Raw genomic sequence first — 121,896 nt, forward strand, 5'->3', positions numbered from 1 at the left:
GAAGGGGACAGGAGTTCATTCCACAGTGGTGGGAGTGGGGTTGGAGGTCACTCGAGAGGAGACAAGATTTCGTCTCAGAGGGTTGGGTGCGGGAATCTGTCCCTTGGATGTGGGGAGGGTTGGGGTGGAAATTTTGCTGGCTCCCCGTGCCGTTCATGCCCTTCATTGCCATGGGTGTCGGAGGCTCTGACCAATCCTTGTTCCCTTGCAGCAGGAGGACGTGACAGCGGCGATCATGGCGCACCTGTTCTACATCCGGTGCTTGCGCCAGGTGCCCAAAGCGCTGCAGGGGCTGTGCTCCGTGGGACAGCCTTGAAGGGCCCCCCCTTCCCATGCCCAGAAGCTCCCACTCCCTGCCGCAGGTAATGCTCTTTCCTGCTGGGCCTGGGGGAGAAGGGCTAGGGGGAGGGGCCATAAACCCCACAGCACTGAGAGAAACCCAGGCCGAGCACCTCGCTCTCACCACCCTGCCCCACCCTGACCCCTGCAGCTGGGGCCAGGCCACACACGGTCTCTGCCCCCATGCCCAGAGGCCAGTTTCAGAAGCATCAGGCTTTCAGGGCCATGGGACTGGCCCAGAAATGGGAGCATCGAGAGCCAGGGTTTATCCTCAGTAACCATTGCAGTCTGGGAGGGGTGGCCCAATGTGGAGCCCTCCCCTGTCGTCACTGCTCAGACCTCCCCATTGCCCATGTTACCCCGTCGCAGTGAATGTCTGACCATCCCCCACCTGGGGCCCAAGCCACACACATGGTATCTGAACCCTTCCCAGACAGGAATGAAACTCCCCCCTAACACCTTGGGGCAAGGAAGGATCCTCCCCACCTGGGAGGTGGGGACTGAGACACAGAAGAAGGGCTGCGATCCTGGTCACACACTGCTTGGGGTAGATCTGGGAACTGGAGTGGATCCCAGGCTAGTCCCTTTCCCCAAGAGGCAACTTCCCTTTCTGCCCTTTATTCTCCCCTCCAGCTGGGGGGGCGGGTCTCTGAGTGTGAAATGAACCAGGAGGGGGATGGGGTCCTGGCACAATGCTTGGGTGGGAGCTCCCCTTGGCTTGGACCCCAGGGTCAGAGACATCTTTGTCATTTTGCTCTCCTTCTTTTATTCCTAGGAAGGGAGTCCCCCGATTAGGGGTCTCTAGGGATCCAGCTGGGCAGTGCCTAGGAGAACCTGTAAGTCATCCTGGTTCCCGCCTGCATGCACCACCCTGTCCTGCCCTGCCCTCCGGTTCTTCATTGTTGACTCTGGTTTGACCCTTGGCTCCATCTCTGATTATGACTTTGGCGTGACCCTTCTTGGCTCCAGATGTTGCCTGCCCACCTTGATTCCATATCTCCGTGCCCTTCTTTAGCCCCGCTCCAGGCCCTCCACTGACCCGCTCCAGCATTGCCTTCTCCTCCTGATCTTCCCCAACCACTCGGACGTTGACTACCCGGCTTTGACCCTCGGCCTGTATCTGGACTCTGGCTTGACACTGACTTGGCTGATCTTTGCTCTCTGACTACCGGGCTATGACCTTTGGCGTGGATTTAGACTCTGGCCCTGGTTCTGCTTCTGCTTTGTCGATGGACTCTGATCTCGGTTTTGACCCTGCTGTGTCCCTAGACCTTGAATCTAGTACCACTCTTAGCCTCGGCACAATCCTGCACCTTGCTGCGACCTGTGCTCCCACCCCTGGGCATCATTTTCAGATGCAGTATGTGACATTAGGTGGTGCAACTTTTTGGAGAAAAGCAGGATCTCTGCAAGTCAGTGGCCTGTATGCAACAGGGACACACCACACCAGGTGTGAACCAGGGCCTCACTACATGAGCCTGGCCCGATGATGTCCCTGCTGGAGCTGCACAATGGAAATGACTGAAAATGTCGGGGTTCCTTGAACCAGCCTCTGCCTCTTGACCTACTCCACCTTCTTGACTCGGACACCCGGCATTCCTGATCAATACCCGGATTACATGGATACCTTTGAAAGAAATGGGGACTCGTTGCCTCTGCACCAGGACTATGACTGCCCTCTTGACCTGCAACCTTGGTTGAAAGTTGCCTTCACCAGTATTTACACATTGGTGGAACCAGAATTAGTGGCTTTCCCTGCGTACAGGCTTGAAAACCGGTCCTAAGAGTTTATGAGCAAATTAGCGTTTCCCACGGGTGCCCAGGCCCTTTTGGGAAAGAAGAAATGTGGGACTCTACTATGTCTCTCTTTAGACAATCAGCCCCTGAAAAAAAGGATCATTTGGAACCATAACCCCCTGTTGGGAATCCCACAATTGTTGTCTCGCAGGAAATCTGCAAAGTTGTTCATCAAACTTCATCTGTGAGGATTTCCAATCTAACACTCATTTGGGCAGGGGACAAATGGAAGGCAGATTTCAAAGCACACTATGGACATTTTAACTGTCAGACATGCCATTTGAGCTAACTAACGGTCCCCTGCCCTTGCAACACTTCATCAGTGATGTATTTGGGGCCATTGTGGATCTGCACAGTGTCATCTATTCAGGTGACAGACTTCTTTTTTTTGGAGAACCAAGAGCAGCATGCCCACCACACCTGAACCTGGAGAGGTTTCGGCAGCATGGTCTCAGCACAGAATTGGAAAAGCGTACCTCCGGCCAACTCTCCACAGAGTTTTTGGGGTACATCCTCTCCCAGAAAATGTTACGATTGATCCAAATAAGGTGGAAGCCTTTCATAGATGGGATGAAGTTTGAAGTCCTCAAGAAGACCAGTGCTTCCTAGACTTCACCCGCTTTACTGCTGCTTCGGCCCAGGGTTCTCAGAGCCAATAACCCCCACGAGCGCTCTCCTCCACATAATGGCCACGATTGTTTGGTCACCCAAGTTCCAAAAAGCCCACAAACAGCTCACAACTGCCTTCACTACTGCACCTATTCAGAGGCTCAGTGCTCATCCTGGAAGTAGACGCATCTACTATGACCACCAGGGCCTGCTTCATTTGCTGGTGCCAGATGTGGGCTGAAATTCAGACTTAGCTTGACTGATGTGACTTCTGCGCTTTCACCAAGGCACCACGCATCAAACTCCTTGGCATTTCAGGCCTCTGGAGACCCTGCCCTGGCCATGGGCAGCCATTGCCAGGAATTTTACCGAATCAAATGGCCACATGATGGAACTGACTCTCATAGATCACCTGACCACGATGGCGTGCTTCATCCTCTTCTGAACATGTACCGTCGATTGATAGGACAGATCAGTTCCAAATTTGCAAAGGCCAATGAAACCTTTATTTTGCTAAATGTAGATTTCCCACTGATTTCATGTCATGCTACAAATGACCTCTCCGAAATTCCCAGCTATCGACCTGGGTCAACGAATCCATCACCTGCAAGAAGAATGAAGGGAGCCCCTTCAGGACACTTGGAAGGAGTTCAGATACTGTATGGACTGCTGATGACAAGAGGGAAGCCATTTGCTGAAGGGAGGTACAAAGTCCCTGGCACTGACCAAATCCCTAAGCTCTGTCCATGGCAGCAGTTCTTGGCCCATCCCCTTTGCTGACCTTCTGATAACATCTTCCTCCCCTGGGTCTAGGGAGCAAACTCTGGGTCCCTTCCCTCACTCTGGCACAATCTGTGCCCAGAGTGTCTGAGTCCCTCACCGAAAATGGGTCTCTCCTCCCTTCTCCTCCCTCTGTGTGTGTGGGGGGGGACTTGTACCCCCATTTTATAGACAGGGAATGAAGGTGAGGAAGTGACCTCTCCAAGGTCACACCGAGCAATGTGGGGGAGAGCTGGGAACTGACTGGGCTCTACAGGAGTGCTCTCCCCACTTGAGCGGCTTCACTTTCTGCCCTTCGTCCTCTCCTTCCCTCTTGGCCCATCTTTGAAGGGGGCTCTGAAAGGGAAATGAGGAAGGGTTTCCTCCCCCCTCTGTCTTCCAGGCTCTGGGATCTGTCCATGTCGCCAACAGCAATGCAGCCTGCAGCTGGCCCGGCTGGGGGAGCCATGACCTCATCCTGTGAAATCGAGAAGTACTGGCTCTTAGGGATGCTTAGATGGAAAACCACACACCCCACTCGGAGATAGGAGCCACCCATTCCCAGGTTGTCCTGAGGAGCCACAAATCCTCCAGGAGCTGGGAAAGGGCACAGTGATCAGTTTATCAAACGGTAGGGAAGGATCGTGTAAGAAGAAGGTCTAAGAGAGAAGCAGCATGAGCTACTCTCTGTATTTGGGCATGGCAGGGATCAAGAGAAGGGACAGGGGCTGTTAGAGGGCAATGGTGAGGTACAAGGGGTGTCAGAGGTGGGGGCAAGGCCTGAAAAGTTCAGATACATGAGAACAATTGTGCCAGAGACTCACCGGTTGAGGTGACTGAAAGCTCTGAACTAGGGCTGGCCAAAATCATCCTCCTCAGATGGGAACATCCCAAAAGTCTGCAGAAGCTCAGCCTCTGAGGTGAACGTTGTGGCCCCAACCTCTCTCTGCTCTGTACCTCACAGGATTCCCACTGGCTGTTCCAATCCAGGATGAAAACTATGCCACCGAAGACTCACAGCACCTGGGCAGTGAAGGGGCCACTTAAACCCACTGTGATGCACAGAGCTTTCCCTGGCTGTCTGCACAGGGCTGAATTTCACCCATTCAGAGTGTAAGGAAATAATTGGCTGAAGGCCTTTTTCTGCTCGGATGTGGTTCTAGGGGGAAAGAACCATGGAGATTTTTAACCTGTATTGCTCCCAGGACTGGTGCTGCAGTGATGAAGAGAAGTGCTGATGCACTGGATTGTTTTGGATTCCCCCCCCTACCCCCCGCTATTAATCCACTCTCTTCCTCTCTTTTAACTGGTATTCTAAGGGCACCCCATGCTTCATGTGGGTGTTCTTGGGTGGGCAGATTGCATCAGACCTGCACCAGAATAAATACTAGTGAATGACATATGCAGACACTAAAGTTCTGCAGCCAAATTCTCAGAAACTTTCCTCTTCAATGTAGAATCAGGATTTTGTTTTTAATTTATTTTTTGAAGGTGCTAAGCAGATGCTACCCTGTAATAAGAGGAAACAGAAGCAAAAACTGAAAGAATGTTACTTAAACCAATGAACAGATGCAGAGAGTGGAAACACAGGAAAGCACATGAATGAATCCTGTGAGTAAATAACCTGGAAGCAAATGGGGGAGAAAATCTCATCCGGATAATTATGGTTCTTGGGATAAAGATCAGGTTCCTGGTGTGTAATCTGGCTGAGATCCTGCCTTTTCCCTGGATCCCAGACCTGGGCTTCACACGTCATTCTCCTTATTTTATTCTGAGGGAAAAGGATCCCCAAAGGAGGTGTGAGGATCTTCGACTCTAATGTCTGCAAGAAGCTTCAGCCACCTTCACTTGTAGAAATCACTTTCTTTTCTACAACGCCACTCGTGCCCTTTCTGCTCTCCAGGCCTGCTCCCTGCAGCAGGACAGAGACACCCCTGAACTCCCCGAGTCCTGATTTCCTGCCATTCAAGGGGCTGGGGGATTGCATTTCCCGCCTCCCCCGCCATCAGATACTCTTCCGATGGGAATCTCCCTGGAGCAGGAGAGAAATCTGTTCTTCCCTTAGAACCAGTCTGCTCAGTAAGTCAAGCCACACTGACCTCATCTTGGCTGCTTTGTTTATCCACGATTAGTGGTATCTTCGGAAATTCCTTCCCGTGCGGGGGAGTGAGGTAGAGTGGGGGATACGGGAGCTCCAGCAGATTCCCCTGAAGAACACCACCCTGTCTTTCTCTGGTCAGGGTCGGACTAGCCGTCCATTGCAGAGGTGAAGACCAGATGGGAGCTGCTGGATTGACCTTGATATGCCATGTCCTTGTGTGGATGAAGGCCCTATATCTCAGGGATGGCCAGCAGCAGATGTACCATGTGTCCAGGAATAGTCTGAACAACCTACACTGACAGGTAAGTAAAGTCATGGCCACATGCAGTGGTGAGCTGGAGCCGGTTCGCACCGGTTCGCGCGAACCGGTTGTTACATTTTGAAGCCATTTTAGAACCAGTTGTTAACCCGCTTCCCTGCAGGGGGCACTGAGGCTTTGAAGGGCTCCGGCCGGGAAGTGATGTAATTCCTCCTCCAGCCACCAGAGGCTCTGCGCTGTGGGAGCCACGTGGGCTGCCGCCTGGCCCTGGGCACAAGCCCTGGGACTGCTGCTGCTCCCCTGGCCCTGGGGCTCCCACTACTGACTGCTGGGTCCCTGGCTGCTCTGCTGGGCCTGGGCTGTGTCCTGCTGCTCTCCCCATGAGCACCCCCCACCCTGCCCGCAGCCAGGCCCTGCCTGTAGCCACCCCCTGCCACATCACCTGCCTGCCACCACCCCCTGCTGCACCCCCTGCCTGCAGACCCCCCTGCCACACCCCCTGCCCGCAGCCAGCCCCTGTCTCCAGCCACCCCCTGCTGATCCCTCCCCACATCCACTGGTGCCCTACTGTTCCCAGGGCAGTAACCCTGCACACCTGCTTCAATGAGGGGGGCAGGGAGCAGCTGGGACCCACACATGTGCACACCCTAGGGTGACCAGACAGCAAGCGTGAAAAATCAGGACATGGGGTGGGGGGTAATAGGAGCCGGGGGGTAATAGGAGCCTATATAAGAAAAAGACCCCAAAATCGGGACTGTCCCTATAAAATCAGGACATCTGGTCACCCTAGCACACCTCCAGGGACTGGCAGGAACCCGCACATGTGAAACGGAGCTCATTTCTAGTACAGGCCCATCTTTTTAAAAAAGAACTTTACGCAGGGTTAATATACATCCGTATTTTCCCAGACAGGTCAGGCTTTTTGGTTCTTAAATTGCCATCTAGGAGGAATTTTTAAATTTTCAAAATTAGTCCCAGGAAAATACAGACATTTGGTAACCCTGTTGGTACAAAAAATACATACTGGGGCACATCCCTTCATTCAGAACTTTTTATAGGGAACCGGTTGTTAAGATTTTGGCAGCTCATCACTGGCCACATGTAGACACCACAGGAATTGGGGGGGATTGAACCAGGGTCCTACAGCACAAGCTCTGCTCACTCATTGTCAACCAATCCAGCTCTACCCACTAGACCTCGCCCCCCTTCCAGAGTCACAGAATCCAGGAGCCCTAAGTCTCAGATCCATGCCTCACATCACAAGGCCAAGCCTCCTCCCATTATGGGTGCTGTAGAAGGGACCATCTGCACAGACCCCTCTACATTCCCCCCGTCAGAGACTGCAGCCACGGGTGGCCAGTGATTGAGCAGAGATCTCCCCTGTGGGAATCAGAGGGGCTGCACATTTGGGGTTTCACAGGGAAGTCGTCTGGCAGCCATTAACAGAGTGACCCTGTGAAGACACTTTCCATCTCTAACAAAGGGTTTCTGTTCCCCCAGATCTCAGCCGCTCAGCAGAATGCAGGAGAGCCGAGTGCTGATGGGCTAGAGGGGTCACAGGAGTCACCGTGCAGCAGCTGTGGTGTCTACAGTCAGCATGGGCCGAACCCTGTGCTCCAGGCTGTTTCTCTGGATTGCGAAGGGGAGTTTGGCTTGGGGAATCGGTTGCTGGTGCCTGTGTCCACAATTGGGATGTTTTTTGAGGAGGCTACTCAATGGTCCATGAAGCGCCATCCAAGCAAGTGGACAGTGGACATTACAGAGCGAGGCTGGGACCTCTGGAGAGCTGCTGCAGTCCAGCATCCACAGCCAGAAGAGAGACAATGGGAAAGGCACTGAGATGGCTGGCCACAGCAGCAGCTGCCATCTCATAAACCTCTGCTCATGCTCTACACAACAGAGGCAGCACAGTGAGAGCTTGGGTTGCAATGAGCAATACACGGTTTTTCAGTAGATTATGCTGCCCTGACAGCCTACTGCCTGTAATGTGCACATCCAGCCTCCCAGGCTGACCTCAGCAGGAGCTGCAGGGAGAGAGAGGAGGAGGAGCCTCTTATGTACCTCTCTAGCATCCCCAGGAGCCTGGACTGATTAACCCCAGCTTCTCAGGGAGCTTCCTGTTTCCTGCTGCTTCCCTGAATCCACCTGAGGAGAACAGAAAGTCAGCTAAGGTAGTAGGAGCCAGTTAGGCCCTTAAGACGCTGAAATCTTCCTTCACTCAGGCCCTGCTACCAGCCTGCTTATTTGTCCCCTTCAACTGAGTGTTGAGAGCCACTATAGCTGGCACAGAACAGCAGTCATGAGTGAAAGAAGAAAACGTCCCTCTGAGGCAGCATTCAGAAAAAGAGAAATGCTTCTTTTGCTTTCTTCATCTAAGCAGGAAGGAGCTCTCCTGAGATACGTAGACACAAATGTTCACAGTGAGCCTTCCAGCCCCAGTGAGAATGTGAGTGGTGAGGAGATGCCTGATCTTCCAGTTAGTCAGAGTGCAGGTGACCTGGCAGCTACTGCAGCATCCATATCTGCATCTCCAATGGATGTAACCATGCACGTTCCTGAAGAAAAGTGTAGATCAGAGAAGAGTGTGGTGGAGGCGCACGAAACTGCTGCTGCTGAGTTGAATTCCTTGAGTCTAGATGATCCAGGACTGTGGACCCACTTGAGCAGTAGCCTGAGGGACTTCCTTGTACTGCATGGGCCACAGCAAGTGAAAAACTTCATGTTCCCCAAAGACAATGAAAAGAGTAGTTCCCATCCAACACATTACTGGCATGAAAACCCCAATGGTGACAAAGTGGAGAGGCCACGGCTTATGTATTCAAAAATCGAGAATACTGCATTCTAATGTTCCAGCCTCTTTGGGCTCTACAGAAACAAAGGACTGGAAAAATCTGGCTAGAAATCTGGCATGCCATGAGAAGGCAGCAAATCACCAGAGAGCATTCCATAGGTGGAAAGAGCTTGAGATGAGACTAAGGTTAAAGGCCTCCATAGATGATCAGCATCAAGAGAAGATTGCATCAGAGTCTCTTTCCTGGCAAAATGTTCGGAAAAGGCTCCTTGCCATTGTGAGAATGCTTGCTACCCAAAACCTAGCACTGCGTGGCATTTCAGATCAGCTCTATGTGCCAAACAATGGAAACTTCCTTAAAATTCTGGAGCTGATGGCTGAGTTTGGTTCTGTACTCCAGGAGCTTCTGAGAAGTGTCATCACCCAAGAAATGTACACACTTGGAAAACCATTCAAAATGAGATCATTCAGTTACTGGCAACAAAAGTCAAATGGATGATTGTAGGAGATCTTAAGTCAGCAAGATATTACCCTGTTATTCTGGACTGCACACCTGACATCAGCCATACGGAACACATGCCTTTAATGGTGAGTGTTGTGTGCAGGCCACAGAATCTCACCCACCCACTCCTGCAATAAACCTCTCTCCTGCGTCTGAGCTATTGAAGTCCTCAAATCATGGTTTAAAGACTTCAAGATGCAGAGAATCCTCCAGCAAGTGACCCGTGCCCTACGCTGCAGAAGAAGGCAAAAGAACCCCAGGGCTTCTGCCAGTCTGCCCTGGGGGAAAATTCCTTCCTGACCCCAAATATGGCAATCAGCTGAACCCTGAGCATGTGGGCAAGATTCACCAGCCAGATACTCCAGAGAATTCTTTTCTGGTAACTCAGATCCCATTCCATCCAACATCCCGTCCCAGACCACTAGGCCCCATCTACCACAAAGAGTCAAAGATCAATTAATTGCCAAAATCATGTTTACCCATCATACTATCTCCTCCACAAATTTATCAAGCTTAATCTTGAAACCAGCTAGGTCTTTTGCCCCCACTGCTTCCCTTGGAAGGCTGTTCCAGAACTTCACTCCTCTGAAGGTTAGAAACCTTCATCTAATTTCAAGTCTAAGCTTCCTGTGGAAGTAACAAAAAGGGATTTAAGTGCAGCCATCTTAGTTCTGTTGAAAAGAAAGCAAAAGTCAGGCTAACTCTAATGCAAAACTTGTAAAGGCAAAACTGGTAAGCGTATAAAAATTGCAAAGCAAAGCTGGTTTTAACCTTGCCTTACAATAACAATAAAATGTAACTGTTTAACATTTTTTGCTACAAATAAAATAAACAAGTATAAACAAAACAAAGCTTTATTATTACATAAATAATAAAAAACTATAAATACTTGCTTTACATTTTTTATACTTTAAAAATTTGCGTAAGGACACTCTGTCCAAACGGACGTCTTCCTTCTTGCAATTGCCTAAAAATAAAACTGTCTCTAACTTGTTGCATCCAAACTAAAAGTAAGAACTTGTTTTCTTCCACAATTTGGTGCCGTGACTCGGATAACAATGCCCGGCTAAAACAGCAGCAACTACTACAAACCTTTCCCCTTCAAAGCCAAAGCACCAAACAAAAGGTAAAAAAAAACCTATAAAAATCGATACTGGGGTATCAAAAAAAAAAAAAATCCTAACCATGGGACTGTCTGTCCCTTTGGGCTCATGCCATGCAAACTTATTTATTATGCAACAAGGCCAAATGCAAAGTGGTGCTGAAAAACTTTTTTCCGCACCCCCAATATGAGGTTGAGGTCAAACCTAATCAAAGCTAAAAATTTTTGCTGCCTCAATAAGTGTGTATTATGTCCAAACATAAAACATTAAGGTTATAGATTTAAAAAATGCATCTAAAGATAAAAGTAAATAAAATAAAAGTAAATAATAAATGTGTAAAAAGTAAATGCCGCTATCGAGGTCTGGGACTTAAGCTAAGTTCAGGCACAACAGGGCCCTCACTCTCTAAGTAAAAAAGTTCTAAACATAAGGGAGGAGGGGTCAGCCAAACCTCATGACCCAGCAAACAGTGCAAAAAAGTAAAAGCCTTTCATACTTATAAGCTGCTACCCCGCAAACCCTTTCCCTAAAGTATTTAAAAATCTTTTTAGCTTTTAAGCAGCTAACACAGCAAACAAAATAAACTGGGGAAACTATTTTATAAGCCGCTAAGTGAACAAAATACTCCCTTGTGTAATTAAAATTTTTACATAATAATCCCTCTAAACAATTCCCACTAAAAGGTACCTTCAATTTAAATAAAATCATACACCTCAAAAAAAAAGCTACAAAAACCTCCATAAGTCTCAAGTGCAAAAGCCAAAAAACTCCCTCCCCAAATTAAAAACTCAAGTACAAAATTTAAAAACTAAATGTAATGCAACCAAATGCCTCCCTACCCAACTATATTGTTAACCCTCTCAGCTCTTTCATATCCCCAATTAGTAAAAGCTAAATGAAAAAAAAAAAAATAATAAGCGGGGGGGAGGGTTAATTTAAAAAGTCAGTTTGGCCTAAAAATAAAAAAAGCTGCCCTGCATTCAAAAATCAAAAAACAGAGACCAAGCCAAGTAGAAAAAAACTGCTTTCACACCCAGCTGGCTGTAAAAAAAATATAAACACACATAAAACAAAAAGCAAATAAGTTGCAAAACTAAAATGACATTTGCAAAGATTGGCTGCCCGGTAAAACCCAACAGTCTGCCTTTGCAACCCTAAAGCCAGAATGGTTTGAAAACGCTAAAAAGGCCACAAACAGCCGGCCTAAACTAAAATACCAAGCAAAGATCCCTAAAAGGAACGCTCCAAAAAACCCAGGGCATAAAAATCCCTCCCAAAAGGAAAAGCAAGTTAAAAAATTTTGCAGCGGACCTCTAAACAATCTATTCACAAAACAACCTACCATCCACCTCTCTCTCTCTCTATCTCTCTCTCCGACCCCCAGGGCTGGCCAGCCCGGGCAGCATGTGTACATGTATAAAAGTGGGTCAAGGTTTAAGTATTAACATTTTTTCTTCCTTTAAGTAACGTAAAAGCAGTTCGTACACTCACCACTGTGTTAGTTTATTAATAAAGATTTAAAATTCAGTCACATGGTGTGTGCTCTTCATCTCCGCCCCTGCGATCCTGTGGTCTTAGCCTAATTAACTAAGGCACAGGCAAATTGGTAACAAAAAATCTGAGACAGTTTAAGAAAAAATTGCAAAGGGAAAAAGCCCTGAACAGTGCACACCATCTATCTGTTTTATCCTTGTTATTTTACATTTGCTTTGTTTGGCACTGTAGGTATTATAGGTTTAAAATTGCATAATTAAAAATAAGTCCCACTCTCCATTATAGTATGCCTAAAAACCAAAAAAAAAAAAAAAAAAAAAAACGGTTTAGCATTCCGCTCTCCACCCCAGGCTGCAAACAAAGGGTGCAGGTGGGTCTACCCCAAGTCACAGCAAAACTAAGCAATAAAAAAAAATTAAAAAAATATGTGTACCCAACAGCTCAAAAAAATGAAGCAACTAAAAGCATAAATTACTATCCAAGCAGCAATTCAAACCTCCGCCCAAAACAAGTTGCAAGCCTTCAAACAAAACTTCCAGTCAAACAAAGTGGAACGCACACGGCTGAAGCCCTGGCTAAGCAAGTACCAGCCCTTCAGGAACATATGAAAATGTAACCATGTGTGCTCAGCATATGCCGCAATGGCCGTGTATCTGCCGTAAAAAACATGAAACAGTGACAACGCCAATTGGCCATGCATTCTGCCCAGGTGGCCAGCCTCACACGCCACCACCCGGGTAGCCCTTGGAAATAAAAATGTTTCCAAAAAAATAACCCCAAGGGGTGGGGGCTAGTTAAAAAGCCCACCCTCCTTGCTAAAGTGGTAATAAAACAAGGCTTGTACCCACAAAAAGGAACGGTTCCGCAAAAAAAGCAAAATTGGGCCCAAGCAAGCAACAAAAATTTTTTTTTAAAAGTTAAAAACTTTAAAAGCATAGCTAATTATAAGCATCAAAAATTTAAATCCCTAAAACAATTAATTAACTTAGATTTTACTATTTTAAGTGTCATTTTAAAAAATAAGTAATTTTAAAAAACTAAAGTTAACTCTATAATTGCTGAAAAAATTAAGTAGTTAAATTTTACAAAACGCTGGAAAAAAATAAGAAATTCTTCGTTTCTTTGCAGCGAGTCGGAAAAAAAAAAAGGGCCCCTTTCCAAAAAAAGATCTGCAAATAAATCCAGGCAAAAAAATGATTTCATTAAAATCATTCGGCCATAAACATTTTAGTCAAATGAGCTAAAATACATAAGGGGTTTTATTAAAACCTAGCTGCCCCAAGAAAAAAACGGGGGCTTAAAATGGGTCCAAGCAGCCGTAAAATCTGCAGAACACTGCCAGGCATTAATAAAATGTGTTAGGTCTCTGTATTCACAGGTAAGACAAGTCCTGCTCCAAGAAACCTCAACCAACCTGCCATTGGTTAAAAAACAGGTAACTGGGACTATGTACAGGTCCGTCAACACAAAACTGCTCTGGCCCCACACTAAAAAGGCCCTTAGCAAGTCCTGCTAACTACCAACACTGCTGTAAAGTGCCAAGAGCTCACTGCCTGAACCCATGCTTCTTTCTGCAAAAAAAGCCCCTCGGCCTCAAAATAACTCCACTTCAACTACTAATCAGCCGCTCCCTTCTTCTGGTATTGCTTTTCCTCCTTCTGGACAGCAAAACAAACAAACCAACAAACAAACTGAAGTGCTAGTAACCGCTCACTTGTCCAGTAATGAAATTACCACACAGCCAGCATTTGCCAAAAATACCCAGACCACTGCAGGGTAACGTGCTGGTCACTTCTCCCCTACATGGTACTAAACCACAACTGCTTCAAACAAACAAAAAAAAAACCCGCTCTCTCTGCTAGAACTGCCAACGTCCAAAAATTCCTAACCATAAAAAAACATTAAAAACTAACCCTGGTAAAAAAACAAAAAATTATACACTAGCCAAAAAAGCCTTGTAAAACCCATGCTTAACAAAGTGGTATTAATTAAATGTGGGGCTTTATTCCACAGGCTGCGCCTTGTGTTTTTAAATAAGTATCTTCAGCATGTATTGTCCTTTCTGATTGGCTGTTAAATAACAAATACCAGAAGGGCCTTGTTGCCACTGCCCCTGCCATTTTCTCCACTATACTATCCCCCCGTAACACATCCAAGTACAGACAATACCATATAGTCTAATAACACCCAATAGCCAAGGCCTTCCCACTTCAGTAATTTATTTAAATATTGTTTAAAAAATATTTTTAATGTTCAAAATATCCCATAGAAGCAAACAATTAAATAAAACAAACTGGTCAGTAAAAGTAAAGGTATATCACATGTCTACAAATAAGCCTAAAAAATTTAAAATGTAAATTAGTGTGTTTTATAATGGGGTTAATATAATGGCCATTCCAGGGGTCTGTAGTATATATATATAAAAAATGGGTCCTTACTGTTTTTGGTGACCCAATTAGTAAATAATCAAATTCATATTTAAAAAAGGGTGTATTTTGGACCCAAAAATTTACCTGTACGAAAATAGTCCCAGTAATTAATAAACTAATCTGCACCATATTGCAATATACCCCTCCTATGCTATTCATGTCAATGCTTCTTAAAGGTACATGAAAAATTTTAAACAAATGTGGTACTATATTTATTAAAAAAAAGTTTTAAAATACTAATTAACAGTAATTAATGTTACATTAAAAATTGTAAAATTTGTTTGGCCCTATCTTGTTTCAGGTCAATTTTATATATCCAAACTGCTCCAAGGGGGCTGCTGTTCTGTTGGCACAACAAAGGCCCTGGGTCTCCTCTAGAAAAAGGAAATCTGGTAAAACACCTGTAAAATGGTGCCAGGAGTGCAGCAGCAATTTAAAACATTTCAAGGCCAACAGCATAATAAAAAATTAAAACAGCTAAAAAAGGCCACTGGTCTTATTACTAAAGGACAGTTAACCCAGGTACAGGCTAAAGTTGGTAAATTACATGTTATCTCCACCCTTAGATCAAGGACCCAAAAGCGGTAAACAAAAATGGTATTAAATATCACAAAGGCAAAGAAAAAATGCAGTAAAATCTGGCATGTTCAAACATTCAAAATTTCCCAGATAACCAGCTAACGGCCATTCAAAGTGACCTTAAGCATCAGGCTTGGCCCACTGCCCTTACTAGTGCTTCCAAAGTGCCATCTGATCTGTGGCCGTAAAAACAAACTTAAACGTTTTCAGGGTAAAGTTGCAGGCACTCGCAGTGCTCCTTCCAAGCCTACGGGCTGGTTAAAGGGGTGTGGGCTCCCACATACCAAATCCTGCCAGGTCCATAAAAAAATGCAGGTAAAGTTAAATAATTCACCGTAATATTTAAAAAATTAAACCACCTGTATGCCTAGCCGATTTGTTGTCAGTGCTCCTAAAATAACACCTAATGTTTAAGTAAAAATAAAAAATTAATAAACACTTTGGCCTTTAAAGCCCCCACAGCTTCAGTGCGTACAAAAGCTAAAGCCAAAAAAAGTTGTCATTGTTTATAACAATGGTTGTTAAAAAGGTAGCAAACAGAAAACGACCCGAACAAAACACCGAATTTCCCAGTTAGTAACAGCCGTGTAAATGTTGAGGCCACCACTTTGTAAAATATACATTTTAATCTCATCACTGCTGCCAACAATTCCATTACTGGCCTGCAAATAAAGTCCTACAATTAAATCTTAGGTTTCAAATACCTTTGAATTAAACTACCTTCATACCAAACCAATTCCAAAACCTACACTCACTCCTACCAAAGGTTCAAAAAATCTCTAAATTACAAGGTCAAATTTATGTACTTCAAGTTATATTGTATATATGTACTTCATTGATGTACATATATATTTATGTACTCCAAAGTATATTGTATTATACTTCAAATTATATATTCAATTAAAAACCATGCATTCCACAGTTTATAAAGTGTCTATCATAATGTAATGTGTTATGTAACTAAGGCTATAAATCAACCCCAGCAGATTGTTACAATAAAAACAGTAATGTTTATATTGTTTTTGTGTAGTTTAAAAATATGTTGTTGTAAAAAATGTAATAACAAAAATACCTTTCATGTTCAAACAGTATGCTTTGTTGTTATATCCAGTCACAGTTGATAAGGCTAACCATTTAATCTAAAATCAAAAATACAAAATCTAATAAAAATAAAAAATTTAAAATGGTAGTTGTGCTAAAAAGTGCACAAAATGGGGGGGAGGTGTAAAAACAAAATTAAAAAACATTAAATGTCATCCTCTCGGTTGATTGAAAAACAAAGCAACCGTCAGGCTAACACAGAACCATAATAATGCAAAATTTGTAAAGGCAGACCTGGTAAAGCGTATAAAAAACTGCAAGCAAAGCTGTTTAACCTTGCCTTAAAATAAAAATAAAATGTAATTGTTAACAAAAAATTTGAAAAACAAATAAAATATCTAAAAAGTATAAACAAAGACACCATCTTATATAATCAAAGGGTATAAATACTGCTTTATATTGTTTATACTTTAAAAAACTACTAAGGCAAAGGTATTCTCCGTCCATTGTATTTCTTCCCTTGCAATTGCTTAAAAATAAACTCTTTTTGACTTGTTGCATTCAAACTAAAAAAAAATATTTTTTTTCCACAGTACGAAACCACAATTGCTCCAAAACAAACAAACAAACAAAGCCGCTCACCCTGCTAAAACCGCCAAAGTCCAAAAATTCCTAACTACAAAGAACATTAAAAACTGGCCCTGGTAAACAAGGCATAACGTTATACACTGGCAAAAAAAACCCTTGTAAAATCCATGCTGAAAAGTGTGGTATTAATTGGGTTTGGGGGTTTATTCCAAGGCTGCGCCCTGTGTGTTTCAATCAGTACCTTCAGCATGCATTGCCCTCCCTACTTCGCTTTCAAACAACAAACACCGAAGGTGCCTTGTTGCCACTGCCCCTGCCATTCCCTCCACGATACTTCTACCCCCGTAACACATCCAAATACAAATCCAAACACCTTATATTCTAATAAAACCCAATGGCCAAGGCCTTCACGTTTTAATAATGTATTTAAATATTGTTTAAAAAATTAGGTTTAAGGTTCAGAATATCCTATCTAAGAAAACAATTAAATAAAAAACAAACTAGTCCATAAAAAGAAAAGTATACAATATCACTACAAATAAGCCTCCAAAATCTAAAATTAAAATTAGTGGATTTTACAGCGGGGTTAATATAAAAGCCATCTTAGGGGTGTATAATATGTCATAAAAAAGGTCCTTATTGTTTTTGGTTGCCCAATTAGTAAATAATCAAATTCGTATTTAAAAAAGGGTGTGTTCTGCCACCAAATTTTACCTGTACTAAAATAGTCCCAGTAATTAATAACCTAATCTGTACCATATTGCAATATACCCCTTCCTATGCTATTCATGTCAATGCTTCTAAAAAGTATTTTAAACTATATAAACAACAAATGTGGTATGGTACTTTACTAAAAGAAATGTGTTAAAGTAATAGTAATTAATGCTATATTAAAAATGATAAAATTTGCTCTTCCCCTATTTAGCTTTCAGGTCACGTTTATCTATCCCAACTGCTCCAAAAAAGCTGCCATTCGGTGAGCAGAGCAAAGCGCCCGTGTCTCCTCTAAACCAATATTTGGTCAAACACCTGTCAAGTGGGGCCAATAGTGCAGCAGCAATTGAAAACATTTATAAAAGCCAACAACATAATAAAAAATCAGGGCAGCTAAAAAAGGCCACTAGTCTTATTACTAAAGCACAGTTAACCCAAGTGCAAGCTGAAATGGGTAAATTACACGTTATCTCCACCCTTAGGTTAATAACCCAAAAGCTGTTAATAGAAATGGTGTTAAATATCACTAAGGCAAAAAAAATTGCAGTAAAATCTGGCATGTTCCAAATTTCCTAAATAACCAGCTAACGGCCATTCACAGTGACCTTAAGCACCAGGCCTGGCCCACTGCCCTTACTAGTGCTTCCAAAGTGCCATCTGATCTGTGGCCGTAAAAACAAACTTAAACGTTCTCAGGGTAAAGTTGCAGGCACTCGCAGTGCTCCTTCCAAGCCTACGGGCCGGTGAAAAGGGTGGGGGCTCCCACATACCAGATCCTGCCGGTCCGTAAAAAAACCCCATATGACATGAAACAATTCACTGTAATATTAAAAAAATTAATTCCCCTGGTATGCCTAGCCAATTTATAGTCAGTGCTCCTGAAATAACACCCAGTGTTTACATAAAAATAAAAAGCCAATAAACATTTTTGGCCTTTAAAGCCCCCACAGCCTCAGTGCGTACAAAAGCTAAAGCCAAAAAAAACCTGTCACTGTTTCTAACAGCGTTTGTTAAAAAAGTAGAAAACAAAAACCAACCCAAACAAAACACCTGCTCTTCCAAGCTAGTTACAACTGTGTAAATGTTGAGGCCACCACTTTGCAAAACATACATTTTAATTTCACCATTGCTGCAAAAAATCCTTATCTAGTGGCCTGCAAATAAAATCCTATAATTAAATGTTAGGCTTCAAATACCCTTTAATTAAACCACCTTAATACCCGAACAATTCCAAAACCTACACTCACTCCTACCAAAGGTTCAAAAAATCTCTAAATTACAAGGCCAGATCTGTGTGCTTCAAAATATATATCAAATTAAAAAACATGCCTTTCATGCCATCTATAAAACATTTATCTTATGGACTAATTATAATATTTTGTGCTATGTAACTAAGGCTACAAAATAACTCCAGCATATTATTACAGTAAACACATTAATGTTTGTATTGTTTTTGTTTAATTTAAAAAAATATGTTATTGTTGTTATACAAAACAGAATAACAAAAATACTTTTCATGTTCATACTAATTATGCATTGTCGTTACATCCAACCAAAACTTATTGGGCTAATCACGATCCTTTTAATCTAATATCAAAACTACAAGGTCTAATAAAAATAAAAGTTTAAAAATGATGGTTGTGCTAAAAGCACTAAAGAGGGGAGTGTGAAAGTAAAAAAAGGCATTTAAGTGCAGCCATCTTAGTTCTGTTAAAAAAAAAAAAAAAAAGCAAAAGTCAGGCTAACTCTAACCCCTAAGAACTCAAAACTTCTAAAGTCAAAATGGTGTAAGCGTACAAAAATTGAAAAGCAAAACCCTTGCCTTAAAAGAACAATAAAATGTAATTGTAGCAAAAACATGTTAAAACAAATACAATATAAAAAATGTATAGACAAAGCAGAGCTTTATGTAATAAAAAGGTACAAATACTTGCTTTACATTGTTTATACTTTAAAAATTTGCATAAAAACAGACACTCTGTCCAAACGGCTGTCTTCCTTCTTGCAATTGCCTAAAAACAAAACTGTCTCTAACTTGTTGCATGCAAACTAAAAGTAAGAATTTTTCTTCCACAATATCCATTTGTTCTTGTGTCCACATTGGTACTGAGCTTAAAGAATTCCTCTCCCTCCATGGTATTTATCCCTCTGATGTATTTAAAGAGAGCAATCACATGTTCCCTCAGCCTTCTTTTGGTTAGGCTAAAGAAGCCAAGCTCCTTGAGTCTCCTTTCATAAGACAGGTTTTCCATTTCTCAGATCATCCTAGTAGCTCTTCTCTGTACCTGTTCCTGTATCCTTCTTAAACATGGGAGACCAGAACTGCACACAGTCTTCCAGATGAGGTCTCACCAGTGCCTTGTAGAACGGTACTAACACCTCCTTATCTCTACTGGAAATACCTCGCCTGATGCATGCCAAAACCGCATTAGATTTTTTCACGGCCATATCACATTGGTGGCCCATAGTCATCCTGCGGTCAACCAATCCTCCAAGGTCCTTCTCCTCCTCTGTTACTTCCAATTGATGCATCTCCAGCTTACAACTAAAATTCTTGTTATTAATCCCTAAATGCATGACCTTACACTTCTCACTATTAATTTTCATCCTATGACTATTACTCCAGTTTACAAGGTCATTCAGGTCTTCCTGTATGATATCCCGGTCCTTCTCTGAATTGGCAATACCTTCCAGCTTTGTGTCATTCACAAACATTATTAGTGTACACTCACTTTTTGTGCCGAGGTCAGTAATAAAAAGATTAAATAAGATTGGTCCCAAAACCGATCCCTGAGGAACTCCACTGGTAACCTCCCTCCAGCCTGACAGTTCACCTTTCAGTAGGACCCTCTGTAATAATTAGTATTCTTGAACTAATAATTCCCCATGTGGCACCGTAACAAACGCCTTACTGAAATCTAGCTAAATTAGATCCACTGTGTTTCCTTTGTCTAAAAAATCTGTTCCTGTCTCAAGGAAGGAGATCAGGTTGGTCTGGCACGATCTACCTTTTGTAAAACCATGTTGTATTTTGTCCCATTTACCATTGACCTCAATGTCCTTAACTACTTTCTCCTTCAAAATTTTTTCCATACTAAAAATGTCAAACTAACAGGCCTGTAGTTACCTGGATCCCTTTTTTTCCTTTCTTAAAAATAGGAACTATGTTAGCAATTCTCCAGTCAGGTGGTACAACCCCTGCGTTTACAAATTCATTAAAAATTCTTGCTAATGGGCTTGCAATTTCATGTGCCAATTCCTTTAATATTCTTGGATGAAGCTTATCTGGGCCCCCCATTTAGTCCCATTCAGCTGTTCAAGTTTGGCTTCTACCTCGGATATGGTAATCTCTACCTCCGTAGCCTCATTTCCATTTGTCATGCTACCATTACCCCTCAGATCCTCATTTACCTCATTAAAGACAAAGGCAAAGTATTTGTTTAGCTATTGGGCCATGCCTAGATATTCTATGATTCTCCTTAACTTCCACTCAGTCCTCAGTGTTTCACTGTCCCACTTCTTCTTTCTTTGTTTTCTTCTTATTTATATGGCTATAGAGCCTTTTACTATTTGTTTTAATTCCCTTTGCAAGGTCCAACTCTACATGGCTTTTAGCCTTTCTCACTTTATCCCAACATGTTCTAACCTCAATAAGGTAGCTTTCCTTGCTGATCCCTCCCATCTTCCACTCCCTGTATACTTTCTGCTTTGTCTTAATCACCTCTCTGAGATGCTTGCTCATCCAGCTTGGTCTACAAGTCCTGCCTATGAATTTTTTCCCCTTTCTTGGGATGCAGGCTTCTGACAGCTTCTGCAACCTTGACTTGCAGGAATCCCAGGCCTCCTCTGCCTTTAGATCCATAAGTTCTTCAGTCCAATCCACTTCCCTAACTAATGTCCTTAATTTTTTTAAAGTTAGCCCTTTTGAAATCAAAAACCCTACTCACAGATCTATTTTTTGTTATCCTTCCATTCAGGTTGAGGTGAATTAGCTCATGATCACTGAAACCAAGGGTGTCCCCTACAACCATTTCTTCTGGGAGGTTCTCACAACTTACCAAAACCAAATCTAAAATGACATCCCCAGTTGTTGGTTCAGCAACTACTTGATGAAGGACTTCATCAGCTATCGCATCTATTAAAATCTGAGCCCTATTATTATTACTAGCACTTGTCCTCCAGTCTATATCTGGGAAGTTAAAGTCTCCCATGAGCGCACAGTTCCCATGAGTATTTACTTCATTAAAAACATTAAAGAGGGCAACAATGGAAGAAAACATGAGGCTTTCATTTTGTCCCCCACCCCCAGTGGTCACCACCACTGCTGCCTCTGTGTCTGTCTTTGCCTTCTCGCCTCAGTCCTTCTCCTCCAGCAGAACTCCCCCTCAAACTCCCTGTCTCCAGCTCTGTTGGCTGGCTCCTCTGCCGCTGCAGCCACCTACACTCCTTCCGGCCAGATGAGGGATTTCAAAATGTTCTGAAGAGTGCGCAGAAATGGGTAGAGGAGCTTCACATTTTGTATATGAGGCACGGGAGAATCTCATAAGAGACCCCAAACAACAATTCAAAGCTGAATTCTTTAACCGGGTGCTAGACTGTGCGATACAATCAGTTGCAGAACGTTTCATGCAGCTCAAGGACCACAGCAGCATATTTGGGATGTTGTAGGATGTTCCCAAACTCCTCACTGTACCGGAAGAAGACCTAAACCAGCAATGCAGGGCACTAGAGACCGTGTTGACACATGACGACATGTGCAATATTGATGAAAGTGATATAGGTGATGAACTGAAAGCCCTTTTCAGATACATTCAACAGGATCAACTCCAAAGGCTGTTCTGGAATATACGTGCACAAATAAGATGACCACCATCTTTCCAAATTATTTTGTTGCTCTGTGCATACTTCTAACACTTCCTGTAACAGCTGCCAGTGGAGAACACAGCTTCTCCAAGCTGAAATAAGTAAAAACACATCTACGCTCCACAATGACCCAGGAGAGGCTAGTCGGCCTTGCAACCATCTCAATAGAGTATGAGTTGGCCCAGACTGTGGACCTTCAGGAAGCAGAAGCAGTTCAAATCTCTGCAACCAAGAAGGCACGGAAGCACCACTTTGATTATTCAAACATCAAAATGCCAGTGTTAACTTTCAAATGCCTGAACAGCAAATGTAACTTTTCTTGTCTGCATACTAAAGTGTACTGACAATTTTTGAACAAGGCATTTAAAGTTGTTAGTTCTCCTTTATTGGGGTAGGTAGCAGAGCAGTACCATGGGCGGAGTAGAACAGAAAGAAGGCAGAATTGAGACCTTTCCAAGTTTTGGCCCAAGCAAGGGGGCATGGGGGTGTCATTTGAGCTCCCCGCCTGATAGGGTGACCAGACAGCAAGTGTGAAAAATCAGGAGAGGGGGTGGGGGGTAATAGGAACCCATATAAGAAAAAGACCCAAAAGTCGGCACTGGCCCTATAAAGTTGGGACATCTGGTCACCCTAATGCCTGAGGTGCCAAAATGTTGTGGGCCGGCCCTGGCGGCAGGTGCAGTGTATTGAAAAAAACAAACACATACAAAACAGGATGTGATTGAAGAGAATTAGTCATTAAATAACTTATTTCTCTTCTGTTTATCTTGATGGAGGTATTAAATCAGGAATCACAGTCTGCGAGCCCCAAAGCTGTGGGAGAAAGGTGGCATAAATCCCGAGTTGGAATTAGACTTTCAACAAACCAGAGAGCCGGAGGAGACAGATCTTCCCCAAGACAATGTCCTCTTATCGCCCTTTGTTCTGTAGTGGCAGTGAACATGGTTAGAAGAGATTGGCACTGCCAGGTGTGAATGGGGCTTGTGAGAGTGAAGTATTTTCATTGTATTCTGCAGATAATATTGCTCAGATTCAAAAGGAGATGCCGAGTTAACTCGAGCTACACCTTATGCATTGCCCTAACTCGACTCCTGTCCACACAGAAAAACCCTTAAGATGTGCTGCTTATAACTCAAGTGAGCTGGCCCCTCGGGGCACAGGCTAAAGCCTAAGTTAGCACAACTCACCAGCTAACATGATCTTTCTGTAGTATGGATGCAAGCTAGCTGCATGAGTGCTTCTAATTCTCCAATGCCTTCCCACTCTTCCCCCTGTGTCCCAAGAAAGGACAGACAAGTTCTCCCACCATCCACTGGGAAAGAATCCATACAGTGGCTCAGCTCACTGCTGTGCAAAGAGCCTTGGGATGAGCTCCTAAAAGCCTTAGTGCCCCACCTGAGTGAGTGCAGTGCCAGTCTGGACACAGCAGGACCTTTGTTTATTCACAGTGTGGCTCTTCTCATGTGAGAGAGGCTGACTCAAGCCCAGTAATTGAGTGTAGAAAACTCAAGTTAACTCTGCAGTGAAGACAAAGCCTCAGCTCTTTCGGCTGACAGGGATCTATTCTACCACAGTGGTTCTCAACTGGGGGGTCTGTGGCCCTGTCGGGGGGGTGGGGGTGTCACAAGCAGGCTTGAGAGGATCTGCCCAAATAAACCAGAGAGCATGGCTGGCCTTAGACTCGGAGGCTTCTCTATCAAGCCTTAAAACCCACAGATTGTGTTAATCACTCTTATTGATGGACCTGGCGATTCCACAGGCTACTGCCCACTATCTCCAACTGTAACACAAACTTTAACTGTGACATCAGCAATATTAACATAAGCTTTCTAGAAATGTGAAGATACATGATCTATTCTTTTCGTGTGGGGGAAGTATGAATTCAGAGTTAAGGTTTTGTGTTGCAGTTCAAGCTAAAGGCATTTTTTCTGTGTACTGTATTTCTTTATAGTGTTGCCTCTCGGCCCAAGTGGTTAGCAGTATTCAGGGCCTCTCCAGGTTGTTTCCATTAAGAGGAGAAATTGATTATAAATGTCCCATATTTCTTGGTACAATCTTGTTTACTTAAGAAGAAGGTGCACACAGCTCTGTTTCCCTGAACACAGTAGAAATGCAAACTTGCTTGTAGCCAGTCCTGTGCCCTAACAAAGGGCTTTTTCTTGGCTTCCTCCACAGCCACATTACCAAGGCTTCTCTGGGTTTCTGCTGGCTTCCTTATTCCTTTCGATAGTTATCTGCAACATAAATCCATTCCCCAGCCCCTGCATTTTTGCAATCAGTCCTAGGGTTCTCCTCAGCCTGCTTGTCTCACCTACTACTCAGGCCTTGCCATGCTGGTCCATGCCTTGGGTGGTGGGTTCTGTTGTTTTTGCTCCCACTAAACCATGGGGTATTTAATTGCTCCCATATTTAGCCTAACTGAAAGGGTGCTTTGTCCACACCTGAACTTCAAAGGTGGCTATCAATGGACGGGATATATTTGACCTCCTCGTAGGAGGTGGAGAGAAGAAGAAACTGCAGTCGTAGGTGGGGAGGGAGAAAGAGCACAGATCCTAGCTCAGCTGCAAAGGCCTCCTTTGCCTTTCACAAAGATCATCAGTGATGGGGATCCCCAGTGATTGAACTAAGGATCTCTTGTACCATGGGCCAATCATCAGGGAGAGAACTCCTGACTAAGGATGCATGACATTAATGGCGGGGGGCGGCATTTACAGAGGTTATAGCTGCCCCCACCATTCCTTCTCTCCCATGGTCCTCCCAGATATTCCTGCTCCCCCAGTCCTTCCATAGCATAGGCCAGAAGGGCCTCTCCTTGCCCCCCAGTAACCTCCCTTTGCAGCTGCGGAGGTGTCCCATCAGCACTGGCCCCTCAAAGCAGGACATCCCTGCCCGCAAGCCGCAGGAGAAGCTCTCTGAGAAGCAGAACTGGCACCTGAGCTCTGGAAAGCACTTCAGGGACAAGTTTCCTCTCTCTCAATTTGACAAGGGGCAGGAAGAAGAGGCATAAATCCCTTGAGCTGTGTCGAGAGCTGGAGGAAAGGACTGTGTGTCCATGGCTGAAGGTGGGAGGGGAATGGATGGAGATGTGGTTCTCTGCTCTCTCACACGGAACGTGTCAGCCAGCACAGCTGAGCCATCATGGGGTTCTGTTAATCTTCTGCTGTTAGATGCCTGCCCTAAATTACTGCCTCCCATCTGAATGAAGGCAAAGCAAGAGGGGCACTGTGCCCTCACCCTTGTCTGGACTTAGGGGATGTCTTCACCACCAAGCGTGGCAATGCTTTAACGTGGCTGTGTAGTCGCAGCACCAGCGCTGGGAAAGAGCTCTCCCAGTGCTGCAAAAAAACCCACCCTGACCAGGGGAGTAGCTGCCAGTGCTGGGAGCATTTCCCCACCCTCGTCTCCCACCCAGCTACCAAGTGGCGGGAACTTTTACCAGCAGCGGAGGGTGGGGAACCCTGGTGGGCCAGCTTATATTCCATCTTAGTTCTGTGGCCTGCCGGGGATATCAGCTGGCGACTCCTCCATGGAGCCGTGAGCACGGGCATGTCCTTGGTGCACTTCACCTTTGTCCCTGAAGCCTGCTCCTTCTGTGGCGTGAGGGAGAACCTGGCACATGTGTTTTTTAAGTGCACCAGTCTGCAGCCCCTCTTCCAGCTCTTATTGAGGTTCTGGATGCACTTTTCCCCGCACTTGTTTATTTACCTCGTCAACCTCCTCCTAGCCATGACCAAGGTGTCCATTCGTAACACCAGGGAGAGGAGGTTGGCAGAGTGGGGGCCCTGCGACTATGGGGCTGTCTTTCATTCTTTTATCTGCTCACGTATCCAGGCAGAGTTCCTCTGGGCAGTGTCCTCCGGCTCTCTCGACACCTTCGAGGAGTAGTGGGTGCTGTGCGGGGTTCTCTGCTCGGTGTCCCCTTCTGGTTCCCTAGTTTTGGCCTTTTGACCCCCCCTGACATGTTCCTGTTATTGCCTTTGTTGTCCCTTGAACTTGGTTGGGTTCTGGTTCAGTAGCTGCTCCCTAGGCTGGGGGAGGAGCTTTTAACAGTGGGCAAACTAGTGCTCGGCCACATCCCAGCGCTCAAAAGGACCACTCTCCCACTGCTCCCTGGCCCTCCTGTATCACATTACCCAGTCCCAAATATTGAAGTAAAATAACCCCTCTTCTCCTACTTCAGATTCCTGCTGTTTATGCATCCCAGGATCACCTTAGCCTTTTTGACCACAGAGTGACCTGGGAGCACATGTTCAGCTGATTATCCACCAGGGTCCCAAATCTTTTTCAGAGTCACTGGTTCCCAGGATAGAGTCCCCCCCATCCTGGAAGTATGGCCTACATTCTTTGTCTCTACATGTATACATTTACATATAACCGTATTCTAACATGGGTTGTTTGTTTTCACCCCATTTCCCAAGCAATCCAGGTCACTCAGTTTCAGTGACCTGTCCTTTTCATTACTTTCTATTCCCCTGAATTTTTGTGTCATCTGCAGACTTTATTAGTGATGGTTATATGTTTTCTTACCATTCATTAATAAGAATATTAAGTAGCACAGAGCCAAAAACTGATCCTTTTTTGGGACACCACTAGAATCACATGCATTCAATGATAATTCTCCATTTACAATTACATTTGGTGACCTGTTAGCCAGCTTTTAATCCATTTAATTTGTACCATCTTAATTCTATGTATGCAGTGTTGTTGTAGCTATGTTGGTCCCAGGATAATAGAGAGATAAAGTAGTCCAATATTTATTGGTCCAATAAAAGGTATTACCTCACCCACATCATGGGATCTATTTTCCCTAAATCCGTGTTGATTGGCATTTATTACACTACCTTCCTTTTATTCATTATTAGCTGAGTCCCGTCTCACCCATTTCATTATCTTGCCCAGGATAAATGTCAGACCGAAAGTCCTATAATTACCTGGGTCATCCTGTTTTCCTTTTTAAAATATTCATGCAACATTAGCTTTCTTCCAGCTGCTGTATATATACAGATTTCCTGGGCATTGAGCCAGGGCTAATGTGGGGACATAGTCACACTTATTATCAAAGACACATATGTTTCAAACCAGAACTGGTAGTCTGTAGTTCATTTTTTGAAATTACAATTTGCAAACTGCAAAGCAGTGTTGTCTCCTAAGGGCTGTAGACTTAATACCTTGGAAAAAAATCTTTAATTCAAACTTAAGACTGTTTCCATATTGCTAACCCCAAGTATTGACAGATCATGAGTCAGACCCTGCCCCCTCCCCCCATGAGGTTGTCTAGAAAATTATGAGATTTAAACTGTTAGGCATTTTCTCTGTTAGGCATTTTACTTTCTCGTTTTGAGCTTTTAGGCATCATGTTTTTGAACTTTACTCTGAGACCACGAAGGTTAGAAATTTCCTTTTTTAAAAAAATGAAAACTGAATAACATCATTCCAAAAATTTGCAAGAGTTTGAAACACTGCTGCTTGCAGCATTGATACTAAAGGAACATAGAGGGGAAGATGGAAGACTAGTGTTGCCATGAGGCAGAGAGAAGGTTGTTTGGGTGACTTAAATTGTGGATTTCCATAATGCCAAAGATGTGGGGGTGGGTTCTGGTGCCATGGTTTCTCCTGCAGGTGGTGTTTTGTGTGTTGTGGAGTAGTTGTAGTTTGTTCAACTTTTTGTTTGTGTGTGCCATGTTAATCGTATGTTGTTCTAGTGTGCACCTTGACGTACTGTCAATCGGGGTCCCCCCACCTTATGGGGGGCATGCCAGACTAAGAGCTCTCCTGTGCCACTCAGAGCAAAGAGGGAACATTGGACATGCACAATTAGGCTACAATCAGGGCTACATATAGAGCTCAAGAAGGGAGCATTTTAATAGCACGAAATGGGCTAAATTGCACTCTTACTGAAATGAACAGTAGACAGTGCAATGGGCAGGTGTCTACAACAGAGGAATCTGGTCCAACATCTGAACACATGGAGAATGTCCAACGCCAGCACACTGATCGCCCACTTTTCAGCCGCCCAGGACCCCTCACCCTTTCCCCCTAGTCAGTAGAGCAGCGGGTATTTAATATCAAACTGAACTGGAAACTGCTGACTCGTCAGACCCCTAAGATTTTTCACCCTCTGCTTTGGGCCATGCAGACAGCGGTTTCTATGAGCCCTGCAACGTCTCACTGAGCGTTTTGTTCTGATTTATCACACGGCGCCAGCACCAGGTGGTATCGCAGCATCACCGAGGCCTGTGACTGAGGAACCTTTGGGAGATGCCGACGGAGCGACTCCACTGACAGAAGCAACCAGAGGTAACATCTCTGACAACAGGGTCTTGGGGGAAAGTGTCTCCTTAGCTGGCACCGCAGGGTCATTGCTGGGATGTTGTATCCATTGTTATATACATGTAAATGGAGGATTCACCCCAGGGGTGCTTCCTTGTGGCTGGGCATAGTGTAGCTGCTCTTTCCTCTCTACCACCCTCTGACACACTCCAAGTGCATGTTAGGCAAAGTTCACAGAGGTTTTAAATTTTCCCCAGGCCAGGAGTTCTTGATTTTCCCCAGGTAACATGTCAATTTCCCAGAGCATGCCCACTCTGACCAGAGAAATCTGGGTGCCTATGTCTCACCATTTCAGGCATTCTTCGCCATTCACTTTGTCAACTTTACCTCTAATTCTGGTACCTTCACAAATGATTTCTTGCTCTTTGTTTAAAAAGCATTGTATTTTTTCATTATTACAGATCTCTTGATTCAGTAACAGTGGCCACTGATCATAAATCCTTGAAGATTATATGCAAAGAATTCAATAAACTGTTTAAAATTATTCAAAGTGTCGCAGGGACTGTCTTTGATGAGTCACTTGCCCACTCCATCATCACAGATGAGGACTATGACAATATAAATAGAATAGTGGATACAGAGACCAAAATAAGAAAATTGTTCATTCAAATACAGAGGAAGAGGGAATTGGCCTGTCAGCAATTCCTGGAGCGTTTAGAAATCATGTTTCCAGGCACAAATCAGGATTTACAACATCCTCAATGGGGTAAGTTATTGTTTTTTGTTTTGTATTTGTTCTTGTATATTTGTCTTTCAAGGGGAAAAAGAATGTAATAGCTGCAACATTGATCAAGAACATAAAGATCACAAAATGTCACCAAAGAAGGCATTTTCCAGTGGAGAAAAAGATCTTGAGGTGGTTAACATTGGTGTATCTTCACTGACTTCTGTTGTTAGATGTTTGGCTGCACATGTTCGCTCTGTCTGCCGTCCCAGTTCTGGGCAGGTAGCTGGCAAAGCAGACCTAGAACGAACTGTCCGAAGACCACAAGATCCGTCAATGTATGGAGGCACCCGGCCAGGTTTATTGTTGATGAAGCACGGCACTAGTAGCCCTCAGATTCTACCAGACCACTAATACATGTATGCCTGTGCCCGCAAGGGCTGTGGGTAGATACCAGCGAAAGGAGGACACTCAGGCCTAAGAATAATAAACTACGCTTTATTGAAGGAAGGAGGAACTTATGCTCCAATCTGCGCGGGGAGCCCCTAGGATGGGCGGAGGGGCTGCACGGGCCTCTGGCCATTCAGGACAGCTGACCAGGCAGGACTCCACCGCAGGGGAGTCCGCTGCAGCGCTATATTGTCCGCGCTTATCTCGGGGGTTACATGTGGTCAACAGCTGGTTACATTCTTATATATATATTTATAATTTATGTTTATTACATAAACTGACTCATTTACAGGCAAAAATATGCTGAGCTATGCTACAATATCTTTTGGCAGGGTCTGTCGGACAAAGTTCATTGTAACTGCCTGCATCCTCCGCTTACATCCAGCCACATACTCAGTCCACCACTTAGCTCCTCGCCAATCTTCCGCAACCTTGCCCCTACAATGCCCATGAAAATGGACCAGCTCAGTGAACGATGGGACTTTCCGTTTCTCCCAAGGCTAAACAAACACGCTCCTTCTGAGATAAATCTCTATACCCCGAGACAAACGAGTTACGTACTTCCCGTCTGACATAGTTAATTACTGTCCCCTGATGTGGCAAGTTACCACTCATCACCTTGTACATGTTGGTTTGATCAAAACATCTCTATTCATCACACTGTCATCCTGACTTTATCTTCAGGAGGGGTCAGTGTGTTCCTGTTATCTTTGGGGAAGGTTTTTGTATCATCCTTGATATCTGGATATTCTGGTACCACTCTTCTGGAAAGTGTTTCCCTAAATACTCTGTGCTTAGTACTTAGGAACATGTGTTTCTGCAATATCAGCCCTGTTCTTGCCAGATTCTGTGAGCAGGGCCTGCCTCTTGCTCACAGCTTGGCTTTGCTTTATATCTTCAAAGATTTGACCACTACTTTAGCCCAGGCCTCAGGCAGGAGTGGCCAACTTGTGGCTCCGGAGCCCCGTGCGGCTCTTTGGAAGTTAATATGCGGCTCCTTGTCTAGGCACCGACTCCGGGGCTGGAGATACAGGCGCCAACTTTCCAATGTGCCGGGGGGTACTCACTGCTCAACCCCTGGCTCTGCCAAAGGCCCTGACCCACACTCCACCCCTTCCCACCCCTTCTCCTGAGCCTGCAGTGCCCTCACTCCTCCCCCCACCCACCCAGAGCCTCCTGCACACCACAAAACAGCTAATCAGCAGGTGTGGGGAGGGAAGTGGAGGTGCTGAATGGCGGGGCTCCTGGTGGGCAGGAGGCTCTGGGCGGGGGGGAGCTGATGCGGGTCTGCTGATGTATTACTGTGGCTCTTTGGCAATGTACATTGGTAAATTCTGGCTCCTTCTCAGGCTCAGGTTGGCCACCCAGGTCTCAGGCTCTCTTCCTACTACAATTTCAATTGACTTTGTATGAGGCCCTTTACGTATAAGGGATCTCCCTCAAATCTGTAGAATCTTTCAAAAGAGAAGAAATGTGACACCCTATATGACTCCAGGATCTGTGTATCCATCAAGTAGCATATAGGTTCAGAGAGGTCTACACCCACAGGAGGTCACCAGAGAATCCAGCATTTATGGGCATGAACTGAAGGCAATCTTCCCTTGCTTAGATCCAGTGCCCTGTGTCTGACATTTTACAGCCACAGAATTCCCCCTTTGTTACAGAATTATGATCCAGAATCTGAACTTTTTCATTTAAAAAGTGTTTCTAACTTTTGTGCTTGAGAAGATAACCTTTATATTGTTGCCGGCACAGAGTTCGGCAGGGGTTCGTTGCCCGGTGTGCGTCACCCAATAATAACAACAGGGTGGAGAAGTAGAAAAGTTTATTTGAAGCTTCAAAGGAAGGTACAGGGAGAGAAATCTCAAATCCTGCACACCAGAGCAGGTCATTACACACACTTTTATATTCCTTAATGCTACTGCACTACACATCAGCCAATCAAAACTTTGCACAAATACTCTGCCTTCCTTATATGATTACAACAATATTTATTTCCTGCAACCTCTAACAAGCATTCCTAGCAACTTAAACAACCAGCACTTCCTGTCTAGCCTTGTAGCTGTCTCTCCTGTTATCTTTAACTTGGCATCAGCAAACCTTACACTATAAGGCATTATCTGCGGCTGCAACATTGTTTTAAGAGCAAAAGAGCTTACTCAAACCAGCCAGGCCTGAGTTCTATTAAGGGGGGTTGAAAAGAAGCCCTTAGGCCTACAGCAGGGAGACTTCCTCGACCCTTATGGCCTTCCATCCCCTTGACTTAACTAGTGGCCATGCCCTGGGGCCCCAACAATATTGTGAAGTGCAAGCAGGTGTAACTGCTGCAGTGACATCTTCCTGAAACAACAGCTCTGAGAAGTGTGAACTTGCCCCTTGAATCTCATTTGGGCCCCACAGACTTCCTGATTCCACAGCCATGGAATCTGGCATTTTTCCAAGGTGCCCCAGGATTTAATATTTTTGCCATGGGGCTGGACCAGCAAAATTCCCTAAAAGTGGAAGAGAGCTAGACTTAGGCCAGAAAGTGATGCCTATTGAAGACCAATGGTCTGTCAAGCTTTGCCCAAGGTTTGTGTGGCTGGGGCACCAACAAGGCCACCATGCTCCAAAGAACCTCTTTGGATTCTAGCAAGAATATTTTGATGGTGCCAAGTCCACCATGGTAACATAACCTGGTGTAGTACAGCCAGATCTTCAAGCACCTCCGCAGTTGTCCATAGATCAAAGAACCATCTGATGGCTGGATTAATGCCTCCAGCATAACAACACCCCCCAGCTCAGCTCTGCCCATCCTCCCAGTGGAGTGTAAGATGTTGGCCACTTGAATGACTGATCTCACAGAAAAAAATAATATAGAGGAGGGATGGAAGAGGGAATGGGGATTATAGATGGGAGAATAGGGAGATGCACACAGCCCAGGGCATGGGAGGAGAATGCGGGACTCTGGTGTGAAGGGCTCATATAACTCCTGGTGGCAGGTGTGACGCTCACAAACCAGCTCAGACCAGAGCCATAGGCCCATTCACTTGTGTGTGAATATCAAAGGAGTTAAATGTATTCGTAGATATTCAGCCAATTCACTTGTGTGTTAATAGAGATCAAAGGAGATGTTAATTGTATTGTTTTAGTCTAACTATATCTTGTTGTTTACTCTTACATTACATTTACATTATGCATGCCCGGTAATTAAACAGACCTATATCAAAGTGTGTGTTAATCTAAGAGTGTATTCAGATGTTAGAACTTCATGAAACGAATGAAATGTTACTTGCATTGTTTTCATTTATCTATTCTTATTATAATGTAATGGCAGGCAGTTATATTATGTCTTAGCTTGTAATTAAATAACTCATTGAATGCAAATAAAGAGTGCTAAATTCAAAGCAATTGGCCATTGTGTGAGTAAGAACATGTCTCTGATTGTTGTGTGGAGAAGAAGCTGTAAGTACTGACTCAAAGGAAGATCCTTTATCTCTGGACTGTTTGGATTCTAACAGGGTGGAATAACTAAACGAGAAGACGGAGATCCCCAGAGCTATTCTGGGTGGCCCTGAACTAGCAAATTACTACACCTCTGTTGTCCTTTGGGATTCACAAACTTTGACACACCTGTTAATGTATTTTACCTGCTTTAACCTCTCAATAACACTCATTTCTTTTTCTCAGCTAATAAATCTATAGTTAGTTAACTATAGCATTGAATACCAGTGTTGTCCTTGGGGTAAGATCCAGAGTACTAATTGATCGGGAATAGTGACTGGTCTCTTGGGACTAGGATCAAGCTGATGTGGGGTGATTTTTGGTTTATGTGACCATTATCACTAAGTGCAGTTTGTCTGCGTGGTAAGATGGGCTGGAGAGCTTAAGGAGACTGTCTGTAACTCCATGGTAAGACTGGTCTAGTGATCCAGGAGTTTATATTTGTTATTGGTTTGGTGAAATGTAATTATAAAACACACCACCAGCTTGGCATGTCTGCTCTGTTTTCTGACAGTCTGACCTGAGACTGGCTCTTAGAGTTGTGAGCCACTCCAGAGAGCATGAAATTGGGGGACCCAGGTATGGGAAAGGGGCACATAGAACCCCTAGCATGGAAGGGAAGGTGGGAATAGGGGGCAGACAGAGCTCCTGGCCTAAGCATGAAGGGGGCCCCTGGTATAGAGGGAGAGAGTAATGGGCCACACAGAACTCTTGGTGGGGGGAGACTAGGGAACCCTGGTATGGAGGGAGTGAGGGGATATGGGGGAATAGGGGAATGGGAGCACATTCAGAGCCCCTTACATGGGGGGAAAATTGGGGACCCAGGAATTGGGAGAGTGAGGAATGGGGGACACAAAGCCACTGGTATGGGGGGAATGGGAGGCACACAATGCTGCTGGCATTGGAGGGGGAAACAGGGGGGCCCTAGGATGGGAGGAGGAGGGAGTTGGGGGGCACACAGAACCCCTGAAATTGAGGGGCATGGGATGGTGGCACACAGGAAACTTGTGGGTGGGAATGGAGGTATGTGAGGATCCTCTGGGGTGTGCAATAAGCTCACCCGACAGGAGCAACCAAGTGTGCGACCCCCCTAGAACACATACACTAAACCCAGAGCATAAAGTTAGCAACATCAGCCTTATCCACAGGCCTGAGTCGGAGTGACTTATATGGAAGAATGTACCAGGCTGCACAGGGTGACTGTTGAAAAGAATGAGAAAACTGAATGAGGTGGTAAGGACAGGCTCGTCTTTGACAGAGACAGAGCTTTCCTGGAGCCATCCAATGCAGAGGAATGAACTTCCCCAGGGTCTAAAAACCAGCAGCAACCTCATCAGCTTTTGTTTCAAGTGCAGGGTAGATTTCTGCTTTCACTAATGCAAGCACAAAGAATGGCAGACATAAAAAATTCACATTAATGTTACACTGGCTCACCCAAAATCTTGTGTTCTCAGCTTTTTCCCTAAGGTCACACTTCCACTGCTTCTCTGGCTCCTTTGCTCCTTTTTTGTGTCCTTCTGTCTGTGCTGCTCCCCGCCCACCCACAGAGTCCCACCGCTCAGTGTCCCAAGCCTTGCATGTGCTATCTCAGTCTCCAGGGAAACCCTTTGGATCACAGGGCTCAGCTTTTCCACTGTTGCTGTTGTTGTTTTACTTTTCAATTCACTGAAAATTTCAAAAAAGTTGGGTTTGGTTTGACCCAAATTGATTTAAAAAAAAATCAACATTTCCAGTGAATGGAAAAATCTGTTCTTCTTTGAATACTTGCACATGTGCATTCCACATTACATGTGCATTCTCTGTGTGCACAGTCACTGGAAATTATTTCCCATTGAGCCTGCTCTAGCACGGTCCTCTGGTACTGCATGTTCATGCACTTGTATAAGGGGCCCAGCCTGCCCCACACCCTCTCCGTTCCTTCTTACCGCCTGTGACAGTCACTAGAAAGCTTCTATTTCTTCAGCAAGGTGATTCTCAATGGTTCTCAGTTTTTCCTCCATGCCTCTTTTCTTTTTTCCAAGTGTCATTGTCTGCAGTTTATCTTTTAAGCAGCTGTGCAAATAGTTACTTGGACTCTCACATTTGTTTAGAGGGGTGTCCTCCTCTCCTGGAGCCAGCCATACCCCGGTTTCTGGGCTTCAAACCCTGTGCCTCCTGAGGCAAGCCCATGCCAGTGAGCAACCTGCACTCCAGCTGTCTGAAGTGTCCGGGGAATGCTCATGTATGAGAGCATTACAAGATTTGTCTCCAGTTCAAGCCTCGTATGAAGAAGGACAGGGAAGCTAGGTCAAGGTCCATCCTGATGGAAGCCACACTAAGACCAGCGTTGGAGACAAACCGGTCGGATTCGGCACCAAATACTTCTGCATCGGTGCGGAGTGCTTATCCCGCGTCACGGGTCTCTCAGCAATGTTCCCCTTCACCGGTCCTGAGGAAGAAGCACAAAAAGCAACAGTCTGAGAGGGAACATTCCCCAAACCCAAGGAAGGACAAGACAGGGTTGTGCAGAGGGATGCGACCTGTGCTGGCCAAGTCCTCTGCCCCTGCTACACAGGTTCCACCATTGACTCCAGCCTGCTCACAGGCACCATTGAGTCCGGTGCAGGATTGGCTGCGACCACCGTAGAGATGTTGTGATGCCAGCGGAATCATGGTGCTGTCCACCCCGGAGGCGTTTGCTGCAGCCAGGGACTTGATGGTGCTCCCAGTACTGACGGCAGCACAAGAGCTGGCACTGACGAGGATGTTGCCTTGAGCTCCTAACGGAGTTGGGTCCTCTAGCACCATCCAGAGGGAAACAGACCCTGCTGATGTCAGCTGGGACTTCCCCACTTTGGCACCATTCCCCAGACCTTCAGCACCAGCCAGTGGAATTGAGGGGTACAGCATCTCCATGGTCCCCACAGGCTGACTTATCATTGGAGTCATGCACCCAGCCAATAGGCCGGTACCAGTACATGGCCAGTCAACCCTACGTTCAGGTGGATCCTGGTGCGGAGGTTCCTCTGGGTACCTGGCCTATGCAAGCCTATGCAAGTACAATGGACTTTTTGGAAACGGTGGGATTTTCCCCTGGTGCCAGGTCCATCTTCCAATAATTCCTACTCGGTGGTGTCAAAGAGAAGGGCTCCTCTGTCACACCAACTGGCATCCACCCCAGACTCTGGTACCAAGCCTGGTACCGATGCCCAGGACCTGGGGCTGTGGGTTATGATCGGTTCATAAGGAGAAGAGGAATGCCCCCTGCTGGTGCAGGCCTCCTCCTCCCCCCATGATGAAGCAGTGTTGAGGATGAGCTGCTCAATGCCTCAGAATGACTTCAGAGGCCAGTAGAAACTATTGAAAAGGGTGCTCTCGAATCTAAGACTGGAAGTGAAGGTCCTTAAAGAATCCTCCCACAGCCTGATTAATATCTTCACTGCAGCGGCTGCATCAAAGGTGGCCCTACCCCTCCACAAAGTCATTGTGGGTCCAGTCAGAACTTTACTGCAGACTCCATCCTCTCTGCCCCTCAATTCTAAGAGGGCAAAGAAAAAGTACTTTGTCCCCACCAAAGAGTATGAGTACTTATATTCCCATCCCCCTCCTGGGTTCCTCGTGGTCTCAGTAGCCAATGAAAGAGACATACAGGAGCTACAGAGCGCTGCCCCCAAGAAGAAGGACTCAAAGAAGCTAGACCTGTTCAGTAGAAAGGTTTATTCTACTGTTGGGTTACAGCTCCGCATTTCCAGCCAGCAGGCATTGCTAGGGAAGTACGACTATAATGTCTGGGACTCCATTTAGAAATTTAAGGACTTGCTGCTCCAGGAATCCAGACAGGAATTCTCTGCTCTAGTGGAGGAAGGGATGGCTATAGCCAGGTCTTCCCTCCAAGCTGTCCTTGACACACTGGATATGGCTGCAGAACTATGCCATTGGAGGTAGTCATGCAAAGCGACTCTTGACTCCAGTCCTCAGGCCTACCACTGGAAATTCAACAGTCCCTTCAGGATCTTCTGTTTGAGGGAGCTTCCCTCTTCTTGGAATAGATGGATGCAAAGCTCCATGGCCTGAAGGATTGTAGGGCCATCCTCAAGTCCCTGGACCCCTATGCCCTGGCGCCTTTGAGAAAGTACTTCAAGTGTCAACAATCAGTCTGCTTCTTAGTTCCACTGCCATGCCAGGACCTGTTTAAGAAGCAAAGTGCAGGCAACCGCCTCCCCCACACACACACACCATCTGCTTCAGCCTCACTATTGGGCCCTCACAGATATCCAGGAGGCTCCAAGCAGAATTTTTGAAGGGGCACCCAAGGGCATTATACCAGTTCATATACCGGATTCTGCCCCCGTTTTGTTTTCCAACCGACTCTCCTTCTTCAGCTCGGCATGGTCCCTCCTCACCTCAGACCGGTGGGTGCTGAGTACAGTTACATCCTTCAGTTTATTTCCATCCCTCCCTCCCAGCCCTATCCCATCCCTCTTCAGGGACCCTTTTCATGAGCAACTTCTAGTCCAAGAGGTCCAAGCCCTCCTTTGGGTAGGGGCTGGGCCACGGAGGATGTGCCTCAGAACTTGAGAGGGAAAGGGTTTATTTCCATTATTTCCTAATCCAAAGACTAAAGGAAGTCTCTGACCCATCGTAGACCAGCATTGCTTCAACAGTTATCTCAAGAAATTGCAGTTCCCCATGGTCTTCACTATTCCCTCCCTGGACTGGTATGCTGCCCTCAACTTCAAAAATGCCTATTTCCACATCTCTACTTTCAGGGCCACAGAAGGTTCCTCAGGTTCATCTTGAACCAGACCCACTACCAGTTCACCAAGCTGTTGCCGGCACTCAGTGCCAGAGGCTAACTACAGCAGGGGTTCATTTCCTGGTGTGTGTCACCCAATAAACACAACGGGATGGAGAAGCAGAAAAGTTTATTTGGAATTCCAAAGAAAGGTACAGGGAGAAAAATCTCAAATCCTGCACACCAGAGCAGGTCATTACACACACTTTTATATTCTTTAATGCTACTACATTACTCATTAGTCCATCAAAGCTTTACACAATTACTCTGCCTTCCTTATATGGGTTACAACAATATTTATTTCCTGTAACCTCTAACAAGCATTCCTAGCAACTTAAACAACCAGCACATTCTGTCTGGCCTTGTAACTGTCTCTCCTGTTATCTCTAACTTGGCGTCAGCAAACCTTACACTATAAGGCATTATCGGCGGCTACAACATTGTTTTAAAAGCAAAAGAGCTTACTCAAACCAGCCAGGCCTGAGTTCTATTAAGGGAGGTTGAAAAGAAGCCGTTAGGCCTACAGCAGGGAGACTTCCTCGACCCTTATGGCCTTCCATCCCCTCGACTTAACTAGTGGCCATGCCCTGGGGTCTCCAACAATTCTTCCCTTCGTCCTGTCTGCAACTCCTCGGCTTTTCACAAAATGTATGGCGCTGATGGAAGCCTTCCTCAGAATGTGGGGGGTATGAGTCTACCCTTACCTCAGTGACTGGCTGATCCCAACTCCTCTTCTCTACCCCATGGCAGGAATAGCAAGTGAGGTTGTGTTACGGTTGGGTCATCAGTTGAGGTATACCTCCCTCCACATCCCCTTTGCCCCTCCCAACTGGTTGCTTGAACTTGTCGTTGCATACGAGAAACTGAGGATTTTCTGGACAAAACTCAGGATAGGCTTCTAGGGGCACAAAGCTCTAAAGATATAGAGCAGGTTGCACAGAGGAGCCAAGAGGCCAGTGAAGAAGCTTGGCAACATGTGACCTCCAGAAGAGGTAAGCGGAATGTCCGGGTTCCAGTAACACAGACACAGGTAACTAACCGCTTTCATGTTCTCTCCACAGGTACCGTTGCGGAGAGTGAACCAGATGATATGTCTGGGGCGAGAAAGCAGAAGGAGACTCTGCTGGTTGGAAGGCATGAGATGCGATGTCCTGAGGTTGGGGGTTCCATGACCACCACTCCCAAGAGGAGAAGGCGGGTGGTGGTGGTCGGGGACTCTCTCCTCCGGGGGACTGAGTCATCTATCTGCCGCCCTGACCGGGAAAACCGAGAAGTCTGCTGCTTGCCAGGGGCTAAGATTCGCAATGTGACGGAGAGACTGCCGAGACTCATCAAGCCCTCGGATCGCTACCCCTTCCTGCTTCTCCACGTGGGCACCAATGATACTGCCAAGAATGACCTTGAGCGGATCACTGCAGACTACATGGCTCTGGGAAGAAGGATAAAGGAGTTGGAGGCGCAAGTGGTGTTTTTGTCCATCCTCCCCGTGGAAGGAAAAGGCCTGGGTAGGGACCGTCGAATCGTGGAAGTCAACGAATGGCTACGCAGGTGGTGTCGGAGAGAAGGCTTTGGATTCTTTGACCATGGGATGGTGTTCCATGAAGGAGGAGTGCTGGGCAGAGACGGGCTCCATCTTACGAAGAGAGGGAAGAGCATCTTTGCCAGCAGGCTGGCTAACCTAGTGAGGAGGGCTTTAAACTAGGTTCACCGGGGGAAGGAGACCAAAGCCCTGAGGTAAGTGGGAAAGCGGGATACCAGGAGGAAGCACAGGCAGGAATGTCTGTGAGGGGAGGGCTCCTGCCTCATACTGGGAATGAGGGGCGATCAACAGGTTATCTCAAGTGTTATATACAAATGCACAAAGCCTTGGTAACAAGCAGGGAGAACTGGAGGTCCTGGTGATGTCAAAGAACTATGACATGATTGGAATAACAGAGACTTCGTGGAATAACTCACATGACTGGAGTACTGTCATGGATGGTTCTAAACTGTTCAGGAAGGACAGGCAGGGCAGAAAAGGTGGGGGAGTAGCACTGTATGTAAGGGAGCAGTATGACTGCTCAGAGCTCCGGTACGAAACTGTAGAAAAACCTGAGTGTCTCTGGATTAAGTTTAGAAGTGTGTGCAACAAGAGTGATGTAGTGGTGGGAGTCTGCTATAGACCACCGGACCAGGGGGATGAGGTAGATGAGGCTTTCTTCCGGCAGCTCACGGAAGCTACTAGATCGCATGCCCTGATTCTCATGGGTGACTTTAATTTTCCTGATATCTGCTGGGAGAGCAATACAGCGGTGCATAGACAATCCAGGAAGTTTTTGGAAAGCGTAGGGGACAATTTCCTGGCGCAAGTGCTAGAGGAGCCAACTAGGGGGGGCGCTTTTCTTGACCTGCTGCTCACAAACCGGGTAGAATTAGTGGGGGAAGCAAAAGTGGATGGGAATCTGGGAGGCAGTGACCATGAGTTGGTTGAGTTTAGGATCCTGACGCAGGGAAGAAAGGTAAGCAGCAGGATACGGACCCTGGACTTCAGGAAAGCAGACTTCGACTCCCTCAGGGAACGGATGGCCAGGATCCCCTGGGGGACTAACTTGAAGGGGAAAGGAGTCCAGGAGAGCTGGCTGTATTTCAAGGAATCCCTGTTGAGGTTACAGGGACAAACCATCCCATTGAGTAGAAAGAATAGTAAATATGGCAGGCGACCAGCTTGGCTTAATGGTGAAATCCTAGCGGATCTTAAACATAAAAAAGAAGCTTACAAGAAGTGGAAGGTTGGACATATGACCAGGGAAGAGTATAAAAATATTGCTCGGGCATGTAGGAATGATATCAGGAGGGCCAAATCGCACCTGGAGCTGCAGCTAGCAAGAGATGTCAAGAGTAACAAGAAGGGCTTCTTCAGGTATGTTGGCAACAAGAAGAAAGCCAAGGAAAGTGTGGGCCCCTTACTGAATGAGGGAGGCAACCTAGTGACAGAGGATGTGGAAAAAGCTAATGTACTCAATGCTTTTTTTGCCTCTGTTTTCACTAACAAGGTCAGCTCCCAGACTGCTGCACTGGGCATCACAAAATGGGGAAGAGATGGCCAGCCCTCTGTGGAGATAGAGGTGGCTAGGGACTATTTAGAAAAGCTGGACGTGCACAAGTCCATGGGGCCGGACGAGTTGCATCCGAGAGTGCTGAAGGAATTGGCGGCTGTGATTGCAGAGCCATTGGCCATTATCTTTGAAAACTCGTGGCGAACGGGGGAAGTCCCGGATGACTGGAAAAAGGCTAATGTAGTGCCAATCTTTAAAAAAGGGAAGAAGGAGGATCCAGGGAACTACAGGCCAGTCAGCCTCACCTCAGTCCCTGGAAAAATCATGGAGCAGGTCGTCAAAGAATCAATCCTGAAGCACTTGCATGAGAGGAAAGTGATCAGGAACAGTCAGCATGGATTCACCAAGGGAAGGTCATGCCTGACTAATCTAATTGCCTTTTATGATGAGATTACTGGTTCTGTGGATGAAGGGAAAGCAGTGGATGTATTGTTTCTTGACTTTAGCAAAGCTTTTGACACGGTCTCCCACAGTATTCTTGTCAGCAAGTTAAAGAAGTATGGGCTGGATGAATGCACTATAAGGTGGGTAGAAAGCTGGCTAGATTGTCGGGCTCAACGGGTAGTGATCAATGGCTCCATGTCTAGTTGGCAGCCGGTATCAAGTGGAGTGCCCCAAGGGTCGGTCCTGGGGCCGGTTTTGTTCAATATCTTCATAAATGATCTGGAGGATGGTGTGGATTGCACTCTCAGCAAATTTGCGGATGATACTAAACTGGGAGGAGTGGTAGATACGCTGGAGGGGAGGGATAGGATACAGAAGGACCTAGACAAATTGGAGGATTGGGCCAAAAGAAATCTGATGAGGTTCAATAAGGATAAGTGCAGGGTCCTGCACTTAGGATGGAAGAATCCAATGCACCGCTACAGACTAGGGACCGAATGGCTAGGCAGCAGTTCTGCGGAAAAGGACCTAGGGGTGACAGTGGACGAGAAGCTGGATATGAGTCAGCAGTGTGCCCTTGTTGCCAAGAAGGCCAATGGCATTTTGGGATGTATAAGTAGGGGCATTGCCAGCAGATTGAGGGACGTGATCGTTCCCCTCTATTCAACATTGGTGAGGCCTCATCTGGAGTACTGTGTCCAGTTTTGGGCCCCACACTACAAGAAGGATGTGGATAAATTGGAGAGAGTCCAGCGAAGGGCAACAAAAATGATTAGGGGTCTAGAACACATGACTTGTGAGGAGAGGCTGAGGGAGCTGGGATTGTTTAGCCTGCAGAAGAGAAGAATGAGGGGGGATTTGATAGCTGCTTTCAACTACCTGAAAGGGGGTTCCAAAGAGGATGGCTCTAGACTGTTCTCAATGGTAGCAGATGACAGAACGAGGAGTAATGGTCTCAAGTTGCAGTGGGGGAGGTTTAGATTGGATATTAGGAAAAACTTTTTCACTAAGAGGGTGGTGAAACACTGGAATGCGTTACCTAGGGAGGTGGTTGAATCTCCTTCCTTAGAGGTTTTTAAGGTCAGGCTTGACAAAGCCCTGGCTGGGATGATTTAACTGGGAATTGGTCCTGCTTCGAGCAGGGGGTTGGACTAGATGAGCTTCAGGGGTCCCTTCCAACCCTGATATTCTATGATTCTATGATTCTATGTCTTGTGAGAGGAGTTGGAGCAGAACTGTCCTTCAATTGTACATTCATATATGACACTCCCACTATGTCCAGCAACACTTTAACTCTAGATCTTATCTTTTCTCATTGTACCAAAAACTCCATCTGGCTGTGTGGAAGCAACACACTTTGAATTTTGAGGTTTTTAAAATACCATCACTTATGTCTTATATCCTTATTAACGTATGTGAACAAGGAACAAAGACAAATGGGCAAACAAAATCCAAAATTCTATCTAAGGAAAATAAACAGGCCTAAATACTATATTACGATATATCAGGGTTCCCTCCCCCCTCTGAACTCTGGGGTACAGATGTGGGGACCCGCTTGAAAGACCCCCTAAGTTTATATTCCACCTGCTTAGGTTAAAAACTTCCCCAAGGCACAAATTCCTTTCCTTGTCCTTGGATGGTATTGCTGCCACCACCAAGTGATTTAAACAAACATTCAGGGAGGGACCACTTGGAGCCCTATCCCCCCAAAAAATATCCCCCCAAGCACCTTCACCCCCTTTTCTGGGGAGGCTTGAGAATAATATACCAACCAATAGGTTAACAAAGTGATCACAGACCAAATCCCTGGTTTTTAGGACACTATAAATCAATCAGGTTCTTAAAAGAAAAATTTTATTTAAAAAAAAAAAAGTAAAAGAATCACACCTGCAAAATCAGGATAGAAGATAACTTTACAGGGTATATAAAAAGATTTAAAACACAGAGGATTTCCCTCTGACTCTGCTGACTCAGTTACAAAACAGGAATAAAATTACCTCTTAGCATAGGGAAAATTCACAAGCTAAAACAAAAGATAATCCAACACATTTCCTTGTTATTACTTACAATTTCTGTAATTTTACATGTATCATTTCAGGTTTTTTTTAATGAGATTTGTTTTCCTGTCTGGTCCCTCTCTCTGTCTGAGAGGGCACACACAAAGAAAGCACAAACAACCCCCCCCCCGCCGCCCCAGATTTGAAAGTACCTTCTTTCCCCATTGGTGCTTCTGGTCAGGTGCCAACTAGATTAATTGAACTGATTCACCCCTTACAGGTAAGTGATTCTGTACCTCTGGCCAAGAGGGATTTTCTATTACTGCACACATAAACGTGGTTACCCTTCCCTTTATATTTATGACATGCCTGCCAAAATCGCAGACAGTGCTGGACAGCCTGTTCTCCACTGGCTGTGATTTCTTCCTGGATCTCTAGGAAAAAACAGAGCTGATAAGACACATTCACCTTTAGATATACTACTGATTATATAAAAACTAACAATATTTCCCACATTTCAAGGATGATTTTAAACTGTTGATTCTGGGAAACTTTCATGGGAGAGTGCATCAGCCACTTTGTTAGAAGCCCCTGAAATGTGTTGTATTTCAAAATCAAAATCTTGGAGAGCTAAGCGCTACCAAAGAAGTTTTTTCTTATTTTCTTTGATGGTATGAAGCCATTTCAGTGCCGCATGGTCAGTTTGCAGGTGGAAACGCCGTCCCTAAACATATGGGCGTAGCTTTTCCAGAGCGCACACAATTGCGTAACATTCGTTTTCAGTGACTGACCAGTGGCTTTCCCTTTCAGGCAATTTTTTGCCGAGAAACAAGACAAGATGGAATTCTTGATCCGGTCCTTCCTGCATTAAAACTGCTCCCACACCACGCTCGGACGCATCTGTGGTTACTAGGAAAGGTTTGTCAAAGTCTGGGGCTCTTAGCACAAGGTCAGATATGAGTGTCACTTTAAGCTGGTTAAAGGCCTTCTGACACTCTTTAGTTCACTGAACTGCATTTGCCTGGGTATTTTTTTTTTTTGGTCATGTCTTTCTTTGGCTGTTTTTTTTTTTTTTTTTGGTCAGGTCTGTCAGCGAGCATTACCTGTGTCAATGGAGTGGTATGCCAGTTCAGTCCATCCTGGGGTGGCTGAGAACATCGGTTCAAAGCTAGTGCACAGCTCCTTGATCTGCTGTCGCTGCATACACTCAAGGGTCATGTAGGCGTTCACCCCTTCCACACCACCTTCACTTTTTCCTTCAAAGTAGACACCTTCAGGCTAGTGTCACATGGTTGGCCAAGTCTTCCCTCAGCTGCATGGGGATGGGATAATCATCATAGACTGCAAAAATCCACATTCCTGACCAGCCCTTGTACTGGACAGGCAACTTGGCTGTAGGCAAGTTTAAAGAGTTAGGCATGAAGGGTTGAATCATCACTTGGTCCTCTGGGTTGGCGGATAGCTGACACCTGTGCTCCAGTGTCCCTCAATGTGATAACCTTCTTCCCACCCACACTCAGGATTTCCTTTCACTCTGGGAGTATCTGGGAGGCATCTTGGTCTGGGAACCTTTGGTGTGATTCTGGTGTAATGAACTGCAATCTGTTGGGGTTCTTGGGACAGTTGGCCTTCACATGCCCCAGCTCATTACATTTAAAACATTGTCCAGCTGACTGGTCACTGGGGCAAGTTGCTGGAGACTGGTGTGGTGGGACAATTAGGTGTTTGTGGTTTTCCTTGGGATGTAGGTGGGGCCTTGGGCTGCCCCCGGTGGTAGGTTGTTGTCTCCGGTTGCCCCTTCTGGTATCCGCTCCAACTGCTACTAGCTTTTTTTTCTTTCCACCACCTCCACCCATTTGGTTCAGATCTCCCCCGCCTCGATTACAGTTTTGGGCTTCCCATCTAGGATGTACCTTTCTATTTCCTCAGGAACACCCTGTAAGAACTGCTCCATTAGCTTAGGAAAGACAGATTTTCCAGAGATTTAACACTTGCTCCTGATATCCAGGCATCCCAATTTTTTACAATGTGGTAGGCATGTCGGGAAAATGCCACATCTGGTTTCCAGCTTAGGGCTCTGAACCTCCGACTGGCATGCTTGGGTGTTAGCCCCATTCTAATTCTGTCCCTTTTTAAAAAAAGTTCATAGCTGTTCATGTGTTCCTTAGGCATTTCAGCTGCCACCTCTGCTAAGGGTCCACTGAGTTGCAGCCTTAGCTCCACCATATACTGGTCTGTAGAGACACTGTACCCAAGGCAGGCCCTTTTGAAATTTTTAAAAAAGGCCTCTGTATCATCGCCTACCTTGTAGGTGGGGAATTTTTTGGAATGGGGAGCCTGGAGAAGGACTGTTAGGGTTATCTGGTAGACCCAGTTTAGCCCTTTCCAGATTTAAGCGCTTCATTTCTAACTCCTTATCCAAGTGTTTTACCTCTGCCTCCAAGCATTTCACCTCCATTTCCGTCTCCAAGCATTTTGCCTGTTTCCTCTTCTCTGCTTCCAAATCCAAGCGTTTTAAGGCCATCTGTTTTTCATGTTCTTTCTGTCTCTTCAGCTTCCAATCTGGATAATTCTAGTTTCTTTTGGACCTCACTTTCCATCATCCTAGCCTTCCTGTGCTTAGCCTAGTCTAACCCAAGAGCTAGAAAGAAAGAAAGAAAAAAAAAACAGCTTATGAATTCCCTTGCAGTAACTTAACTACTCTGCCCTCAGGTAAAGGGGGAAAAAGGGGGAAAAAACTCCAGCTGCTCTCAGCTAAACAAAAAAAAAGAAAAAGAAAAAAATATCCTTTAAAAACAAAAACCTCCCTGATTATCAAGCAGCCAAAAGAAAAAAAAATGTGTCCTTTTAAAATTCTGAGCTCTGTGCTTCTGGTTCAAAATGATCCCAACGCGTTGCCACCATGTCAGGGTTCCCTCCCCACTCTGAACTCTGGGGTACAGATGTGGGGACCCACATGAAAGACCCCCTAAGCTTATTTCTACCAGCTTAGGTTAAAAACTTCCCCAAGGCACAAATCCTTTCCTTGTCCTTGGATGGTAAAGTGGTTTAGACAAAGATTCAAGAAAAGGACCGCTTGGAGTTCCTTTTCCCCCAAAATATCTCCCCCCCAAGCCCCTTCACCCCCTTTCCTGGGGAGGCCTGAGAATAATATCCTAACCAATAGGTTAACAAAGTGAGCACAGAACAGACCCTTGGGTTTTTAGGACACTAAAAAACAATCAGGTTCTCAAAAGAAGAACTTTATTATAAAGAAAAAAGTAAAAGAAGCACCTCTGTAAAATCAGGATGGAAGGTAGTTTTACAGGGTAATAAAAACACAGAGGATTCCCCTCTAGGCTCAATTTCAAAGCTACAAAAACTAGACTAAACCTCCCTCTTAGCATAGGGAAAATTCAGAAGCAAAAACAAAAGATAATCTAATGCATTTCCTTGCTATTATTTACAATTTCTGTAATTTTAGATGTACCATTTCAGTAGGAGCTGGGTTATCTGCTTGGTCTCTCTCTCTCTAACCAGAGGGAACAACAAAGAGAGTACAGACAAAAGCTCTCCCCCCGCAGATTTGAAAGTATCTTCTTTCCTTATTGATCCTTTTGGTCAGGTGTCAACCAAGTTATCTGAGCTTCTTAACCCCTTACAGGTAAAGGAGGAATTTTATGCTACCCTTAGGAATATCTTTATGACAATCCCGCATAAGCCACTGTGCTAGTGGCCTACACTTGGAAAGTAATTAAACCCCCAGAAGGGGATCTGAGCTGTTAAATGATCGGGCTGGAGAACTGGGGTCAGAACAGACCCAGAGAGAGTGAAACCATCGTCACCAGGGAGAAAGCCCTGGGGTGTGGCCTGATCCTAGGGCTGGGACTGGTTAAAGAAGTGCAGACACACCCAACTAGAAGGGGAGTTTGCAAGAGGTGGGTGCCATGCCATTACACTAACCCACAGAGGAGAATGCGGAGGATGCATGGGTTGCCCGAGATGCATCCCCCATGATGCAGCAGCAGGGTCTTTTCTCTTGGGGAGGTGTGGTGGTGCATGGTGCCTGCAGTGCATCAGGGGAGGTGTAGTCTAATCAGGGTGCCCAACCCATAGAGGAGAATGGAAAACGTGAGGCACAAGAACTACAATTCCCAGGAGCTGCTGAGATGGCCTTTCCACACAGATATTTTGGGGTTTTGCTGGAATCTCCAAGTCTTCTGCAGGAAAAACACCCCCATCTTTAGACCAGCTCTAACAGACTCCTCTCATTTAAATGCTGACAGGCACCTTCTGGGGGAAATCAGGATTTGGTGACATGGGTCTCATGTATTGGAGACGTGTCCGTAGACTGGGTGAACACTCCAGCACCAGTCGTCCTGTACTCTAGTCAAATTCTTCTACCCCGGAGTCCAAGAACCTGAGATTTCACCCACACCTTTTCCCAGTCACCTCCAGCAGGATGGACCCAGTTCCCAACATTGTCCCAGCCCTGGTGTGGATGGGAGAGAGGAGACACCCCACGATCAGGTCAGAGAGAGAGACTGTACCTGACAGGGACAGGAAAAGCTGGAGCGATGTTTCTTCAATTTATCAGATAAATTCTGCAAAGGAACAAAAAGAAATCATCAAAACACAGACTTTACAGGGCTTAGAAAGGCTGGGAACATGGGGAGGGCTTGGCCAGCTGTGAGATGCAGCCACCTCTGGGGCAGGGCAGCAGGGGAACAGCTGCACAGTGATGCCGTACGGACACTGGGGTCATCACTGAGTGCCAGTGGAGAGCACCCCATCCCGATCCCTGCAGCACACCTGGCCGGTCCCCACCTTTATCTTGGCAGCGAGCTCTGTCCTGGTGAGCAGCTCCCCATGCCAGTCCATCCAGATGTGTCGACCAGCCAAGCCCACCAGGGCAGTGACGTAGTCCCTAAGGCACTCCTGGAAATCCTCACCCATGTCTGCAAAGGGGAGAGAGATGGACGATGGTGGATTTAATCCCCCTTCTCTCTACCTTCCACACGCAGGCATGAGCAGCGACCCAGTCACATTGTTCTGCACATGGCAGGGGCTCAGAGCCACTGTCCTGGCTCCATTACCTCTCAGGGTTCTCTCACTCCCAATCATGATCCACTTGCCAGGGAAGGGCATCAGGTAATAGCGGGTGCTGATTCTCTTCAGCGCTTCCAGGGCGTTTGCAAGGGGACGTCACCTCCAGCATCTGCTGGAGCCAGGGGGAATCGTTATATTGATGTACAGAGCTTACAACCATGAAATGCAGCTAGCAACGATAACTGAAGAGTGGAGAAACACTCAGAGCTGAATCCTGCCAGCCGGGAAAGGCTCCATGTCCCATTCCCCCCCACCACCACCACCACCAAGTCCCACAGTCATCCGTCTGACATGTCTCAGATGCTGCTCCCCACCCTGGGCTCTGGGAACCAGGGAGCTGCTCCAATCCCGCACCAGCAGGTCAAGATGCTGCAGGGGAGACAGGAGGGGAGTGGGGGGTCACTGGGGGTGGGGTGGGGGGAGGCTGGGATGGGGAGAAGGATGGTGTCTGCTGGGGAAACCTCAACGCCTTGGGAGTGGGGCAAGGGGTGTATGGGGCAGTAGCATGCTGTGGAGTGGGAGAGGGGTGCAATGTGCTGATACATGGGGCAGGGCGGGTGATGAGGGGGGAAGCCGTCTCAACTGAATGGGATGCAGTCAGCAGGCTTCTCCCATCTCTTTGGCCAGCTGCACAAACATCTGTGGAGTGAAGACAACAGAGTGTGGGGGCCGGTGAGTCTGGGGTCTGGGAGGTGTTTACACTGGGTGAGGGGATCCTTCCTGTAAAGCAGAAAGGGGCCTGTTCAGCCCCACCCCCCATTTGACATGCTCTCTTTGCAGTGAGGCCTGCCGAGTGTGAAACGAAGGTGGAGATCGATGGAGACATTTTCCATGGGACAGAGAGAAGCAGGATGCTCCCAGCCAAGGGGATGAGGGGATGCCGTGGGGCATGGGGGTCTGGTGCTGGGTGGAGAAATGAGCACACCCCTCTTCCGTGCCCTACGCCCCACAGAGAAGCAAGTCCAGTTCCTGGACTCACCAGATCCAACCTGTGTCCCGCACAGAGAATCCCCCCGGAGCACAGTACGGGGCAGGACACTCCATATGCCGCATGTGGCAGTGACGTCACTAAGGGTGTGACTGACGAAGGCTCGATTCAGTGGGGCTGGGGCTGGGTAAGAGCCTGGAGAGAGGAGAAGAGCAGAGCAGGGGCAGAGTGACAGCCCCAGGCCCTGGCTCCAGCAGCCTTCCCACTGACAGCGGAGCTGGGCTGGAGGGGAGGGAGGGGGCCAAACTTTGCCCAGTGTCCCACGCCCGAGAGAGAGCCGTGCTGGGCCATGCTGTGACTGTGCTGAGTACAGAGGCCCAGGTGACCGAGGGAGAGTCATTTTTTCTCTCTGGGCCTCAGTTTCCCCACAGGACCCATGGGGAGGGATAATAACCCTGTGGGGCTAATGGAAAAACCTGGCCCGGCCATGTTGTGTGTCGCGCTACCCAGCCTCACCTCCAGGTATTCAAGATCCAGGTCCTTCACCTGACAGCCAATGTTAAGTATCTGCAAATAGCCAGGAGACGGACAGAGCTACAGCAACGAGCAGTGACGGCCGCCCCAGGCCACTTCCCAGCCACGTCACCCGCCCCGAGCACAGCACCCCCTAGTGCTGCACGGGGCATCGGGGGCAGCCCAGCCTGCCAGGGGAGAGCACCCCCTGCTGAGCCCCTGCCCCGCTCCCTGCAGCACAGCGCCCCCTAGTGCCTCAGTGAGACACTGGGCCCAGCCCTGACTGCCAGGGGAGAGTGCTCCCTGCTGAGTCCCTCACCCGCTTCCCGCAGCACAGCACCCCCCACTGAGCCCCCCAACCTGGTAGGAGCTGAGCAGCATGGACAAGGCGGAGGGTTTGATGCTGGTCTCCTTGTTCCTTTCAAAGTCCATGGAGCCCTCAGTCTTGACCAGCAGCACGGCCACCTGGCGGGGCCAAGAGTGAGAGCCCCAGGTCAGCTCCCGGCTTTGTCCAGCCACCCAGAGCCCCTCTGCCTCTGGAGCCTGCCTCCTGCTCCACCCACATAGCACCTGGCATCTTCTCGCCCACCCCAGTGTTAGCTGCCTCATCTCGCTCTTCTCCATTCCCCCCATTATGTCTCCCTCAGCTTCCCCGGGACCTCCTTCCCCACGTCTGTCCCCTCTTTCCCTCCCTATTTCCCCCTTTCCCTCCCTTCCCAGGCCTCTACCATGTTCCCTGATTTACCTTTCCCTTTCCCCACTCCCCCAATGCCTCTTCCCCCTTCCCTGTGACCCCCAATGCCCCCGCTTACCTTCCCAGCCTTGGTCGGGACCCAGAAGGGCTGACTCCACGCCTACACCCCCTTGGTGACTCGCTGCATGTCCCAGTGCTGCAGCCGCGCCGCCCAGCTGGAGCCAGGCCACGCCGCTGCCTCCGCGCAGCACAGAGCACCAGGTCAGGCCGGGCTCTGCAGTTGCGCTGCCCCAGGAGCTCCTAGCCCCGCCGCCCAGAGCATTCCGCCGGCGGCAGGGTGTGCTGAGGCTTTGTGGGAGGGGGGAACAGCAGGGGAGGGGCCGGAGGTAGCCTCCCGCGGCAGGAGGATCCCGCGGGCTGGATGTGCTCACGGGCCATAGTGTGCCCACCCCTGCTCTAGGCCCAATGGGTGGCAGGTGAGATCTCACTGGCAAACTCAGCCCTCGCGGGTCTTTAATATTCATCATCACGTCTGCACGGAGTGTGCAAAAAGGGTCATGGGTGAGAATTATGCTCTTAAAATGTGTTTGGCACAGCATGCATCGGCTGGGTTGCCCTGGGCCAGGGAGATGTGGTAACCTGCTTGACTGGGTCTCCAAGGGAAACTGTGGGATATTGGAAAAGTATTTACATAGAAGCTACACAAATACATCAACACGGTGATGCCCCAGCGGGAGAGAGATGCTTAGGTTGGGTTTGACTTTTCAAAGGACACATTTCAATGGTTTCCTTGGCTATAAAGCTGGGCGGGGGGAGAGGCCCGGAACCTCAAATAAATCACTGAATCAATGGCTTATCTTCAATATTCCTGTCTTGTCAAAGTGTCTCGAGTGAAGCTTTTGCTGAAAGCCAGTGACCCGCTGGCAATAAATATCACTCTGCAATGTCTGTATTCATGCTAGAGGAGAAATTTGGATACTCGCTGGTATTACGCCTTGTCATAAATATAAAGGGAAGGGTAAACCCCTTTAAAATCCCTCCTGGCCAGAGGAAAAATCCTCTCACCTGTAAAGGGTTAAGAAGCTAAAGGTGACCTCGCTGACACCTGACCAAAATGACCAATGAGGAGACAAGATACTTTCAAAAACTGGGAGGAGGGAGAGAAACAAAGGGTCTGTGTCTGTCTGTATGCTGCTTTTGCCGGCGATAGACCAAGAATGGAGTCTTAGAACTTTAGTAAGTAATCTAGCTAGGTATGTGTTAGATTATGATTTCTTTAAATGGCTGAGAAAAGAACTGTGCTGAATAAAATGACTATTCCTGTCTGTGTGTCTTTTTTGTAACTTAAGGTTTTGCCTAGAGGGATTCTCTGTGTTTTGAATCTAATTACCCTGTAAGGTATCTTCCATCCTGATTTTACAGAGGTGATTTCTTTACTTCTATTAAAAGTCTTCTTGTAAGAAAACTGAATGCTTTTTCATTGTTCTCAGATCCAAGGGTTTGGGTCTGTGGTCATCTATGCAAACTGGTGAGGATTTTTACCAAACCTTCCCCAGGAAGTGGGGTGCAAAGGTTGGGAGGATTTTGGGGGAAAGACGTGTTCAAACTATGTTTCCCAGTAAACCCAGTTAGAGTTTGGTGGTGGCAGTGGAGATCCAGGGACAAAGGATAAAATTAATTTGTACCTTGGGGAAGTTTTAACCTAAGCTGGTAAAAGTAAGCTTAGGAGGTTTTCATGCAGGTCCCCACATCTGTACCCTAGAGTTCAGGGTGGGGCAGGAACCTTGACATGCCTTAAACAGAGACATTGAATTTTGGGGTGATAGGAGCTGGGCAAAGAGACATTGGCGTTATCCTGCACTGGTGGGACTAAACAGAATAGAGCTCCTGAAATCACAGAATGGCGGCTCCTTCGAGCAAGGGAGCTGAAGGCTCCAGGAAATGACTGTAGGGGAGAAACCCATCTCAGCAAAGACTTTGACTTGAAGAAGTTCAGCGTTAGACTGGGAAGCGTATTCTCCTTTTTCTTTGCTTGTTGCCCTTCCCAGCTTTACTCCTTACACGCGGTGTCACCTAACCCTAGGGCCTTTTGTTTAATCAGCCTTGTTTGACTTTGAATTTTAACCAGCCCAGGGCTGGGGTTGGAATCAGCGTGTTTGCCAGACCGTGGCAATGCATTGTCTCCATAAAGAAGCAACAAACTGAACAGTTTCTGGGCATGTTGCAGGAGCGGGCTGGGTACTGCTGGGAGACATCTCTGGGGAGTCCAGGAGTTGGGGTTCAGAGTTTGTTTCCCCCAGGATGAGGACAGGACTTGCCAAGCCCTGAAGGGTTTGCTGGCAGGGTGGACAGGGAGACTGAGGTGGGTGACCCAGAACTCGCAGTTCTGGGAAGCCCAACAATTCATCACCATGGCAGCAATTCATACTTTTGGGGGTGACCCTTGCAATGGGAAGGGTGTTGGGGTCCCTCTGCAAAAAGGGCACCATCGCAGAATTGAAGACAGAGGCCAGAGGTGACACCTCCCCACTCTAGTCTGGGTTGAACCCGAAACCATTACAGGGAGTTAATTGTCCAAGCGTGGGTCAGGGGTGGTGAGGAATAAATGGTAATGGGCGCGCATCCTCAGAATCTGATAGACAGATGGACACGCTAGGGAGCAAACAGATAGATAGACACACTACTTTCAGACAGACAGGCAGACAGACACTGTAGTGTCCAGCCATGGCTCCAGCGAACTGGACGTGTCAGGGTAGGAGGCACTCACAGACATGTGTGCAGCTCTGAGCCCTCCAGCACGGGGCAGGATGGGGACGTTCACACCCCAGCTCACTCCTGTTTCCATTTACACTCACTGGGCTCCGGAGCTGGTGCAGCAGGCAGTTCATCAGGAAGGATTTGCTCCAGCGCTGCTCCCCAGTGACAGACACCAGGCAGACAGGAGCGTCCTTCACCCCACCCTGCTCCAGGCAGTGGCTCAGGGCCTCCTCCTCCAGGATCAGGCCCCCTTCCTTGTCCAGACGCACCAGTTGCACCGGGAGCCCCGGCTCTGGCTGAGCCCCCGGGCCTGCTGTAGGGACAGAGCAGGGTCAAACCTGGGACACCACCTGTGAGCCTGCCAGTCTCCATCTCCCCAGAGCCTAGCCCTTTGCCCCATTCCCACCTCCTGAGCCATCCAGTCCCCCGCCCTGGTGTTGGATCAGAGCTGGTTCCCCCTGGAGGGGAAAGGCCCCATGCCCTATTCCCACCCCCTGAGCCAGCCAGTCCATGGCCTCCTGGATCAGAGCCGGTGCCCCCTATCACAGAAAGGCCTCATGTCCCATTTCCACCATCCGCTTTGTCTCTCTCCCCTCATGTGGTGTGTCTCTGATTTTCTGTCCTAGGTTTTTGACGCATGTGTCCAGGATCATCCTGTGCTTGGAGCAGGGGTGGGCAGCACTCTGGGCACCGGTATGGCTGGGATGAGACCTAGCTCCAGTGAGCTGCAATGCAGAAGTTGTGGCCGCACTCGATGGAGACGGGGTCTTCCAAGATGTCCAGGCAGATGGAGCAGGTGAGGTCCTCCCAGAGTTTCTGCATAATCCCTCCTGGCGCTGGCTTCAAGGGAAGTGGTGGGGTCACCCTGAGAGACAGACAGAGGGGAGTAGTGGTTAGTCCAGGAAGGGTTTGGAGTCAGGACTCCTGGATTCTTTCCATAGCTCTGGGAGGAGAGTGGGGTCTAATGGTTGGAGTAAAAGAGAATGAGACCCAGGCTTCCTGGCTCCTGCAGTTTTCCAATGGAAAGAGAAATTTTCAGGCTTTTACTTGACCTGTGAAACATTCCCCACTTTTCCTTTCTCCCATGTCTGATTCCCAAGTGAAACTAATTTTAAACTTGCCCGATACATCCTCAAGTCCCGTTTGGCTCATCGCATTCACAGCCTGGCAGCGTTAGCACCACTGGGCTGAGTGGTCATACACTTGGAGGGGGGGGCATATTTACCAAGCCGCCCATGCCAGATGATCCAGCGGCAGGCATCTGGTCCCCAGCTAGCACAAGATGGAACTTATGCACCTGGAAGATGTTTGAAAAATTAACCGGACGAGCGAATCGAGGGGCTGCGCTTCAAGTGCTGCGATTTCTCCCCTTGGCTGGCCAGCTGCAACACACTCACTTCCCAACGCCACCTCTGATCCCACCCAAAATCTCTGGGGCTTATCTATGTGTAAATGGCCAGAGCCTGGCCGGTTTTGGTGAAAACCGGAAAACCAGAAAGAGGGGGAATGAAGGGCATACGGAGCCCTGGGCATCTGGTGGGGCCAGCCAAAAGCTCTGCAGGTGGCTGGAGAACAGAGAGCCAGGCACTGGGAAAAATGAACATGTCCCTGCACTGCAGCCCCTTGGTCTCAGCTGGGCCAAAGTGTCCAGATGGGGGGGTAACATGCTGGCACCTTGAATGGGTGAGGGCACGGCCAGCATGGAAACAAATAATAATGTAGGGAATAGGGGGTAACAGTCACTTAAAGGGAGCAGGCAGAGCTCTGTGTGCCCCCTTCCCCCCACAACAGGCACCCCCTGTGCCCCCTGTACTCCTCCCCCATGCCAGGTGCTCTATGTGCCCCTTCATCCTCCCCAGGTAGTCACACACTGAACACCTCTCTTTGTGGGTGATAAAGCTGTTGGTTTCTGTGGACACTTTCCTCAAAACTACCCCCCCCCATTCCTGGCTCTGAGGAGGCCGAACTGCAGGGGTGTTTCAATCTGGAAGACCGCTCCTTAGCACCTCCCCATTGTGGCCTGTTACACATGCTCATGGAGGAGCACAGCCATTCCTGCCCTAACACACCACAGAGACTGGGCCGTCTCCCAGTGAATACAGAGAAGAAAGAATCAGATCCTTCAGCTAGCAAGGGCTCGACCCCGCTCTGCTCCAACAGGGGCGTCTCAGGCCGAGCCTCCACGGCTGGGATGATAGTGGCACAGCAGCAGCACCACGGCTATGCCAGCGTAACCCTGCCATAAAGACACAGCCCACAGCGGTGGCAGGGGGTTCAAACCCCACCTCCCCAAGCTTCAGTAGCTACACTGACAGAAGCCACCATCCATCCACCTAGCTGGGTCTCCGCTGGTGGTCAGGTCCGCCTAGCAATGGTGATTGGGGGGGCAGTGTGTGTGTGTCGATTTCTCACCCCCCTCCAAGCAATGTAGATCTACCAACCTGAATGTAAAGTGCAGACCTGCTTCAATCTCTCCTGACGGACACAAAGGAGATTGTTAAATGCCTCCGTTGCTCTGGGATGGTCCCGCACCCAAGACCCTTTGCCTGGCCATCTTCCAGCAGAACAACACTAATAGCGAACACTGAATGCTCTACAGATGTCAGTCCCAAGTGACTTCTGCTTTCTCTCAAGCACCTTCCCCAAACAAGTTGGGTTTCTTGCTCCCTCCCACCCCAGCCTCCACTGCTCCCATTGGGAGGCTGTTCCAGAACCTGCCATCTCTGGGTGCTAGGAGCCGCCTTCTCATTTCCCACTGCTGTTGGTCCAGCCCCCATTGTCCTTCTGCCACAAGGTCCTTCAGCTTCCATGGCTCTTCCCCATTCTTGGAATTCCTCCCACCCATGCCTTCCGGGCGAGCAATCACAACCACACTCAGCCATCCTACTAGACTGAATGAGCCAGGCTCTTTGAGTCTCTTCCCACAAGATGGGCTCTCCATCCCACTGCTCACGCCAGCAGCCCCTCTCTGCACCTGGCCCAGCACAGAGCCCTCTTGCTGTAACATAGAGTCACAGATCCCAAGGCCAGAAGAAACCTTGTGATCACCTAGTCTGATCTCCCTGTATAATCCAGGCCAGAGAATGGCCCAGAGCTAATTCTTGGTTCATCTAGAGCAGATCTGTTAGAAAAACATCCCAGCTTGATTTTACAGTGATCAGTGATGGAGAATCCCCCACACCTGTTGGTAAGCCATGCCAATGGTCAGTGATTTTCAGTGTTAAACGTTGACACCTTATTTACAGTCTGAATTTGTCAAGCTTCAACTTCCAGCCACTGGGTTGTGTCAGACCAGATAGATGGAGGATCCCTCTGAGATCTAATTTCCATTCCCCTTGTAGGTACTTACAGATGAGGTTCATGCCCCCCATAAGCGCCCTCATTGTTCAGCTAAATAGATAGGTGCCAGATTTGGACACAGGATTGCAGATGAGGTCTTCCCAGTGGTCGCGTGATACACAGAACAGAACATTGTGCAACAGCATTCTGAAATCCCTTTCAACCTATTACCACCCATAAACGTTTCACTTCTTTATCCAGAAGCTACATTAGAGGAAATACCTTTGCTTTTGGCGGATACAGACTCTCTGTCGACCATCTGTGTGTCCCAGGTGTTCCTCTTAGGATGACATCATGCTGACCTCCCTTGACAAATGGCTCAGCCCAAAAACAATTTGGCAATTTTCATTTCCTTTCAAAATCATTCCATTTCCCTCCCTTCCCTGACTTTTTAAATTAATCTCTCTCTCTTTCACACACACACAATTTTCATTTTTATAAAACTATTTTCCTTTTCTTTCATACTCAATTTGGTCCCAAATCCCCTTTTTGTCGAAAAGAAGTTTGACAAAAAGTTTTCAGTCCTCTCTCCTTAAATTATTTCTTGACATTTAGGCCCGAGTTTGGCTGGCAAAGAACAAACCCATTATGCCCTTAAGTCATCCTCAGACTTCACAGCCTACAAATGTAAGTAGTTAAACAGAGTATAGATCATACAGCACTGGAGCAGAAAGGAATTACATGCAGAAAACAAGCCATCGGTGCCTGTCTGTGAGATAGAAGTTGATTTTCCAACTCAGCCTCTACAGCTAGATGGAACTTTAGTTCTGCTGGGTTCGACTGCACTTGAGCTGAGCAGCTGTATGGTTCTTATTAGATTTGAGCACAAGTTTCCTTCAAGGGTTCCTGGATGCGTCTTTGAGGGCAAGTCAGGTGACAAACCTTCACATTTAATAACATGGGGCCAATCAAGTTGAACCACTTGTCACTTTAGCTATCATCCTTTTTACAGTGTGAGAGAAATATGGGCTGACTCATGCAGTTTCATAGTTTGCAACAGGATACAACTTACTCCCGATTATCCGAATAGCTTGGGGGGACATGACTGGTTCCACAGTTACATGGGACTCTGGAGTCAGCACTTTCACCTCATGGCCCAGCTTGGCTCTCTGCTCCCAAGTGTCGGGCATTGGGCACTGGGCCAAAGTTAGGACCCATCACTCCCCTCCAGCCCAGCTCCGCTATTCGTGGGTAGGCTGCTGGGGCCAGTGCCTGGGGTAGTTGCTCTGCACCTTTCTCTATTGCTCCAAGTTGAGGTGGGTTGGGGCACCAGAACTGAGATGGGGCTCACCTGTCTCTCCCACCATCTCAATGACCCCAGGTGGCACGGAGAAGGAATCTGCCTGAGTGCAATGCACAAAGGGCTCAAATCAGGACAAGGGGGAGGGAAAGAAGTAGGCTGGGACAAGGAGTCTGGAGAGATTGGACCTGGGAGGGGAGACTGGGACCCTGGGGGTGGCCTGGAAGGGGAGACTGGGACTGGCAGCCACTCCTTTCTCTTTCTGCAATCCCCTGCCTCGTTCACTGCTCCCCTTCCAGCATCAACCACAAACGAGGCAGGCTCCTCTCTGACTGCCCAGCAGGTCTGGCTAACGTTAACACAGGTGTTTGTGTGTCAATGTAACGATTCCACCTGGCTCCGGTGGATGCTGGAGGCAACGTCTCCTCATAGACACCCCAAGGCCCTGGAAGTGCTGAGCAGAAGCAGCACATGCTGTTACCTCATGGCCTTTCCCAGCAGAGGGATCATGACTGGGAACGAGGGAAGGCTGAGAGGTAACGGACCCAGGACACTGGCTCTGACTCCCCTCCCATGTGCAGAGCAATGCGACTGGGTCACCGTTCATGCCCATGCATGGACAGTGGAGAGAAGAGGGATCAGACAGGCCCTAGATTCCCCCACCATCGTCTGTCTCTTTCCCCTTTGCAGACATGGATGAGGATTTCCGGGAGAGCCTGAGGGACTATGTCACCGCTCTCGTGGGCTCAGCCAGTCGACACATCTGGAGGGACCGGAATGGGAAGCCGCTCACTGAGACACACCTCACTGCTGGGATACAGGTGAGGACAGGGCAGCCTGGGAGGAGAGCTCAGCAGAGACAAGATGGATTAGGACATGGATAGGAAACCACTGACTTTGACGCAGGGAATGAGGCAGGGGGGCATGCTCCCCTCACTGTCAGTGATTACCCACATTCCTGTGCAGCGTTGCCGTGCGGCTGTTACCCAGCTGCCCCACCCCAGGGACAGCTGCAACTCAGCATGGGGCGAGCCCTGCTCATTGTTCACACTCTTTCTAAGCTCTGTGGTGTCCTCTGTCACAACTGTTTGTTTTGGTTCCTTTGCAAAATTCTCTGAGCTGGTGAAAGAATGTCACTTTAGCTTCTCCTTTAACTTCAGGTACCTTCTCTGCCTCTGACCCAAACGTGGGGTGCCTCTCCTAGCCCGTCCATGCCAGTGCTGGGGTGGGGTTAGGAAATGCATCCATCCTGCTGGAGGTGAAAGGGGAAGGATCTGGATGAAATCGTAGGTTCTTGGACTCTGGGGTAAAAGAATTTGGTGCTGGAGGGTTCGCCCGGCCTACGGACATGTCTCCAGTTTATGAGACCCATAGAACTAAATCCTGTTTTTGCTCAGCAGACGCCTATCAGCATTTAAATGAGAGGAGCTTGTTAGAACTAGTCTGAAAATTGGGGTGTTTTTCCTGCAGAAAACATGGAGTTTCCAGCTAACCCCAAAATATCTCTGTGTGGAAAGGTCATCGTGGCAGGTCCTGGAAATTGTAGTTCTTGTGACTCACATTCTCTATTCTCCTGGGTTGGGCACCTGGTTAGAATACATCTCCCATGATGCACTGCAGGCACCCTGCACCACCACCCCTCCCCAGGAGATGAGATCCTGCTTCTGCATCATGGGGATTGTAGGTCCAGCACCTCATCCTCCCCATTCTCCTCTATAGGTTGGTGTAATGGGGTGGTCACCCCGCTCCAGCCCTGAAAGGGTTAAAGGCCAGCCCTTGGAGAGGGCTGGGGCTGAAAGCCAATAGGAAAAGGCTGGGAGGCAGCCAATCAGGGCCAGGCTGAGCCCTATAAAAGAGCTGCAAGGCCAGAAGTTACAGAGTTTCTCTCCCTCTTGGTAGAGAGAGAAGGACCTAGCTGTCTGAAGGAGCAAGGGTACCTGAGGCTGAGCAGTAAGGGGGAATAGGGTAAAGGAGCTGCGTAGCTCTAGCCTGTCAACTCCCCAGGCTGAGGCCTTGGTTTAGGCCTAAGAAGGTACTGGGGCTACAGGGGTGCAGCCCGAGGATAGGCGGAGGCAGCTGGTCCAACCCCCATGCCGGTGATGAGTGGCTGTTATGGACTGCAGTCTGCCCTTTGAGAAAGGAGCTAAATGATGACTGGCAGTAGCCATTGAGGCAAGGTGGGGATAGAGAGTTGGGGTTCCCCTGGGAGGGGAGACCCAAAGTGTGGGGACTGCTGTAGGGGCAGAACCCCAAGGTAAAGGGCACTGGGGTCTGGGAGGGACACAGGGGCCTAAGGCAGGCAAGACACTAGCCTGCAGAGGGTGCTGGACAAGAGCTAATTCCCACATGACCAGCAGGAGGTGCTGTGGCGGTGAGTGTTGATTGGCTACATTTGGGCTCCCAACTTGGCATGTAATTCCCATGAGCCTGGCCTACAGAGGAGAATGGGAGGTTGGGACAACCAGACTACATTTCCCATGATGCCCCACAGTCTCCTTTTTTGGTGAGGGGAGGCAGTGCATGACTGCTGCAGGGCACCATGGGAGATTAGTTCACACTGAGTTCTGGGGGTATAGAGGCGAATCAGGCATCTGAACCACACTTCCCATGACTCACCAGCATCTCCTCTCTTGCTGCAAGTACCGTGGCCCTGGTGCATCATGGGAGGCACATGCAGTGGCAAGGGAAGGGGGCAGGATAAGGTGGATTCAGGGGCTCCATCTGCTAGCCCCTCTGGGGAGCGGGGCATAACCACAGCACAGTGTGCTCCAGCCATATTTCCACCTTCCCCCGCCCCGTGCTGGAGCCGGCAGCACAGACCTTTCCACCCGGCATCATAGGGCCTCTGGGGAGGTGGGACTTGATCCAGCTGAGCAGAACTTCTGTGCTGGCTTCTTTGGCCTGATCTTCCTGCACAGCCCTCACCAAGCCCTTCAAGTCATGGTTGTTCCGCCTTCCCCCACAGCATAGACAGACCCTTGGACATAGACTGTAAAGTTCTCTTGGGTGTCAGCCTAGGATTGGCTGGGATGAGTGCTACCCAGACCCCCTTCTAGAGGAGAACTGGATGCAGGGGGCTACTCTGCATGGGGGAATTGTCCGGCCTAGCTCTTCTGGAATAGTTACTCTGCAATAACCTCTCCAGGATAGCGCCACAGCAGAGACCATTCTGGAGCCATTTCTCCTTCACTACAAGATTTAACCCAGCCAAAACAATACCCCTCCCCCACCCCCAAATAAGAGCTGAAATTCACACCCAAACCACCTGCCTCCTGGAGAGTGATAACCCTCCCCAATACCACCAGACCCATGAGAGCCGGTGTCACTGATGCACTCTCAGGCGTCAGCCTCAGGTCGAGCCTGGCTGGGACAGAGGTTTCCAAAGTCCTCAGCTACAGGAACGTGCCAAAAGCGCTGGGCAGGGCAGGGCAGGGCAGGGAGCCGATGCTGAGCTGCTGTGGGGATCAAATTATAAAGTGGACGTACCAGAAGCCCCAAGTAGGTGCCAAACTGGCTAACAGCGTTGCTCTATTAGGTGAGGCTGCTGTGGGGGGAACTGCAGCCATGAGGTGGAGACAGGGCCCCATAAAATGTGGTTCACCACATCTTTGTCTTCCCTGAGCAGATGGCCATCACCTTCCAGAACCAGAGAGTTACCATGTTCTCTTTTTGAGGGAGAGGGTGAGTCTGAGGAGTGGGGGGCTGTGCCCCCAGCCAAGGTAACCCCAGGGAACCAGCCTGGCCAGCCCCACTGACTACAGGCTTTGGGACAGGAGATTGGAGTTCATATTCGCTTATAGGGTGGCTGTGTAGATGGGAGACTCTGACCCTGACACAAGGGGAGGCCCAATCTGAGTGGAGGAGGGGGGGATCTGTGCAGTGCCTGGTGTCTCCGTTCTCCATCAAGGGGGTGGGATCTGTGCAGGGTCTGGCAAAATGGGGGGACCTGATCTCAGTTGGCGGGGTGTCTGTGCAGCACCTGGTGTGATGGAGGCCCCGATATCACTCACGGGGCATCTGTGCAGTATCCTGTGTGACGGGGACCCAGTTTCAGTCTGGGTCTGTGCTACAATTGCCCCTTCTGATGCTCTTGGCCATCTCCTCTCCCGGTGGGCGCAGGATGGCAACTCCCAGAACCTGATTACCTGCCTGAAGGTGAGGCCGAGCAAGATGGCAGAGCAGCGTGGGCAGTTGCTGTGATGGTGCCGGACAGACATGCAGGAGAACCAGAGAAAGAGGCCCTGTGACAGAGCTGGAGGAGGAGCTGACACAGGAGGTGAAAACCTTCCTGGAGACCCGTGCTTCAAGAAATTTGTCATTGTGGTGTGTGTCGGCATGCGGGTACCAGTCCTAGTGCTGGTGAATGGAGCTGCCGGTGCCAGGATTGCTGCCATTGGAGCTGGAGCAGGTGCTGTGATTGGGGTATCCGTGGGCTGGGGCGTGGGTGTGGACATAGGGCAGAAGGAAACCAAAAGGGCCAGGGCTGCCAGAGGCCAAAGGGAGGAGGAGGACAACACTGCCGAACCATCCAATGAGGACCCACTGATCTGAATGGTGACCCCAGTCTGGGGTGATGAATGTGGTAACAGGGCTGCATCGTGGCCCAGACCGGTCACCCATGCACCACCCCAGAGAGGGGGAGTCGTCACCCACAAATTCTAAGAAGGGACATTGGTCCAACCTGCTCTTGAAAACCTCCAATGACTGTGTGACACACAGGCCCATCGGTACCAGCTGGCAGAGATTTCAGTGCCCTGTGTCAGCAACTCCTAACAGGCCTGACAAACTCGCTTCACCTAACAAACTGCTGGCATGGTTTGTAGCCATAAATAGTGTTTTGTAATGTATCGAATTCAAGCCGGGAGCACACTGGACATTAATATCTGTCTGTAGTTGTTGGGATATGTAAAGGTTAGCAAAGAGCTGGGAAACTGCTGGTGTGCTAGCATGGTATTAGGGAGTAAAGTCACAGACAGGCACTGTTTGTTTCCTTGATGGATAAAGTTCCCATCCCTCTCCCTTCCCTTCTGCCTGTTAAGGATAGATAAGCGTTGCAGCTGCATAAGGAATGTGACTGTCTGAAGGATAACACTTCTTCACACAAAGGGTATCTCCCAACCCACCCTTCCTTTTCCAGCTACATAAACAAGCTCAGGGTCATGGCCCTTCCTCCTTCCCCTGTGAACTGCTGATTAAGGGAACTTGTGGCTACAATTATTGCAAAGAAATGTATCTTCAAGGTAAAAATGTGGGCATAATATGCTTAATGCTGTAAACAGGGGCGGGTATAATTATATTCAGTATATAGCTATTAATATTCATTATATGCACCTTTATATTATCAAACAATGGTTTGGGGCATTGTCAAGGTTCCTTCCCCACTTTGAACTCGAGGGTACAGATGTGGGGACCTGCATGAAAGACCCCCTAAGCTTATTCTTACCAGTTTAGGTTAAAAACTTCCTCAAGGTACAAACTTTGCGTTGTCCTTGAACCCTATGCTGCCACCACCAAGCGTCTTAAACAAAGAACAGGGAAAGAGCCCACTTGGAGTCATCTTCCCCCACCAAAATATCCCCCCAAAGCCCTATACCCCCTTTCCTGGGGAAGGCTTGATAAAAATGCTCAACAATTTGCATAGGTGAACACAGACCCAAACCCGTGGATCTTAAGAACAAGGAAAAAGCAATCAGGATCTTAAAAGAAGAATTTTAATTAAAGAAACAGTAAAAGAACCACCTCTGTAAAATCAGGATGGTAAAAACCTTACAGGGGTATCAGATTTAAAACATAGAGAACCCCTCTCAGCAAAACCTTAAGTTACAAAAAGACACAAAAACAGGAATATATATTCCATTCGGCACAGCTTATTTACCAGCCATTTAAACAAAAGAAAATCTAATGCATTTCGAGCTAGATTGCTTACTAACTTTTTACAGGAGTTCTGAAGAGCATTCCTGACCTGGTCCCGGCAAAAGCATCACACAGACAGACAGACCCTTTGTTTCTCCCCCCTCCAGCTTTGAAAGTATCTTGTCTCCTCATTGGTCATTGTGGTCAGGTGCCAGCAAGGTTATCTTAGCTTCTTAACCCTTAACAGGTGAAAGGGTTTTGCCTCTGGCCAGGAGGGATTTTATAGTTCTGTATACAGAAAGGTGGTTATACGCTTCCCTTTATATTTGACAACCCGCGCCTCCCCAAATCACAGATAGGGTGAAACGCTGGCTGGGATTTCTTCCTGGAGCTCTAGGAGAAAAAAGAGTTAATAAGACACATGCACCTCTAAATATACTACCAAGTACATAAAGACTAACAATATTTTCCACATCACAGACAATTTTAACCAGTTGATTCTGGGAAGCTTTCACAGGAAAGTGCATCAGCCACTTTGTTAGAAGCTCCTGAGATGTATTGGATGTCAAAATCAAAATCTTGGAGTGTTAAACTCCACCAAAGAAGCTTTTATATTTCCCGTGGCGGCACGAAGCCACTATAGCGCAGCATGGTCGGTTTGCAGGTGGAAACGCCGTCCCCAAACGTATGGACGTAGCTTTTCCAGAACGTAGACAATGGCGTAACATTCTTTTTCACTGACTGACCAGTTGCTTTCCCTCTCAGACAGCTTCTTGCTGAGAAACACGACAGGATGGAATTCTTGATCCGGTCCTTCCTGCATTAAAACTGCTCCCACACCTCGCTCGGACACATCTGTGGTTACTAGGAACGGTTTGTTAAAGTCTGGGGCCCTTAGTACAGGGTAAGACATGAGTGTTGCTTTAAGCTGGTTAAAGGCCATCTGACACTCTTCGGTCCACTGAACTGCATTTGGCTGTTTCTTTTTGGTTAGGTCTGTCAGTGGGGCAGCAATTTGGCTGTGTTGTGGTACAAATCACCTTTAATATCCGGCCAAGCCTAAGAAAGATTGAACCTGTTTCTTTGACTTTGGGACAGGCCACTTTTGGATAGCATCCACTGTGGCCTGTAGGGGGTTGATAGTTCCTTGACCCACCTGGTGTCCAAGGTAAGTCACTCTGTTTAGGTCTATTTGACACTTCTTAGCCTTAACAGTTAGTCCTACCTCCCTTATGCGCTCAAAGACTTCTTGTAGATGTTCCAGGTGTTCTGCCCATGAATCCGAAAATATGGCCACATCGTCAAGGTAGGCAACTGCATATGCTCCTAATCCCTCTAGGAGATCATCTATAAGTCTTTGGAAGGTGGCAGGTGCATTCCGCAGCTCGAAAGGGAGCACATTAAATTCATACAGCTCGACATGTGTGGTGAAGGCTGAACTTTCCATGGCAGATTCATATAGCAGTACCTGCCAGTACCCCTTGGGCTCTAATAGTTCATCTGTGCGTGGCACTGGATAGTTGTCTGGGCGAGTTACATTGTTGCATGGACGACCGTAAGCTATATGCTGTAACTCCCAATCTGGTTTGGGAACTAGAACCACTGGAGATGCCCATGCACTGCCAGAGGGGCAGATTACACCCATCTGTAGCATGTCCCGGATCTCCCATTCTATAGCAGTTTTAGCTTGAGGAGACACCCGGTAAGGTTGGACTTTAATTGGGTGAGCATTACCTGTGTCATTGGAGTGATATGCCCATTCAATCAGTCCTGGGGTGGCTGAGAACTTTGGCGCATAACTAGTACGCTGCTTCTGGATCTGCTGTTGCTGCATACACCCAAGGGTCATGGACAGGTTCACCTCTTCCACACCACCAGCACTTCTCCCTTCGTAGTAGACACCTTCAGGCCACTCAGCGTCCTCTCCTCCCTGGGCTGTAAACTGACAAACCTTTAATTCTCTGGAATAAAAGGGCTTTAGAGAATTAATATGGTATACCTTAGGCTTTTAGTTGGAGGTGGGGAATGCTATGAGATAATTAACAGCTCCCAGGTGCTCTTGGACTGTGAATGGCCCTTCCAACGACACTTCCATTTTGGAGCACCTTTAAGACCATGACCTGGTCCCCTACTTTGAAGGAACGCTCTCTGGAATGTTTATCATACCAGGCTTTTTGCTCTTTTTGAGCATCCTGTAGGTTTTCTTTAGCAAGGGCTAGCGAGGTTCGGAGGGTGTTTTGTAAGTTGGTTACAAATTCCAGAATGTTAGTTTCTGGAGAAGGTGTAAACCCCTCCCATTGCTGCTTCACCAACTGTAATGGCCCCTTAACCTTGTGGCCATATACAAGTTCAAATGGTGAAAACCCTAAACTGGGATGTGGTACAGCTGTGTAGGCAAAGAGCAACTGCTGCAACACTAGGTCCCAATCATTGGAGTGCTCATTTACGAATTTACGTATCATGGCCCCCAAAGTTCCATTAAACTTCTCCACCAGGCCATTTGTTTGATGGTGGTAAGGAGTAGCAACCAAGTGATTTACCCCATTAGCTTCCCAAAGGTTTTCCATAGTTCCTGCCAGGAAATTAGTTCCTGCATCTGTGAGGATGTCGGAGGGCCAACCTACCCTGGCAAAAATGTCTGCGAGTGCCTGGCACACACTTTTAGCCCTGGTGTTGCTTAGAGCTACTGCTTCCAGCCATCGGGTGGCAAAATCCATGAAAGTCAGTATGTACTGCTTTCCTCTGGGTGTCTTTTTCAGAGAAGGACCTAGAATATCCACAGCTAATTTCTTAAATGGAACTTCAATGATGGGGAGTGGCTAGAGAGGGGCTTTGACCTGGTCTTGGGGTTTTTCCATTTTTTGGCATACCTCACAAGACTAGACATAGGTAGAAACATCCTTGCCCCTTCCCTCCCAGTGGAATGACCTCCCCAACCGGTCTTTGGTCCTGTTCACCCCAGCATGGCCACGAGGATGATCCATGAGCTAAGCTCAAGAGCTTGACCCAGTACTTAGTTGGAACTACCAACCGTCTCTGAGGATGCCAGTCTTCCTGGTGTCCACCAGAAAGAGTTTCCTTGTATAAAAGTCCTTTTTCTACAACAAACCTGCATCGATTAGAAGAGCTGAGAGGCGGTGGTTGCTCTGTGCCACCGTCCAAGCTCTCTGGAGGCTTTCATCTACTTTCTGTTCTATCTGGAACTGTTCCCTTGCTGCTGGAGACATCAGTTCCTCACTGTATTGTGGACCTAGGCTTGGTCCCTTTGGAAGCGAGGTAGGGGATGGGGCTGTTTCCGTTGACTGTGAACCGCTCTCCGCTAGCGCACTATGTTGCGGTCAGTTTCCGGCTGAGCCTCTTGTGTAGGGTTATCGGCTGCTGCTGGTTCAGGTTTGGTGGGGCCCTCTGGTGTTGGGGTTGCAAGTACTGGGTTCAGTGCTGGCAATGGGTCTGGTGCTGGTTGTTCCGCCAGTTCCGGTTCTGGGACTGGCTCTGTCTGGGTCTCTTGGACTGGATCCACTACTGCTGTTGCAGACATTGGCCTGGGGTCCGGGTCCATCACCTCTGACCAGGTCCTAGTAGAAGTTTCCAGAATAGAGCTAGGCGTGATGGCTGGTTTAGCCTGGCTGCGGGTGACCATTCCCACCCTCTTGGCTGACTTTACACGATTGGCCAAGTCTTCCCCCAACAGCATGCGGATGGGATAATCATCATAGACTGCAAAAGTCCACGTTCCTGACCAGCCCTTGTACTGGACAGGCAACTTGGCTGTAGGCAAATCGAAAGAGTTGGACTTGAAGGGTTGAATCGTCACTTAGATCTCTGGGTTGATTAAATTGGGGTCCACTAAGGAAGCATGGATAGCTGACACTTGTGCTCCAGTGTCCCTCCACGCGGTGACCTTTTTCCCGCCCACACTCACAGTTTCCCTCCGCTCCAAGGGTATCTGTTAGGTATCTGGGCCGGAGGACCTCTGGTGTTATCCTGGTGCAATGAACTGTAATCTGTTGGGGTTCTTGGGGCAATTGGACTTTACATGCCCCGTCTCATTGTATTTAAAACATCGTCCAGCTGACGGGTCACTGGGGTGAGGTGGGTTGCTGGAGAATGGTGTGGCGAGACGATAAGGTGTCTGGAGGGTTCCTTGGGGGGGTAATTGGAGCCTTGGGCAGCCCCCGGTAGTAAGGGGTGGTCTGAGGTTGTCCCTTCTGGTATCCTCTCCAACTGCGACCAGTTTTCTTTTCTGCCACCTCGACCCATTTGGGTCCAATCTCCCCCGCCTCGATTACAGTTTTGGGCTTCCCATCCAGGATGTATCTTTCTATTTTCTCAGGAACACCCTCTAGGAACTGCTCCATTTGCATTAGGAAGGGCAAATCTTCTGGAGATTCAACACTTGCTCCTGATATCCAGGCATCCCAATGTTTCACAATGTGGTAGGCATGTCGGGTAAATGACATGTCTGGTTTCCACCTTAGGGCTCTGAACCTCCGACAAGAATGCCCGGGTGTTATCCCCATTCTGACTCTTGCCTTGGATTTAAACAGTTCATACTAGTTCATGTGTTCTTTAGGCATTTCAGCTGCCACCTCAGCTAAGGGTCCACTGAGCTGCGGCCTCAGCTCTACCATGTATTTGTCTGTAGAGATGCTGTACACAAGGCAGGCCCTTTCAACATTTTCTAAGAAGGCCTCGGTATTATCACCTGCCTTGTAGGTGGGGAACTTTCTGGGATGGGAAGTGGTACCTAGAGAAGGATTGCTAGGGTTTGTTGGTATATTCTGCTGAGCCTTTATCTTCTCCATCTCCTCCACATGCTTCCTCTCTTTTTCCTTCTCCTCCATCTCCATTCGTCTGAGTTCTACCTGTCTTTCATGTTCCTTTTCTTTTTCCTCAGCCTCAAACCTGGCTAATTCCAGCCGTGGAGTCTGTCATCCTAACCTCTCTGTTTTTAACTAACTTTACACCGAAGAGTGAGAAAGAAAACAAAAAAAACCCTTGGCTTGTAAAATTTTGCTGTGGTGTAATATGATACCTATATTCTCTGATAGTGATTGTCAGCCTACAGAGAAATCCTAAAAAAAAAAAAAAAGAAACCTAACACCTTTGTTTCCAGGCAAATAGGCAGAAAACCCCTCCAGTTGCTCTTGGGTAAAAGAAAAACAAAACTTCAGGTCTGTGAAGGCTTGTGAATTTCCCTGCAGGAGGTTAACTACCCTGCCTTTAGGTAGAGAACTCCAGCTCACAAGACAATTCCCTTTTGTCTCCGCTCTGGCCCCAAAGCAGAGAAAAAAAAACTGTTTTCAGTTTAACCTGCTTTCCAGCAGCCCAAAGGAAAAAAAAAAATATTACCTTTTCAAATCTGTGCTCCTGGTTCAAAAAATCTCAAAATGATTTCAAGTTGATTCCACCGCTCTGCCACCATGTCAAGGTTCCTTCCCCACTCTGAACCCAAGGGTACAGATGTGGGGACCTGCATGAAAACCTCCTAAGCTTACTTTTACCAGCTTAGGTTAAAACTTCCCCAAGGTACAAACTATTTTACTTTTGCCCTTGGACTTTTGCTGCCACCACCAAACGTCTAACCGGTTTTATTTTATTGGGAAAGAGCTTGTTTGGAAACGTCTTTCCCCCCAAAAATCCTCACCAAAACCTTGCAACCCCCTTCCTGGGGAACGTTTGATAAAAATCCTCACCAATTTGTATAGGTGACCACAGACCCAAACCCTTGGATCTTAAGAACAATGAAAAAGCATTCAGTTTCTTAAAAGAAGAATTTTAATAGAAGAAAAATAAAAGAATTACCTCTGCAAAATCAGGATGGTAAATACCTTACAGGGTAATTAGATTCAAAACGTAGAGAATCCCTCTAGGCAAAACCTTAAGTTACAAAAAGACACACAGACAGGAATATTCATTCTATTCAGCACAGCTTATTTTCTCGGGCATTTAAACAAACCGAATCTAATGCATATCTAGCTAGATTACTTACTAAGTTCTGAGACTTCATTCCTGTTCTGTCCCCGGCAAAAGCATCACACAGACAGACCCAGACCCTTTGTTCCCCCCTCCCCTCCAGCTTTGAAAGTATCTTGTCTCCTCATTGGTCATTGTGGTCAGGTGCCAGGGAGGTTATCCTAGCTTCTTAACCCTTTACAGGTGAAAGGGTTTTTCCTCTGGCCAGGAGGGATTTTAAAGGTCTTTACCCTTCCCTTTATATTTATGACAGGGTGTCTGCAGCTCTTGTGGGTTCCTTCTGCCCAATGTTGCCACCCACCGCCACACCAATATACCTCCTGGTTGTAGTGTTACACCCCAATGGCCCCCTCCCTCAGGGGACCCCCAGGGGGAGGCAGATTAGCATTGTATATGCACTGTATATTGCTAATGTGGTTGCAAGCATTGCAGGGCATTTTGGGAAGGGTTAAAGGTGTGAGTGTGGAATGGAAGATTTTTTTGTAGGTGGCGAAAGGCCAGAGGGGGAAGGAGGGAAAAAAGCAGAGAACTGGTTAATTTATACTCCAGCTTACTCAGCCAAAGCTCACTGCTGACGCTTGGCTGCCTGTCAAGAAAGACGAGGGGGCCTTGAATTCACTGACTAGCTGTGAGAAAGACAGATGCAGCTGAACAGACTTGCAAGACAGCAAGGCCGGCATGAAGGAAAACAAAGTTTAAGGATGCAGAGGTTGAAAATACTGGCAAGATGACAAGAGGGGGAGCTGAGTCTCATGCCCCTGGAGCCAGGATGTTTTGGAAAAGTGAAGAGACCACAGAGAGCTGGTTTGGACTGGCACAAACAACACCAGAAGCAGAGGTCCCTGAGTGGAATACCCCCCAAGAAACCCAGGACTTAAAACTCTCCTGAAAGCTGGAGCAACTCAAAGATCAGTAGTGGATCCTTGGACGGCCTGGGACCAGGACACCATTCCCATCCACCCTTCCCCATCCTTTTCTTATGATGTTACACCCAGGCCTGGCCAGTTTCGGGCAGTACAGGAGTAAGTATGACTGTGGGTTAGGGCTGGGGGTACTAACACTTTGCTTTTTCCTTCCTTCAGTAATGTGGGAAATTCCCAAAACACTCTCCGCTGTTTTATTATTTTATTCATAAAGCTTTAAAATTAGACACTTGGTGTGTTGCATCATCTCCTCCCCAAAAATGATCCTGTGGCATTGGCCTGATCAACTGATGTCTCAGGCAGATCGGTAACAGAAATCTGTCACAGTACTGCCCACCCTACTCCCATCCCCACCCCAACTGTCATTGCTTAGCTTTGCAGCCTCAGAAGAAAGAAAAGAAAAAATAACACAAAGTCGAAAATACGGAATGAAACCTCTCCAACAACTCCATGAAATTATTAATGATGTGACTCCAATAGCGCCATCCGTAGCTCTCCAGGAAGGTCTCAGCCTCCTGAATCAGCTCCTCCTCTAGTGCCGTCAGCAGGGTCTCATCCGGCTCCTTCATCTCCTCCCGGCACCGCTCCAGCAGCGACCTGCGCAGCTCCGCCAACTCCTCCGCCATTGCGCTTGATGTCTTCGGAAAGCTCAAAATGCCCTTAGACTTGCCGCCCTGAATTGAGTGGCAGAGGAGGGGGGCCCAACACTGTTAGAAGGGGTGGGTGTGCGACCCTGTCTCACGAATGGACCCTCTGGCTACAGCAAAGCAATTTCCCCATACCCCTGTGACTGAGACTGGGGCCCCCATTGTAGATGGGTTGGAATCTCCCATCTCCGCAGCCACCCTCGAAGTCAGAGGTATGAGCTCCTGTGTCCTACCCCAAATACCAGAGCCCATGGGGCTGGCTGGCAATTTTCCCTGTGGTTCCCCTGGTTGTGGCACAGACCCCTGCCCCCCAGACTCACATGCTCCCTCAGAAAGTCAGCGTGGTCTCGGCGGGCTCTGTCCATGGCTCTCTGGTTGATGCGCCTCTGATAGTGCCTCTGAGAGCACTCTCTGTAGGTCTCCAGGAAGGTCTCAGCCTCCCGAGTCAGCTCCACCTCTAGAGCCATCAGCAGGGTCTCCTTCGGCTCCTTCATCTCCTCCCGGCACCGCCCCAGCAGCGACCTGCGCTGCTCCGCCAACTGCTTCGCCATTGCACACGGTGTCACCTTCAGACAGTCGGCCATGCGCTGGGACAGGCTGCCCTGCGGTGAGGGGGAAAGGAGGGGCACAGGCTGTTAGAAGGGATGGGTGTGCGACCGTGTCTCACCCAGGAACCTTCTGGCTACAGAACAGCAACTTCCCTCCACCCCCCTGACCAAGGTCACGGCCCCCACTGGACATGGTTTGGAGCCTCCCAGCTCTTCAGCCACCCTGGGAGCTGGAGATACGAACTCTCATCGCGTGCGCCAAAGCCCAGAGCCTGGCTAGGGGGGTTCTCTGGCGTTCCCCTGGCTGGGGCACAGACCCAACCCCTGACTCACCTTCTCCCTCAAAAAGTCAGCTTGGTCTATGCAGGCTCTGTCCATGACACTGTCGTTGGTGGCGTGACTTTGATAGCGCCTTCTGTAGATCTCCAGGAAGGTGTTCGCCTCCTGAGTCAGCTCCGTCTCCAGCGCCGTCAGCAGGGTCTCCTCCGGCTCCTTCATCTCCTCCCGGCATCGCTCCAGCAGTGACCTGCGCTTCACCAAGAAGTGCTCTGCCATTTCACTCCGTGTCACCTTCAGACAGTCGGCCATGCGCTGGGACAGACCGTCCTGCATTGAGCGGGAGAGGAGGGGGAGAGTACGGGCTGTTAGAAGGGGCGGGTGTGCGACCCTGTCTCACCCATGGATGCTCCGGTTACAGCACAGCAAATTCCCTCCCCTCCTGTGACTGAGATTGGGTCCCGTATCCTGCGGGGCTCTGCACAGACCCCCTGACTGAGATCAGAGCCACCATTGTAGATGGGTTGGTATCTCCCATCTCCGCTGCCACCCTGGGAGCCAGAGGTATGTACTCCCATCTCCTACCCCAAAGTCCAGACCCTGTGGGGCTGTCTGGGATTTTACCCTGGGGTTCCCCTGGATGTGGCAAAGACCCCTGCTCCCCAGACTGACCATCTTCTTCAGAAAGTCAGCGTGGTCTCGGTGGGCTCCGTCCATGGCTCTCTGGTTGATGTTGTGCCTCTGATAGCACTCTCTGTAGGTCTCCAGGAAGGCCTCAGCCTCCCAAGTCAGCTCCACCTCTAGCCCTGTCCTCCGACTCCTTCAGCTCCTCCTGGCACCGCCCGAGCAGCAACCTGCGCTGCTCCGCCAACTGCTTCACCATTGCGCTCGGTGTCACCTTCAGACAGTCGGCCATGCGCTGGGACAGGCTGCCCTGCGGTGAGCGGGAGAGCAGGGGGCCCAAGGCTGTTAGAAGGGGCGGGTGTGCGACCCTCTCTCACCCATGGACCCTCTGGCTACAGCACAGCAACTTCCCTCCACCCCCCTGACCAAGGTCACGGCCCCCACTGGACATGGGTTGGAGCCTCCCATCTCTTCAGCCACCCTGGGACCCTGAGATACGAACTCCTGTCTCCTGCCCCAAAGCCCAGAGCCTGGCTAGGGAGGTTCTCTGGCGTTCCCCTGGCTGGGGCACAGACCCAACCCCTGACTCACCTTCTCCCTCAAAAAGTAAGCTTGGTCTCTGCAGGCTCTGACCATGACACTCTTGTTGGTGGCGTGACTCTGATAGCACCTTCTGTAGGTTTCCAGGAAGGTGTCGGCCTCCCGAGTCAGCTCCGTCTCCAGCGCCATCAGCAGGGTCTCCTCTGGCTCCTTCATCTCCTCCTGGCACCGCCCCAGCAGCAACCTGCGCTGCTCTGCCAACTGCTTCACCATTGCGCTCGGTGTCACCTTCAGACAGTCGGCCATGCGCTGGGACAGGCCATCCTGCATTGAGCAGGAGAGGAGGCGGAGAATAGGGGTCGCCAAGGCTGTTAGATGGAGCGAGTGTGCGACCTGTCTTTCCCATGGACCCTCCAGCTACAGCACAGCAACTTCCTCCCTCTTGTGACTGAGATTGGGGTCCTTGTTTCAGCCCCTGAGTTCCCGGCCGGGGAGGCAAGCCCCCAGCCCCTCCTGTGCTGTGCTGAGGCTGCGAGGGAGAGGGACGCCTCCAGCGCTCTGCTCCGGTAGGAGCTGTGAGCTCCCACTGCTCTGAGCAGCATCATAAGGGGGTTGGGATTGGAAAAGGGGCAGAGGGTGCCGGGGGGCAGTCGGGACAGGGGCTGGTTGGATTGGGCAGAGGTTCGGGGGGGCAGTCAGGGGGCATTGGATAATCATTGGAGTCCAGCGGGGGCTGTCAGGGAGCGGGGGGTTGAATAGGGGTGTGGTCCCAGGGGGCAGTTAGGGGCAGGGGTCCTGGGAGGGGGCAGTCAGGAGACAAGGAGTTGGGGGGCAGAGGGGGTTTCTGAGGTGGGCAGTCAGGGGGGCAGGAATTGGGAGGGAGCCAGGCTCTTTGGGGAGGCACAGCCTTCCCTACCTGGCCCTCCATATAGTTTTACGGTGCTAATGTGGCCCTCAGGCCAAAAAGTTTGCCCAGCCCTGTGCTATACACTGACTGCAAGGCGTTCAGCCCAGCTCGTTATGTACCTCTACCATGTCCTGTAGCGCGAGCTAGGGTATGATGGGCTAACACGAAGAGATAAATGGCCTAATCGCCTACAACTGCCCTATGTAGGAGACAATACTAGAAATTGCCTCTGGAGAGTGGAGCGTCTGCTGCTCCTGATGAAATGGCCTTTCTTCCCAACTTCTCCCACACTTCAAATAAGCAATTCAGGAAGATCTAATACCTGGTACCACAACCTGTCAGGAGGCCTGTAAGGGCTCATGGTTGAGTCCATGGTGACGCTGCATTTCATCACGATGGGCCCTCTGGTTGTGAGTGCGCTGGACAGACAGCTCCCTAACTCTCCATTCCATCTGCCAGGAGGCCGCCGGTTCCTGGATATCAACAATGGGACAGGAGAGCCCCAGGACCTGGTGAGTTCTCCTGGCCCTGTGATCTTCCAGGAGAGCCCTGAGCCGTGGAGAGAGCACGTCTATGAGAACAAGGGTGAGGTTTCTGTTAAACCCTAGTAGGACAACTGGCATCTTGCACAGTAACCTGGAATACAGCAAGTCAGTGCTGTCTAGGGGGTTCTAATATAAATGTTCATGGGGGGAGAGGGGGCTACATGCAGAAGTCACTCCTTGATGATCCATATGTAAGCTAATGCTGGCTGACACCATACCTGTGAGTGCTTCCTATGAGTGGGCCAATGTTGGGTTATATCCTTATCCTATGGACATTCATAGGATGTCTCAAAAACCAGCAAACTTGGGGGAGGCGGGGGGGACACTATGGCACCTCAATGGTGACTTGTATGCCCTGAGCCTCTGTGGCACTCAATGCACTGGGGCTAGCATTGCCTCTGCCCTCTATTGGATGGCTATCAATGGGATGGTGGTGCTGGCTCACAGTCTAAAAAGTGAGTTGACAATTCAAGTACCTTTCTGATGAAGGCTGGCCTAAGCGGTAGGGGGAGCACCACTGGGGCAGGGAAGTCTAGGTGTCATCTCCACACTTTAGACCCTACAGAAATCTGGATTGTCTTAACCTCTCCTCCTCCTCCTCCTCCTCCAGACCCTGTCTCCAGACTGGACCTGACCCTGGTGCTTCTGGCCATGCTTTCATTGGTGGTTGTGGCTTCTCTCGTTACTGTGACACTACTCCATAGGAGAAGCAGCTGGATGACAAGGTCCCAAATCTTCCATGGCAGATGACTGTAAAATAAGGGAGAGGAGCAGAAATAAAATCTCTGGAGTGCACTAATGTCTTGTGGTAGCGTGTGTCCCTCTGGGGGAGGGAACAGCAGTTGTTGAGGCCAGGGGTCTACTACTGGCCTTGTAGCTCTTCCCCATTCAGCAGCAGAACAGACCTCTCTGCAGGGATAGACACCAGAATAGGATGTGACATAGAGGACAGGAAGAAGCCTGCAAGCTAGCACTAGACAAGGTAAATCAAATGGCTTTCTCTCACTCCTGGGGTCCTATCTGGGGGGAGGAGAAGCCACTCAGCCGAACTAGAGACTTTTTGATTAACTTTACTGTGAATAGCTGGATTCTAACTCCACTGGGCACGCAATAAGAACTACTGGCGCTTGCCAGTCTCACATGAAGTCCATGTGAGCCAGCTGGGGGACAAGCCTAAGTCTGGTAACAAGAAACCCTTGTGTCTTCTGTGGGGGCTGTGGCCAGCCCCTAGCTTACAGGAGGTGGAGAAGATTTCCCCATTGTGTTAGTGACTGGGAAACCTGATGCTTCAAGACCTTAAGCATCCTGCCTGACAGCTGGGATCTGCCCCATAACTGGTATCTCCTGCTTCTTGACCCTTAAGCTATATCTATGGGGCACTCCAAAGCATGGCTGTAGTGCGTGCACACAGACCCAAGTGAGCTAGCTTTCATCCAGCTAGTTGAAATAACGGTAGTGGAAGCATGGCCTATACAAGACTAGCTGGGACTCTGGGTCGTACTCCAGTGGGTAGCCTGTGCTGCTGTTGCTCTACTGCTTGATCTGGCTAGGCCAAAGCTACCTCGGCTACATCTACGCACTCACCTCTGTCTACATGGCAATCTACCCTTCTCCATTTGCATTAGTTTCCTTCTATCTCGCCTGGGGAAACTACAGCCCTCCAGCTCCTCTCCAAATCCCCTTCCAACAGCTAAAATCCTCTCTCCCACTGCTCCTACCACGTCAACACCCTCCCCATACTGTAGAACCTACAGGGACTGTCACGCTAACGTGGTGTAACTGTTCTAACCCCTCTATGAGCATCTTCTAGGGTAGCCTACTGTGGGACCGGATCACACAGACACTTAATGTGCATGTGGTAATGACTTCATGGGGACTTCACGCATGCATGGAGTTAAGCACATGCTGAGGGCTGGCCAAGCAACACAAACTGTTCATTAAATATCAATGTTCATTCTGCAGTAGGCAAAACCAATGCCTCAAAACTCTTCATGGAAAAGGCAGAAAGGCATGTGTATCCTAGAAATGCATGGGCACTCGCCTGAGATCTAGGAGACATGGGTTTGAGTCCCTGCTCTGCCTGACTGGGTGCACCTGTGTACTCCTGCATCCCAAAATGGAGTGTTGCAAGGTCGGAGTCTTGGACTGTAAGAGGATGGCAGCAGGGATCATGCTTTTTGTTACTCCCTGCAAAAAGCATTGTGTGATGGCTTGGCACAATAATGAATGGAAGCCTGGTGGTTTATAGGCACAAGGCAATGAATTTGCCATTTGCTAAAATTTCAAAGTAGCATAAAGATCGTGCTGTAGTTGTAAAGGCCGTTGCTTCTGTGCTTAAATCATGTACCTGGGGACTAACCATGAGAATTATTGCTGAAAGCCGGGCACTCTTCTCCTAGAAGCAACAGAGAAGGAGAAAGACTTGGGTGTATTGCTTGATCACAGGATGACTCTGAGATTTCACTCTGATGCAGCTGGGAACAAGGCTCACCCAGTCATGGGATACTCGGGTGTGGTATTTCCAGTGGAGACCGGGAAGTGCTAGTACCATTATACAAGGCACTGGTGAGACCTCATCTGGAATACTGTGTGCAATTCTGGTCTCCCATGTGTAAGATGAATTCAAACTGGACCAGATATGGAGAAGGGCTACTAGTATATCCAGAGAAATGGATAACCTTGTTAGGATATAGATATTCAGGCCTGTCTGCAAAGGCCTGTACTTTAAGAATTTAGGTGTATTTGTTAGGGGGCTTAGTCCTTCACCCACTTACTTCCCTGGTCCTTCTCGCATGAACAGAGAGCAACAATACCCGAAGTCCAAAGGTGCAAACAATTCAATGTTTATTAGGTTGAACTTCCAGCAAGCATGATTCCAGTTTCCTTCCTCAGTATTCTCCTTCCCAGCTCTGACACCACAGAGCCTTACACCTGTGTCCCTGTTCCCATTCCTACCCTTAGCCAAACATGATTCCAACTTCCTTACTCCTATTCCCTGTTCCCATTTCCCCCTTTAGCAAAACATGATTCCAATTTTCTTACCCCATTCCCTGCTCCCATTTCCCACACCCAGTCACTTCCTCATTGACTACAGATTATATAGTAAAACTTGAGTTCTGCTTAGCTATACCTTAACCAATCATTTTCCTGAAATTTAACTAACCAATCCTAACATATTGGTACATGATTATGTAACCAATTATATTCCACCACCTTAAGTAGTTTACGCCCAGCAAAATTAATTATACAGCAGACAGGAACAATCACAGAACCAGACAGAGATTATACAGACAGACAAACAATAGCAAAGTGGGAACTATAAATGACAAAACAATACAGAAGTGAGGATTTCACATCCCAGCTATTGATGAGTGAGTTCTTGCCAGGTAGGATGCTATCAAACTAAGTTTCCTTTTACATTTTCTGTGGTGTCAGAGCTGGAAAGGAGGATACTAAGGAAGGGAACTGGAATCATGCTTGCTGGAAGTTCCCCCCAATAAACATCGAATTGTTTGCACCTTTGGACTTTGGGTATTGTTGCTCGCTGTTCATGCGAGAAGGACCAGGGAAGTAAGTGGGTGAAGGAATAAGCCCCCTAACAAACCTCACTTAGGAGAGGAGACTGAAATACTTTCATTTAGCCTAACCAAAAGAAGGCTGAGGAGAGAGAGAGATGACTGCTCTCTCTAAATGCATCAGAGGGATAACTATTACAGAGGAATTAACAAAAGCGGCAATGTAGACACAAGAACAAATGGATATAAATTGGCCATAAACAAGTTTAGGCTTTAGATTAGACAAAAGCTCCTCTCCATCAGCGGAGTGAGGTTCTGGAGCAACCTTTGAAAGGGAGCAGTTGGGGCGGGGGGGTAAAAAGCATAACTGGCCTCAAGACTGAGCTTCATAAGTTTATGAAGGGGATGGTAGGATGAGACTGCCTACAATGGCACATGGCTGATCTGTGACTGCTAGCTGCAAATCTCTCCAATGGCTGGTTACAGGACACTAGATGGGGAGGGCTCTGAGTTACTCTAGAGAATTCTTTCTCCAAGGTATCTAGCTGGTGGGTCTTGCTCACATGTTCAGGGTCTCACTGATCACCATTTTGGGGATTGGGAAGGAATTTCCCCCATGTTAGAGACCCTGTGGGTGGGAGTTTGCCGTCCTCTCCAGCACAGGCCACGGGTCACTTGCAGGTTTAAGCTAATGTAAATGTGGGGGTTCTGTTTAGTTTTGTCTTTATATCATTATTTGAGGACATCACTAACTCAGACAGAGGTCATGGGTGTATTGCAGGAGTGGGTGGGTGAGGTTCTGTAGCCTGTAATGCGCAGGAGGTCAGACTAGATGACCATGATGGTCCCTTCTGGCCTTAAAGTCTGTGACAGAAAAGAGGGGGTTCCCTGAAAGCTCAACAATGGCAGCGGACAGCCAACTATAAGCAATAACGCAACACTGGAGATACAAGTTGCATGCAACTGGATGTGTGCCTGTGTGCACATGAAAGACTTGGTATCATCTTGGCACAGAAGTAAGACACATGATTGCCTTAGGGTACCAGAAACAATCCACAGGGAGTGGTGCAAGTTACAATTTTTGCATCAGGATTGCCAGCACTGATCTGTGCCAGGATAGAACAATAGTAATAAGCTATTTCCTCCAACAACCCAATGGTGTATTTAAATGATGCAAAACTGGGGGTCAGTACTGGCTGATGGGCAGTGATGCGGGGGGCAGTGTGCTTTCCAGGACTGCAGTTAGCTAAGCCTTCCCTCTCCAACTTTTAAATTTCCTGTATGGTCACCGTCAGCACAGTCCACCATCACAGGAGACCGTGCAGAGTCCACCATCTCAAGAGACCACGCAGTCCCGGATTCACAGACGAGCTCCAGCTTGGTCCGAACGGGAGGTACTGGATCTCACTGCATGTTGGGGAGACGAATCTCTTCTGGCACAACTATGTTCCAAAAAAAGGAACGCAAATACGTACATTAAACTCTCCACTGCCATGACGGAAAGAGGCTACTCCAGGGACACAGAACAGTGTCGTACAAAAAATCAAGGAGCTGCAAGCTGAATTCTGCTGCCCAGCCGCATGTGATGGCTTACTCACACCAAAGTGGCAGACACTTCAGTTTGAGAGGCAAAATGAGACCTTGTACAGAAAGAACACGTGCTGTGTATTATGAATTGCCTGTTTCACTGAGAAACAGCGTCCCCTTTGTTCTCTAAACTGTATCTTTTAAAATACTACCCTCCCTTTTTCTTCTCCTGCAGCAGGCGCAAATGTTTCAATGCAGCCCCTATCTACTCCGTCCCAGAGGCTGGTCCAGATTAGAAGGTGGAAAAAATGAACTCGGGACAACGATTGCTGAGCTCTTGCAGTCCTCCCGCATTGATACCCTCCCAGTTGAATGTATGGAGGCAAACAATTGCAGAGTCGTGTAAAGCGTTACATGAATATGAAGAGAGGAAGGACATGGGCGATGAGAGCAGGCAGGATGCTATGGTCAAGCTCATGGGGGAGCAAACTGATATGCTCCGCTGTATGGTGGATCTAATGCGGGAAAGGCAGCAAGACCACAGACTGCTGCTGCAGGCCCTGGATAACCGCCCTCCCTCCTCCCCAAGTTCCATCGCCTCCTCACCCAGATGCCCAAGAACAGGGCGGGGGGGAGGGGCTGCGGGGACCAACACAGTCAACCCCAGAGGATTGCACAAGCAGCAGAAAATTGGCATATCCTAAATTTTGATTTGGTTTCTGGATTAGTCCTTCCCTCCTCCTCGTCCACCCCCCCTAACCCAATACCCCCCTCTAGCTTCTGATTTCTCTCAATGTTTTGTGCAACAACTAATGCAGAACGGTTATTAAACAATTGTGACTTTATTTCCTTTCATATATATATATATGGGGGGGGCAGGTAACTTTAAGAGAAACAACAACAACTCTCACAGCGTACCCTGGCCAGTCATGAAACTGGCTTTCAAAGCTTCTCTGATCTGCAGCGTGCCCTGCTGCGCTCTTCTAATAGCCCTGTTGTCTGGCTGTGTGAAACTTGTCACCAGGCAAGTTGCCTCAACCTCCCACCCCGCCATAAATGTCTCCCCCTTACTCTCACAGATATTGTGGAGCACACAACAAGCAGCAATTACAATTGGAATATTGGTTGTGCTGAGATCTAACCGAGTCACTAAACTACACCAGCGTGCTTTCAAACGTCCAAATGCACATTCTGCCACCTTTCTGCACTTGCTCAGCCTAGAGTTGAACTGCTCCTTACTACTGTCCAGGGTGCCTATGTACGGCTTCATGAGCCATGGCATTTAGGGGTAGTCTGGGCCCCCCAAGATAACTATAGGCATTTCAACATCCCCAACAGTAATTTTCGGTCTGGGAAGTAAGTTCCTTCCTGCAGCTGTTCAAACAGACCAGAGTTCCTCAAGATGCGAGCGTCATGCACCTTTCCAGGTCATCCCACATTGATGTTGGTGAAACGTTCCTTGTGATCCACCAGTGCTTGCAGCACCATGGAAAAGTACCCCTTGCAGTTTATGTACTGGCTGCCCTGATGTTCCAGGGCGAAGATGGGGATATGTGTTCCGTCTATTGCCCGCCGCACTTAGGGAATCCCAGCGCATTAAAGCCATCCACAATGGTCTGCACGTTTCCCAAAGTCACTCGCCTTGATAGCAGCTGGTCATTGATTGCATTAGCTACTTGCAGCACAGCAGCCCCCACAGTAGATTTCCCCACTCCAAACTGATTCCCGACTGACCGGTACCTGTTGGGCATTGCAAGCTTCCACAGGGCTATGGCCACTTGCTTCTCAACTGTGAGGGCTGCTCTCATTTTGGTGTCTTTCCGCTTCAGGCCAGGGCACAGCAAGTCACAAAGTTCCATGAAAGTGGCCTTACGCATACGAAAGTTTTGCAGCCACTGGGAATCATCCCATACCTGCAACACTATGCGGTCCCACCAGTCTGTGCTTGTTTCCTGGGCCCAGAATCGGCGTTCCACCGCATGAACCTGCCCCATTAGCACCATGATCTCCCAATCACCACATGCCGTACCGTCTGTGTTCATGTCCTCATCAGTATAGTAATCGTGCTGTCATCACTTCCTTGCCCAGTCTTGCAGGTACTGCACATACTGCTGCATAATGCATGAGGTATTTACAATGGTCAAAATTGCAGCAGAGCTCTGATCGGGCTCCATGGCCATGGCGCTTGCACGGGTAATCCTGGAAAAGGGGTGCGAAACGCAGGAGAGCAGAGTGGCAGCGGAAGCTGTGCTGTTTGGGTCACGGTAGCCGAACAAAGACTGACAATGGTTGTCTTCTGTGGCTTTCACAGAGGTGGGAGCCCAGGACAGACAACATGGAGAAGCTCGCAAGCGTGGCAATAGCGGGAGAGCAGAGTTGGCGGCAGAAGCTGTGTTGCTTGATTCACAATGGCCGAGCAGATTTGAGCTGGAGAGGTGGATTCGTCGTAGCAGGAGAGCAGCGATGCACCGTCTGCTGAAAGCAGTATGGCGTCTGCATGCCAAAAAGGGGCGAAACGATGGTCTGCCGTAGCTTTCTGGTGACACACACCCAGAAACACCCGCCAGAATGTTTTTGCCCCATCATGCTTAACTGGGAGCTTACCAGAGAATTCCAATGGGCGGCAGGGACTGTGGGAACTGTGGGATAGCTACCCACAGTGCACCGCTCTGACATTTGATGCCAGCCTTGGTACTGTGGACGCAGTCTGCCAAATTCACCCGCTTTAGTAGGGACACAGAAGACCGAACGTATAAAATAGCTTCCGAAAATTCGAATAGAATAATTTTGAAATAATTTTGTACTGTAAACGTACTGAGGGGTAGCAGTGCCATGAGAAAAAGACAGACGGAGTCTAGGAAAACCACCAGCCAAGAGAAGCTCAAGAGGCCTAAGCCTATTGAGGTGTCCTTACATCCCATCCTCAGGTTTCACATAGCTCAGGCTGAGGCCTGCCTCGGTCTGTGGAGCTCCATACTTGGCCAGGTTAGGTTTCTTCAAGGCCTGGTATGAGGCCTCCCTGCTTTTTCACTAGTTTCACCCCTAACTTGGACTCTGCACAGGCCACTAGGGCTAACCCCCTTAATCTTATTTTAAAAGAGCTATAAAATCATTAACAATCATGGGCCTCAGTTCCACACCTCATCAGAACAATGGCACCTCCATCAGCCCCTGGCACCACGCCAGAGCCCTGTTCCAACACTGACTCAGACAGAACACAGTGACTCCTAGTGAATTAACACCACTGTTTTCTGGACCTCCTGGGTTTTGCCCACAGATCCCCCTACTCAGCACTGAGGAGGCCTGATCCTTCCAAAGGTATGGCATGTAATGTTAGGTCTCAGCAGGTGTCCCTTATGGGATTGGTGAAGGGATAAAGCACCAGGGTGACTAGGGGCCAGGACTACACCTGTACGGAGATGACGATGTCGCCCGCATGGGGGGAGCTTGGGGATCTGTTGCTCTCTAGGGGCTGGTTCACATGGATGTTAATGAGAGTGCTACAGCCACTCCCTAGAGATGGTTAGTCCTTTTCGTTCAGAATCGCCTGGTTTTCGCTCTGAAGATCATGGAGTTTAAATCTCAGTGTGGGCCCAAGCAGGAGCAGTTAAAATTGCAAGCCAGAGATTGACATACAGGGCAAGGGGGTGCGGAGCAGTGGGATAGAAGACCAGACTAGCAGCATGTGTGTAGGTCAGAGTTAAGAGTACTAGCAGAGCTGTGGGGGAGGCGTGTTTGGCAGCTGTTAGCATCAGGCTCAGGGGCCCGTTCTCCATTCCCCAGTCACAGGAGCAGTTTCTCTACACACCTTGCTTGCCCTGCCGCAAAGATAAAGCATCCCTGAGTGAGTTTTACATTCCTCCCCCGATGCCCCCCCGCCCCAGTGTTCACAACACAACAGGGAAGTAGGGAAGAAGCAGAGACGGAGTTACCAACTCTCATCATGTTATTGTGAGTGATGCAATACTTTGTGCTTTTCTTAAAGCTCCAGCTCCTGGAGTCAGGTGAACATACCAGAACATCAGCTTTCCTTTTAAAAAACGGGTTTCAAGCCTCATCTTTTTGTTTTATGTTTGTATGGTGCCTGGCCCAATGGGGTCCTGCTCCATGACCGGAGCTCTTAAGCACTGCAGGAATACAAATACATAATAACTGTAGAGACAGAGAAGCTTCAAAGCATGACCTCCGCAGATTCAAAAGCCAGAAAAGCATTTTAAAATAGCCACAAATTTGTTATTTTTAAAATCTCATGATCTTTAAGGGAAGCTCAGGAGTTTGGGGGGACTCATGATTTTTGAGCACTGAGGGTTGGCGATATTCTCAGCAGTGAGAAGGGCAGAAAGAACAAGGGAGATGAGACGGGGAGCCCCAACCCCAAAGAGCCAAAAATCAAGAGATTGCTGCAAAAATCACGAGATTTTTCACACAAAAAAATACACTTGAGGGGTTTTTTCATAGGTTCATGGATTTTCAGGCCAGAAGGGACCCTTAGATCAACCAATCTGACCTCCAGCAGAGCACTGACCAGAGAATGTCACCCTGTTTCCTCTGCATGGAGCCCGATAACTTGTGTCTGAGTAAAGCGTCTTCCAGACAGGCCGCCTGTGGGCTGGTCTACACTAGAAAGTTAGGTTTCAGAGTAACAGCCGTGTTAGTCTGTATTCGCAAAAAGAAAAGGAGTACTTGAGGCACCTTAGAGACTAACCAATTTATTTGAGCATGAGATTTCGTGAGCTACAGCTCACTTCATCGGATGCATACCGTGGAAACCGCAGCAGACTTTATATACACACAGAGAATATGCAACAATACCTCCTCCTACCCCACTGTCCTGCTGGTAATAGCTTATCTAAAGTGATCATCAAGTTGGGCCATTATCAGCACAAATCCAGGTTTTCTCACCCTCCACCCCCTCACACAAATTTACTCTCCTGCTGGTGATAGCCCATCCAAACCCAGGTGTGTCCCTCAGGGCTGTGAAAAATTCACCCTCCTGAGAGACGTAGTTAATCCAACCTCTCTCCCAGGGTAGATGCCATGAGCTCACTGGAAGAACTCTGCCATCGTCCTACCTCTCGGAGTGGTGGATTTACGACAGCGTTGCTGCAGTATGTTTCAGCACTACAGGGCAGCACTGCAGCTGTGTAGACATAGCCTGATTGAGAATCCATCACTTCCAGTGGTCGTCTGTTCCAAGGGTTAGTCACCCTTCAAAATGTGTGCCTTACGTCTACCTTAGATTTGGCCATGGACGGTGGGTGAACCACAGGCTTGGGGAGGCTAGCCCCTGGCCCGGCCCACCCTTCAGCCTCAGGCCCCACCCCAAAGCCCAGAATCCCTCCCTTCCACGGCTACCAGCCCCCCCTTCCAATCCCAGGTTGCCCAAGCACCACCAGCCCCAAAGCGCCAGGGCACACACACACACCCAGAGCACCAGACAGGCTGCCCCATCAGCCCCGCAGCACTGGGTGGGTGGGCTGCTGCCCAGCACCAGACCACTGGGTGGGCATCGGGCAGCCCTCCTTTTCCCCCCAGCCCTGGAGAACTGGGTGGTGCGGCCCCAGCCACCCCAAGTCCTAGCCGCCCTAGCCCCAGCCCCAGCCCAGCAGGCTTCCCGGAAGAGGAGCAGGCTGCTTGCCTGGGTTGGGGCCAACTACCAGCAGCAGAAGGAGGGGGCCTTGGGCGGAGCATGGGCAGGGCCACGCGGGGCTCTTTGCGGAGGTACAGCCTCCCCAGGCTATTGTACGCATCGTCCATGGATTTGGCTGGCTCCAAGTTCCAACCGCTGGATCTTGTTCTACCCTTCTCCACTCGATTAAAGAGCCCTTTAATAGCCAGTCTTTTCGCCCTATGAATGTACTTGGGCACTGTACTTGAGCTACTTCTTGATCTCCTTTTCGATAACCTAAACTGACTGAGCACTGAGAATCTCTTGCTAGCCGGCACTTCTTCCAGCCGGCAAATTGCATTTGTGACTCTTCTCTGTATCCACTCCAGTTTTTCAATAACCTAATCCCACAGAACAAGAAAGAAAAAGGCCTCATTCAATACCATGGCCACCTACACACTGACTCGACCTTGTGCCTGCCCGCCCGCTTCGAATCATAGAATATCAGGCTTGGAAGGGACCTCAAGAGGTCATCTAGTCCAACCCCCTGCTCAGAGCAGGACCAATCCCCAACTAAATCATCCGATCCCAGAAGGGTACACTGACTAGACCCCTCGATTCCAGGCAACTTGGCCTTCTGATTTTTGGGGCACTTGGGGTGTGCTTGAGCCCTGTTTTTAAGCTTTTCTCTGCAACTGTGCGGGCAAGAAACTTATTTTTCTTTTGAATGCACACTCAGGTTCTCAGCTAGTTCCTTGTTTCCAGGAGATGGGGCTTGAAATAAAACATCAGTTACCATGGGACTTGCAATAAAATCCTGAGAGCTGGCAACACTGAAAAGGTAGCGTAACAGGAGGCTTCAATGGGAGGGGGGTCTTAGGGCTGAAGGGTTCGATGGTTATGTTTCCCTTTCACCCTGAGCTTTGCACTTTTCACCCGGCCCCTCCCCAGCACCAGGCAGCTCCCCAGGTGCTGCCACTCTGCTCATCTGATTCACACCCCGCCCCCTCCCCACTACTCTCCCTACAAAGCCCGGGTCCCACAGCCTCCCCCCTTATGAGAAGTAGCTGCTAGACAGGGCTTCTTTTCTAGCATCTTCAGCCATGGGGCTGGGCTGTAGGTATTTTGTGGGCTTAGTGCTGCTCTGGTCCCTAAGGATAGCCCTTGGGCAGGGGGACTTCCACAGGGTCAGTTTCTCTGTCTTGCAACATGAGTATGACTGTGGAGACTATGGGATGCAGCTGCTGGTCTTTCCCAGCCAGGGCCGCACCGTCCGCTTCAAAGTTGTGGGTAAGTAGCTGCCTGGCTGCTTCATAAGAAAGCTAAGAAGCCTCCTGCTTGTCTGCCCTCTTAGACATGCAGGAGGGTTTTATGGGTCTCCTGTGGAAACCTCTTACTTCTACAGTATGTAATGAGAGCTTTCGGAAGGGAACAAGAAGGTCCTACTCTAGTGCTTTTTGGTGGCCTGGCTGTTACCCTCAAATCTTGAGTACCCTGGTCTCCTGAAGTGAGAGTCTGTGGCTTCTGTCCCCTGGAGAAAAGACTGGAGATAGCGCTAACCGTTGAATCCAGGTAGCAAAGTCTTTCCTCACAACAGCCTGCTGACCGTGACCCACAAAATAGCAGAGGGTAAAGAGGGAACCCTGCTGGGGGGAGACTGTAAAAGGACATACTAAAATGTGGCTGGGTATCCCAAGCTCTGGTATAACTCGGCCCTTTGAGCTCCAGATGCCTGGATCCTGCGCCCTCTGTGGGCGATCACCTCCCTGTTGTCATGCCCAAGCACGGGATGGGATGGCCTGGCCTGGCTCGGCTCGGCCACTCTCAGCCCTCCTTGTTAGGGGGCTTATTCCTTCACCCACTTACTTCCCTGGTCCTTTTCGCATGAACAGAGAGCAACAATACCCGAAGTCCAAAGATGCAAACAATTGGAAGTTTATTGGGGGGAACTTCCAGCAAGCATGATTCCAGTTTCCTTCCTTAGTGTCCTCCTTCCCAGCTCTGACACCACAGAGCCTTACACCTGTGTCCCTGTTCCCATTCCTGCCCATAGCCAAACATTATTCCAATTTCCTTACCCCCATTCCCTGTTCCCATTTCCCCCTTTAGGAAAACATGATTCCAATTTCCGCACCCCTGTTCTCATCCCCTCCCACCCACGCCCACTCACTTCCTTATTGACTACAGATTATATAGTAAAACTTGAGTTCTGCTTAGCTATACCTTAACCAATCATTTTCCTGAAATGTAACTAACCAATCCTAACATATTGGTACATGATTATGTACCCAATTATATCCCACCACCTTAATGAGTTTACACCCAGCAAAATTAATTATAGAGCAGACAGAAACAATCACAGAACCAGACAGAGATTATACAGACAAACAATAGCAAAGTGGGACCTATAAATGACAAAACAATATAGCAGTGAGGATTTCACATCCCAGCTATTGATGAGTGAGTTCTTGCCAGACAGGATGCTATCAAACTAAGTTTCCTTTTACATTTTCTAGGCACTTCCCTTTCTCTGGAGGTGATAGGAATACGATCCTGTCCTGATAGTGCCTAACAGCCCAATAGCACCTTATTTCAATGTGACTAGTTTGGAATGTGAGGATGTGACCGGTCGCTTCCCAGCTTATGGCTGCCTCTCTTGCTTAGCCAAAGGCCTTAGCCTAAGAACAGGGCCTCAGACTGTCACAGTAAGAGAAGGTCCTTACACCAGCAGACAGTGATTTTGATTCTTTCTCTTATACCTCTAGAACTAGCCAAGTGATAAGAATATACCTAAATTCTGAGAGTATAGGCCTTTACAGACAGGCCTGAACATCTATATCCTAACACTCCTGGCTCTAGGTCAGACTTGGTAAATGACGGCCGTCCTGTATCTTTGGAGCTGCTTCCCACCATGCTAAACTCCACTAAACTGAAGGATGTGACAAACCACAGTCACTGTTCCAAATATGGCTACTTGGCTAAGCTTCATCAAGGGCTTTAACTCTTCCTTACCCACGACCTGTATGACTCTCTCCACAGATGAGTTTGGGACACCCTTCGAAGTTACCAACTGCTCCATTTGTCTCCATTGGGTCACATCTGGCGAGCAAGGAGCGATGATCTTCTCAGCTGGCTACAATGGCTGTCATGTGCAGAAGAAGGTGAGGGGGGTTGGCACGCCTCACCCCAGTGTACCTGAGCAACAACAGAAGCTGGAGATGGGTCCATACCTGCAGTCACAGCAGCCTGTGCAGCTGGGGGGCGCTGTGCTTAGCGCCTACAGAGAGTCTGTTAGGCCACAATACTGACTGATTGGTGTCTCTACATTGCAGGATGGGCGTAACCACCTGCAAGTCCGAGTGGAGGAACTGCTGAGCGCCAGGGCCGTCGCTGCCACCTATGATGTGAACATGACCTGCCCCAAGCCCACTGAACGTGACTTAACCCCAGAGGAGACCATGCGCCCGGTGCCCCAGCCGCAGCCGGGCCTGGTGCGCCCGGTGCCCCAGCCGCAGCCGGGCCTGGTGCGCCCGGTGCCCCAGCCGCAGCCGGGCCTGGTGCGCCCGGTGCCCCAGCCGCAGCCGGGCCTGGTGCGCCCGGTGCCCCAGCCGCAGCCGGGCCTGGTGCGCCCGGTGCCCCAGCCGCAGCCGGGCCTGGTGCGCCCGGTGCCCCAGCCGCAGCCGGGCCTGGTGCGCCCGGTGCCCCAGCCGCAGCCGGGCCTGGTGCGCCCGGTGCCCCAGCCGCAGCCGGGCCTGGTGCGCCCGGTGCCCCAGCCGCAGCCGGGCCTGGTGCGCCCGGTGCCCCAGCCGCAGCCGGGCCTGGTGCGCCCGGTGCCCCAGCCGCAGCCGGGCCTGGTGCGCCCGGTGCCCCAGCCGCAGCCGGGCCTGGTGCGCCCGGTGCCCCAGCCGCAGCCGGGCCTGGTGCGCCCGGTGCCCCAGCCGCAGCCGGGCCTGGTGCGCCCGGTGCCCCAGCCGCAGCCGGGCCTGGTGCGCCCGGTGCCCCAGCCGCAGCCGGGCCTGGTGCGCCCGGTGCCCCAGCCGCAGCCGGGCCTGGTGCGCCCGGTGCCCCAGCCGCAGCCGGGCCTGGTGCGCCCGGTGCCCCAAATATATCCTCCACCAAGCAACATAGGTGTGTGGGGGTATCTGTGACCTCTAACTGGTTTGAGTGCATGTGAGTCCCCTCTAATGGAAGGTTTCATGGTCCACTTCTGACTCCTGTGGTGGTCTTCAGAGGAGCTGAACCTTGTCTCTTGCTTGTGGCTGCCATGTTAGAGCTGGTGTTGACAGTGTTGTAAGCCATAATCAAAAATGAGATTCGTTTAGAAATCATGCTCTTCCCCCACCCGCCCCCAGTTTATTTGAAGGGGAAGGGGTGGCTATTTGCCTTCTGGTTTTTCAAAGTTTAGGGGGAAGGCACTTGCTTCCAAAGTCTGTGAGCTACTTTGGCGCAAAATCCAATCACACATGCACCAATGTGTCCTTGCCATTGGCTGCCCAGAGGGGTTTCCCCTGTTCCTCCATTATCCCAGGGTTTGGGATCTGATGTTGTATCCCTTCATATCTCACCCCCACATCTGCTTGCAATCTGTCTCCTCTCCCCCCCCCCCACCATGTGTCTCACACAGGCTCTTCTCAGCTCTTAGTCCCTCACTCTCCTAGAGTCCTGTCTAGCCCGCCCCCTAAACCAGAGTGGCATCCACTTTGCCTGTAGGTACAGCTTCAGTCTCATGAAAGAAATTCGCAGCCATGTTTATGAGGGACACTTTCCTCTGATCGGCTATGGGGAAATGGTGGCCAACCTGCTAGCTTCTGCCCCATCATCCGTAAAGGGAGATGGTGGCTTCAAGAAAGTAAAAATTCATAGAGCAGGCGTTTGCTCACTATTTCATGAGATGGCTAGAGAAACCCACCTCAGAACTGCTAAGTGATAAATTAGAGTTGACCACATTGCTGGCTGTGTTGAGGGGGCTGTAGGGTGTAGGTGGGGGCTCTCCTCTGACACAGCAGCAGATCAGGAGCCTGAATTTCCAAGTGACATGTTAAGCCTGCTATCAGAGAAGGGCAACATGCTACATCTGGAGGACAGGGGTGGGGATCTGAGCACAATGCTGTCTGAGGTGGTATGTGGTTTGAGGTTATGGTCGTGGGGGGCAGGGTGAGCTGGGATGGAGGACCACTGTGGGAGCTCTTGCAGCCCTTTGGGGAAGGGGAGGAGGGTTGGACTGGTGTTGAGGTCAGCCACTTGTCCAGAGGTCACTACAGATCTTAAAAAGTCTCTGGGGAAGGGTCTCTTGCGATCCCTTTAGAGGCTCTCGAGCTCTCCTTAATCCACACCCTGCTGTTCTAGGGGCGCATCTCACAGAGGAGCAGTGCCGTGTGGTGGCCGGGAAGATGCCCTGTGCGGATGCCCCAGGCCAAGCTGCTTGCTTCCAGGCTGGCTGCTGTTATGATGAGACTGACCTCACCATTCCCTGCTACTTTGGCAACACAGGTAGGAGACCTGCCCTCATGTCAGTTTATGGAGCCTTTTGTCATCTCTGTCCTGGGAAGCTTGGTGACACACCGTACGTCTCAGATGAGTTTGGTCACCACCTACTAGCATGGTGAACTAGACTTGGATGCAATGTCTTTGTAACTCTCACCCTAGGCTGCAGCTGGCATCAGTTGTGTGCAAAGGGATTCCTTCCTACATCACGGTCTCTCCTCAGTTGCCCAATGCCTGGCAGATCTTGAGAGCCAACACCAAATGTGTGGTGGCAGAGGAAGAACCATCAGACGGTACAGGCTGGTGCTCCATCATCAGATCGATGGATAACTCTGCCGGCTTGTGTCTCGTTCCTGCACAACATGAGCTGCAATCATGCTGTCTCAGACAAACCCACTTACCCCCATGGGGCTTCATTTGATAGATTCCAAAGCCAGAAGGGACCATTGTGATCACTAGTCTGATTTCCTGTATAACACGAGCTATAGGATTTCCCTGAAATAATTCCTCCAGCAGATCTCTTAGCAGACATCCAGTCTTGCCTTATCAGTGATGGAGAATCCACCATGACCCTGGACAAACCATTCCAAGAGTTAACTACCCTCGCTCTCAGATCTATACCTTATTTAAATACTTAGACTGTAATCAAGTCACCCCTTAACCTTCTCTCTGTCTAAAGAGACAGAATTTGGTCACTACAAGGCCTGTTTTCTAATATTTCTCATGGCTCTTCTCCAATCTATCATCCTGAGTGTGGCATGGAACTCTTGCCCAATTCCTCTACCAGGAACATCTATACTTAATCCTGCTCCTTTGTGTTGCAGTCACTGTTCAGTGCCTCCTGGATGGTCACTTTGTTCTGGTGGTCTCCAGGGACATGTCTGATCACCCCATCATCCTGGAGAGTGTCCGGCTAGCCTATGCCCAGGCAGGGTGTGACCCCATCAGGATGACTGAGGCTTTTGTGATCTTCCGCTTCCCCCTCATGCAGTGTGGCACCACAGTCCAGGTGAGGGGACACCCACGGGAAGCCAGGGTGAGTGCTCTGCTCAGGGTCTTGAGGGACTAACCTGCCCCATGTCTCTCTCTTCCAAGTGATCCATGACAAACTGATCTATGAGAACCAGCTGATCTCTGGCATCGACATCCGGACTGGGCCGGACGGCTCCATCACCCGGGACAGCACCTTCATGTAAGTTGGCCTGCTCTGTTGACTAGCAAGGAAGTGATGGTGAGCAGTCTTCAGCCCTTCCACAGTGGAAGCGTGAGGCCAGATCCTTTCCCCTGGCAAAGATCTGATCCATCAATTTTCCAGCAGCCTCTCCTGACCACCAAAGGACTTAGGGGATGTTCTACAGATATGGATTCCCTGCAGTCTCAGGCTGCCCCACACTCAGAAAAGGGGATATGCACCTGATCCCTAATGGGGCATGGGGCAAAATCTTGCTTTGTGAAGGGACGGACACTCTGTGCAGCTGACTGTCCAAGAGTCAGGGTTTTACGTTGTCTGATCAAATGCCAACATTGGTCAGCCTCACCTCAGTCCCTGGAAAAATCCTGCAGCAGGTTGTCAAGGAATCCATTCTGAAGCACTTGGAGGAGAGGAAGGTGATCAGGACCAGCCAAAATGGATTCACCAAGGGCAAGTCATGCCTGACCAACCTGATTGCTTTCTATGATGAGAACTGGCTCTGTGCATGTGGGGAAAGCGGTGGACATGATATACCTTGACTCGAACAAAGTTTGTTACAGACTCCCACAGTGTTCTTGACAGCAAGTTAAAGAAGTAGGGGCTGGATGAATGAATTAAAGGTGGCTCGAAAGCTGGCTAGATCATCAAGGTCAACAGGTAGCAATCAACAGCTCTGTCTAGTTGGCAGCTGGTATCAAGCGGCATGCCCCAGGCGTCTGTCCTGGGGTTGGTTTCGTTCATTATCATTAACGATCTGGATGATGGGATGGCTTGCTGAGGGTGGAAGTTAATGGATAACACTAAGTTGGGGGGAGAGATCTAGAAAAATTGAAAATCGGGCTAAAAGAAATCTGAGCTTCAAAAAGGACAAGTGCAGAGTCCTGCACTTAGGAGGGAAGAATCCCATTCACTGGTACAGGCTGGGGACCGACTGGCTAAGCAGCAGTTCTACAGACAAGGACCTGGGGATTACAGTGTACGAGCAGCTGGCTACGAATGAATAGTGGGCCCTTCTTGCCAAGAAAGCTACTGGTATATTGGGGTGCATTAGTAGGAGCATTGCCAGCAGATGGAGGGAAGTGGTGATTCCCCTCTCACCAGCAGTGGTGAAGCCCATCTGGAGTACTGTGTCCAGTTTTGGGCCCTCACCAACAGAAAGGATGTGGAAAAATTTGGAGATTGCCCAGCAGAGGGCAACAAAAATGATTAGGGGGCTGGGGCACATAATTTATGAGAAGAGGCTGAGGGACCTGGGCTTATTTAGTCTGCAGAAGAGACAAGTGAGGGGGGATTTGATAGCAGCCTTCCCCTACCTGAAGGGGTTCCAAGGAGGATGGAGCTTGGCTGTTCTCAGTGATGGCAGATGACCGAACAAGGAGCAATGGTCTCAAGCTGCAGTGGGGGAGGTCTAGGATGGCTATTGAGGACGGGACTGTCCCTCTAGGAGGATGGTGAAGCACTGGAATGGGTTACCTAGGGAAGTGGCAGAATCTCCATCCTTAGAGGTTCTGAATACCTGGCTTGACCAAGCCCTGGCTGGGATGATTTAGTTGGGGTTGGTCCTGCTTTGAGCAGCGGGTTGGACTAGCTGACCACCTGAGGGCTCTTCCAATCCTAATCTTATGATTGTAAATGCCACTTGCTATGCAATCTCCAATGGCAAGTAGGCACAGCCAGCCTGACCCGAGAAGGGCTCCATGGGGCCACCCTGAGGGACTAATAACTCCCTACAGGGTTGGTAGAAAGAAAGCTTGGATAACAGTTGGTGGCAAACTTGATGTAAGGACTGTTGCCCCCTTACTAACATTCAGTGGGGTGTACTGGTTGGCTAGCTCCCAGTACTAAAAGGGGAAGGATCTATGGGAAATCAGGACCCTGAGAGTGACAGTCCCCAGGAACAATGGGGAGAGGCCAATGCTCCAGGTCAGCCTGAATGACAGGGTGGGCAGGCTAATCAGAGTCAGGAGGCCAGGGAGGTCCTGTCCTCCATGTGAACTGGATTTGCCTGGGTCACACAGTCAGGTCATGTGTTTCCTTTAACCTTTCCCATTTTTCCTTCTTTCTAAAATAGTTGATTAAATAACTTGCATTTGCTTTACCTTGTATGTAATGGTCATGGGTCAGAAGTGCCCAGTGCAGAGAGAGCACCCCGGAGTGGGGACACCCTAGCCCCTGTCCTAGGTGACCACAGCAGGGTTGGGGGTCGAGCCCCCGCCCCCCAGAATCCTGGGCCTAGCCTTGTTGGGGTTACGAGGACTCTGCCAGACAGGAGAGTGGAGGGGAGCCCTGAAGGGCAGGGAGGCCACTGGATAAAGGAAGTGGGAGCGAGGACTCGGATCCTTTCGCTAGCCCACTTCACTGGGGTAGTGCAGAAGCCAGGAAAGTTCCCCACAAGAGCAGGACTATTCCCCTGCTTACATTGAGAATGCTGCCAAAAGAGATGTGAGGACAAGTAAGCAGGTGCTTCTAGCCTGTCTGAGAAGGCCCCCATGTGGCCGTGCTCAGACACTCCTGCTGACTCCCTGAGTTGGAGGGAAGAACATCTGAGTTGCTAAAAGGGTTGATCCACTAGCATCCTTGGATGTCTCCCATCCAGGTACTGATAGGGCCTGATCCTGCTTGTCTCAAGCACTAATAAGGTCACTGCCACAAACCACGTGGCCTCAATCTGAAGTCACAGAACATCAGCCCCTGTCTCCTCCCTCTGCTCTCTCCTGTGCAGCCTCCATGCTCGCTGCATCTACAATGCCAGTGACTTTCTGCCAGTCCAGGTCGAGGTCTTCTTGCCCCCCACACCTGCTCCAGTCACCCAGGCAGGACCCCTCCGGCTTGAGCTGCGCATCGCCACAGGTAGGTGACCCCTCACTCCAGCACGGAGATCCCATCCCCCTGAAGGACCACAGATGTCTCAGCTCTGCTCTCCTCCTACCCTCTCCCTCACAGACCCGAGCTACAGATCCTATCTCACAGAGAGAGACTACCCTGTGGTGAAGGTGCTCAGGGACCCTGTCTACATGGAGGTTCGCATCCTGCACAGAACAGACCCGTCCCTGGTTCTGGTTCTGCACCAGTGCTGGGCCACCCCAAGCGCTAACCCCCTGCAGCAGCCGCAGTGGCCCATCCTGGTGGACGGGTGAGTGGCTGGGATGGAGGGGGAGCATGGCTTGGGGAGGAGGAAGGCGGTTTCCTTGGTCCACCCTTCTCTCATGTCTTGCTCCCAGGTGCCCGTTCCTGGGAGACAACTACAGAACCCAGCTTGTGCCCGTGGGCCCGGCCTCATCTGAGCTGCCCTTCCCGACTCACCACCAGCGCTTCGTCCTCTCCACTTTTGCCTTTGTGGACTCCGCCTCCCAGGTGGCACTTGAGGGAGAGGTGAGAAGGGGCCCACATGTAAAGCGGGTGAGGAGGGGTAAGTCGGAGTGCAGGGGCAGGAGCTCCTATCTGAGTCAGGTCCTGACCTCCTCAGCCTCTGCTGAGGCGCTGCACATGCAGAACCAAACTGATCGCTGTGGATCTGCTTCCTGCCTCCTACCAGCACTGGCCAGTCACTCACTAACTCCATTCTCACTTGTGTGGATTTTAGGTGTACATTTACTGTAGCGCCTCAGCTTGCTACCCCTCCCGGCTGGAGCCCTGCAGGACCATGTGCCCATCAGGAGCTGCTACAAGTAAGTCGGAGTGGTCTGAAATCCATGTGGGTTTCTACAAGCTCCCATCCCAAATACCAGAGGACTCATAGTGAACAGAGATCTGCCTGTCCTGCCATGGGGAAACTACCACCCGCAGGACCATCCTGCCCAGCCCCTGAGTTCCCGGCCGAGGAGACAAGCCCCCAGCCCCTCCTGTGCTGTTCCTCTCCTTCGCAGCCTCAGCACGCCTCCAGCACTCTGCTCCGGTAGGAGCTGTGAGGTCCCACTGCTCTGAGCAGCATCATAAGGGGTTGGGATTGGAAAAGGGGCAGAGGGTGCCAGGGGGCAGTCAGGACAGGGGCTGGTTGGATTGGGCAGAGGTTCGGGGGGGCAGTCAGGGGGCATTGGATAGTCATTGGAGTCCAGCGGGGGCTGTCAGGGAGCAGGGGGTTGGATAGGGGTGTGGTCCCAGGGGGCAGTTAGGGGCAGGGGTCCTGGGAGGGGGCAGTCAGGAGACAAGGAGTTGGGGGGCAGAGGGGGTTTCTGAGGTGGGCAGTCAGGGGGGCAGGAATTGGGAGGGAGCCAGGCTCTTTGGGGAGGCACAGCCTTCCCTACCTGGCCCTCCATATAGTTTTACAGTGCTAATGTGGCCCTCAGGCCAAAAAGTTTGCCCAGCCCTGTGCTATACACTGACTGCAAGGCGTTCAGCCCAGCTCGTTAGGTACCTCTACCATGTCCTGTAGCGCGAGCTAGGGTATGATGGGCTAACACGAAGAGGTAAATGGCCTAATCTCCTACAACTGCCCTATGTAGGAGACAATACTAGAAATTGCCTCTGGAGAGTGGAGCGTCTGCTGCTCCTGATGAAATGGCCTTTCTTCCCAACTTCTCCCACACTTCAAATAAGCAATTCAGGAAGATCTAATACCTGGTACCACAACCTGTCAGGAGGCCTGTAAGGGCTCATGGTTGAGTCCATGGTGACGCTGCATTTCATCACGATGGGCCCTCTGGTTGTGAGTGCGCTGGACAGACAGCTCCCTAACTCTCCATTCCATCTGCCAGGAGGCCGCCGGTTCCTGGATATCAACAATGGGACAGGAGAGCCCCAGGACCTGGTGAGTTCTCCTGGCCCTGTGATCTTCCAGGAGAGCCCTGAGCCGTGGAGAGAGCACGTCTATGAGAACAAGGGTGAGGTTTCTGTTAAACCCTAGTAGGACAACTGGCATCTTGCACAGTAACCTGGAATACAGCAAGTCAGTGCTGTCTAGGGGGTTCTAATATAAATGTTCATGGGGGGAGGGGGGCTACATGCAGAAGTCACTCCTTGATGATCCATATGTAAGCTAATGCTGGCTGACACCATACCTGTGAGTGCTTCCTATGAGTGGGCCAATGTTGGGTTATATCCTTATCCTATGGACATTCATAGGATGTCTCAAAAACCAGCAAACTTGGGGGAGGCGGGGGGGACACTATGGCACCTCAATGGTGACTTGTATGCCCTGAGCCTCTGTGGCACTCAATGCACTGGGGCTAGCATTGCCTCTGCCCTCTATTGGATGGCTATCAATGGGATGGTGGTGCTGGCTCACAGTCTAAAAAGTGAGTTGACAATTCAAGTATCTTTCTGATGAAGGCTGGCCTAAGCGGTAGGGGGAGCACCACTGGGGCAGGGAAGTCTAGGTGTCATCTCCACACTTTAGACCCTACAGAAATCTGGATTGTCTTAACCTCTCCTCCTCCTCCTCCTCCAGACCCTGTCTCCAGACTGGACCTGACCCTGGTGCTTCTGGCCATGCTTTCATTGGTGGTTGTGGCTTCTCTCGTTACTGTGACACTACTCCATAGGAGAAGCAGCTGGATGACAAGGTCCCAAATCTTCCATGGCAGATGACTGTAAAATAAGGGAGAGGAGCAGAAATAAAATCTCTGGAGTGCACTACTGTCTTGTGGTAGCGTGTGTCCCTCTGGGGGAGGGAACAGCAGTTGTTGAGGCCAGGGGTCTACTACTGGCCTTGTAGCTCTTCCCCATTCAGCAGCAGAACAGACCTCTCTGCAGGGATAGACACCAGAATAGGATGTGGCATAGAGGACAGGAAGAAGACTGCAAGCTAGCACTAGACAAGGTAAATCAAATGGCTTTCTCTCACTCCTGGGGTCCTATCTGGGGGGAGGGGAAGCCACTCAGCCGAACTAGAGACTTTTTGATTAACTTTACTGTGAATAGCTGGATTCTAACTCCACTGGGCACGCAATAAGAACTACTGGCGCTTGCCAGTCTCACATGAAGTCCATGTGAGCCAGCTGGGGGACAAGCCTAAGTCTGGTAACAAGAAACCCTTGTGTCTTCTGTGGGGGCTGTGGCCAGCCCCTAGCTTACAGGAGGTGGAGAAGATTTCCCCATTGTGTTAGTGACTGGGAAACGTGATGCTTCAAGACCTTAAGCATCCTGCCTGACAGCTGGGATCTGCCCCATAACTGGTATCTCCTGCTTCTTGACCCTTAAGCTATATCTATGGGGCACTCCAAAGCATGGCTGTAGTGCGTGCACACACAGACCCAAGTGAGCTAGCTTTCATCAAGCTAGTTGAAATAACGGTAGTGGAAGCATGGCCTATACAAGACTAGCTGGGACTCTGGGTCGTACTCCAGTGGGTAGCCTGTGCTGCTGTTGCTCTACTGCTTGATCTGGCTAGGCCAAAGCTACCTCGGCTACATCTACGCACTCACCTCTGTCTACACGGCAATCTACCCTTCTCCATTTGCATTAGTTTCCTTCTATCTCGCCTGGGGAAACTACAGCCCTCCAGCTCCTCTCCAAATCCCCTTCCAACAGCTAAAATCCTCTCTCCCACTGCTCCTACCATGTCAACACCCTCCACCTACTGTAGAACCCACAGGGACTGTCACGCTAACGTGGTGTAACTGTTCTAACCCCTCTATGAGCATCTTCTAGGGTAGCCTACTGTGGGACCAGATCCTGCAGACACTTAATGTGCATGTGGTAATGACTTCATGGGGACTTCACGCATGCATGGAGTTAAGCACGTGCTGAGGGCTGGCCAAGCAACACAAACTGTTTATTAAATATCAATGTTCATTCTGCAGTAGGCAAAACCAATGCCTCAAAACTCTTCATGGAAAAAGCAGAAAGGCATGTGTATCCTAGAAATGCATGGGCACTCGCCTGAGATCTAGGAGACATGGGTTTGAGTCCCTGCTCTGCCTGACTGGGTGCACCTGTGTACTCCTGCATCCCAAAATGGAGTGTTGCAAGGTCGGAGTCTTGGACTGTAAGAGGATGGCAGCAGGGATCATGCTTTTTGTTACTCCCTGCAAAAAGCATTGTGTGATGGCTTGGCACAATAATGAATGGAAGCCTGGTGGTTTATAGGCACAAGGCAATGAATTTGCCATTTGCTAAACTTTCAAAGTAGCATAAAGATCGTGCTGTAGTTGTAAAGGCCGTTGCTTCTGTGCTTAAATCATGTACTTGGGGACTAACCATGAGAATTATTGCTGAAAGCCGGGCACTCTTCTCCTAGAAGCAACAGAGAAGGAGAAAGACTTGGGTGTATTGCTTGATCACAGGATGACTCTGAGATTTCACTCTGATGCAGCTGGGAACAAGGCTCACCCAGTCATGGGATACTCGGGTGAGGTATTTCCAGTGGAGACCGGGAAGTGCTAGTACCATTATACAAGGCACTGGTGAGACCTCATCTGGAATACTGTGTGCAATTCTGGTCTCCCATGTGTAAGATGAATTCAAACTGGACCAGATATGGAGAAGGGCTACTAGTATATCCAGAGAAATGGATAACCTTGTTAGGATATAGATATTCAGGCCTGTCTGCAAAGGCCTGTACTTTAAGAATTTAGGTGTATTTGTTAGGGGGCTTATTCCTTCACCCACTTGCTTCCCTGGTCCTTCTCGCATGAACAGAGAGCAACAATACCCGAAGTCCAAAGGTGCAAACAATTCAATGTTTATTAGGTTGAACTTCCAGCAAGCATGATTCCAGTTTCCTTCCTTAGTATCCTCCTTCCCAGCTCTGACACCACAGAGCCTTACACCTGTGTCCCTGTTCCCATTCCTACCCTTAGCCAAACATGATTCCAACTTCCTTACTCCTATTCCCTGTTCCCATTTCCCCCTTTAGCAAAACATGATTCCAATTTTCTTACCCTATTCCCTGCTCCCATTTCCCACACCCAGTCACTTCCTCATTGACTACAGATTATATAGTAAAACTTGAGTTCTGCTTAGCTATACCTTAACCAATCATTTTCCTGAAATTTAACTAACCAATCCTAACGTATTGGTACATGATTATGTAACCAATTATATTCCACCACCTTAAGTAGTTTACACCCAGCAAAATTAATTATAGAGCAGACAGGAACAATCACAGAACCAGACAGAGATTATACAGACAGACAAACAATAGCAAAGTGGGAACTATAAATGACAAAACAATACAGAAGTGAGGATTTCACATCCCAGCTATTGATGAGTGAGTTCTTGCCAGGTAGGATGCTATCAAACTGAGTTTCCTTTTACATTTTCTAGGCACTTCCCTTTCTCTGGAGGTGATAGGAATACAATCCTGTCCTGATAGTGCCTAACAGCCCAATAGCACCTTATTTCAATGTGACTAGTTTGGAATCTGAGGATGTGACCGTTCGCTTCCCAGCTTATGGCTGCCTCTGCTGCTTAGCCAAAGGCCTAAGCCTAAGCACAGGGCCACAAACTGTCACAGTAAGAGAAGGCCCTTACACTCGCAGACAGTGGTTTTGATTCTTTCTTTTATACCTCTGGAACTAGCCAAGTGATAAGAATACACCTAAATTCTTAAAGTACAGGCCTTTGCAGACAGGCCTGAATATCTATATCCTATTCTTATCACTAAGCTAGTTAGAGAGGTATAAAAGAGAGCATCAAAATCACTGTCTGCCAGTGTAAGGTCCTTCTCTTACTGTGACAATCTGAGGCCCTGTTCTGAGGCCAAGGCCTCTGGCGAAGCAGCCATAAGCTGGGAAGCGAACGGTCACATCCTCACATTCCAAACTAGTCACATTGAAATAAGGTGCTATTGGGCTGTTAGGCACTATCAGGACAGGATTGTATTCCTAGCACCTCCAGAGAAAGGGAAGTGCCTAGCAAATGTAAAAGGAAACTTAGTTTGATAGCATCCTGCCTGGCAAGAACTCACTTATCAATAGCTGGGATGTGAAATCCTCACTTCTGTATTGTTTTGTCATTTATAGTTCCCACTTTGCTATTGTTTGTCTGTCTGTATAATCTCTGTCTGGTTCTGTGATTGTTTCTGTCTGCTGTATAATTAATTTTGCTGGGGGTCAACTACTTAAGGTGGTGGGATATAATTGGTTGGCTAATCATGTTACAATATGATAGGATTGGGTAGTTAAATTTAAGTAAAAAGATTGGTTAAGGTATAGCTAAGCAGAACTCAAGTTTCACTATATAATCTGCAGTCAATCAGGGGGTGGGTGGGTGGCAGGTGTGTGTGGGGGAAATGGGGGTGGGTGTGTGGGGCGGGGGGAATGGGAGTAAGGAAATTGGAATCATGTTTGGCTAAGGGCAGGAACGGGACACAGGTGTAAGGCTCTGTGGTGTCAGAGCTGGAAAGGAGGATACTAAGGAAGGGAACCGGAATCATGCTTGCTGGAAGTTCCCCCCAATAAACATCGAATTGTTTGCACCTTTAGACTTTGGGTATTGTTGCTCGCTGTTCATGCGAGAAGGACCAGGGAAGTAAGTGGGTGAAGGAATAAGCCCCCTAACAAACCTCACTTAGGAGAGGAGACTGAAATACTTTCATTTAGCCTAACCAAAAGAAGGCTGAGGAGAGAGAGAGATGACTGCTCTCTCTAAATGCATCAGAGGGATAACTATTACAGAGGAATTAACAAAAGCGGCAATGTAGACACAAGAACAAATGGATATAAACTGGCCATAAACAAGTTTAGGCTTTAGATTAGACAAAAGCTCCTCTCCATCAGCGGAGGGAGGTTCTGGAGCAACCTTTGAAAGGGAGCAGTTGGGGCGGGGGGGTAAAAAGCATAACTGGCCTCAAGACTGAGCTTCATCAGTTTATGAAGGGGATGGTAGGATGAGACTGCCTACAATAGCACACGGCTGATCTGTGACTGCTAGCTGCAAATCTCTCCAATGGCTGGTTACAGGACACTAGATGGGGAGGGCTCTGAGTTACTCTAGAGAATTCTTTCTCCAAGGTATCTAGCTGGTGGGTCTTGCTCACATGTTCAGGGTCTCACTGATCACCATTTTGGGGATTGGGAAGGAATTTCCCCCATGTCAGAGACCCTGTGGGTGGGAGTTTGCCGCCCTCTCCAGCACAGGGCACGGGTCACTTGCAGGTTTAAGCTAATGTAAACGTGGGGGTTCTGTTTAGTTTTGTCTTTATATCATTATTTGAGGACATCACTAACTCAGACAGAGGTCATGGGTGTATTGCAGGAGTGGGTGGGTGAGGTTCTGTAGCCTGTAATGCGCTTGCAGATTAGATGACCATGATGGTCCCTTCTGGCCTTAAAGTCTGTGACAGAAAAGAGGGGGTTCCCTGAAAGCTCAACAATGGCAGCGGACAGCCAACTATAAGCAATAACGCAACACTGGAGATACAAGTTGCATGCAACTGGATGTGTGCCTGTGTGCACATGAAAGACTTCGTATCATCTTGGCACAGAAGTAAGACACATGATTGCCTTAGGGTACCAGAAACAATCCACAGGGAGTGGTGCAAGCTACAATTTTTGCATCAGGATTGCCAGCACTGATCTGTGCCAGGATAGAACAATAGTAATAAGCTATTTCCTCCAACAACCCAATGGTGTATTTAAATGATGCAAAACTGGGGGTCAGTACTGGCTGATGGGCAGTGATGGTTGGGGGCAGTGTGCTTTCCAGGACTGCAGTTTAGCTAAGCCATTACTGTTAGCCATTACACATTAGCACAGTCCTGGAATGTAATGTAAGCCATTACATTCCAGGACTGTGCTTTCCAGGACTGCAGTTTAGCTAAGCCATTAAACTCTCCACTGCCATGACGGAAAGAGGCTACTCCAGGGACACAGAACAGTGTCGTACAAAAAAAATCAAGGAGCTGCAAGCTGAATTCTGTTGCCCGGCCGCATGTGATGGCTTACTCACACCAAAGTGGCAGGCACTTCAGTATGAGAGGCAAAATGAGACCTTGTACAGAAAGAACACGTGCTGTGTATTATGAATTGCCTGTTTCACTGAGAAACAGCGTCCCCTTTGTTCTCTAAACTGTATCTTTTAAAATACTACCCTCCCTTTTTCTTCTCCTGCAGCAGGCGCAAATGTTTCAATGCAGCCCCTATCTACTCCATCCCAGAGGCTGGTCCAGATTAGAAGGTGGAAAAAATGTACTCGGGACAACGATTGCTGAGCTCTTGCAGTCCTCCCGCATTGATAGGGCCCAGTTGAGTGTATGGACGCAAACAATTGCAGAGTCGTGTAAAGCATTACATGAATATGAAGAGAGGAAGGACGTGGGCGATGAGAGCAGGCAGGATGCTATGGTCAAGCTCATGGGGGAGCAAACTGATATGCTCCGCTGTATGGTGGATCTAATGCGGGAAAGGCAGCAAGACCACAGACTGCTGCTGCAGCCCCTGGATAACCGCCCTCCCTCCTCCCCAAGATCCATCGCCTCCTCACCCAGATGCCCAAGAACAGGGCGGGGGGGTGGGGGGGCTGCGGGGACCAACACAGTCAACCCCAGAGGATTGCACAAGCAGCAGAAAACTGGCATATCCTAAATTTTGATTTGGTTTCTGGATTAGTCCTTCCCTCCTCCTCGTCCACCCCCCCTAACCCAATACCCCCCTCTAGCTTCTGATTTCTCTCAATGTTTTGTGCAACAACTAATACGGAACGGTTATTAAACAATTGTGACTTTATTTCCTTTCATATATATATATGGGGGGGGCAGGTAACTTTAAGAGAAACAACAACAACTCTCACAGCGTACACTGGCCAGTCATGAAACTGGCTTTCAAAGCTTCTCTGATCTGCAGCGTGCCCTGCTGCGCTCTTCTAATAGCCCTGTTGTCTGGCTGTGTGAAACTTGTCACCAGGCAACTTGCCTCAACCTCCCACCCCGCCATAAATGTCTCCCCCTTACTCTCACAGATATTGTGGAGCACACAACAAGCAGCAATTACAATTGGAATATTGGTTGTGCTGAGATCTAACCGAGTCACTAAACTACACCAGCGTGCTTTCAAACGTCCAAATGCACATTCTGCCACCTTTCTGCACTTGCTCAGCCTAGAGTTGAACTGCTCCTTACTACTGTCCAGGGTGCCTATGTACGGCTTCATGAGCCATGGCATTTAGGGGTAGTCTGGGCCCCCCAAGATAACTATAGGCATTTCAACATCCCCAACAGTAATTTTCGGTCTGGGAAGTAAGTTCCTTCCTGCAGCTGTTCAAACAGACCAGAGTTCCTCAAGATGCGAGCGTCATGCACCTTTCCAGGTCATCCCACATTGATGTCGGTGAAACGTTCCTTGTGATCCACCAGTGCTTGCAGCACCATGGAAAAGTACCCCTTGCGGTTTATCTACTGGCTGCCCTGATGTTCCAGGGCGAAGATGGGGATATGTGTTCCGTCTATTGCCCGCCGCACTTAGGGAATCCCAGCACATTAAAGCCATCCACAATGGTCTGCACGTTTCCCAAAGTCACTCGCCTTGATAGCAGCTGGTCATTGATTGCATTGGCTACTTGCAGCACAGCAGCCCCCACAGTAGATTTCCCCACTCCAAACTGATTCCCGACTGACCGGTACCTGTTGGGCATTGCAAGCTTCCACAGGGCTATGGCCACTTGCTTCTCAACTGTGAGGGCTGCTCTCATTTTGGTGTCTTTCCGCTTCAGGGCAGGGCACAGCAAGTCACAAAGTTCCATGAAAGTGGCCTTAAGCATACGAAAGTTTCGCAGCCACTGGGAATCATCCCATACCTGCAACACTATGCGGTCCCACCAGTCTGTGCTTGTTTCCTGGGCCCAGAATCGGCGTTCCACCGCATGAACCTGCCCCATTAGCACCATGATCTCCCAATCACCACATGCCGTACCGTCTGTGTTCATGTCCTCATCAGTATAGTAATCGTGCTGTCATCACTTCCTTGCCCAGTCTTGCAGGTACTGCACATACTGCTGCATAATGCATGAGGTATTTACAATGGTCAAAATTGCAGCAGAGCTCTGATCGGGCTCCATGGCCATGGCGCTTGCACGGGTAATCCTGGAAAAGGGGTGCGAAACGCAGGAGAGCAGAGTGGCAGCGGAAGCTGTGCTGTTTGGGTCACGGTAGCCGAACAAAGACTGACAATGGTTGTCTTCTGTGGCTTTCACAGAGGTGGGAGCCCAGGACAGACAACATGGAGAAGCTCGCAAGCGTGGCAATAGCGGGAGAGCAGAGTGGGCGACAGAAGCTGTGTTGCTCGATTCACAATGGCCGAGCAGAGTTGAGCTGGAGAGGTGGATTCGTCGTAGCAGGAGAGCAGCGATGCACCGTCTGCTGAAAGCAGTATGGCGTCTGCATGCCAAAAAGGGGCGAAACGATTGTCTGCCATAGCTTTCTGGTGACACACACCCAGAAACACCCGCCAGAATGTTTTTGCCCCATCATGCTTAACTGGGAGCTTACCAGAAAATTCCAATGGGCGGCAGGGACTGTGGGAACTGTGGGATAGCTACCCACAGTGCTCCGCTCTGACATTTGATGCCAGCCTTGGTACTGTGGACGCAGTCTCCCAAATTCGCCCGCTTTAGTAGGGACACAGAAGACCGAACGTATAAAATAGCTTCCGAAAATTCGAATAGAATAATTTTGAAATAATTTTGTACTGTAAACGTACTGAGGGGTAGCAGTGCCATGAGAAAAAGACAGACGGAGGCTAGGAAAACCACCAGCCAAGAGAAGCTCAAGAGGCCTAAGCCTATTGAGGTGTCCTTACATCCCATCCTCAGGTTTCACATAGCTCAGGCTGAGGCCTGCCTCGGTCTGTGGAGCTCCATACTTGGCCAGGTTAGGTTTCTTCAAGGCCTGGTATGAGGCCTCCCTGCTTTTTCACTAGTTTCACCCCTAACTTGGACTCTGCACAGGCCACTAGGGCTAACCCCCTTAATCTTATTTTAAAAGAGCTATAAAATCATTAACAATCACGGGCCTCAGTTCCACACCTCATCAGAACAATAGCACCTCCATCAGCCCCTGGCACCACGCCAGAGCCCTGTTCCTAGTGAATTAACACCACTGTTTTCTGGACCTCCTGGGTTTTGCCCACAGATCCCCCTACTCAGCACTGAGGAGGCCTGATCCTTCCAAAGGTATGGCATGTAATGTTAGGTCTCAGCAGGTGTCCCTTATGGGGTTGGTGAAGGGATAAAGCACCAGGGTGACTAGGGGCCAGGACTACACCTGTACGGAGATGACGATGTCGCCCGCATGGGGGGAGCTTGGGGATCTGTTGCTCTCTAGGGGCTGGTTCACATGGATGTTAATGAGAGTGCTACAGCCACTCCCTAGAGATGGTTAGTCCTTTTCGTTCAGAATCGCCTGGTTTTCGCTCTGAAGATCATGGAGTTTAAATCTCAGTGTGGGCCCAAGCAGGAGCAGTTAAAATTGCAAGCCAGAGATTGACATACAGGGCAAGGGGGTGCGGAGCAGTGGGATAGAAGACCAGACTAGCAGCATGTGTGTAGGTCAGAGTTAAGAGTACTAGCAGAGCTGTGGGGGAGGCGTGTTTGGCAGCTGTTAGCATCAGGCTCAGGGGCCCGTTCTCCATTCCCCAGTCACAGGAGCAGTTTCTCTACACACCTTGCTTGCCCTGCCGCAAAGATAAAGCATCCCTGAGTGAGTTTTACATTCCTCCCCCGATGCCCCCCCGCCCCAGTGTTCACAACACAACAGGGAAGTAGGGAAGAAGCAGAGACGGAGTTACCAACTCTCATCATGTTATTGTGAGTGATGCAATACTTTGTGCTTTTCTTAAAGCTCCAGCTTCTGGAATCAGGTGAACATACCAGAACATCAGCTTTCCTTTTAAAAAACGGGTTTCAAGCCTCATCTTTTTGTTTTATGTTTGTATGGTGCCTGGCCCAATGGGGTCCTGCTCCATGACCGGAGCTCTTAAGCACTGCAGGAATACAAATACATAATAACTGTAGAGACAGAGAAGCTTCAAAGCATGACCTCCGCAGATTCAAAAGCCAGAAAAGCATTTTAAAATAGCCACAAATTTGTTTTTTTAAAAATCTCATGATTTTTAAGGGACGCTCAGGAGTTTGGGGGAACTCATGATTTTTGAGCGCTGAGGGTTGGCGATATTCTCAGCAGTGAGAAGGGCAGAAAGAGCGAGGGAGATGAGACGGGGAGCCCCAACCCCAAAGAGCCAAAAATCAAGAGATTGCTGCAAAAATCTCGAGATTTTTCACACAAAAAAATACACTTGAGGGGTTTTTTCATAGGTTCATGGATTTTCAGGCCAGAAGGGACCCTTAGATCAACCAATCTGACCTCCAGCAGAGCACTGACCAGAGAATGTCACCCTGTTTCCTCTGCATGGAGCCCGATAACTTGTGTCTGAGTAAAGCGTCTTCCAGACAGGCCGCCTGTGGGCTGGTCTATACTAGAAAGTTAGGTTGACCCAGGTGTATCCCTCAGGGCTGTAAAAAATTCACCCTCCTGAGAGACGTAGTTAATCCAACCTCTCTCCCAGGGTAGATGCCATGAGCTCACTGGAAGAAGTCTGTCATCGTCCTACCTCTCGGAGCGGTGGATTTACGACAGCGTTGCTGCAGTATGTGTCAGCACTACAGGGCAGCACTGCAGCTGTGTAGACATAGCCTGATTGAGAATCCATCACTTCCAGTGGTCGTCTGTTCCAAGGGTTAGTCACCCTTCAAAATGTGTGCCTTACGTCTACCATAGATTTGGCCATGGACGGTGGGTGAACCACAGGCTTGGGGAGGCTAGCCCCTGGCCCGGCCCACCCTTCAGCCTCAGGCCCCACCCCAAAGCCCAGAATCCCTCCCTTCCACAGCTACCAGCCCCGCCTTCCAATCCCAGGTTGCCCAAGCACCACCAGCCCCAAAGCGTCAGGGCACACACACACACCCAGAGCACCAGACAGGCTGCCCCATCAGCCCCGCAGCACTGGGTGGGTGGGCTGCTGCCCAGCACCAGACCACTGGGTGGGCGTCGGGCAGCCCTCCTTTTCCCCCCAGCCCTGGAGAACTGGGTGGTGCGGCCCCAGCCACCCCAAGTCCTAGCCGCGCTAGCCCCAGCCCCAGCCCAGCAGGCTTCCCGGAAGAGGAGCAGGCTGCTTGCCTGGGCTGGGGCCAACTACCAGCAGCAGAAGGAGGGGGCCTTGGGCGGAGCATGGGCAGGGCCACGCGGGGCTCTTTGCGGAGGTACAGCCTCCCCAGGCTATTGAACGCATCGTCCATGGATTTGGCTGGCTCCAAGTTCCAACCGCTGGATCTTGTTCTACCCTTCTCCACTCGATTAAAGAGCCCTTTAATAGCCAGTCTTTTCGCCCTATGAATGTACTTGGGCACTGTACTTGAGCTACTTCTTGATCTCCTTTTCGATAACCTAAACTGACTGAGCACTGAGAATCTCTTGCTAGCCGGCACTTCTTCCAGCCGGCAAATTGCATTTGTGACTCTTCTCTGTATCCACTCCAGTTTTTCAATAACCTAATCCCACAGAACAAGAAAGAAAAAGGCCTCATTCAATACCATGGCCACCTACACACTTACTCGACCTTGTGCCTGCCCGCCCGCTTCGAATCATAGAATATCAGGCTTGGAAGGGACCTCAAGAGGTCATCTAGTCCAACCCCCTGCTCAGAGCAGGACCAATCCCCAACTAAATCATCCGATCCCAGAAGGATACACTGACTAGACCCCTCGATTCCAGGCAACTTGGCCTTCTGATTTTTGGGGCACTTGGGGTGTGCTTGAGCCCTGTTTTTAAGCTTTTCTCTGCAACTGTGCGGGCAAGAAACTTATTTTTCTTTTGAATGCACACTGAGGTTCTCAGCTAGTTCCTTGTTTCCAGGAGATGGGGCTTGAAATAAAACATCAGTTACCATGGGACTTGCAATAAAATCCTGAGAGCTGGCAACACTGAAAAGGTAGCGTAACAGGAGGCTTCAATGGGAGGGGGGTCTTAGTGCTGAAGGGTTCGATGGTTATGTTTCCCTTTCACCCTGAGCTTTGCACTTTTCACCCGGCCCCTCCCCAGCACCAGGCAGCTCCCCAGGTGCTGCCTCTCTGCTCATCTGATTCACACCCCGCCCCCTCCCCACCACTCTCCCTACAAAGCCCCAGTCCCACAGCCTCCCCTCTTATGAGAAGTGGCTGCTAGACAGGGCTTCTTTCTTAGCATCTTCAGCCATGGGGCTGGGCTGTAGGTATTTTGTGGGCTTAGTACTGCTCTGGTCCCTAAGGATAGCCCTTGGGCAGGGGGACTTCCACAGGGTCAGTTTCTCTGTCTTGCAACATGAGTATGACTGTGGAGACTATGGGATGCAGCTGCTGGTCTTTCCCAGCCAGGGCCGCACCGTCCGCTTCAAAGTTGTGGGTAAGTAGCTGCCTGGCTGCTTCATAAGAAAGCTAAGAAGCCTCCTGCTTGTCTGCCCTCTTAGACATGCAGGAGGGTTTTATGGGTCTCCTGTGGAAACCTCTTACTTCTACAGTATGTAATGAGAGCTTTCGGAAGGGAACAAGAAGGTCCTACTCTAGTGCTTTTTGGTGGCCTGGCTGTTACCCTCAAATCTTGAGTACCCTGGTCTCCTGAAGTGAGAGTCTGTGGCTTCTGTCCCCTGGAGAAAAGACTGGAGATAGCGCTAACCGTTGAATCCAGGTAGCAAAGTCTTTCCTCACAACAGCCTGCTGACCGTGACCCACAAAATAGCAGAGGGTAAAGAGGGAACCCTGCTGGGGGGAGACTGTAAAAGGACATACTAAAATGTGTCTGGGTATCCCAAGCTCTGGTATAACTCGGCCCTTTGAGCTCCAGATGCCTGGATCCTGCGCCCTCTGTGGGCGATCACCTCCCTGTTGTCATGCCCAAGCACGGGATGGGATGGCCTGGCCTGGCTCGGCTCGGCCACTCTCAGCCCTCCTTGTTAGGGGGCTTATTCCTTCACCCACTTACTTCCCTGGTCCTTTTCGCATGAACAGAGAGCAACAATACCCGAAGTCCAAAGATGCAAACAATTCGAAGTTTATTGGGGGGAACTTCCAGCAAGCATGATTCCAGTTTCCTTCCTTAGTGTCCTCCTTCCCAGCTCTGACACCACAGAGCCTTACACCTGTGTCCCTGTTCCCATTCCTGCCCACAGCCAAACATTATTCCAATTTCCTTACCCCCATTCCCTGTTCCCATTTCCCCCTTTAGCAAAACATGATTCCAATTTCCGCACCCCTGTTCTCATCCCCTCCCACCCACGCCCACTCACTTCCTTATTGACTACAGATTATATAGTAAAACTTGAGTTCTGCTTAGCTATACCTTAACCAATCATTTTCCTGAAATGTAACTAACCAATCCTAACATATTGGTACATGATTATGTACCCAATTATATCCCACCACCTTAATGAGTTTACACCCAGCAAAATTAATTATAGAGCAGACAGAAACAATCACAGAACCAGACAGAGATTATACAGACAAACAATAGCAAAGTGGGAACTATAAATGACAAAACAATATAGCAGTGAGGATTTCACATCCCAGCTATTGATGAGTGAGTTCTTGCCAGACAGGATGCTATCAAACTAAGTTTCCTTTTACATTTTCTAGGCACTTCCCTTTCTCTGGAGGTGATAGGAATACAATCCTGTCCTGATAGTGCCTAACAGCCCAATAGCCCCTTATTTCAATGTGACTAGTTTGGAATGTGAGGATGTGACCGTTCGCTTCCCAGCTTATGGCTGCCTCTCTTGCTTAGCCAAAGGCCTTAGCCTAAGAACAGGGCCTCAGACTGTCACAGTAAGAGAAGGCCCTTACACCAGCAGACAGTGATTTTGATTCTTTCTCTTATACCTCTAGAACTAGCCAAGTGATAAGAATACACCTAAATTCTGAGAGTATAGGCCTTTACAGACAGGCCTGAACATCTATATCCTAACACTCCTGGCTCTAGGTCAGACTTGGTAAATGACGGCCGTCCTGTACCTTTGGAGCTGCTTCCCACCATGCTAAACTCCACTAAACTGAAGGATGTGACAAACCACAGTCACTGTTCCAAATATGGCTACTTGGCTAAGCTTCATCAAGGGCTTTCCTTACCCACGACCTGTATGACTCTCTCCACAGATGAGTTTGGGACACCCTTCGAAGTTACCAACTGCTCCATTTGTCTCCATTGGGTCACATCTGGCGAGGAAGGAGCGATGATCTTCTCAGCTGGCTACAATGGCTGTCATGTGCAGAAGAAGGTGAGGGGGGTTGGCACGCCTCACCCCAGTGTACCTGAGCAACAACAGAAGCTGGAGATGGGTCCATACCTGCAGTCACAGCAGCCTGTGCAGCTGCGGGGCGCTGTGCTTAGCGCCTACAGAGAGTCTGTTAGGCCACAATACTGACTGATTGGTGTCTCTACATTGCAGGATGGGCGTAACCACCTGCAAGTCCGAGTGGAGGAACTGCTGAGCGCCAGGGCCGTCGCTGCCACCTATGATGTGAACATGACCTGCCCTAAGCCCACTGAACGTGACTTAACCCCAGAGGAGACCATGCGCTACGTGCCCCAGCCGGGCCTGGTGCGCCCGGTGCCCCAGCCGGGCCTGGTGCGCCCGGTGCCCCAGCCGGGCCTGGTGCGCCCGGTGCCCCAGCCGGGCCTGGTGCGCCCGGTGCCCCAGCCGGGCCTGGTGCGCCCGGTGCCCCAGCCGGGCCTGGTGCGCCCGGTGCCCCAGCCGGGCCTGGTGCGCCCGGTGCCCCAGCCGGGCCTGGTGCGCCCGGTGCCCCAGCCGGGCCTGGTGCGCCCGGTGCCCCAGCCGGGCCTGGTGCGCCCGGTGCCCCAGCCGGGCCTGGTGCGCCCGGTGCCCCAGCCGGGCCTGGTGCGCCCGGTGCCCCAGCCGGGCCTGGTGCGCCCGGTGCCCCAGCCGGGCCTGGTGCGCCCGGTGCCCCAGCCGGGCCTGGTGCGCCCGGTGCCCCAGCCGGGCCTGGTGCGCCCGGTGCCCCAGCCGGGCCTGGTGCGCCCGGTGCCCCAGCCGGGCCTGGTGCGCCCGGTGCCCCAGCCGGGCCTGGTGCGCCCGGTGCCCCAGCCGGGCCTGGTGCGCCCGGTGCCCCAGCCGGGCCTGGTGCGCCCGGTGCCCCAGCCGGGCCTGGTGCGCCCGGTGCCCCAGCCGGGCCTGGTGCGCCCGGTGCCCCAGCCGGGCCTGGTGCGCCCGGTGCCCCAGCCGGGCCTGGTGCGCCCGGTGCCCCAGCCGGGCCTGGTGCGCCCGGTGCCCCAGCCGGGCCTGGTGCGCCCGGTGCCCCAGCCGGGCCTGGTGCGCCCGGTGCCCCAGCCGGGCCTGGTGCGCCCGGTGCCCCAGCCGGGCCTGGTGCGCCCGGTGCCCCAGCCGGGCCTGGTGCGCCCGGTGCCCCAGCCGGGCCTGGTGCGCCCGGTGCCCCAGCCGGGCCTGGTGCGCCCGGTGCCCCAGCCGGGCCTGGTGCGCCCGGTGCCCCAGCCGGGCCTGGTGCGCCCGGTGCCCCAGCCGGGCCTGGTGCGCCCGGTGCCCCAGCCGGGCCTGGTGCGCCCGGTGCCCCAGCCGGGCCTGGTGCGCCCGGTGCCCCAGCCGGGCCTGGTGCGCCCGGTGCCCCAGCCGGGCCTGGTGCGCCCGGTGCCCCAGCCGGGCCTGGTGCGCCCGGTGCCCCAGCCGGGCCTGGTGCGCCCGGTGCCCCAGCCGGGCCTGGTGCGCCCGGTGCCCCAGCCGGGCCTGGTGCGCCCGGTGCCCCAGCCGGGCCTGGTGCGCCCGGTGCCCCAGCCGGGCCTGGTGCGCCCGGTGCCCCAGCCGGGCCTGGTGCGCCCGGTGCCCCAGCCGGGCCTGGTGCGCCCGGTGCCCCAGCCGGGCCTGGTGCGCCCGGTGCCCCAGCCGGGCCTGGTGCGCCCGGTGCCCCAGCCGGGCCTGGTGCGCCCGGTGCCCCAGCCGGGCCTGGTGCGCCCGGTGCCCCAGCCGGGCCTGGTGCGCCCGGTGCCCCAGCCGGGCCTGGTGCGCCCGGTGCCCCAGCCGGGCCTGGTGCGCCCGGTGCCCCAGCCCCAGCCGGGCCTGGTGCGCCCGGTGCCCCAAATATATCCTCCACCAAGCAACATAGGTGTGTGGGGGTGTCTGTGACCTCTAACTGGTTTGAGTGCATGTGGGTCCCCTCTAATGGAAGGTTTCATGGTCCACTTCTGACTCCTGTGGTGGTCTTCAGAGGAGCTGAACCTTGTCTCTTGCTTGTGGCTGCCATGTTAGAGCTGGTGTTGACAGTGTTGTAAGCCATAATCAAAAATGAGATTCGTTTAGAAATCATGCTCTTCCCCCACCCGCCCCCAGTTTATTTGAAGGGGAAGGGGTGGCTATTTGCCTTCTGGTTTTTCGAAGTTTAGGGGGAAGGCACTTGCTTCCAAAGTCTGTGAGCTACTTTGGCGCAAAATCCAGTCACACATGCACCAATGTGTCCTTGCCATTGGCTGCTCAGAGGGGCTTCCCCTGTTCCTCCATTATCCCAGGGTTTGGGATCTGATGTTGTATCCCTTCATATCTCACCCCCACATCTGCTTGCAATCTGTCTCCTCTCCCCCCACCCCCAATGTGTCTCACACAGGCTCTTCTCAGCTCTTAGTCCCTCACTCTCCTAGAGTCCTGTCTAGCCCTCCCCCTAAACCAGAGTGGCATCCACTTTGCCTGTAGGTACAGCTTCAGTCTCATGAAAGAAATTCGCAGCCATGTTTATGAGGGACACTTTCCTCTGATCGGCTATGGGGAAATGGTGGCCAACCTGCTAGCTTCTGCCCCATCATCCGTAAAGGGAGATGGTGACTTCAAGAGAGGAAAAATTCATAGAGCAGGCGTTTGCTCACTATTTCATGAGATGGCTAGAGAAACCCACCTCAGAACTGCTAAGTGATAAATTAGAGTTGACCACATTGCTGGCTGTGTTGAGGGGGCTGTAGGGTGTAGGTGGGGGCTCTCCTCTGACACAGCAGCAGATCAGGAGCCTGAATTTCCAAGTGACATGTTAAGCCTGCTATCAGAGAAGGGCAACATGCTACATCTGGAGGACAGGGGTGGGGATCTGAGCACAATGCTGTCTGAGGTGGTATGTGGTTTGAGGTTATGGTTGTGGGGGGCAGGGTGAGCTGGGATGGAGGACCACTGTGGGAGCTCTTGCAGCCCTTTGGGGAAGGGGAGGAGGGTTGGACTGGTGTTGAGGTCAGCCACTTGTCCAGAGGTCACTACAGATCTTAAAAAGTCTCTGGGGAAGGGTCTCTTGCGATCTCTTTAGAGGATCTCTAGCTCTCCTTAATCCACACCCTGCTGTTCTAGGGGCGCATCTCACAGAGGAGCAGTGCCGTGTGGTGGCTGGGAAGATGCCCTGTGCGGATGCCCCAGGCCAAGCTGCTTGCTTCCAGGCTGGCTGCTGTTATGATGAGACTGACCTCACCATTCCCTGCTACTTTGGCAACACAGGTAGGAGACCTGCCCTCATGTCAGTTTATGGAGCCTTTTGTCATCTCTGTCCTGGGAAGCTTGGTGACTCACCGTACGTCTCAGATGAGTTTGGTCACCACCTACTAGCATGGTGAACTAGACTTGGATGCAATGTCTTTGTAACTCTCACCCTAGGCTGCAGCTGGCATCAGTTGTGTGCAAAGGGATTCCTTCCTACATCACGGTCTCTCCTCAGTTGCCCAATGCCTGGCAGATCTTGAGAGCCAACACCAAATGTGTGGTGGCAGAGGAAGAACCATCAGACGGTACAGGCTGGTGCTCCATCATCAGATCGATGGATAACTCTGCCGGCTTGTGTCTCGTTCCTGCACAACATGAGCTGCAATCATGCTGTCTCAGACAAACCCACTTACCCCCATGGGGCTTCATTTGATAGCTTCCAAAGCCAGAAGGGACCATTGTGATCACTAGTCTGATTTCCTGTATAACACAAGCTATAGGATTTCCCTGAAATAATTCCTCCAGCAGATCTCTTAGCAGACATCCAGTCTTGCCTTATCAGTGATGGAGAATCCACCATGACCCTGGACAAACCATTCCAAGAGTTAACTACCCTCGCTCTCAGATCTATACCTTATTTAAATACTTAGACTGTAATCAAGTCACCCCTTAACCTTCTCTCTGTCTAAAGAGACAGAATTTGGTCACTACAAGGCCTGTTTTCTAATATTTCTCATGGCTCTTCTCCAATCTATCATCCTGAGTGTGGCATGGAACTCTTGCCCAATTCCTCTACCAGGAACATCTATACTTAATCCTGCTCCTTTGTGTTGCAGTCACTGTTCAGTGCCTCCTGGATGGTCACTTTGTTCTGGTGGTCTCCAGGGACATGTCTGATCACCCCATCATCCTGGAGAGTGTCCGGCTAGCCTATGCCCAGGCAGGGTGTGACCCCATCAGGATGACTGAGGCTTTTGTGATCTTCCGCTTCCCCCTCATGCAGTGTGGCACCACAGTCCAGGTGAGGGGACACCCACGGGAAGCCAGGGTGAGTGCTCTGCTCAGGGTCTTGAGGGACTAACCTGCCCCATGTCTCTCTCTTCCAGGTGATCCATGACAAACTGATCTATGAGAACCAGCTGATCTCTGGCATCGACATCCGGACTGGGCCGGACGGCTCCATCACCCGGGACAGCACCTTCATGTAAGTTGGCCTGCTCTGTTGACTAGCAAGGAAGTGATGGTGAGCAGTCTTCAGCCCTTCCACAGTGGAAGCGTGAGGCCAGATCCTTTCCCCTGGCAAAGATCTGATCCATCAATTTTCCAGCAGCCTCTCCTGACCACCAAAGGACTTAGGGGATGTTCTACAGATGTGGATTCCCTGCAGTCTCAGGCTGCCCCACACTCAGAAAAGGGGATATGCACCTGATCCCTAATGGGGCATGGGGCAAAATCTTGCTTTGTGAAGGGAAGGACACTCTGTGCAGCTGACTGTCCAAGAGTCAGGGTTTTACGTTGTCTGATCAAATGCCAACATTGGTCAGCCTCACCTCAGTCCCTGGAAAAATCCTGCAGCAGGTTGTCAAGGAATCCATTCTGAAGCACTTGGAGGAGAGGAAGGTGATCAGGACCAGCCAAAATGGATTCACCAAGGGCAAGTCATGCCTGACCAACCTGATTGCTTTCTATGATGAGAACTGGCTCTGTGCATGTGGGGAAAGCGGTGGACATGATATACCTTGACTCGAACAAAGTTTGTTACAGACTCCCACAGTGTTCTTGACAGCAAGTTAAAGAAGTAGGGGCTGGATGAATGAATTAAAGGTGGCTCGAAAGCTGGCTAGATCATCAAGGTCAACGGGTAGCAATCAACAGCTCTGTCTAGTTGGCAGCTGGTATCAAGCGGCATGCCCCAGGCGTCTGTCCTGGGGTTGGTTTTGTTCATTATCATTAATGATCTGGATGATGGGATGGCTTGCTGAGGGTGGAAGTTAATGGATAACACTAAGTTGGGGGGAGAGATCTAGAAAAATTGAAAATTGGGCTAAAAGAAATCTGAGCTTCAATAAGGACGAGTGCAGAGTCCTGCACTTAGGAGGGAAGAATCCCATTCACTGGTACAGGCTGGGGACCGACTGGCTAAGCAGCAGTTCTACAGACAAGGGCCTGGGGATTACAGTGTACGAGAAGCTGGCTACGAATGAATAGTGGGCCCTTCTTGCCAAGAAAGCTACTGGTATATTGGGGTGCATTAGTAGGAGCATTGCCAGCAGATGGAGGGAAGTGATGATTCCCCTCTCACCAGCAGTGGTGAAGCCCATCTGGAGTACTGTGTCCAGTTTTGGGCCCTCACCAACAGAAAGGATGTGGAAAAATTTGGAGATTGCCCAGCAGAGGGCAACAAAAATGATTAGGGGGCTGGGGCACATAATTTATGAGGAGAGGCTGAGGGACCTGGGCTTATTTAGTCTGCAGAAGAGACAAGTGAGGGGGGATTTGATAGCAGCCTTCCCCTACCTGAAGGGGTTCCAAGGAGGATGGAGCTTGGCTGTTCTCAGTGATGGCAGATGACCGAACAAGGAGCAATGGTCTCAAGCTGCAGTGGGGGAGGTCTAGGATGGCTATTGGGGACGGGACTGTCCCTCTAGGAGGGTGGTGAAGCACTGGAATGGGTTACCTAGGGAAGTGGCAGAATCTCCATCCTTAGAGGTTCTGAATACCTGGCTTGACCAAGCCCTGGCTGGGATGATTTAGTTGGGGTTGGTCCCGCTTTGAGCAGCGGGTTGGACTAGCTGACCACCTGAGGGCTCTTCCAATCCTAATCTTATGATTGTAAATGCCACTTGCTGTGCGATCTCCAATGACAAGTAGGCACAGCCAGCCTGACCCGAGAAGGGCTCCATGGGGCCACCCTGAGGGACTAATAACTCCCTACAGGGTTGGTAGAAAGAAAGCTTGGATAACAGTTGGTGGCAAACTTGATGTAAGGACTGTTGCCCCCTTACTAACATTCCGTGGGGTGTACTGGTTGGCTAGCTCCCAGTACTAAAAGGGGAAGGATCTATGGGAAATCAGGACCCTGAGAGTGACAGTCCCCAGGAACAATGGGGAGAGGCCAATGCTCCAGGTCAGCCTGAATGACAGGGTGGGCAGGCTAATCAGAGTCAGGAGGCCAGGGAGGTCCTGTCCTCCATGTGAACTGGATTTGCCTGGGTCACACAGTCAGGTCATGTGTTTCCTTTAACCTTTCCCATGTTTCCTTCTTTCTAAAATAGTTGATTAAATAACTTGCATTTGCTTTACCTTGTATGTAATGGTCATGGGTCAGAAGTGCCCAGTGCAGAGAGAGCACCCCGGAGTGGGGACACCCTAGCCCCTGTCCTAGGTGACCACAGCAGGGTTGGGGGTCGAGCCCCCCCCCCCAGAATCCTGGGCCTAGCCTTGTTGGGGTTACGAGGACTCTGCCAGACAGGAGAGTGGAGGGGAGCCCTGAAGGGCAGGGAGGCCACTGGATAAAGGAAGTGGGAGCGAGGACTCGGATCCTTTCGCTAGCCCACTTCACTGGGGTAGTGCAGAAGCCAGAAAAGTTCCCCACAAGAGCAGGACTATTCCCCTGCTTACATTGAGAATGCTGCCAAAAGAGATGTGAGGACAAGTAAGCAGGTGCTTCTAGCCTGTCTGAGAAGGCCCCCATGTGGCCGTGCTCAGACACTCCTGCTGACTCCCTGAGTTGGAGGGAAGAACATCTGAGTTGCTAAAAGGGTTGATCCACTAGCATCCTTGGATGTCTCCCATCCAGGTACTGATAGGGCCTGATCCTGCTTGTCTCAAGCACTAATAAGGTCACTGCCAGAAACCACGTGGCCTCAATCTGAAGTCACAGAACATCAGCCCCTGTCTCCTCCCTCTGCTCTCTCCTGTGCAGCCTCCATGCTCGCTGCATCTACAATGCCAGTGACTTTCTGCCAGTCCAGGTCGAGGTCTTCTTGCCCCCCACACCTGCTCCAGTCACCCAGGCAGGACCCCTCCGGCTTGAGCTGCGCATCGCCACAGGTAGGTGACCCCTCACTCCAGCACGGAGATCCCATCCCCCTGAAGGACCACAGGTGTCTCAGCTCTGCTCTCCTCCTACCCTCTCCCTCACAGACCCGAGCTACAGATCCTATCTCACAGAGAGAGACTACCCTGTGGTGAAGGTGCTCAGGGACTCTGTCTACATGGAGGTTCGCATCCTGCACAGAACAGACCCGTCCCTGGTTCTGGTTCTGCACCAGTGCTGGGCCACCCCAAGCGCCAACCCCCTGCAGCAGCCGCAGTGGCCCATCCTGGTGGACGGGTGAGTGGCTGGGATGGAGGGGGAGCATGGCTTGGGGAGGAGGAAGGCGGTTTCCTTGGTCCACCCTTCTCTCATGTCTTGCTCCCAGGTGCCCGTTCCTGGGAGACAACTACAGAACCCAGCTTGTGCCCGTGGGCCCGGCCTCATCTGAGCTGCCCTTCCCGACTCACCACCAGCGCTTCGTCCTCTCCACTTTTGCCTTTGTGGACTCCGCCTCCCAGGTGGCACTTGAGGGAGAGGTGAGAAGGGGCCCACATGTAAAGCGGGTGAGGAGGGGGAAGTCGGAGTGCAGGGGCAGGAGCTCCTATCTGAGTCAGGTCCTGACCTCCTCAGCCTCTGCTGAGGCGCTGCACATGCAGAACCAAACTGATAGCTGTGAATCTGCTTCCTGCTTCCTACCAGCACTGGCCAGTCACTCACTAACTCCATTCTCACTTGTGTGGATTTTAGGTGTACATTTACTGTAGCGCCTCAGCTTGCTACCCCTCCCGGCTGGAGCCCTGCAGGACCATGTGCCCATCAGGAGCTGCTACAAGTAAGTCGGAGTGGTCTGAAATCCGTGTGGGTTTCTACAAGCTCCCATCCCAAATACCAGAGGACTCATAGTGAACAGAGATCTGCCTGTCCTGCCATGGGGAAACTACCACCCGCAGGACCATCCTGCCCAGCTCCTGAGTTCCCGGCCGAGGAGGCAAGCCCCCAGCCCCTCCTGTGCTGTCCCTCTCCCTTGCAGCCTCAGCACGCCTCCAGCACTCTGCTCCGGTAGGAGCTGTGAGGTCCCACTGCTCTAAGCAGCATCATAAGGGGGTTGGGATTGGAAAAGGGGCAGAGGGTGCCAGGGGGCAGTCGGGACAGGGGCTGGTTGGATTGGGCAGAGGTTCGGGGGGGCATTGGATAGTCATTGGAGTCCAGCGGGGGCTGTCAGGGAGCGGGGGGTTGGATAGGGGTGTGGTCCCAGGGGGCAGTTAGGGGCAGGGGTCCTGGGAGGGGGCAGTCAGGAGACAAGGAGTTGGGGGGCAGAGGGGGTTTCTGAGGTGGGCAGTCAGGGGGACAGGAATTGGGAGGGAGCCAGGCTCTTTGGGGAGGCACAGCCTTCCCTACCTGGCCCTCCATATAGTTTTACGGTGCTAATGTGGCCCTCAGGCCAAAAAGTTTGCCCAGCCCTGTGCTATACACTGACTGCAAGGCGTTCAGCCCAGCTCGTTAGGTACCTCTACCATGTCCTGTAGCGCGAGCTAGGGTATGATGGGCTAACACGAAGAGGTAAATGGCCTAATCGCCTACAACTGCCCTATGTAGGAGACAATACTAGAAATTGCCTCTGGAGAGTGGAGCGTCTGCTGCTCCTGATGAAATGGCCTTTCTTCCCAACTTCTCCCACACTTCAAATAAGCAATTCGGGAAGATCTAATACCTGGTACCACAACCTGTCAGGAGGCCTGTAAGGGCTCATGGTTGAGTCCATGGTGACGCTGCATTTCATCACGATGGGCCCTCTGGTTGTGAGTGCGCTGGACAGACAGCTCCCTAACTCTCCATTCCATCTGCCAGGAGGCCGCCGGTTCCTGGATATCAACAATGGGACAGGAGAGCCCCAGGACCTGGTGAGTTCTCCTGGCCCTGTGATCTTCCAGGAGAGCCCTGAGCCGTGGAGAGAGCACGTCTATGAGAACAAGGGTGAGGTTTCTGTTAAACCCTAGTAGGACAACTGGCATCTTGCACAGTAACCTGGAAAACAGCAAGTCAGTGCTGTCTAGGGGGTTCTAATATAAATGTTCATGGGGGGAGGGGGGCTATATGCAGAAGTCACTCCTTGATGATCCATATGTAAGCTAATGCTGGCTGACATCATACCTGTGAGTGCTTCCTATGAGTGGGCCAATGTTGGGTGTTATCCTTATCCTATGGACATTCATAGGATGTCTCAAAAACCAGCAAACTTGGGGGAGGCGGGGGGGACACTATGGCACCTCAATGGTGACTTGTATGCCTTGAGCCTCTGTGGCACTCAATGCACTGGGGCTAGCATTGCCTCTGCCCTCTATTGGATGGCTATCAATGGGATGGTGGTGCTGGCTCACAGTCTAAAAAGTGAGTTGACAATTCAAGTATCTTTCTGATGAAGGCTGGCCTAAGCGGTAGGGGGAGCACCACTGGGGCAGGGAAGTCTAGGTGTCATCTCCACACTTTAGACCCTACAGAAATCTGGATTGTCTTAACCTCTCCTCCTCCTCCTCCAGACCCTGTCTCCAGACTGGACCTGACCCTGGTGCTTCTGGCCATGCTTTCATTGGTGGTTGTGGCTTCTCTCGTTACTGTGACACTACTCCATAGGAGAAGCAGCTGGATGACAAGGTCCCAAATCTTCCATGGCAGATGACTGTAAAATAAGGGAGAGGAGCAGAAATAAAATCTCTGGAGTGCACTAATGTCTTGTGGTAGCGTGTGTCCCTCTGGGGGAGGGAACAGCAGTTGTTGAGGCCAGGGGTCTACTACTGGCCTTGTAGCTCTTCCCCATTCAGCAGCAGAACAGACCTCTCTGCAGGGATAGAAACCAGAATAGGATGTGGCATAGAGGACAGGAAGAAGCCTGCAAGCTAGCACTAGACAAGGTAAATCAAATGGCTTTCTCTCACTCCTGGGGTCCTATCTGGGGGGAGGAGAAGCCACTCAGCCGAACTAGAGACTTTTTGATTAACTTTACTGTGAATAGCTGGATTCTAACTCCACTGGGCACGCAATAAGAACTACTGGTGCTTGCCAGTCTCACATGAAGTCCATGTGAGCCAGCTGGGGGACAAGCCTAAGTCTGGTAACAAGAAACCCTTGTGTCTTCTGTGGGGGCTGTGGCCAGCCCCTAGCTTACAGGAGGTGGAGAAGATTTCCCCATTGTGTTAGTGACTGGGAAACCTGATGCTTCAAGACCTTAAGCATCCTGCCTGACAGCTGGGATCTGCCCCATAACTGGTATCTCCTGCTTCTTGACCCTTAAGCTATATCTATGGGGCACTCCAAAGCATGGCTGTAGTGCGTGCACACAGACCCAAGTGAGCTAGCTTTCATCAAGCTAGTTGAAATAACGGTAGTGGAAGCATGGCCTATACAAGACTAGCTGGGACTCTGGGTCGTACTCCAGTGGGTAGCCTGTGCTGCTGTTGCTCTACTGCTTGATCTGGCTAGGCCAAAGCTACCTCGGCTACATCTACGCACTCACCTCTGTCTACACGGCAATCTACCCTTCTCCATTTGCATTAGTTTCCTTCCATCTCGCCTGGGGAAACTACAGCCCTCCAGCTCCTCTCCAAATCCCCTTCCAAC

The 121,896-nt window shown here is 49.7% G+C and overlaps 1 protein-coding gene and 1 pseudogene across 1 annotated transcript; one reads left to right on the forward strand and one right to left on the reverse strand.

Moving 5' to 3' along the window:
* Positions 1–45,774: 45,774 nt before the first annotated feature.
* Positions 45,775–53,947, reverse strand: LOC144266477 (RING finger protein 112-like; annotated as a pseudogene).
* Positions 53,948–74,393: 20,446 nt separating this feature from the next.
* Positions 74,394–120,958, forward strand: LOC144266478 (uncharacterized). The gene is made up of 25 exons (XM_077819917.1): positions 74,394–74,583; positions 86,286–86,483; positions 88,233–88,354; positions 88,526–88,628; positions 90,540–90,683; positions 91,773–91,869; positions 94,592–94,719; positions 94,813–95,002; positions 95,091–95,241; positions 95,453–95,537; positions 96,564–96,689; positions 97,256–97,308; positions 108,952–109,177; positions 110,920–111,041; positions 111,213–111,365; positions 112,221–112,899; positions 114,117–114,260; positions 115,079–115,263; positions 115,349–115,446; positions 118,168–118,295; positions 118,389–118,578; positions 118,667–118,817; positions 119,029–119,113; positions 120,130–120,255; positions 120,819–120,958. Exons 1-25 carry the CDS (start codon positions 74,394–74,396, stop codon positions 120,956–120,958), a joined length of 4,014 nt encoding a protein of 1,337 aa, XP_077676043.1.
* The last annotated feature ends 938 nt before the right edge of the window (positions 120,959–121,896 follow it).

This window comes from Eretmochelys imbricata, chromosome 6 (genome assembly GCF_965152235.1).
Source record: "Eretmochelys imbricata isolate rEreImb1 chromosome 6, rEreImb1.hap1, whole genome shotgun sequence".
NCBI lineage: Eukaryota > Metazoa > Chordata > Testudines > Cheloniidae > Eretmochelys > Eretmochelys imbricata.

Coding starts and splice junctions, on each gene's coding strand:
- LOC144266478 (XM_077819917.1), top strand. CDS start 74,394: ATGGGCCCTCTGGTTGTGAGTGCGCTGGACAGACAGCTCCCTAACTCT. Junction 88,629..90,539: donor CTGCCCCAAGCCCACTGAAC/GTGACTTAACCC, acceptor CTGCTGTTCTAG/GGGCGCATCTCACAGAGGAG. Junction 118,579..118,666: donor TGGCCCATCCTGGTGGACGG/GTGAGTGGCTGG, acceptor TCTTGCTCCCAG/GTGCCCGTTCCTGGGAGACA.